Below are 144179 nucleotides of genomic sequence, written 5' to 3' on the forward strand. Positions count from 1 at the left end.
AGCAGACACCTAAACTGACCCATGTCTGGCCAGCTTCATGTCTATTTTTGAAATGTGGGAGGAACAGTCTGAGATTTGAACCCGGGACCACACCACCTTGTCACTCATTCCTTCTTAATGTGAAAATTTGGCATAACAAATATATTTTTGGGAGATCCGGTAGTTTCACCCACTCAGCCAGGCTATCCCCCCTTCTCCTTCTCCTCCATGAGAGTCTCTTCCAAGATGGACATTTTTATTATCTTCATCCGCTAGCCGAGATCAATTAAGAGATTCTTTATGGAGGAAGAAAGCACCCTCAGCCCTCAGGCTTATACTTAACAGCTCCGTTTATTCAAATAAAAAATAAAAATAAAATAAATGAGGATACAGACAGCTGCGTGATCCTTGGCATGAAGCAGAATGCAAATCTCCACCCGGCATTACATTCACATGCAAACGCAACATTTTATCGCAAAGGTTTTTATTTAAATATAAATATGTGTACAAAGATACAAGCAACAATAGTTTATTTAGCAAATAAAATTTGTCATTACTTATAAAACAGATTGCCGTGCTCCAAACATTTGATTTCAACTTTTTTTTTTTTTTTTGGAGAGAATCGGGGAGTCATCATATATAGAAATATATAGATATTTTACAGTAGAGCAGCTAACGCTGTACATTAAGGCTTATATAAAATATAAAATAAAATTAAAATAGGAAGACAAGCAATGGGTCATTTGAAATTCGTTAAGATAATTTTGATCCATTTCAAAAGTTTCCAGAGCCATCCGACTGGTGCACGGTGCACTTAGAGGCTGCCGTCCTACAGCCGAGTTCCACATTTTTCTATTAGAAATACTGGCACTGTAAAAACGTCTGCCAAGTCCACCGAGGGTCTCACTCCAACAGATCACGGCTCCGGGCACCGCCGTTCTCAACACACCTTTAAAGTCCCAGGCTTACACAACGGTTCTAATGGGATTAGAACGACTGACACCTCAAGTAAGAGTGCAGCCCCCAGCCTCTCCCATACTGCGTTGAGTATTCCAGTTTCCAGCACTGTCCATGGGCTTCACTTTTTTGGCAACCATATAATCATAGTGTTGGTCACAAAAAAATTAAGAAAAAAAAAAAGTGAACATTTGTTACACACAAGCATTTTCAAGGACTTCGATCAATGGCAAAAAATAAGATTTGGTTTGTATTTTTTTTTTGTTCCCCCCACAATGTCAATGTGCCACACAGTTTCTACAAATGACCAGAAAGAAGTTCTGCTGTGCTGCTGTGACAATGCCACCGAATGACGTAGAAGATAACCAGCCCCCTCAGACAGCTGGAGAGAGAGCGAGAAATCACACGTGGGTTTGCATGCGTTGCTGCGAGGGGCGCCCAAAGTCCGATTGCTGGGAGGACACCTGCGAGGAGGCGTACGAGAAGCGTGAAGAGCTCGACACCTTGCTGGCTTGGTCTGAATGGTCATAGGCCTCAACCTTCTCGTAGCTGGTAGGTTTGACATAACTAGTGAAGGCTCGGCCATACGTGGTGGGCAAGTAGGCGTTGCCTCCGTAGATGGGCTCTGGAGGAAAGATGCGGTCCTGCTGCTGCTGCTCATAGCTGGTGCGCCCCCCAGTGGTGGTGGCATAGCGGTGGCTGTAATCATAGATCCGAGGCTGGCTACCATGCTGGCTATACAAAGTGTTGTTGTGAGCCGGCTGAGATGGAGTGTAAATAGGCCTTGGGCTGGGAACATATTCTGAGAAGCCGCTCCTGATGTGACGGTCCTCATGAGCTCGAACATTGTAGTAGCCATTTGTGGGGTCCTAGAAGACAGCAACAGAAAAAAAAGAGAAATTAAGAGTTTGAAGTACAGAAATAAAATATCTATTTGAGATTTGGTAAGTGATTGTTTAGAAGCAGCTGGCAGGCATAAAGGCCTTTCGAGTCCTGAACAGAAAAAATTATTTTAATGACAACAGTTTGGCCAATCAGTAATAAATCAAATCAATAATTAACTCCATTTCCATAGAACTTTTCTAACCTCCTCAAAGTGCTTTACACAGACAGAAACTTCAACTGCCACCAATGTATGGCATCCATCTTGATGATGCAACGGCAGCCATTCTTGCTCCAATACACTCAATCACACAATAACTATTAGGTGGTGAAGGGGTGAGAGAGATAGTCAGCCAATAAGAGTCAGTGGATGGTTTGGGGGCCAGAATGGACAAGGTAGGATATCAGGGGATATCCTACTCATTTTGAAAAATGCCCAGGGATCTTTTATGAGTCAACACCTCTGTTTTCCTTCTCACCAGGATGACGGTGCCAATTCTTACAGCACAGTGACCCTGTCTCTGCCCTGGGGAATTGGGATCCACACCCAGACTACAGGGCAGTTGTTACTGTTGACCTCAGCAAAACCTCTTCCAGGGCCTACGCAGCCGCAGTTGCTACCACAATAACCTCTGGCACCATGTAACCCTGTAAGTGGGATAAGAAAAGCAAGGAATAGCTTTGTCTCTTTTTCTGTGCACTCGTGATTTGGTTTAATCCATCCATCAGGTCTGAGTTTCTCTTAATTCAATCAAAGCATTGAAGAGATGCAGAAACTGTCCAGGTAAGGAACCAGCCCAGCAGGATGGAGCACCGAGCACATTCCCAAATGCAGCCACAGCAAGTGCGACCATGGCTTCTTACTCCTTAAAGGTTCCTGTCTATTTCTAGTGTATAATGAAGGCACTGCCCTAGTTAGTTACTGTCCCAGCAAGGCAATGAGGTGCATGTTCCATTTAAACTAACTGAAATGTGAACAAATAATACAAAAACAGTGGGTGTTTTATTACAGTCCATGGCAAAATCAGTGCAATGACCTGTAGTTTGATTTGAATACACAATGGAAAGTCTGAAACCTGAAACGGACCCTTATGTGAAGGACCCGAGTGTCATAGTGGACTCGTCACTATCAACATCTAGACAGTGTTCAGAAGACATTAAGGAGGCTAACAGATTGCTGGGAGGACACCTGTGAAGAGGCGTATGAGAAGCGTGAAGAGCTCAGTACCTTGCTGGCTTGGTCTGAATAGTCGTAGGCATCGATCTTCTCGTAGCTGGTAGGTTTGACATAACTAGTGAAGGTTATATAGCATGATATGTGAAATTCAAGTCCAGGGAGGTTATGCTTAATATTTATAATGCACTAGTGAAGCCACATTTAGAGTGAGTGTTCAGTTTTTTGCTCTCCAGGCTACTAAAAAGACATAGCAGCACAAGAGAAACTCCAGAAGAATACAACTAGACTGATTTTGGAACTTGGATGAGTTATGGGAAAAGATTAAAGAAGATGAACATTCTCAGGAACAGGTGATATTAATCAAAGTCTTTAAAATTATGAAAGAAATTAGTATAAGGCATCCAAGCAGTTAATTTAAAATGAGTCTAACAAGAACATGGGGACACGGCTGGCAACTTGTTAAAAGCAGATTTCATACAAACAAAATTTTTCTTCACACAGAGAATTATAGATACGTGTAATAAATTAGCAAGTATTGTGGTGGAGAGTATGACTTCAGGGTCCTTCAAAACTGAGCTTGATGTCATTTTGAACAATCTAGTCTATCTGGATGAAGGAGCCTGTGGGGCTCAATGGCCTGTTCTCGCCACACTTGTTCTAATGTTAACACAATGAAGTGTCTTCTCCTTCAAAAATGAGCCCGGGCAGACTATTCACTATTGCACCACTCTGCAGGTTTAAGTATGTTAATCTATTTTTTTTTTTTATACAAAGTAAACTTGTGATGTTTAGAAAGTGCCTGCCTCTCCACTTGGTGAGCTCTTTTCAGTCACAGGTTCAACAATTACCTACCCAATGCCACCTGTCCCAGCACCCACTGCCAAACTTGTCGCCATTCTCTCATTTTTATAGCATCATGTATTTGCTCAGCTGGACTGCTGCTACCCAAGAAATATCCATCCATCCATTTTCCAACCCGCTGAATCCAAACACAGGGTCACGGGGGTCTGCTGGAGCCAATCCCAGCCAACACAGGGCACAAGGCAGGAACCAATCCCGGGCAGGGTGCCAACCCACCGCAGGACACACACAAACACACCCACACACCAAGCACACACTAGGGCCAATTTAGAATCACCAATCCACCTAACCTGCATGTCTTTGGACTGTGGGAGGAAACCGGAGCACCCAGAGGAAACCCACACAGACACGGGGAGAACATGCAAACTCCATGCAGGGAGGACCCAAGAAATAATTCACATTATTTTTTTCTAATAATTTACTTTTTCTTTTACCATTGTTTAATATTTTACAAGGAGCCATAAGTCCCTTGTTTGCCCCTAGGAGGATGTCCCCATGAATGATGGCCTGGTGTTCCTTCCAGGGATAGGCTGTGGCTCTGCTAACAATATAATAGAAGGGTGCTTACCTTGAGCTCAGTCCTCTCATCCTCCTCTTCCTCCAGAAGGTCACTGTGTTCTGTCCGTGACGTTCCTGGTGATTCACTGTTTGGAGCCTACAGGAAGACATACAGGGACTTAACTTTCCAAAGTGGAGGGAAGGATTTTCTGGCAGTGATCATGTTAAGATGAGTCACAGAGAATTAACTCCACAGTTTTTTTTATTCTTCATACATCAACATAACCTGTCACAAAGGGATGAGCCCACAACCAAGAAGGGATTCTACTATTGAATGGGCATCCATTCAGTAAAACCATCTTTAGAGCTGAAGAGTGAGAGCTGAAAACTCATCAGAGAACTGGTGAATGTGAGAAGTTCAACCAGACTCATTAGTATGTATAGTGAGGTGGGAGGCCTGGCTAGCAAGGAGTTAACTGGAGCAAGAGTTCCACTTAGGTGTCACAAAGCAGTAGAAGCTGTAACAGAGGGTGACCTGTTTCATGCGCCAAAAGTCGAACATCTGTAGGTACCAGAATAAGGGAAGGAGCATGGCATCCTGAAAGGAGCTGGTAGTGCTCCACAGTGACATTCAAGGGTAGACAACACAGAAAATGCTAGGTGGACATAATGCTCTAAACAAACAGTAAATGCAAGAAAAGACCATAGGTTACAACTGTAATGCAAGCTGCCTCCTTAAAAAGTAGTACAGGTCATGGAGGACAAGTGGTGGGAGAACATCACACAATCCATAACTGAGATGACTGTAACCATGTTAGTTCTTTAAAAATTGTGCAAGGTGTGGGGGTAACAAGGACACTGATGACACTTAGCGGAAACCCTAAAAATGTGTCCAGTAGCTACACTGAGCTTGTGGGTGCTGTGAGAGGAGTTTTACTTTGATGTCTGAGGGTCACAGGGCTTCTGGGTACAGTGAGAATAATGACCTCTAGAGGTAGCACTAGCCTATTGTCCAAGGGCTACACTGCGTTTGTTGGTACAGTGAGATAGGAGACATTAGAAGGAGTTTTAATCTGTTGTCCTAGGAATACATGTGAATTGTGGGTACAGTGAGACTAATGACCGCTGCAGCAAGCTCTAATTTGGTGTACAAAGGCAACACAGGGCTTGGAAGCACAAAGAGTCTAGGGACCACTAGAGGGAGCCCAAGTTTTGTGTAGAAGGTTTACAAAGAACTTGTGGGTGCAATGAGAATAGAAACCACTAGAATTAGCAGTAGGGGTTTGTGACTACAGTGAGGCTAATGACCACTTGAGGAAGCTATAGCTTGATGTACACGGGCTACACAGGGCTTGGAAGAGCAAGGAGCAGGACCAGTAGAGGTAGCATTAGCTTTCTATAAAAGGGCTATAAAATGGCTGAGCTTGAGATTGCAGTGAAAATAGGAACCAATAGAAGTTTTAGTTTGATGTCCATGGGACACATAGGGGCTTGTGGGTACACCAGAACTAGGGACCACTAGATGGAGCTCTAGCCTGGGCTACACCAGTCTCATGGGTGAAATGAGGTAAGGAACCAAAAGGAAGAATTTTAGCTAAATGTCAAAGACAAACAAAAGGGCTTGTGCTTACAGAGAGACTAGAGGGAGGTCTATCCTGGTGTTGAATGGCTGCACAGGGTTGAAGTACAAGGAAACTAAGGACCGCTAGACTAGAGGGAGCTTTATGATGGGTGTCTGAATTGATTTGGCTCAGAAATGACCCCAAAGGAGGATGAAAATCACCTCAAGGGAAAGGTGTAATGAGTGTAAGGTTGGATCGAGATTTGGGGAAAGGCTCACTGATAGGAGGAGTAAGGGGTTAGAGTTGTGAGGGAGATGGAGGTTGAGAGGGGACAGTGATTTCCTGATACTTTAGAGGTACAACAAGTGGATATGCAATCTAATCCAACCCCACCTAAAAGATAAAGGTTTAAGCCTGAAGATGGAGGTCATCCAGAGCAGTAGTTTCAAATGTGGTCATCATATGTGCCTTAAATCCTTCTTAATTTAACACTTTTAATTTGTACATTAATATTTAAAAGCAAATGCATCCATTTTGAGATACTGGTGTACCTTGGCTTTGAACCAGGAGTTGAATCCTGCTATAATATTTTAGTTTATGACAGATTAATGAGCTTCTACCTGACCATGTTTTCTCCTACCAGTTGACAAGGTTGCATGCTGCTGAAACCAATTATTTCTACTCAGCTCTGTTCCACTGATGTGAATGGAAACCAGGATTAAAAAACTACAGCTCCTTTGATGAAGTGAGAATTCCCTGAAAGTAACCCACTGGATGAAGTGCTTCAGCTCTCTTGGATCAAGAACTTACCATGGGCTGCTTGACATCCTCTTCCTCATCCTCAGTGGAGCGTGCTGCGTTGTGGTCACTGTGCACAATCTGGACTCGGATGTCACTCTTGGAGAGCCGTGTGCCTTTCTTGCCTTCATGGTAGGAGAAAGATTAAGAAAGCTTGTGTTACTGTCACTTCTTTTCACTTTTAGCAGGGTCTGCCTATGAAAAATCTGTCATTCTCCCGAGACACAAAAACTTGAATAAAATGTAAAGACAGAGCCGACGGCAAATTCTCTCGCTCAGCTTCAAAATACAAGGGAATGCTTCGAATATGAATAAAGGCAACACGAAACCTTCAGTGGGTGGGGGATTATGGCTTTATGGTGGTGGTGGGGGGGGTGTACTTACTGGGGAAAGCAGAAGTGGGACCCCCATTGTATTAGCATGCAGTACAACTGAGAAACTCACCTTTTCCAGATCGCCTGCAGCACACAGAAATGACAGCAATTAGACCGACGAGTACAAGGATCCCACCTCCAACTGCAGCACCTACAATGATCAGTAGAGGGAGCACTTCTGCAAAAAGAGAAATGGACTCAGTTAGGTAAGGAAGTGGGGGGACGGAGTGGGGGGGGGGGGTCAAAATTGTCACACTAATACATTCCACATTGTTAAACTCGGTAGGTTAAAATTAATAATGTACAGTGCTGTAAAAAGTATTGCACCCCTTCCTGATTTTCTCTTTTCGCGCACATTTTTACAATGGTTGTTTTTAGGATTTCGACAAAATGCAGCACACACTTTTATTTATACCATTTATCAACCTACACTATATGAAAAAGTAATTGCCCCCAATTTAAATCAACCCATCTAAAGGGATAACACAGCCAGGATTGATTAAAACCAGAATCTTCATAGCCCTGCTTCTTTCTGTGTTAGTATGATCAAATCCAATTCAAACTTGGCCCTTTTTTGTGTCGGTGAGTGATGTCCAGTCCTGCTTGGCACCATTGCTTTCTCTCACGTTCTTGTAATAGAGAGGGCAGTTGAAAGAATAGAAGGCTAACCATTCCTGTTTCTCTTTACTAAAATGTCCTCCTATGTCAAGCTTAGGGTTTCAGGTATCTGGAGTCGTAGTAGTGATAACAGAAGGAAGGACATCACCATGGCTCAGACACAGTTCCATCACAGGTCAACCTCCACATTTTCTTAAGCTTAGTTAAAGTTGTCATCTTATCTAACCAAAGCTCCTTGGATGTGGGCAGGAACTACACAAGAAGACTGCAACTTGTCAGGTTCTTCTCTACAAAAGACCACAACTAAAGTTGATAATCAAAGTATGGTGAGATGGCAAAGCTGTCCGGTGTATCACTCTACACTCACCACTATGTGTGAAAACTAAAGTCCAGACTTGAAAGAGATGTGCACGTCAGGCAATCATTGAGCAGAATCCCAAATCAGAAGGGGTGAATACCATAAAAGAAAACAGAAAAGTGAATAATCCAGGCATAAGGCATGCCATTCACACCTTGCTCTTTGAGTGACACCACAGCTGTCCCAGGGCCAAAGCGGTTCCAAGCAGTACAGTTATAACGCAGACCGAAGTCCTCAGCTGTTGTTTCCGAAATGACAAGCGTTGACATCACTCCCTCGTCCGTTGAGACTGTGTTCACAGTAAACCGCCCAAGGCTGCCGCTTGCCAGGCTCTTCTCTCCAAACGTCCACACCTGAAAACATGTGAAAGAGGAGCAAATGGAGTTAATAAGTGGAGGGATGGGGGGTCTCTTTCAAAGAGTTGTGTTGAAACAGGCCTCAAGGTAGATTCAAAGAGTAAAGTAGAAAAAAGGAATTAGCCCACCATCCAATTGAGAGGTTATAAAGGTCCACCATCAGATGGAGCTATGACCTTAATGGCTATTTCATTGTACAGTAGCTCAGTTCCAGTCACCATCTCTGCTGTGAACAATGAGCAAACCCAGACAAGGATCTCGGACAAAACATCTGAGCTAAATACTGATGGGGCTTTTAATAACTGGAAGACCCTGGCAATTTACTAGAGCCATAAGGAAAAACAAATTGCCTCACATTGCTGGAGTGAAGCTGATGAAGGTAAATGTGATAACAAGAGGTGATGTTTGAAGAGTTTGCTTTGTACTCACAATTTTAGTTGGGAGAGGTGTGCTACCCACAAGGCACTGTAGCTTTCCCTTTGCCCCCTTGGTGGCATGTTGAGTTGGATCAGCAGTTATGATTGGAGGTCCTGTAATGAAGAAGAGAAAGCAATGAGAACCGCTGGTCCACAGAGACCTCTTTAATTCATTATATGATGCAACCAATTCATTATAATGGATGATTTCATTAAAGGAATACTTTACCTAAAAGTGACATTTTTTATATGACACTTATCCTTAGTAGTTTGCAGTGATGGCCAAGAAAAATATTTAATCTCATGTTTTCATGTAGACCAAGAGAGAAAAATGATGATGTAATAGAACCTAAAGGTGACTAGTGCTGTCAAATGTAAAACAATGTGAAAATGTCAGCGGAAAAAAGAAAAAAATTCTCACTATACTGGTTTTGCATACTCTACATGTCCATTATCCAGGTGTGTAGTTAAAATGTGCAAAACGTGTCAATTTTGTGCTAAAAAATTATTAATAGTCCCCCCCCAAAAAAGTCAGTGTACATCATAAACAGAATACTGTGCTTCTGAGCTGAAGACAGGACTCTTAACCAATGAAGTAGATCTTTCTAGAAGGAATGACTAATAATATTTTAGCAAAAAAAATATATGCGTTTTCACATTTTGAGCATACGACTGGAAAACGGACATGTGGATTATGGGACCCGAATAACGTGAGAATTTCTTTTTTCTATGGATGTTTTCATGCTATTGCAAAGCATTGGTCACCATTGGGTACCATTATATAACTAGCTGTACCCTGCGGCTCCACCCACGTAGTAGCGAAACAGGACAACTTTAAAAATCAATTAAAAAAAATGTAATTCTGGCTTTGCAGAAGTTAGGTACACTCCATCGTCAAACGTTGGCACTGTCCCCCCGTGTGGAGAGAAAAGCATGTGGCAGTGATATCTCTGGCAATCAGCAGCTACCCTCTAAAACACACATGGCTCTGATCTCTCTCTCTCTCTCTCTCTCTCTCTCTCTCTATCAAAAATTTCAAATCTTACTCCTTAACAATCTGTAGATGATAATGTCTGTTGAACAAACAGGTATCACTAGCTAAGTGGAGGCAAGGTATGCTCCAACACGTGGCAAGAGGTAGAGCAACTTGAACGGAGGCTGGCACTTGAGTGAGGAACATTCTGCCCGGCTCCCCACTCCTGATGTCTCGCTTCCCCCTTCCCTTGGACCACAGCCTTTGTCTCAGATTAGCGCAAATATATCACTACTGCAAGCGAAATAAGATATGAAGTCGCAAAATCAACCGGAATGTTCAAGCAAATTACAGAAAAAAAAAATGATCTAAATTCATTTAGCAGTTCTCTCATTCGCTAGCTAAGCTGAGGCAAGGTATGCTCTGAGGCTGGCACATGAGTGAGGAGGACCCAGACCCCCTTCCCTCAGCCTGCTGTATCTCTCTTGAATTTGTGCAAATAAATCGGTACCACAAGTGAACTATGATGCTTAGCGCAATAAGAGAAGTCACAAAATCAACCAGAATGCTCAAACAAATGATAGACAAAAACCAATCTAACTCCGTTAAGTAGTTCTCTCGTGAAAAGAGGAGAGATAGACAGACAGATGTTGGATTTTATATATATATATATATATATATATATATATATATATATATATATATATATATATATATATATATAAAGTATAGAGAGAGAGAGAGATGAATGCTTTTTTCTCATTCTGCGTGAAAATGATCAATCAACATTTTTTACTTGGCCATCACTACAAATTGGTATCCTTCACACAAAAAGGCGAGCTTCAAAAGGGTGACCTCAATTGGGCACGGTGAATAAAGGCACGCGTAAATAAAGGCAAGCTTCAAAAAGGCGACCTCAATTGAACGCGGCGAATAAAGGCGTTTGTAGATAATTTAGATAATAATAGATAGATAATAATATTAGATAATAATAAAATAGCTACGTGGCATTGCACATAATCTACAGCTTCAAGTGTAACACAACAATGAATAAGAGCAGAAAACAACGAAATATAGAGAGCTTTAGAAACAGTTTGTCAGAAGTTCATGCATTAATTAATTGGATGTTTTAATATTCTTGCTTTTGCCTTTTTATACATTCAATCATTGCCTTTATCTAATAAATTTTCTGTAATAATTTTGTTGCGTTTGCCTTTATTTGCTGCGCCCAATTGAGGTCGCCCTTTTGAAGCTCGCCTTTTTGTGCGTGCCCTTATTGAATAGAACCCTACAAATCACATGGGATAGTTAACATATAAAAAAATATCATGTTTGGATGGAGTATCCCTTTAAGATATATAGAACTTGTGAGATCAAATCAGATAATAATAATAATAGTAATTAATAATTATAATTCTTTACATGTCTTTAGCACTTTTCTCACTACTGAAAGTGAACGCTTTACAATCTCCACGCAAGGAGGACCCGGAGCACAAACCCATGATCTCCTTATTGTGAAGCAGCGGCACTACCAGATAGAAGTGACATTGCCATCCCTTTCCTAATTTGCTGTTCAGGGTCACAAGGAGTGGTTGCTTATCTCAGAAGCTTTGAACAGAAGGTGGGATTCAGTAGTGGATAAGGTGCCAGTCTGCTGCTGGGTACACTCACTAATACAGGGCCAGTTAAGTGTCACCAAGTAACTGAGTATTGGAGGAAAGCTGGAGAAGAACTGACACAGAGATAAGGAGAAGGCACACACTAAAATGAGAAGTGCACAGCCTGCAAATGAACTCTAAGGAAGAAGCGGTACATGCCATGTCACTCCGATGGAGCGCCCAGGACATTAAATATTGATGTTCGTTTTCCCAGCCACCAGATCAGTAAAGAAATGCAGTTTGGATTGGCTGAGATGCAAATTGTTACAAATAAAATCTTATCTCATGGCTTCAGCAGTGCTAGTAATCGATGCTGACCACAATCGATTCCAGTCTTGGACAGTTTTGAACTCGGGTTTTACAAATGAAGACTTTGATTATTTTGTATGTTTAAAGCAATTTAAAAGGGTTGTTGTCAACACCATTGTAAGGTACCCAACTAATACTGTAATATGTTAAGTTAAGCTTTTATGTTGGCACCCAAGAGCGTGAATCATTGAATCATTGTTACTTTATGTTACATATTGCTAATACAGCCTGACTCGAAATAAAGAAGGCATTGCAGTTTAATCAAATAAATAAAATAAGTAATTAACAAAGGATAGCATGATAGCATAGTGACTGCATGGTTTTTCTATACCCGCGTAGCCTTCTTTCATCTCCTCACACTTCCTTAAGACGTGCGGTCAGATTGATTGGTGACTCTAAGGTGGACCTGGGCAGTATGGGTGGGTGATGGCAGCATGCCCCTCAGGCTTGGCCCACATTTTTTATAATTCAGTATGCTGTTAGGATAGGCTTTGTTATCCTGTGCTAATGGACTGAATACGCTCACAGAAGGATTGGATAAATAAACTTTATTTGACCAGTATGATCCAGTAACTCAATATTCTTCCACAGAACTAGAAACTTATCACATTTAGGTTCTTAATTATAGTAATTATATCAGCAATTTCAATTTCAGTCATCCTCTTAAAATGCATAGCCATATGCCCAGTATCTCAACATTTTAAATTACATTCTATCGCAGAGAACGGCTTATAGGCTGGCCACCAGCTCTTTCTAGCAGCAACAAAACATCTCTGCGTATCGGTGCCAGTAATTAAATTCTCATACAGAATTTTATTCTTAATCCTTTAATGAAGGATAAGCTTGCAATCATTTTGCAAAGAGCGGAGCTTTAATCTGATCTATTGAGATGCTTTTTCAGTGTGTCACCCCCGCCCGCCCATTATCTCACCGCCTTCCAGTGACTTGCTCGGCACGTAGAGACCGACCGCCTGCTTACCGTTGACAGTGAGGGTCACTTCCTTTTCGGCGACTCCAATCCGAGGCACAATGGCTTTGCAGATGTAGGTGCCGGCGTCCTCTTGTGTTACAGCCTTGAGCTGGAGTGTGTTGCCATTGCTAAGAACCTGGAAGGCATACCAAGGAGGCTCGTTCAGTGACGTGATAGTAAAGCGAATGGTGTATTCTCTAAAAATGACTGGGAAGATGAATACTCACCACACTCGACCCCACTTTAGTCCAGGCTAAGGTTAATGGAGGGTTTCCTGTCCAGGAGCAGGTAAAGGCCGCATCCATTCCGATGTCTACAGACACTGGCTTGGGCTCTGACATCAGCCTTGGCCCAACTATGATTTGAAAAATAAAATACATTACAGTTAATTGAGAGAACTATTTACTATGAAAAAAAAATAACAAATCCATTGACTCTAAGAGCCTGATTAATTCAATGAGCTGGAAACAGTCCATCACATTGCATGCTTAGATGCAAAGCATTTTATCACAGTCTCAATAGAATAAAATGATCTTTTCAAAGGGATAAAATTTCTATCAATTTATTGGCTCATCAGAAAGAGTCAAAGTCAGGCACAAGGCATTGAACCAAGCTTGGGCAAGGCACCAGCCAACACAGAGCACACCCACACATTTAGACTGCATTACCATTTATATTAACATGCAGTTTTGAGTCACCGAAATGGTCACTAGTGATGTTGTATGTTCAGAAAAAGGATCAAGTAAGGAGCAATAAGAGGATCCAGAACCCGTCCAGCCAACCATTTTCTGAACCCCACCATCCAACAACAAGCAAGGAAGCAATGGGCTGGCAGGCCATCACTCTCACATGTGGCTACTTTAGACGCTGATGTTGTGTTCACATCTTTAAGGTGATGGAGGAAAACAGAGTATGCATAGCAAACCCATATGGGCACGGGCTAACAATCTCTTTTCATTTTTGTTTTTCAATTTTAGAATATCCACTAAAATAACTGCTTAGTCTATCAGTCCAATTACTGAGCCTGCCAATCACAAAGAGCAATCTGCCCAGTTTGGGATGCTAGGCAGTCGGTATAAACAGGGGTTATTCCATAGGAAAAAAATGCATTGAATTTCCATTCATCTTCCAAACAGGGCCCGTCAAAAATGTTTAAATAACAAAATAAGTGCCAATTATACATTTGTCCTTTTATACTCTTGGAGAGTTCACATTTCTTAACAAGGTCTCCCTCAGTGGAATCATATTAAACTTTCACCCATCCTGGATTCTCCTCAACGTTCCTCATAACGTTGGTCATAATTAGGGATGTTGATGGTTTAGCAATCCTTTGAGGTCCACACAACCCGCTAAGGTGAACTTTCCTTTGCCTTCCTCTACAATATCCTATATTTAAGTGCTGCCCACCCTTAGCAAGGAATACATTTATGTGTCCTCACTGAAGTAGAGTTTTGATAATTAGTTTCTATTACCTGTTTTCAAAGGGTCTTCTCAAAATATATACTGAGATCACATTTATAGTGATAGGAATCGTTCCCATCATGCCTGTTCTGGAAATCTTATTTATAAATTCTTCCTGTCATACCTTCTCAGTGAATTTGCTTTATGCCTTCCAAGTGACATTAGCTCTGCAGGTTCTTCCTATCAGTTGTCACCTCTGTACAATGCTTAGTAAAATTTGAATGCCAGTTCATTTCCAGACTGAGTTCTAGTATTTAAATTTGGAATATTCTCTTCATTTTCAATATGCCGAATGTTGTTTAGCAAATAAGAATTGTGACAGTTGCAAATGACAGCCTTACCCTTCTTACCCGGCCGGGATGTCTCCATGATGGAAGGACTGAGGGTAGGATAGAGGGCAGCTTCCTTGGCTTGCTACAGTGCCAAGAAGCAAGGAAGCTCAACCCCGCTGGGGCCCGTGTCCACCGCCAGGGGGCATAAAGAGAATGGCTGAGCCCTATTCTGCAGGGCTGCCGTCACATCCAGAAGTGCAGGAGATCATGGAACACCTGGAGTACTTCCGGGTGCTCTATAAAAGGGGCCAGCTGCCACAACTCAAGGAGCCAGAGTCGGGAGGAGGTGGACGAAACTTGCGAGAAGGAGTGGAAGCGAAGAAGAGAAGAGAGAGACGGACAGTGTGCTTCATGCTATTCTGTACTGTCCCACCATGGGGAACAAGTCAAAATCGTTTCCCACAGTGTAATATAGGTGTGTTGTGTGCAACACTTGGCTTCTGTGTCTGTTGGGGGAGCTGTACACCCCTTGTTGTCCACACAGTAATGACCTTATGCATACTCTTCCTCCTACAGTTCCATCTCAGGATGACCAGTTGACTGGATACTCTAAACTGGTAATGTGTTAGTTTGTGTGTGTGTATGTGCAATGGACTAGTCTTGTGTCCAGGGTACTCATTTGTACTGTGGACAGGCTCCTCACGACCCTGGATCGGATAAGTGACTTCTAAAAATGACGAACGGCTCTCTTTGGGATTTTTTTCATTTAGAGACAGATTTTCAATCTCATAGAACAAAGACACAGTTGTGATTCTTCTCCTCAGGAAATTCATACTTACATTGCACATCCACAAGGGTGCTGACGTTGGTGCTGCCCACCGAGTTTGACACCTCACAGGACACTGGGTCAGTGAAGTAGGTATGGTCCACAGTTGCTTCTAAGCTGTCCCCATTGGCTTCAGAGATAGGCACTCCTCCTTTGGCCCATCTGCAAGAAAATAAAGAGGTTAAACTAAACTGCTCCTCTTAGTCATTGTTCAAAACCCAGAAAAAAATATATTAAAAAGTCACTTTAATGATATGACTGGCATCTCTCCTTTACTGGATGTGACAAGTAGGTGCTCATGTCTGAAAAGAAGACTCTTTGTCATATTCAGGGAGAAGAGCTTCTCCTCGACATAATGGAATAAAACCTCAACTGAAAAGACTGGATTTCAAAGGCAAAACGCAACAAGAAGGTCTTGGCAGACATATCTGGTAGTCAGGAGATCTGGCATTGTACTAAATGAACAGACGAACTGATAGAAAAATACACAGCCAGAGGGGTCATCTTCACGCCCACTGTGTTAAACATTGAGTGCCCGCTGATGGGCAGCAGGCCCTTTTCCAACCTTGGCCAGCTTATATGCTCACCTCCTTCGCAATGGGCAGATCGTTTATTAGAATCTTGTGATGAATTCTTCATGGGTTTGGCCTGACTTTGCAGACTTTACAAATAGTGTTTTTTTTTTTTTTTTTTTAACCATTAGTTTTCCTTTTACTTGAGGAGGAAGCACAGGCAATAAAAAATATTCACCCTCTTTGGACGTTTTTGCATTTTATTATTATAAAATATTGAATCACAGTGAATTTAATTTGGCTTTTTTGACATTGGTCAGTTGAGGTCAGGTTGGGGAGCATGCACTGGTACAGCGCGTTGCTGCACACACCACATGATAAAACAGCTCGGATCCTGGTTCGCAACCCCCCAGGCAGGCACACGGTCCAGTCCCACCATCCTTGGCGGTTTCACTTTGACGATGGAGTCACTTTCTTTCAGCTTCATGCTGTAGCCTCATACTGCTTTCTTCTTCTGGATCGTTAACTTGGGGCTGCCTTGCCTGCTCTTTGAGCGTCATGCTGTAGACTTGCACTTCCGGGACAGACAGACAGACAGACACACACACTTCCACGCATTTACATTTATATATATGATATGTATATATATATATATATGTAGAGGAGGTCAAGAAGCAAATGACGGAAGCAGTGAAGGCTATCACTTTGCAAGAGCTTCAGAACAGTTTTGAACAATGGAAAAAATGGTGGGACAAGTGTATTGCGTCTCGGGGAGAGTATTTTGAGGGTGATTACATTTTGGAAATGTGAGGAATATACTATTTAAAGAAAATTTTTTTGTTATTTTTGGGTCCCCCCTTGTAGGTGTTTTAATATTAATGGTTTCCATGTGATGCCTCACTCTGGACCAACATAATGACCCTTTGCTCTGTTCATAGAATCACTTTCTACGAAGGTGTCACTCTTTCTGTGCTCCAATTTTCATATAAACTTAACTGCTGCTCTTTTCCTTGCCCACACTCTTCTTCATAAGACTATCCAGATGACAGCTAGGACACAGTAAAACCTTTAAAACTCCTTAACCCTGGTTGCCAACTTTCTGCTTCCTCAAAAACCCTCTTCAAACTTTGGGCTATTCACACAAACACATAAACTCAGTCAGAAATCCCAAACGTACCTGTAGCCAGTAATCTCCGGATTTGCTGAAGCCGAACAGATGAACAGAACTTTGGCTCCTTCCAGAACAGTCTGTGGCTGGACCGAGAGAGTGACTGTGGGTGGATCTGGAGGGGCAGATATGTCATGATTGTCATTTTCTGGTCACAAAGAGCATTTCGATAAGCCATTCTGAGCCTCACGTACAACTGGACAAAGAAAAGACTTACGTTGGACGTTCAGGGTGATGGAAGTCCGCTTTCCAGCAGGAGCTGCAGGGTTGGTAACGTGACATGTAAAAGTGTGTTTGCTGTCCTTGTCCTCGGGCATCACAAGAAGCATGCTGACTGCCATTTCTCGCTTCCCGTCTTCCATCAGACTCTGAGGGAAAGGCCAACAGCATAAAGTTTGTTAATAGTCCTCTGTTTAAGGTGGTAATGAAACTAACCTGTGATGCTTTGTGTCCTCTATGGTCTCATACGGAGATGTAGTGCGCAATGTCCAAAACTGTGTCTATCTCAAAAAACTGTCTGGGAGTGTTGTTTAATAAAGCAACCAGATCATGTGCATTATGAGAATGCATGAGACGTCAAAGATGGTTCAACAATCTGTCCATCATGCATCTTGAACTATGGGAATTACAGTAAATGAAGTCAATGAGTGACATAGGGACATGTAGTGGTTAGAACTTCTGAATCACACGTCCAGGGACCCGTGTTCACGTCCTATCCTACTCTTTGTCTGTGGGCTGCTTGCACATAATTATCACTTGAAACTCTGACTTCTACCCACATCCCAAAGATGTGAAGCTTAGGCTTATGAGCAACTTCCCTGATGAGTGAGTGTGCCATGTGGCATCCCTTTCAGGGTTCTTTCCTGCCTAGAGGACTGATGCTGCTTAGATGGGCTCCACAGCCCTCCAGGATGCTGTAATGGGGTAAGCAGCCCCAACAAATAGATAACATGAAATCTATCAATCATTGACAATTTTTGAAGGGTTATTTCCAGACATATCATCATGAGTCCATTTCATAGGTTTAGAGGGTCATTACTGTCGAGTGTACCGAGTACAGTTTCCATAAATCATACATTCGTGTCAGCGTCATGAGAAGGCAGTGCCCATTCTAGCCTCATTGGGAGCAGGATGGGATAATAAAAGAGCCCATCACATGATATATGATAAGTACAAATACCATGTGTCTTTGGGATTTGGGAAGTAGTACTAGGTTGTGGTACCGTGTTAGCCATTATGGATGTAGTGAGATGTCAAGCAGAATGACAACTTTTATCGGCTAACTGAAAAGATTACAATATGCAAGCTTTCGAGACAACTCAGGCCCCTTCTTCAGGCAAGACTGAAAGTACCAGGAAAGGAATAAACACTGAAACATGAGGAAAACATTGAAACGTCACCTAGGACTGAAGTAATGAGGTGAAAAATGCATTATCACTTTAAGACAAAACTTAAAAACATGGAGACCTGCTATCCGCCAAGAACAAACCACTAAGCTGATCGATATCTCGTGTTGCTGGTCCTTAAACGCCATCAGGCTGTCAGCTTCGAGCATTTTTATGAAAGCAGCCATACATGAGAAGCATGACCATCGATTGGCTGGACTAACCTTGGAGTAGACTGCTGAGTCCTGAAGCTCTCCATCTCGATACCACTTGATTTCAGCTGCAGGCTTGGCACCAGATGCCCTGCAGGTCAGATTATATGGCACTCGTGCCTTCAATTTCACCACTGGCCCATCATCAACAACAGGATCTTCGGGTGGCACTGTAAAGAAAATGGGAAGGTGAACTAGAACCAAATTCACTTTTTGAAGCACACGTGAATGGACACAGATTAGAAGAAAAGAACAGGGTAGCTTTTGAACTTTGGCTTTTATACCAAAAAAATAAATAAATAATGCTTCTGCTTAGTGGTCCAGGAAACAATCAGACATTATATAGATTTCTGCTAGAAAGAAACAGTCCAGCCACCAGGTGGCAGTGAATCCCTGATGGAATAAGATTAATAATAATAAAAAAAAGGACGCAACTGGCCTTAGGATTTCATTTCCTTCATTAATATAGACATTCTGTTGACCAAATCAGACATTTCTAATTATTATTTTAAATATATTTGTATCCCTTTGTCTTACCCAACACAGTGAGTTTGGCTCGTTGTGATCGCAAGGCAGCTTGGGTGGCTTGGCACTCATATATGGCATCATCTGCCAGCTCAGCCGAGTCAATGAAAAGACTGTGCTCACCGGATATGGGGTCACCTGTAATGGAATATCTGTTCCAACCTGGCAAAAAGACAAATTAGAAAATGACATCAGGAAGCAGCCAACCATTATGAAGGCACATCAGCTTGTTCAGTAGCATTGTGCGCAAAGTAGGAACCAGCCAATGGAATGTCTTGAATTAATGTTGAAGGAAGGCCAGGTTATTAGAAGAAAAGGCTCTCTGCAGACTCAGAGAGCATGCAAAGCTGACGAGGCAATGAGAAGTTTGGGACAGCAATAGTAACCATTGTGCCATTTATCTTTGATAAAAATGCCCATAGCAAAATACCGGCAAACCAGAAAGCTTGTGTTCACAAGCCACATACTGTCCCCAGAATTGTTACTGACCAGATTGGGGTCCCTGAGGGTATTTAATAAGAACCTAAAATCGGCATACCTGGCAAGTCTCTCTCCCCACCCAGCGCCAAGCCATCCTTAGTCCATTGCACCATGCCTCGGTAGCCAATCACCATGCAGGGCAACCTAACCGACTGTCCGGCCACAACCACTTGGTCCTGGGGCTGTTTGGAGAAGTATGCAGCCTCATCTGTGGAGACAAAAAGGAACACACGCTGTTAGTTGTTGTTATTTTTTTCATATTAGATCTGTTTGTTGAAAGTGACTATAATGGAGAGTAAAGTGCTGTATAGAAGAGGTGAGGGGAAAGCTCAGCTGAGTTAACAAGTTAACATATGGAGACTCCTATAGAAATGAAAAGAGGGAGAGACAGGCCAGTTGTCAGGATGCTCATCTTATAAACGGAGTGAGGCAGCTTGGCAAGATGTTAAGACTCAACTCTGGAAGAGGGATTGAGATTAGCAAGTGAGATGGCTTCGCATGTTATCAGGTTGGAGATAAATTAAATCGAGAGAGAAAACGAGAGAGAGAGAGAGAGAGAGAGAGAGAGAGAGAGAGAGAGAGAGAGCACAGTAAAATATATAGATGTTTAAATTAAATTAACTGAAAGGAATGCAGCACATCATTACAATCGCAAAATACATTTAAAACAAATGAGAGTGCAAGGCAACTTTTACATACATTTACATAAAACTGAAGAAGGGGGAGTGCAGAAGCTGGGTAGGTCGCCACACTGAAATTCACTAAGGTGACGCCATGAGTTTTATTGAGTTTAGTTACATGAGTGAGAAAGTGTGCTTAGTTATTATGCTATAATTTTATTAAATTGAGGCAGAAAGTTGGGATGGGTTATTTGAATTACATTAGCATGAGTTAAAATTGGAATTAAATATACAGGGGAGATGGAGTAGTAAGAGGAACTGAATGGTGGGAGAGAGGGGGGAGTGAAATAAAATAGAATTTGCAGGAGTGAATGAGCGAGTGAGTAAGTAAAAATAAAAACAGAGTGAATAGGCACATTGGTTACTTTAGTTATTCAAAGGAGGAACGGTGTAAGTACTGGAATTAAGTAGGGAGTGTGTGAGTGTGAACTGGGTTTAAACAGATGGAGTGAAGGACTGAATATAAATTGGAAGTAAATAAATGGACAGAGAGTGAGAATTAAGTGGAATCAACTGAAAAAATTAGTGCACATAAATTGAAATTGAAGGAAGTGAGTGAGTGAGTGAGTGAGTGAGTGAGTGAGTGAGTGAGTGAGTGAGTGAGTGAGTGAGTGAGTGAGTGAGTGAGTGAGTGAGTGAGTGAGTGAGTGAGAGTTAAGTGAGAAGTATACATTAAAACAGAGTGAATAAGTAATAATTCTTTGCATTTATATAGCGCTTTTCTCACTACTCAAAGCGCTCAGCAATTGCAGGTTAAGGGTCTTGCTCAAGGGCCTAGCAGAGCAGAGTCCCTATTGGCATTTTTACAGGAATCGAACCGGCAACCTTCCAATTGTCAGTGCTGATCCCTAGCCTCAGAGCCACCACTCCGCCTCTGAGAAATTTAAATTAGAGTTAAATGAGGAGTATAAATTAAAACACAGTAAATAAGTAAGTATAAAATGAAATTCAAATGAGTAACAGTATAAGTAGTACTGGAATTAAATAGGGGGTATGAGAACATAAACTGGAATTAAACAGATGGAGTGAGTGACGGAATATAAATTGTGAGTAAATAAATGGATTGAGTCAGTCAGAGAGTAAGATTCAATTAAAATCAACTGAAAAAGTTAGTGAGCATAAACTGAAATTGAAATAAGTGAGTGAGTGAACAGAAATAGGATATAAATGTAGAGACTGAGTGAGACACCGAGTGAGAATAAATTGTAATTAAATAAATAAGTGAAATAACATCTGAAAGCACATCTGGGTGCAGTCCAAAGACATGCAGGTTAGGTGAAAAGGTGATTCTGAATTGGTTGTAGTGTGTGGTTGGTGTTGGTGTGTGTGTGTGTTGACTCCGCAATGGACTGGCGCCCTGTCCAGGATTTGTCCCAGCCTTGTGCCCCAAGCTAGCTGGGATAGGCTTCAGCAGACCCCCACAACCCTGTGCTGGACTAAGCAGTTTAGTAAATGACTGACTGACATACACTGAAACTGAAGTGAGTGAGTGAGTGAGTGAGTGAGTGAGTGAGTGAGTGAGTGAGTGAGTGAGTGAGTGAGTGAGTGAGAGTGAGTGAGTGAGTGAGTGAGTGAGTGAGTGAGTGAGTGAGTGAGTGAGTGAGTGAGTGAGTGAGTGAATCTAGATTAAAACAGAGTGAATAAGCAAATATAAACTAGAATTCAAAGGAACACCTGTTCAAGTATTGCAATTAAAATTGAGTGTGTGAGTATTTATAGGAAATAAGTTGGAGTGACTGAATGTGTGACGAGTACATTGGACTTGAAATGAAGACCAGAGTGAGGATAAATTCGAATTCAATTGCGTGAGCAAGTGAGTATAAAATGGAACTGAAATGAATGAATGAGTGACTGAGTATGAAGCACAAATGAAATGAAGGAGTGAGTTTAAATTGGAATTGAATGAACAAATGAGGAAATATACATTATAAATCAAAGGATTGACTGAGGACTGAAATGAAACTGAAATTTAAATGAGTGAGCAAGGGGGCATAAATTGAAACTGAAATGAATGAGTGAGTGAATTCACACAAGTGACTTGGTGAGTGTTCATAGAAGCTGAAATGAGTGAGTGAATGAGCGAGTATAATTTGGAAATTAAAGTTTTGACTGAATGAGTATAAATTGGAATTGAAATGAGAGGGTGAGAGACTGAGTGAATGTAAATTACATGAGTGGGTGTAAACTGGAATTGCCTTAAAGTTATTAAGAGAGTGAGGAAATTTCATTAGGACTTCTGTTATAGAGATTAGTAAGTGAAACAGCTTGTTAGGAGAGTAAACTGAGATCCATTTAAAATGTAATTTAGTCCCTTTTTTTAAGTTATTAACTTATCATATATTTTAAAGCGGGTGAGAGAGGCAGCTTGTTAGCACCATACAGTTGAAATGAATTCAGATTTGTAAGTGAGAGCCGTTGGCCTGTCCAGGATTGGGCCTGATTACTCAGCAGAGTCCAAGAGGTAAATGAAGCGGATCAATGGCGAGTGATGCATCTTGTTCATGATTGCCAAGTTAAATGACTCGGAAAATGTGTAGGGATGACCACTTTCAGGTGTCTGTTTTTTTTTACCATGGAAAGTGAAAAGGAAAACTAACTGGGGAGATTTTCCACAAAGCCAAGCCAGAGTGTGTGTTTGGAGGTGGCACCAGAGTTTCTCAAATTAGTTAAACTTCACTTCACAAACTTTTTTTTTTGTTGTTGTAAATGTGTCTCACTTTTACTTTTTTATGGAGAAAGACAAGAGAATGGTGAAGTGGGCTGGGTATTGTGTTGCTCTGCTCTAGAATATGTTTACCGTCTGGGAGTCTGTAGTCTGCGGGAAGACTTGGGGGGAGGAAAGGAGGAAGGGAGGGAGAAGAAAGAAGACTTCACTGAGAGCTGCCCGGGCCGATAAAGAGCGGCCATTGAGCCGTCACTAAACCTCAGAAATTATTCCCGAGGAGAGAGCACTTAAACAGACTGTGAGGGTTTCAAAAGAAAAGACCAAAGCAGTGGAACATACGGCACCCAGAGCCTGTCTTTTGTCCTGCCATCCCTGGTTTTAATAGCCCTCTTCATTCTCCATCAATCCCAGCTAAATGTGTGTTTAATAGCTTTTCAATAACTGCCTTTCCCGAGGGATGGGGCCTTTTTTTTTTCAAAGAGTCGCCATTGAAACAGCCTTACGAGCTTTGCAGGGCTTTGTCTGTAGTCAATTATACACTTCATCTGGTGACTGAGGAGCACTGCTTAATCCCAGCACCCTCCTGTGCCACAAAAAAAAAAACTGGCTCAAGCAGCTCAGTAGCTCGGGGTGCAGGTATAAGACGCTTTCAAGGGCATGGAGCAGAGATCTCAAACTCTTGTGCATTGTGAGTTGTGATTAGTATAGTACAGTACAAAATAATATAGGCATGTGTCGCACCACTGACAACAAATCTTAAACCCAAAATGGCTAACAGGAATTTATTACCAGGTGGTAGCCATCCTTAAAACTGACTGGTAGGATAAAAAGTGTTGGAGCAAAGTAACATGACATGTGAGTAAAGCTGGGTATTAGAACTGGTGTGAAATGGAAGACACGGCACCACTCACTCATCTACAAGCTTGTTAGAGTCAGCCACAGAATCCAACTAACCAAAGCCTAGCAGAAAATCTGTCTGTAAAAACATACTAGAGAACGGCACCATAACCTAACATGTATAGTGCCCGGCACTGTTGTCCATCTGTCATATACTGTATTACAGAAAACTGTAGAAATATGTTCAGCAGAGCGATGCAGATCAGCCAAAATAGTTAAAGCATATCAGAAAAACAATAGAAATCTGCGTACAAAAACCTGTTAGAGACGACCTCAAAAATCTATCATTTATAGTGCCTGGCACTGCTCTCTGTATGGGATATGTTATTGAAAACTATAGAACTGTGTGCAAAATTTCTATCTATCTATCTATCTATCTATCTATCTATCTATCTATCTATCTATCTATCTATCTATCTATCTATCTATCTATCTATCTATCTATCTATCGTTACACATACACATCAGGGAGTCAATCGAGGTACGTGATAATCCACCGGGGCAAGAGGGGGCGCTGCTGCTAACACACTCTTCTCCTTCTCTCCCCGCAGCTCTGAGGAGCCACCCAACCAGGGCACTTAGTTCCGCCCCTTCTGAGACGTGTTGCTATAAGAAGCCTGGCTTCCTGGAAGGAGTCATCTTTTCTCCAAGAGTGAACCATGGGATGGGATCTCCCATATGAATGACCCTTGGTTAAAAAGAAGCCATAAAAGCTTATCTTGTTCTGTTTGAACCCAAGCTGCCATTTGTTTTGTTTTACCTCAAGGCACTATTTGCATTGGTCTCCCTTAATTAAATGAGTTGACCCGGTTTCCTGCTGTCCATCCTTTCTTTCCTGCACCTGGCCACACTATCTACTTATCGTTCTATCTTAAATAGTGTTTTTCATACCTACTATCTATAACATATGTTGCCTTCAGATACCTGTTAATTTATTGTAACACCTTACTAGCTTATTTTGTATATTATCTATCTATCTATCTATCTATCTATCTATCTATCTATCTATCTATCTATCTATCTATCTATCTATCTATCTATCTATCTATCTATCTATCTATCTATCTATCTATCTATCTATCTATCTATCTATCTATCTATCTATCTATCTATCTATCTATCATAGTGTCTTCAATATCAATCTGTATAGGTGTTATGCAAAGATGTAACAAACCTTATAAATACTTGTTTGAGGCCGCCAAATATAAAAGAAAGCACACATTTGAGACAGCTATATAAATCCTCTCTGTTTGAAACTTGACAGACACCGGCACAGGAATTGCTCTGCCTGTTCATCTGAAAGTTTGTTAATAGTCGTCCACAAGAATGTGTCAGTCTAAAACTTTATACCAATTTTATATCTCTTCCTCTAAAAACCTTCCAGGGACAGACACAGAAATCAATCAATCAGTCTGTCACCCTAACTATTTCTAACTCTCTAAAGCATTTTAAAGAAAGCTGCATGTTTATCTGTGTAAGGATTGTTAGGGAGAGCCACAGTCTTCAAACTTCTTAGAGAGATACAAAGTCCTTCATGCCATCAATTAATCAGTCAATCTGTTTATATAAAGATTGTGGGAGACAGACTCATATATATGAAATTATGTAAAGCTTAACGGAGACAGTCACAGATATATGTTTCTGTCTGTCTGTATTAAGCTTGTCAGAGACGGCCACAGAAGTTTATCTTGCTACATTGAAAAATGAAAGAATTCAATTTACCAGCCCAAATATTTATCTAGTTAATGTTTGATGAAGACCACCATAGACATCTAACTACTTAAAAGTTTATTAGGGACCCCAGCACACACAGGTCTCTCTAAAGGTTTGTTATAGACACTGCTATATAGATAGATAGATAGATAGATAGATAGATAGATAGATAGATAGATAGATAGATAGATAGATAGATAGATAGATAGATAGATAGATAGATAGATAGATAGATAGATAGATAGATAGATAGATAGATATAACCTTGTCTTTCAGTTTAAAATCAAAGATAAAACAGCACAGCAATCAGACAATCAGAGGATTGTTAGAGACGGCCTCAGAAGCTCATTAACCTCCACCTATCCAGAATAAAACGATGGGTTTCCATTAGAACTGGATGCCTTGGTGTTTCTCGTATATGGATATGGAGGAGTGCACACTAGCTAGCCATTCTTTCATCTACACATTTCCAGTGTTTTTTCAAGTGCTCTATGGTTTGTACGAACGCCGATTTTTGTTTCGCATTGCAAGAATGTAATGGCAGTCAGCGATCAGTGAAAACACTGAAACAAAGCCGGGCTTCATTGTAGCCGTGGTAATTTGCAGACTTGTGTTTGATGGGTTATGCTATGAATTAGTTGGAGAATGACAGATTTACAGTGCTCTCTGATTTCCATATAAAAAGAATGTGAGAGAACTGTTAGCATTCCTGAGGTGCACTGCAGGTTTCTGGAAGAAATCAAATTGCTTGCTTTTTCTAGCCGTTCCTATCTCTGCCGATTCCACCATCCCACATGAAGGGTGCAGATACCTAAAAGCGTGGAATATGGACCTGGTCAGGAGTTTGCTTAAAGTATTTTGAGGAATTGCTAATGGTTAGCTTCAGGGGGCCAGTCTCCTGACTGCCATGGCCTCACATCCATGGAGTACTTTGCTAATGGATGTCTTTTCACATTTATTTCTCCTTTCCATTCTTTTACAGTATATCTGCTTTAACAGTCCCCTACACACTGATCATCACATTTGTTTCTCTCATTTCTTCTGTCTTCTCCGCGTTAAAATTTCACTTCTATATCAGAAATGTCCTTAGATCAGCTGAGCCGTGACAGTGATGTGAGGTGACTCCCTCTTACTCTTCAGAGAGCTGCAGACTCTTTTGTTTAATAGGAAGAGGCCGCAGAAAAAGGAGCATTGACAAGAAAGGAAAGCAGATGTTAGAGCGATGGGTCCTGTGCAGGTGGCTCGAACAAAACAAAGGTGCCTGCTTCTCACTGCACATGATCCAGCCACCCTTATTTTCACTCTGAACTTTAAACTCCTTCTGCTCACTACTGTCCTGATTCTCAGGGAACAGCAGATTTATGGCAGATAGTGCTACAGTGGTTTGTGGGAAAAACAAGAATACACGCCTGGGGACAACTCTTTAACACTAGAATTCCTGAAGCCTACGAAAAAACTCTGAATCCCAGGGCACCTTGAATTCCTTTGCGTTTCCAAATAGTGACGTTTTCATGTATGAATGTGTGTGTGCGTGTGTGACAGAGGCAGCAGTTCTTACCTCTACACCATCCAAGAATACATATCAACATCCTGTCGACTGACATTTGAGCTTGGGTTATTTGATATTTGGACTAAAGTCTTCACACATTATACACTTCATGTCATTATTAGTATAATATGGATCTGTTTAAGGTATGTGTTCAGCATTTCTTGCCTCGCATTTCCTTTCATTCTGCACTTACACAGATTGTTATAGACACAGAACACACATGAAATGCATGAATTCCAAATAACAAAATATTATTTATCCTATACAACTCCAGGCACCTCACACCCAGATAAACAAGACTTGAGCTAAGAGAACTTGAGCTCCATCAGTTGGGATTGAAGGGATAGCAGTCTACTTGCTGAGTGTGCTGACCGACACATTTACAAAACAAAAGACGCTGATGAGGAGAGGTGCAAAGGAATTTCAGGTGGCCCAGGATTACGAATTTTTTCGTAGGCATCAGGGATTCTAGTGTTAAAATGTTTGCAGTAAATAGTGGTGAAATCCTCCCACAGAACCTCCTCCTAAAACAGCGGGTGTTTTTGCCAATTTCCTCCAGTCCGTGCATTTTTAACAGGGTCACAAAAAACGAAACTGAACAAACGACTTGACACTGAGAAAAGAAAAAGCAAAAATTGCTGCTATCAGTTTAGGAGCTCAGTTGCACAAGGTAACGGAAGCTTAATAATCGATTTGTATGTCGTAATGAGTGCTGCAACGGAAGAGATGGACAGACACACACACACACACACACACATAGACCACTGCAGGTACTTGGCCCCACGCATGTGAGAAGTGCTTATATCTACTCTGATCTGTTTCTGTCATTTTGAATATTATATCACTAAATGGCATAACAGTAACAAATAGAGTTAAGATGAGCATTGTGGTCTATGCACGTAGTACTTACAGCTGTTCTGGGATGGCATGTGTGCATTTCCAATTAGTCACTAATGTTAACTGACTTTAGGAATTAATTTTGACGCGCAGTCAGAAGGTGCATTCTGTGCAGCCTTATCCATGGTGCTACTGGTGTCATCAGTCAATGTCAACACTTCATTATCAACTTTCATTTAACAGCAGTCCTTCTCATCGGGGTGTGACACACTGTTTACTTCCAAAGCATATTTTGTAAATCACACTTTCACAAACCATAACTGACAATTCTTTGAACCTTACATCGACTCTGACGTTATCGCTATAACTGTGAACCAAAGCGAGTACACGCATCATCTCCGACAACATATCGTTCACTTTTACCACTAGTCTTCAAATGCCAGTCTATAATCTGAAGTTACAGAAAGGTTTTTCTTCCTGCCACAAATATCTCCATTCATGCAGCACACACTTATATGGATTAATGGGGGGTCTTTTTAGGAGGGTTTTCCGGCTGTGGACAGTTCGCCATAATCAGAAGCTCGGATCTGGTTAATGAGAACACTTCTGATCTTTGCAGTTTAAAATCCCGGTCCTTACTCTGGGTGCTGTTTTCAGGAAGCATTGGATTGGTTTAGAAATGTGACCATCATGATCCCACCCATTTTAAGCAAAATTCACTGACGGTTGTCTCCAGATACGTATGTAATATACATAGACTCTGCAAGACTAGTGCTGCTATCTCAGGGTTCCAGAAGTTTCCTGTCCCAGTCACTATCGGTGTGAAGTCTGTGTGTTTTCTCTGAGTATGTGCTTATAAACTGGCAGTGGGAATGAGAATGGACTGGTGTTTCATTCAGGGTTGATTTATGTCTTCTGACCAAAGCTGCTGGGCAAGATGTCAGCCTCCAAGACCCTGAACTTGACTGAGAAGTTTATAAATGATTGGATCGAGGAGTGTTAATCAATTCAGTAATCCAGGCTCAAGTCTTCAAGAATTTCCTGCACATCTTAGTGCTGCCATCATAGCAGCAAGGGTCTGGTTATTTAACTGTAATGGCAGAACTGGACTGTTCTGAACAAGCGCCACTGCTAAAGAAAGCCTGATCAGCAGGGCTGCATGCTATTAAGTAGCTTGCCAGGAATAGGAGAGGCACAAAAGTGGCAAGCAGATGACACTTTTGATAGATTTGGAAGCTGGGGTGCTGAACAGAAACACCAGGTTTGACCAAGTCTGATTAAAGCGGGAAGGGATACGCTCATCCATCAATATCTGTGCCATGAAGCACCTTTCACAGAGCCGCCATCAATCACATCTGCGTCAAGTGAGGGCGGGAGGAGTGCCACGGCTGCTTTTACACAGACCATTTAAGGAAACCCGTCCAAACGGTCTCGCCTGGCTGTAGGAGTGTGTGAAGAGACCTGCGAGAAAAATCACACTGGCCTTATGGGAAGGACACAAAAAAATAGATCAATAATAAAATAAATTCATCTGCAAAGCTAACCTGAAAGGAATGGAGCAACTGCAGGTGCTTAACTGTCACAAACTGATTATTATTTATTACTTTTATTTATTCCTAACAAATTAAAGGACAGCTGTTACCACATTTCTACAATGAGGAGTGCTGGCATCATTGAGTAAATCTTGGCATTACAGGCCCATCCTCACCCCTAGGCACACATGTAAAACAGCCCACTACATCATCATGGATAAAAAGGGAAGTTTCAAACCCAGAAATCCATCTGGCCATAGAGTGTCTTCCACCAACTGCAAAAGGCACTATATAACATCATAAACAATTCAATCAGAAACAGGCATGGCAACAATTTATAGGAGCTCTAAAAAGATAAAGCAATTCTCTGAAAGTTTCTTCAAAAAATGTTTCCACACTTAATTCCATCCACTGAATGTGAAAAGCACTATAAGATCATAAATAATGGAATCAACAATAGGCATAGCAACAGTTTGTAGGAGATATGAAAGGATAAAATGATCTAAAAATTGTTCCAAACAGTTTTGACTGTAAAAGGTGCTATATAATAAAATAAAAGCGATTGAAAAGTTTGTTCCAAACAGTTCTGACTGTAAAAGGCACTATATAATATAATAATTTAATCAGAAGTAGGCATGCCAGCAGTTTTTAAGAGGCTTCTAAAAATTGGTTCAAAATAATGTTGTCATATGTAGTTTCATCCACGGACTGTGAAAGGCACTATACAACAATGATTTAATCATAAAGACATGTTAACAGTTTTTAGGATCTATAACTGACATCATTTAATAAAATGTGCTAAAAATAATTGTTTTTCATATATAATTCCAGCCACTGATCATGAAAGGCACTATATAACATAAACATTTAATCAGATATAGTCAAGACAACAATTTATACTAATTATAAACAGCTGAAAAGATTTTCAAAAAGTTTGTTCAAAAATAATTCTGCCACATACAATTCCATCTGCCAATTGTGAAAGGCACTATACAGAATAGAAAACAACCTTTTTTAGAAATGGGCATGGCAACAGTTTACAGGAGCTATAAAAAGATCCTGTAAACCAAACTTGGCCCCATAAAATGGAATGAATCCATGAGGAAGTCAAACCTGGACCTGCATGGCAACCAGTGCACTACCCACTAGATAAAACAGGAAATATAACCAGCAGATGCGCAATGAGTTGGTGGGCAACTGCCCGAATCCCTCCTTATGTGCATCATTTCAAAGGCCTTACATAAGCCGCCACATTGTTTCTGACTCTCCCGGCAGCAGGCTTATCATCTGTTTCTCATCCTCTTAGGCTCTGGACCTGTCAGCCTGCAGATAAACGAGGTGGCACCCGGCTACAATGCCATTTTGGACATCTTGCTAGGAGTATGAAACGGCCCGAGTGCCCCCTCAGACTGGCACCAGCCCTGTCTGTCAGATGTTTTCTTTTGCCTTTTGTCCCTGCGCTTTGTCTGTTTTCCCTGACGATGGACGTTAGATTGAAAGGTTACCACTAATCTTGCTAATATGTATTAACATTCCCCCCTCCTCCACTGCCAGCCTGCTGAGGATTTAGAGGTTACAGAAAGCACTTTGTGAAATAAAGCAAAACATCTCGCATGCAGCCGCTTTCCAGCAGGCGTAAGCCCGATGCCGAAAAAACCATCCACCTGCAACGGGCAAGGGAACGGCCAAAAGTGCCCACTGCTTTTGTGTTTCTCACTCGCTTTGTCTTTTTGTGCTTTCAAACCATCTTATCTTCTCTTTCCGCATCCCCCCACCAACCCCCCTTTAATTCTGACATTCCTTTCGGTCTTTTCTTCAAAATTAGGCTCTAACAGCTTTTTAAGAGCTGTTTTCCTTGGCTTTAATCCTCTCAAGCCCCTCTTTCATGCTTTCTTCTCTATTGTACTGATTCAGCATTGGAAGAAACCTTTAGTGAACAAATTGACCCCCCAATTCCCCAGCCCCTGTGAGGCTGCTGACGTCACAGTCGATGTGAGCCTCCAACTGCAATGGGATAGCAGACCACCTCTTCAGGTGGAGGCTTCATGGTGGACTTAAAGGCTCCGCTCTTTATTTATCACCCTGTTGTTAAGGAGCACTGGGAGTACAAACAATGGCATCAAGAAGGTTTATGGATTGTTGTAAATGACGTCCAGCCATAATCCAAATTTGTCCGACATACCATTAAGTGAATGAGCAGTAGTCTTCAAAATGCTCCCCAGATAAGCTGTAAATAACACCAAAAAGGTAATCCAGGCTCATATAATCCCTTAAACAAATGACAGCCATTTCTTTAACTTGGCTCATAATTGTATTTGGTACGAGGGTGGCCGTGTGCATCTCCCTGCGACGGCTGAGCATGTAAGTCAGAGGCCTGATTACAGCAAAGAGCCACGTCATCATCCATTTTGAACATGGTTCTGCCAAAGCTCAAAACAAGCTGCTGCTGCCCTCAAAAAAGAACAGAATGGTCCTCGTGGCAGGTCTGATGTGTTGCAATGGGTTTGCAGTAGTGTACAGCTGTACAGCGTCACAAACACACCAACTATGGGGTCACCTTAAACTAAGTATGTGTGCTCTGTGATGGACTAGCACTCCACCCAGGACTGGCTGCTGTCCTCCACCTGAGGCTGCCTGGATAGGCTCAGACCCTCCATGATCATCTACCAGATTTAGTAGCTTTCATAATGTGTGTATTTATGTTTACATGTGTGCATATTAAGAAAGATCTTAAACATCTAGGAATTCATGGTAGGGGAAAAAAACAAAGAAACAAAGAATGGGCATCCATCCTGCTGGAAGCCAAGGTCCTCCATGGGCTGTAGTGTCGTGAAGTAAGTAGAAAGTACACCTCAAGTTACAGAGGCATCTAGGAGAATGGAAGTAGAAGGAGCTGTCCTGTTCACTGGTAGGACTCAGCCGTTAGAAATGGGGCCATCAAACTTTCACGTTACCAACAATCTAGCAGACCTTTCACATGAAGGTTTATGTTTCAATAAAATCCAAATTAAAAACACATTTCAACTCTTGTCTTGGAATTAGGCAACATGGCTTAGAATTTAAGGTACTGGATTATAAACTATGAGGCAAATAGTCCAATTTTTGAGGTTTTGCCCATCTTTGGAATAAAGAAGGAAACAGTGAAGATCTGCAAACTCCACAGAGAGAGAGAGAGAGAGAGAGAGAGATAGATAGATAGATAGATAGATAGATAGATAGATAGATAGATAGATAGATAGATAGATAGATAGATAGATAGATAGATAGATAGATAGATAGATAGATAGATAGATAGATAGATAGATAGATAGATAGATAGATAGATAGATAGATAGATAGATAGATAGATAGATAGATAGATAGATAATGTGATGGACAGCTATGGATCCTGCCTGGATAGGACGCCTTTTATAAGAGAAGACTGGGGGAATGGGCATACTACTAGGAGCACCTCCCCCGGGACATGAGAGGGCAGCCCCCTGGGTTTACATTGGGGCCACGGATTTGGAGCTCAGAAACTTAACCTGCTGGGGGACGGTGTCCATCACCAGGGGGCACCTGGACAGCTCCAGAGTCTGGGCATACAGCACTTCCGCCACACCCGGAAGTGCTGCCAGAAGAGGAGCAGGATTCCTATGCAGCACTTCCGCCACACCCAGAAGTGCTGCCGGAGGTTAATCAAGTGACACCTGGAGCACTTCGGGGTGCACTATAAAGGAGACTGCCTCACTCCATTCAGAAGCAAGAGTCGGTAGGAGGAGGATGAAGCATAGGAAGAAAGGAGTAGAGGTGGCAAAAGGAATGAAAGGACGGAGTGTTGTGTTATTGGAGCACGTGTGTTATTTTGGACATTTTGAGTCCATGTCTGTCTGTGTCCGGGCTGATCTTCTACAATAGATAGATAGATAGATAGATAGATAGATAGATAGATAGATAGATAGATAGATAGATAGATAGATAGATAGATAGATAGATAGATAGATAGATAGATAGATAGATAGATAGATAGATAGATAGATAGATAGATAGATCCTTTTCTCCTCGCTTTGCTGCATCCAATTTCTGTTTCTCATCCCCTGACTGCCTGTGATCCCTTGCTGCAAGAGGAAAGTCAAAGATGAGTTGTGACCTCAATCACAAGTGTCTGCCCACACTCTTTTCTTTGTGGTGCGCTTGTGCTCGGTCTCCATGGGATGCCACAAAGTCGCTGAGCTGAGACTTTGACTCAATTCAGTCCTGCTCCTGGGCACTGATGAGAAGTGCCACCAGAAATGCCTAGCCAGCAGAGTGATTCACTGCCATGCACAGAGCTTTACAGAGGAAACTCTTTTCAAATGAAATGTCTTTGTTTGATGAAAACTGTTTTGCTTGCACAACACTGGGTACTGCTGCTGTAATCCATAGTTTATGTCATGTAAAATATGTATTAGAATTTCACAAATTTGAAACATTTTTAGCTGAGAAAAGCAATGGAAAACAGTAAAAGAAATCTCAGCAAACTATAACCGACCAAGTAGTAAAGAAATAAATGGCATACACAATAGCAGAAGCCCAGTTAGTTCCAATTTAAATTTTTTATGAAGGCTCTTCAGATGGGCACTGCCAGTGGTCAATTTTAGTTTAGTTTATTTTTTTGGATGATGAACTCCAGTTGTATTAAGAATGAAATCAAAGTTACACTGCGTGTTCCCAAGCATAGCAAACACAGCTGGAGGCTGTCATTGTCACTCGCTGTGTGAACTGCCTCTGCTGAACCCTTTGGAGTTATGAATATAAATTGAAATGTGCTGTAAAATTTGCCTTGGCATTGCATTTGTTAACGGCATATTGATTGATTGCTCCCATATCAGTTTGTGAATCGTTATTGTATGTGGTGAACACCTCGCTGGTGTTCTTTAGACATCTTCATTGCATGTATTTCCTTTCATTGTGAATGTCTTCTTAGAAATCTTGTATGTATTTGGCTGCTGCTCACAGAGAAGCATCAAGAGAATCAGAAAGATTTGCATATGGGGTTTATTGATTTAGAGAAGGCTTATGATCAGGTGCCACATGAAGAGTTCTGGAGGTGCATGAGACAGAAAGGAGTACCAGAGAAGTATTTGAAGATTGTCCAGGATAAGTAAGAGGAAGTGAGGACTCGGGTTAATAGCAGTGTTCACGTAACAGCAGTCTGCACCAGCGATCATCTTTAAGTCTTTTCCTTTTGATCTGGTTAGGGTCGCGCTGACTCTAGTTGATTTGCTGATGGCATTGTGTTGTGTAGCAACCAAAAGGAAGACGAAGAGAAATTTTGAAAAATGGAGAAGGGCTTTGGAAGATAGAGGATTGAAAATAAATAGAAAGAAGACAAAATATTTGAGGTTTAGCGATGCACAGGATTCGAACATTAGCCTGCAGGGAGAACTATGGAAAAAGTGGATAAGTCTAAATAGTTAGGGTCAGTGGAAGTCTAAGATGGAGAATTAGATGCAGAAATAACCCTCAAAGTGGGTTTCTAAGAGACAAGCAATGATGTATGGAGCTCAGACATGAGCAGTAAGAGGAGCGCAGGAGAAGAAGTGGGATGTGGCAGAAATGAGAATGTTGAGATGGAGGTGTGGAGTTACAAAAAAGGACATAAAAAGAAATGAGACAATCAGAGCTACAACAAAAGTGGCAGAGATATCTAAGAAAGTGCAGGAAAGAAGATTGAAGTGGTATGAACATGTGACGAGGACAGACGATGAATATGCGGGCAAAAAGAGAGATGGGAATGGAAGTACAGGAGAACAGAAAGTGAGGGAGGCCAAAGAGTAAGAGGTAGGTGGATAGAATTAAAGAAGTTGTGAAGGAAAAAGATCTGATTGGGGAGGAGGTGCAGGACCCAGCTGAATGGAGAAAATTGATCAAGCACATCGACACCACATAGAAGCAGGAATAGATAAAGAAGAAGCAGAAGTCCCGCTCCCTAATCACTAAACCATAGTGCTTTCCTGAGAATTATTACTGAGCTGAGCGTTCACACAGAACACAACGTAACGCCATCCCCTTGGGTGGTAGTGGCATCTTGAACATACTGTGTGCCCCTTCAGCACCTACCAATCACAGCTCTTTGCTTTGGTACTCCTATATTCCAAGGTCAAAAGTGTTTGCTATGTTTGACAAACAAAGTTTTCCTGAGCCGTGAATATTTTACTTTAAATTTTAGAGAATGGGGGAGCATCTAAAGGAATACTAATTAAACGTTTAAATATTAAAAATTCACTGCATTACCTTAGGCCTAAATGTTACGTCTAGTTTGTCTCTTTTTCCAATCTCAGGCTTAGTCACTCCGAGAATGGAAAGTTCACTGCTGCTACTGATGTAAAACAAATAACACCGGCAAAGAGAAAAGCCTTGTGAGTTTCAAAAAGACTAACGCTCTGACAGACAGCTTCCTAATAGAACTCAACAGGAGAAATTCATCTTCAATTCCAATGGGAGGCAGGCCCAAGGCCTTGGGGTGTCAGCTAATTGAGTCTGGGGATTGGCGGCCTGCACTTCCTAATGGAGGCCTGCAGAAGTCCCCAAGGCTCTTGGAGACAGGAAGCCGTGTGGGTTTCTTAATTAATACTTTTAATGAGGGCTATAATCTGTAAATTTATGTGTCTAATTAATTCTCCCATAAAATATGCGTCCCCCAGCTCCTTTGTTTATGCCAGCTGCATATATAACTGAAAAACAAAACGGCTGCCAGTATTTCATTTCACTGCAAAGCTCAGCTGAGCAATTAGTACCCTTGCTTGTGACATGGTGTCCTTTTAAACTGGTATCAGCTGCACTGATTGATACCCACCCACATGTCAGGACATTTTAAAGGCCTAACTGGTCTCATTGTGCTTCTGGTGCTGTACAATCGTAAGTCCCCTCTCTCCTAAAATGTAAAGTTACAAACACACATGTCATATAACCATAACAATATATATATTATACTAGCCATCCCCCGCGGCTCCACCCACCTTGTAATGAAACAGGACAAACTTTAAACATCAATAAACAAAAAGGTACCGCTAGTTAAGCGGAGGCAAGGTACACTCCAAAACACAGAGGTAGACTGACTCCCCACTCCTGACATCATGCTTAAACCTTCCCTCAGCCCGCAGCCTCTGCCTTGGATTAGCATGAATATATCGCTCCTGCAAGCGAAGAATGATTCTTAGTGCAATGAGTGAAGTCGCAAAATCAACCGGAATGTTCAAGCAAATTCTAGAAAAAAAACCTGATGTAAATCCGTTAAGTAGTTCTCTCGTTCACTAGCTAAGCGGAGGTAAGGCATACTACAAAACACAGAGGTAGACCGATTCCCCACTCCTGACGTCACGCTTCCCCCTCCTCTCGGCCTGCAGCCTCTGTCTTGGATTAGTGTGAATATAGCAGCGTTCCTGCAAGAGAACTATGATTCTTAGCACAAGGAGAGAAGTCGCAAAATCAACCGGAATGTTCAAAAAAATTCTAGAAAAAACCCCAATGTAAATCCGTTAAGTAGTTCTCTCGTCTGCGGTGGGTTGGCACCCTGCCCGGGATTGGTTCCTGCTTTGTGCCCTGTGTTGGCTGGGATTGGCTCCAGCAGACTCCCGTGACCCTGTGTTCAGATTCAGTGGGTTGGAAAATGGATGGATGGATAGTTCTTTCATTTGCTAGCTAAGCAGTGGTAAGGAACGTCCCGAGGCTGACGCGTGAGTGAGGAGGGCTTCGGCCCCCAATCCTTGGCCCGTTGCGTCTCTCTCGGATTCATGGAAATAAATCGGTACCGCAAGCAAACTATGATACACAGCGCAATGAGAGAAGTCGCAAAATGAACCGGAATGTTCAAGAAAATTATAGAAAAAATACTCAATCTAAATCCGTTAAGTAGCTCTCTCATGAAAAGTGGAAAGACAGACAAACATTGGATTTTATATACATATAGAGAAGTAACGCTAGGTTAACCAAAGGAAATTGAACTGAATGTAATAATAAAAATAATAATAATAATAATACATTTTATTTATAAGTGCCCTTCAGGATACTCAGGGACAGTGTACATAAATAAGTTAAAACAAAAACATAAAAGCAATAAATGAGAGAATCAAGATTCAAAACAGGTAAAAAAGTCAAAATTACAAAATACACTCAGCACAGAAAAGCTTATTTATGAAGATACGTCTTTAGTTATTTTTTTTTTAAAGTAACAATTAAAAAAGACTATCTAAGATAAAGAGGCACAGAGTTCAATAATCTGGGCACTGCAGACCTAAAACGCTCCATCACCCATGATTTATATTTAGTGTTTGGGATAACAACAAATTGAACATGCCACAGGATGTATGGTACTCTAACATGTTTGAAATCTAGATAGAACTGTTGCCAGGAATTACTTTACACGTTAAAGAATCAGGTATGAGGTCCGATATTCAACAGGCAACCAGTGCAAGGAAATCAGTAAAGTGGTTAAATGTTCCTGAGTTTTATCATGGCTGCACATATTGTGAGCTATTTAGTATTTTGCCTGAAGCACCAAAGAACTTAACATTATAATAATCAAGCCAGTAGGTAAATGTTGAGAACCTGGTGTTCCTGACCACAATTATTCCCAAAAATGACTCAAAATGCCCTATAGAGGGAGAAAAACCATCAAACCCATCCTAGTGACAAGAGGGCAAATGAAGAATGCTTATAAAGAAAATATTTATTTTCAACAAAAAATGTTCCACAGTAATCAATGCTTCCAAGAGCACAAAAGGCAATGAAGAGAGAGGGTTAGCAGCACGTGCTTGACAGCACATTGACGCACCCACCACACGATGAGCCACCTGGATTGGGACCCTGGTGCAGCACCTCAGCACCACACTGAACATTGTTAGGTTTTTTAAGGTGGCTGCCACCAACCCCCAAGTTTTCCCTGTAATTGGGGGGACCTATTCAAAGGGCTAGATGAACATTAGCGTCATAACCAGGATAAAGCAATTAAAGATTAAGGGTCTTGCACAAGGGTCCAACGGAAAAGGAGTTGCCTCAAATATGCAATCCCATAGCAAACAACAAAGAAGTCAAATCTGCTAACACTTTTAACACGAAGCTCAAATGACAGATTGGAATCAAAAACAACCCCCAAAGTTCCTGACTTCTGAGGAAAGAGACAGGCAATGCGTCCTATTAATATCAACGCTGAAGCTGCTAATGGATTTAAGAAGAGCCGTAGTACCTCCGTCTTGACTCCATTAAGTTTGAAATACATGGTGGTCCAGATCTAACTATGCAACTTGTAATGCAATGCAAAGCAATAATTGCATAGTTAGGTCTGGACCACCCTATAGTTATGGCACAACCAAGAATCAATGCAATTGATGCACTCAACCAGCAAGTTTCTTGGAAAGTCAGAGGAATTAAGAAAGAGAAGAAAGAGACACTGTACATCCTACAAGCGACATGGGGTAAGTAGCATCTAGATCTGTCCGTATGTTACGTGATTACTCACAAACGAATAGGGCCGGAGCCTTGATCTTGGTCTTAAACAAATGCTTATGACCTGATATATTCTGAAAATTCCAAAAATTTTAGGTAACTGCAAACTTGTGGGCAGAAACATTTATTACAATTAAATCAAAGTCCCTACAAGCCCATCTATTGATAATCCTGCTGGACACGGTACATACATGTTCAGAATTCATCCTTGAGTGTAAGTTCCTACGTTTACTGTTGTTTAAACATATCTGGCTTTTTAGCATTTTATTTTAGGACTGTAGGTCCACGTGTTTCACTAGTATACGAATAAATCATTCTTAGGTGCACTATTCCTCTAAATGCCCTTCACACTCTAGAACTGTTCTGGCAATTTTCACTTGTGGCCTTCATCTATAAAACTTTAGCAAGTTGTGTACAGGCCTTGTGACCATCACTAGTGTAGTGCGGCATTCCCAGTGATAGAGCCATAGCACCCGTGACTAGTTTACAACAAAGTCATACAGGTCTGATTTTGTCACAAGTTGTAGGTGCAGGATCCTCGATGTACGAAATCTGAGAACCAGTGAGCGCTCAATGTGTATCGTGCCAGCAAACAGAGAAAAGTCCAAGAAAATCTACAAGAAGAAGATCAGGCTGAAACAATGGTGGCCTCAAAAAACAAAGGAAAACTGGTGTACCGAACTGTCCAAACACTGGATAGCCTTGCGGAGACTTAGAGAGTCCATTTCACAGCTTGTCTTTTTTAATCCGGTCTTCCGCAAGTTGATTGAATGCCTACTAGGAAATCTGAAACTATGCTGAGAAACTGTGAGGGTGTCACGTAATCCATCAGAAATCCTACAATTCCTAGTCGTGTAATCTGACATCCTCAAGGTGAGCAGATCCACCAACTCAAAGTCATGACGTGTGTTATCAGTCTTACAGTCCAACACCTTACCTCTCAGCCATAATTTATAATCAGACAGACTTAGTTAGAATAAAATGCCTAAAAACAATTCAATAAGTTTTACGTAACTCTCTAACTAATCAGTAATTCAAAGAACTTTTAATAAAATAGCTTGAATTTGTTTTTTTTTTGAGATGCGAATAACTGGGGGGGGGGGTGGTTACAAATAATAAAAGTCTTGCCTCAGGCAACTCCAGCTAGCAGCTAACTCAATGTGAGGAATACATTTATTTGACCAGACAAAGACGAACAAAAATCAAAGGGTTCTTCATTTTCTGTATGCCGAGCACGGGAAGGACTCACAATCACAAACACGCGCGCGCGCGCAAGTCCTGCCTGGACAGCATCTCGAATAAAGTCTGCTCCTGACCAAGGGGAGGTCTACATATAAAACAAGCCATAAGTCACCAGATGTGCTACTTGTGATTTGGATAATGTCATGAGCCCAAGTAAATAGAACATAACCTTCATACTCTCATCTTGAGTTATGTTTAGACTTGGGGTGCTTTTGTTGAGATGTGGCCTGGAAGCCAGTTAAGGCAAAGAATGGTCTGGTTAGACAGAAGAGGCCACCAAGTACACATTTTAGCAGATTCTCCAAGCAATGAAATACAATATAAACATTAACAATGAGATTCATAGCCCTTCCCGGTATTTCCATCCACCCAGGACTGCAAAGAATCCCCCCCAGCCCCCCCAGTCATTCTTGCACACTGCACTTTAGCCTCTCATGCAGAGCCATATTATAAATAAATAACCTCTGTGCAATGTCCAGATAAGGTGCATGACAGTGTTTATACTAAGCACTGACAACTATAGACTGCAGGATGTGAAATTATTATTTTAAGGCCTTATCGTAATATACCTTTTCTTTCCAATCACAGACTGCTATTGATAAAATAGCCACTGCGGAAACATTATGGAGCACTTCACTGTACTCAAAATAAGAAGGTGAAGCTGCAAAGTGACAAAAAAAATGAAAAGGCCTGAAATTTTCCAGCCTTAAAATGACGCATATACACTTCTTATAAAAAGTGTTTACCTCTTGGATGTGTTCTCATTATATTTTTATATAACATTGATTCCCATTGGGTTTAATTTTGATTTTTCACCACTACTCAATAGATAAAAGCTCATTAACATCAAAGTGGAAGTAGATACGTCACCCTAAATCATCGCTGGGGCAGCCCATTGGCATCAGGAGTAACAAATTTCGTCAGACTGTCAGGGGTGTTCAGTTGAACAACACGTGGAAGGTTCAACAAGTGCCATGTCAGTGTGGTGGTCTAACCTGCACAATGAACACAAACGAACACTCCAAGCAACCCCATGAAGAGATGATGGAAAACTACAAGTCATAAGTTGGAGAGAAGTCAATACATGCCCATCAGAGTTCAGTTATATCAATCATTAAGAAATGCCTAAAACAGGTCACCCGGAAAAACTGAGTGACCATGCAAGAAGACGACTAGTGAGGGAGTTCAACCAAAAGACCAATGAGAACTCTAAAAGGAGTTACAAGTTACAGTGGATAAGATTAGAGAAAAACTATGGAAAGTTACAAAGAGAAAGCAACCGTTAAAAAGCAAGAAATGCCCATGACATCTCTTCAGAGGGTGCATGGAAGACTCTAAAGTCGACTGGATAAAACTTCTATGGTCTGATGACACAAAAAAATTAAAATTTTGGGTCATCACAATAGACAGAATGTTTAAACATGGCACATCATCAGAAGCACACCATTCCCCAAAGTGAGATGTGGAGGCTGTTAGTCGCATCATGTTGTGGGGATGCTTATCTGCAACAAGCCCTAGAAGCCTTGTGAGGGTAGAGGGGCAGAAAAAATAAAACACAGGGATATTCTGGAGGAAAACCTGATGCAGTCTGAAAGAGAGCTGTGACTTCATGAGCTGAGAGGCAGAATTCTTTGGAGTTAACCAAAGAACAAAATCCTTAAATCCACAGACCTGCTATATGAACCTCCAAAAGGAAGGATTTCTTGGCAACAAGGATAGCTTGCCAGTCTATTTATTACAAGGCACTTTCTCTCACTCGTACATTGCCAGTTAAATATCACCAATGATAACATGTTTTCACAGTGGCCTATGTCATGTTTTATTTTCAGATCGCCATTCCTTCCCATTAACTATATATTATTGACTGCGGTCCACTTAATAACCAGCTTCTTTCTCTTTATTCGGATTACTTTATTGCACAACAGCTCTCAGGTTTTAGACGATTTCGCTGTGAACATTGACCCCATTGACCCATAGACTTCTATCAAATGACCCAGTTTCCAGGCCGTCACTTGATCAAAGTCTTAGCAGTGGGAGCGGGCAGACCTGACAGCAGCTTCAATAAACACACTTTTGTTTCAGCTGTTCCCAAGCCCCTTGGTTATTCAGTACCTCTTTGTTTTTTTTTTCAAGCAAAGAAAGCAGCTTTGTTGATTATTAGGTATTCAGTTATCTGCGCTTAATTAACATCTACCGAGGTCACCTCTGTAATCTTCCATCAGGAAGAGACCAGCAGACAGAAGGCTGACTTACTTTGGGAGTTTCAGCAGGTGAGACTATGGAAAGGCACTTTTGTCCAGTGACTCCTAAGCGGGATTGGCACATTGTCCTTCGGAATTGTCTGCTTTTCTCTTGACAGTACTGAACATATGGCTCAGTTCAACCTGTTGGCTTCTGGAAGAATGCATCAGGCTGTTCCTTCACCCCGGCCTGACCCTCTTGTTTCACGCCTCTGCTCTGTTTATTGGCCCCTGTTGAGAGTCTTTTAAACACCTCATTGTATTTGCTATTGCACCCTGTAACCTTTAACATTTAGCTACCCCGCCCCGGGACTGTAAAGCACTTTTTGATTTTCCAAGTGATTCTGGAGTTCAGCAAAGCTGACAGATTTAAGGTCAATGCAGCATCCTCATGGGCGTGCATGTATAGAGATGGGAGATCAAGATACTGATTAGAGGCTGCAAATGGCCTGCAGAGCAGCTGGAAACATGTTTAAATCAATTCTTCATTTCAAAAATTATATTTTCTCTTAAAAAGTTTTCAATTATTTCTGCTGCTACAAATATTGAAAATTATTAACAGACGACTGGGGCAGCTTAAGCTTAATTTATCACAGTGGCAGAAAGAGTAACGATCTGAACTTAAGTCCACAAAATGTTATGGAATTAGGCTTCCCAAATATTGAAATGACAGAAGTGTACATGTGCTGGAGGAGGAGGAGGAGGAGGAGGACTGGTGCTTCTTAGCTGTGGAAAGTAACACACAGCACAGCTTATGATGAAGGAAAAACAGCCTCATTCATAATATGTACCATTGACAATTATCTATCTATCATATAGTACCTTACATATCTATCCATCTGTCTGTTATATAGTGCCCTATCTATCTATCTATCTATCTATCTATCTATCTATCTATCTATCTATCTATCTATCTATCTATCTATCTATCTATCTATCTATCTATCTATCTATCTATCTATCACACCTTACATATCTATCTGTTATATACAGTAGTGCCTTATCTATCTATCTACGCTATAATGCCTTTCTTTTCTACCTGTCTGGTAGGTGGATTTCATTTTTCTCTCCCTCTCTGACAATGACTTCTTCTCAGTTAGTTATGATATTCTGTACTTTGAGTCTCCATATTTTGGATAATATTATAAAATAATAGATGGTGGAATGTATATTATGGCTCAGGGTTGCACTGCCCACCTTGTCAGTCAGAGCTCAGACGTACTGTAAGCACACACATTTGTTCTGCTAGTTATTACGGCCATAATTCTCCTCAGGAAGTCAGTAATTTCAGAGTAACGACATGAAAGAGGACCCACTTGGACGCTCCTTTTTCTTCATACAGTGTGTAGACCTCAATCAGTTGAGTGGTGCTAATCAGTTACCTGGTAGCATTTACATTGCATTGCAGCTGTCAACTTTTTGCTCTGCCCTAACCAAAACTTATTGGGTGACAATGGATGCATTTATTATTAAGCCTTTTGATGCTGAATGTTTTGACACGTGTTCTGTAACATAAACACTAGCTGAGCAATCACAGACATCTTATTGACAGATTATAAGACTAAAACATTTGGAAAGTTACTTGCTGACAAAACCCCAAAGTCTGTTCTCTGGCCTCAGTTCTTTCTTCCTTGAACTCTTCAGTCATTTCTTTTTTTACTTCAATTTTCTTTATGTTAAAAATAATCATATTGGAGAGCTTAAGAATAACCCAAGGTCTGCTAAGTGTCAACCATCTTGGAACAATCAAGGGAGCAGATTAAATTCAATGATGTTGGAAAAAGCAAATAACATATGCCAGGTGATGGACAAGCAGAAGCTGAGAGCAATTCCTTCCTCCATAAGTTAGTGGTCCATTGAAGGCATCCCAGTTTGGACACCCACATGGGTTCATAAGAACAAGAGTCTAGGAAGTGCATCCCTGTTGGGGACCCTGGGTACTGCAGGAGGGCGCTGTCGAAGGAGAACTGCCCTGGTTACCCAAACAACCCTGAAATGCTTGCTACAAGTCCTGCCTGGTCACTGGAAGCCATTCAAGGTCCTGCATGAAAGGAAACTGTTGCCTTACCATGAGGAGTCAGAATCAGGAGGCAGCGGGCAAAGCTCAAATGGAAGAGGAAGAAGAGGAAAGAGCTTCATTGATTTACTGTGCTCATTGGCTGTGCTTTATTGAGTGAGGTGCTTGAAGAAAATCCATTATTTGAACCTGCCACCATGTTGGTCATTATTGGGTCTGGGGATCATCGGCGCCCCCTACTGGTTTACTAAATATATATATTTAGCATATACATATATATAATTATCTACATATTTATATAGTATATACATATATATCTACAAAGGGAGAGAGAGAGAAAAGGAAAGAATGCATACACTTGCATGTAAATAAATATCTAAATGTAAAAATATAAAATTAATTTTTTCAGGTTTAGTAGTAAGAGGTCAATCAACAATTAATCCAAGGCAGCAAATGAAAACAGATTGTTTCTATTTTTTCTTAATTTACATATCCATTAATCAGTTTCCTGAACCCAATGATACAGTTCAAATTCAGAACTTATCCAGAGAACTTCACTTAAAATTCAGTATGCAGTCCTGGACTGGAGAAACAGTCCATCACAGAGCCTACTGCTACACTCACACCCACACTCTGGGTCAATTAAGTTAATACACTTAATCTTTGGATGTGGGAGAAAAATTAGACAATAACCAGGCCAGGGTCCAAACTCCCTAAGTGGTGTGAAGAGCAGCATTAATGTCGAAGACCGTCTTAGTTTATATAGTATATGTGTCATCCAAGGTTTGTGGGGGGGTTGATAGGGGCAGGGGTTATGGGGGACCACACAGTAACTGCAGCTTTACTTACACACATACATTATACTGTATATACAGTATGTATCTGTCCATCTACATCTATAGTCATATCTCTATAATCCAGTTCAATATAGAATTATTCTATTTACTCGTGCACACCAATTGCATACCATTCTACTGTATCTATCATAACATGTCTCTTTAATATTTCTCTGTCTACAACATTGTGCCTTTAACATCTCAAGGGTAGACGTGGAGGACGTGGTTTCTCAGTTTCAGAATATCAGAAAAAAACATTTGTCACATAATTTAATCCTATACATGACCAAAGTTATTATGCATTGACAAAGAGAATCTGATTCAACCCTACTAAGTCAGTGTGGATATCTTAACCATGGCGTTTAAGTTGAAAGTCCTCTAAATGAAGAAATACAACAACAGCAGTACAGAAGAGATCTGTACACCATTATGGATAGAAAACATTTCCAGAATAAGGGAGAATGATCTTTATAGTGGCACACGCCTGGGTCTATCTATCTATCTATCTATCTATCTATCTATCTATCTATCTATCTATCTATCTATCTATCTATCTATCTATCTATCTATCTATCTATCTATCTATCTATCTATCTATCTATCTATCTATCTATCTATCTATCTATCTATCTATCTATCTATCTATCTAGTGTCTTGAAGGAGGTGCCTCAGAGCCCCAAACTCCAGACACAACCGCACAGACAACTGGGAATACCTTAAACAGGCATCACAGTACTGGGCTTCCATGTACACGCATACACTTTCTATTACTGTTAAACTGTAAAGTGTTATTCCATGAGATGCTTACTTATTTTATCAAAAAACATAAAAGAGCCCATTAAATTTTAGAATGAAGCTCAATTTGACCTTGAACTAATTATTCCACAGACTAATGAACCAATGACAGTTAAAGAGTAGAATATTTTAATGATAGTATACTTTAATCTCATTATTCTAAGGGAATATATGCGCACTCTCACACACACACACACACACACACACACACACACACACACTCATATATATATTGTGGTGGACGGCTGAGGATCCTGCCCAGCCAGGACACCTGGAAGGAACTGGAGAGGGACAATACCTCCCCTGGACCACGAGAGGGCATCCGCCCTGGTCTGCATCGGTGCCACGGGATCAGAGCTTAGAAGCTCAACCCTGTTGGGGTCCATGGTCTTCGCTAGGGGGTGCCTGGAGGATTGTGGAGCCCAGGATTGCAGCACTTCCACCACACAATCGCAAAGCACCTGGAGCACATCTGGGGCATTATAAAAGGGGCTGCCTCACTCCATTAGGGGAGCCAGAGTCAGGTGGAAGAGGACGAAGCTTGTGTGTGGAGGAGTGAAGTCGGCAGATTTGAGAAGAAGAGCGAGAAGGAAGGGACTGAGATTGGCTGTTTAGTGCATTGTGAGGTGCTGTATATTAGAGTGAAGATAATAAAAGTGTGTGATTTTGGACATTTGGAGTCTGCCAGTCAATGTTAGGGGGCTAATTCTTCACTATATATATGTATAAAAGAAGTGGTAATTCTGTAAAACATTTGAGTGATATCTTTTTAGGTGAGGCTGTTTTGCACTTTAACTGTACAGCATTACTAGCTTATCTGTAGAATAACTCTCTAAAGTGCTACAATGTCCTTTCATTTTAAACTCTGCCTATCTCCTTTTTTCAGGCTCCTGCTTATTGTACAGAATGACCCTAACGCACACTTCAATGTTAACCTTCATCTGTCTACATAGCCATGTGTTTGTATAGGGTGTGGGACTGTGTGTGTATATATAAATATATACTGTATATATATTTAAAATAATATTAAAACCCTATTCCTGCCTGCCTGCTACTTCAGATAGGCTGACCTCTGACTCTTAAACCAGAAAAGATTAACTAATCCCCAGTCTCACTGGCTGAGTGAGTAAACTGCAGGACAATAGGGAGAGAAGCTGACCTTATTGGATTTTAATTAGACTCAAGACGTTAGCTCAGGCTGAATGCTAAGGACACTGGGATCGATAGCGCCAAGGACAATTTGCTTAAGCCTGGCCGCATTCTCCAGGACTCCAGAGAAAGGAATACCATGGCCCAAGTTGTAAAAATGCATAAATGACAAAGGAGGTCCCTGAGAGGGTTTAACTGATGCATAATTTCAGCAGTCAAGACAAGGGGGTCTACGAGGGCCCTCTTGTTGCTGCAGCTGTCCAATTAGACAAAGCTGGTTTGCTTCAATCTGGGACATGAAAAGGAAAAAAAAAAAAGGGGGGAGAAAGTGAAAGAGTATACTTTAGTTAAGAGTCATTCCTTACCAGTTGCCAGAGCTTATTTGTAGAAATAGAGTGCCTTGAAATTTCAATTTGAGTGCAGAATGGCTTCAGACAGCCGCCAGCACAACAGATGTATATCACAAGAAATCCTGACGTGGCACATGTCACATGCCTCTCTGGATTTTCCAGGGTACCCAAACGCTGTTAAAAATGTCATTAGCGCTGTTTATTTGACGACATTATCCCTCGACCCGATCCTCGGGTGTCATTTACTCTTCCAGTCCCGTTGATGCAGACGCCCATTCCACTCCAGGAGTATGTGCTCAGAATTCACTGCTCGAGATCTGCGAAGCCTCTGACAGAAACTCATTACCTTACTGTCCCTGTTCATAAGCTTACCAGCTGAAGCCGGGAGAGGGGGAGAGCGAGGAAGAAAGAAACTGAGATTTTTTTTTTAAATCCTTTAGCGCAAACCCTTTAATTTCTTCAAAGTTAGCAAAAAAAAACTTTGTAACAGTAAAATAACACTAGAACATTTGAACGTTTTTCATTAATGAGGCACTGCGGCAATAAAAGAAAAAAAAAGATGGGCTAATTGGGGAAGAAGGAGGACAACAGAGGGGGCAAAAGCAGGTGTTTGACTGTATTTGTGACAAAGCTACCAGTGATCAGTGTTACTGCCAGATGGACCAAGTGTCCCAGGTTTGAGTCATGGCCCTGCTTCATGTCTGTGTTGACTTTGCAGGCTCACCATCTGTCTGCAGGGTCTTTCTTCTGAGTATTATGACTCTTCTTCCACGCAGGTTAGGTTAATTTGTGACTCTAAAGTGATCCCTGTGTAGTTGTCTCCTGCCTTGCACCAGAAACTTTCCAAATACGCCATGGCCCCTGACAAGCCTCATCTGGATGAAGTGCCTTGGACAATGTACTGTACACTGCCTATTGTGGAAGTTTAACCCGACACAGACAGACACCGAGACACAAGTTCACAAAAGGACACGCTTTTCATTTATTTTCTTTCTTTTACATCGCAACACAGTGCACAGATCATCCACAAATATATCTCAGCCTCCACTCCTCTCCCGCAAGCTCTGTCCTCCTCCGCCCGACTCTGACTCCCAGAATGCAATGAGGAGGCCTCTTTTAAATCGCACCAGGAAGTATTCCAGGTGCTCTCCAATTACTTGAGTGTGCCGGAAGTGCCGCATGGACACCCTGAAGTACTCCGAGCACCTTTGGACCTTCTTCTGGGAGCACTTCCAAGTGTGGTGGATTCAAGACTGTCATGGCTGACAAAGGAGAATCTACTAAATTCTAACCTGATAGCGTTGAATCCTCATGCAATCGATTATTGTGTGTTTTATATTTGTAATTAATTTAAATCACTTTACAGAGATCTGTTTTCACTTTGGGGTGGCACAGTGGTGCAGTGGGTAGCGCTGCTGTCTTGCAGTTAGGAGACCCGGGTTCGCTTCCCAGGTCCTCCCTACGTGGAGTTTGCATGTTCTCCCCGTGTCTGCGTGGGTTTGTTCTGCGTACCCGGTTTCCTCCCACAGTTCAAAGACATTCAGGTTAGGTGCATTGGCAATTCTAAATTGTCCCTTGTGTGTGTGTGTGTGTGTGCCCTGAGGTGGGCTGGCGCCCTGCCCAGGATTTGTTTCCTGTCTTGTGCCCTGTGTTGGCTGGGATGGCTCCAGCAGACCCCCGTGACCATGTACTTAGGATACAGCGGGTTGGATAATGAATGGATGGATGGATGGATGTTTTCAGTTTGCTAGTTGATCAGTGTCAAAAACACCAAATAAATTCCATTGTTGTATATTAGAAAAATCTGAAAACTTCCAAGGGTATGAAAACTTTTTATAGGCACCGTGTATATGCTGTCTTTCTGTATATTCATTCTTTTGCAACTTTATTTAAGTACAGGGTCATAGTCAGTTGTCTGAAATCTATGTTGGTAGCATTGGGTACAAGGCCAGAGTCAACCTAAAATGGTGTGCCAGCCTATCACAGAGTATCTCCCATACACACCCACACTAATTCAGATAGTGCCAGCCAACAGAAAACATATTTGTCAATTTTCAAATGTGTCTCTTTACAGTTAGCTGTTGGATATACAGTATCATTGAGATGTGTTAAACAGCAGCCTGCCACTGGTTAGCTTTTTTTAATAATAATAATTCTTTGCATTTATATAGCGCTTTTCTCACTACTCAAAGCGCTCAGCAATTGCAGGTTAAGGACCTTGCTGAAGGGCCCAACAGAGCAGAGTCCCTATTGGCATTTATGGGATTCGAACCGGCAACCTTCCGATTGGCAGTGCAGATCCCTAGCCTCAGAGCCACCACTCCGCCTTTTTGTGTCACTGCTCCATAGTCCTATGTTCAAATGTCCCCTTTACCTGTGTGCATGTTCTCTCTGAGTCTAGGTGGGCTTTTCTGGAAACTGCATTCTGATCCTATGGATGTACATAGCAAGTTAAATGGTAACTTTAAAGTGATCCATTATAAGTAAACCTGTGTGATTTTGTACATATTGTATGTCCTGCAATGGACTGGTGCCCCAATCGGAGCTGAGATCCGGCTCTGGTGACAAGGAAACTGAATTGTTTGTTTTCAGCAAAAATGCAGTTACAGCCAATTATTGCAATAAAAATGGGTTGGACTTTCAATTAGTTTGTTACCAAGAACAAATCCATGCTGCCATCTCTCATCCATATTAATTTCCAGAACCGGAGCTGGAGAGCATCTCAATCGAATAAGACACAAGGAAGCAGGACACACTGGTCTAATTTAATGTCAGCAATCACCCCAATTAAATGAATTTGAACGCTGTGATAAAACTTGAGGACTCATTCAGAAATGGAGAACATGTGCAGAAATACCCAGGAATTCACCTCGGTGGATGTGTGGTGTTTAGGATTCCATTTTTATTAAATGAGTAAAGGTAAATTTAGATAGAAACACAAGGTCCTATTAACTGTATGCTATAAAACTATTAAAAAAAAATAGACAAACTGATTGAAGAACAAGGGTGGCATGGTGGCGGAGTGGTAGCGCTGCTGCCTCGCCCTTAGGAGACTTGTGTTTGCTTCCTGGGTCCTCCCTGCGTGGAGTTTGCATGTTCTCCCTGTGTCTGCATGAGTTTCCTCCCACAGTCCAAAGACATGCAGGTTAGGCGCATTGCCGATCCTAAATTGTCCCTATTGTGTGTGGGTGTGTGTGTGTGTGTGTGTGCCCTGCGGTGGGTTGGCTCCCTGCCTGGGGTTTGTTCCTGCCTTGCACCCTGTGCTGGCTGAGATTGACTCCAGCAGACCCCCGTGACCCTGTGTTAGGATATAGTGGGTTGGAATATGACTGACTGACTGACTGATTGAGGAACAGAAGAGTAATATTTCAGCATTATCAAATGGGAGACAGAGAAAGGATAAGGTCGAAGGACCCTCTGTGTGAAAAAAGGCAGCTAATCATGCAGTTTTAAACAACAAAATGCGCTTTTGCACAGGGCTGCTGCTTAGAGTCCAACCTCCAGCCTTCCACACTTCACAGCCAGCCAGGTCTAAGGGTTAATATCACAGTGCAACTTGTCAACAGAATTAACAGGCAATCCTTTCCTTCCAGGACATCCAATTTCCCTGTGCTAATTAGTACATAACCTAATTACACTGAAACGTTAACTCAGCCCATTTCTGCTCGCTTTAGCCTGCCAAAGCTGACACCCTGAGCCAAGCAGGGCTGAAAAGCTATCATCACCTTTGTCAAAGAACAAAGCGATTCTTTAATTAGTGGGAATTTGCGTGTGTTTAACTAGAAGCAACCGAGGTGGGGAGGGAGGTGCTGGTGGTGGTGGTGTTGGGGGGGAGCAGGGGGGGGGGGGGGCTTTGCTGAAGACAGAAAAGATCACCAAACCTCTGATACTCTCAGTGGCACAATGCATCAAAGGTCTTAAATCAGTCACCTCCTTTGGTGGTCTGAGTAAAGCATTGCCATCTTGAATGCGCAGGGCAGTGCTTCATCTTTCAAAAGCAAAGGTTTTTATCAAACGGCTCAGGCTTAAAAATGAATTAAGAATTGCTTTCAGATCCACTACCTGCCAAGAACAAAGGGCACACACCCCCAGCCCCCCTCAACTGACTTGTTAGTAATACTTGAAAAACCAGCAGTTGAATGGTCTGTACATGTAGACTGTATCATGACAGAACTCGAAACAACTCGAAATGTCATACTGCCCCAAACACAATAAGATAGATAGATAGATAGATAGATAGATAGATAGATAGATAGATAGATAGATAGATAGATAGATAGATAGATAGATAGATAGATAGATAGATAGATAGATAGAGGGTGAGCCAAAGAGATGTACCACATTTCAAACATTTATTCTACAAAAACGCTACAAGATAAAATCAATTTCATTATGACACCAGAAAGGGTATAGAAAACAGATTTTTTTCACTGTGTTTTAAAAATGATGTCGTCTTCAAGGTGGTGGTCATCATTAGCGCTACACTCTTTGAGATGATTTCTGAATGCTCACATGACTCATTCGGCCATTTCAAGGGGAATAATGGCGATTTAGTGGCGAATAGTGTCCTTGAGGGCTTCAAGGTTTTGAGGTCGGTGTGTGTATACCTTCGACTTGAGATAGCCCCACAAGAAGTGAGATCAGACGAACGTGAAGGCCACCCAACATCACTGCACAGGGAGATGAGCTTCCCCAGAAACATCTCCAGCAAAACTTGCATGGATCTCGGCGCCATATGAGCTGTGGCTCCATCCTGTTGAAATCAGGCATCCACCACATCAATTTCTTCCAGTTGAGGCCAAAAAAAGTTCTCTAGCATTTCAATGTAATGTTCTGAAGTGATGGTAAGTGTTGCTCACCCCCCATCCTCAAAAAAAGTAAGGGCCTACAATGCTAAATTCTACAACGGCACACCAAACTGTAACACTCTCACTGTGCAGGGGTCTCTGATGAAGCTGGTTTCAGCCCAATTGTGAAAGTTTTGTTTATTTATGCAACCATTCAAATGGAAATGTGCCTCATCGCTGTACATGATGATTACATCTTGATGAAGAATGTTCATACACAACTCTCTATGGCTCCCCCAGTCTCTCTCAGTGAGTTCCTGCACTTCCATCATTTTATATGGATGGAGATTAAGGTCCTCATGCAAAATCCTCCTCAAAGATGTATTGGAAATGCATAAGGCAGAAGCAAGTTTGCACGCTCAATGTCTAGGAGACCGCAAAATTGATGCCCTTACAGCTTGGATGTTTTCAGGCCTTCGTATACTCAGAGGACGGATGATGGATTTGTTGTTTTTGAAGAACACTTTGGACCAAGGCATGTTGCCAACTGAAAACTACAAGGGCTCACTCCACCCCAACCCACTGCCTCTACCTCGCGCAATGATCGTGAAAAATGTGATACTTCACTTTGGCTCACCCTGTAGATAGACAGATGTTAAAGGCACCATATTATAGAGAGAGGGGTATTAAAGACAGTAGAATGATATTATGCAATATGTGTGCACGAGTGAACAAAATAATTCTATACTGAACTGGATTGCGCGGATATGACTATAGATGAAGTTTGACGGATACATATATATAATGTACTAGCCGTCCCCCACGGCTCTGCCCATGTAGTAGAGAAACAGAACAGTGAGGAGGGCCCGACCCGGCTCCCTACTCCTGACATCACGCTTCCCCCTCTCCTCAGCCTGCAGCCTCTTTCTCAGATTAGTGCAAATATATCGCTCCTGCAAGCGAACTATGATTCTTAGCATGATGAAGGAATTTGTAAAATCAACCGGAATGTTCAAGCAAATTCTAGAAAAAAGCCAGATCTAAATATGTTAAGTAGTTCTGGCGTTCACTAGCTAGGCGGATGTAAGATACATGAGGAGTGAGGAAGGCCCCACCCCGTTCCCTTCAGCCAGCTTTGTCTCTCTTGGATTTGCGCAAATAAATTGGTACCACAAGCGAAATATGATGACTAGCGCGATGAGCGAAGTTGCAAAATCAACCGGAATGTTCAAGCAAATTATAGAAAAAATCAGATCTAAATCCATGAAGTAGTTCTCTCATGAAAAGCGGACAGACATACAGACAGACAGACGTTGGATTTTATATATAGAGAGATGTGTGCATGTAAAGCTGCACTTACTGTGTAGTCCCCCATAACCCCTGCCCCTATCAACCCACCCACCAACATTTGATGACACATATACTATATAAACTAAGATGGTCATTGATGTTAATGCTGCTCTTCACAGCAGCCAGCGTCTCCAGGAGTTTAGAGCATTTCCAAAAGTCTTCCATTTGTGGAGGTTAAAAGCGCCAGTGTAGAGTCTGCATTTTTAGTTTGTGTGGACATAGCCAAAGTGTTTAAGTATTCCCAGTTCCTGAGCCTTTGCTTCTTTGGTTAGCGTTTTGGTGGTGACGGTTGGGTAGGACGGATCGTCTCCCAGTCATTCCCATATCTTAATCAGCATTTCATTTTCCAATTTTAAACAGAGAGCAATGCAGGGACCAATGGTAGCTGGAGAAATCAGTATTACAGCTTTATTAGTTTTATTATCGACTTTCAAAGTGAGTTTTGAAATATTTTATACCCAATCCCTTTCTCAGATCTAACAGTAATGTTTTTTATAGGCCTGTTTTAGGAGATTGTATTCCATGGTGAACAGCTCCTTTTAGCTCAAATTTTAAATATTTCCACTAAACCAGAATATTTGGGGCCTTCAGTCTTTCTCATTTTGCAAACCCAACACTAGATTACCTGATCTCCCATAAGGAAAGACCCTACCACTTTTAATCTTGCAAAATTGAGTTTAGCCTCTTTTCAGATTCTCAGTAATGATGTGTATTGATTACAGATACATTTCAAAATACGTTTTATTAAAAAAGGAAACATAGCTTTGTCACAATAATGGGATTTTTTTTTTTATGTGATGATTAGTTTGGGTAATTCTGCTGTCCAGTAGTAGATGCACTATTTACAGCAAATGAGAGACAATTAGGACAATTTCTATATGGTTATCACTCCTGATTGCTTGGCGAGGGGTCATTTTCTCACTCTGAAAGACGCTTCATATCTGATCTTTTCATATGCCCGTCATATCTCCCCCTAAAGAAAGCAGCGACTGCAGTTAGGAAACATTATTACGGGGCTTGGCTCCGCTCTGTCTCTGCTCTGCCAGTATTTCGCAATGCTATTCCATGCAGATAAAATACAAAGGCAGATTGTACTGTGATGGAGGAGGAGAAATATGAAGCTCACGTGTGTATATTTCTGCGGTGGGATGTCGGCTGTTTTTTCTCATTCCTTTAACCTTGAGCAATCCCCCTTCTCTCTCTTTTTTATTTTTCCCTGTCACTCGCATTCGAGCTGTCCCAGAGACATAATCTTCAGGGGCCGCAGGTTTACTTCATACTGGCACAGGTGTGCAAATAAGCAAGGGCTTCAGATCAGCCCGAGATGCTAATGTGCCACAGCTGCTGCCAGCTGTGAAAACCCCACACTGCAAAAAGAGGAGCTCTACCACTTTGTACGTTTTCAGCAAATATGCCTTTTTTTCGCTTCACTGCTCCTATACGAAAAATTGGGTGACTTTAAATACTATTATATTAAAATATGGTTTGAAGTTCTAGGAACATTTTCAAAGAATTATTCATGTTGTCACCCAAAATGGGTGGAAAGATCTAAAAAAACAACACCAACAAATGTACGAAATAATTTGGTGAGCCAGACCGTTAATCTGTTGTCGATGGGATTAAATCTGCAATTACTGAGTCATTAAAGTGTTATTAAAAATCATGTTGGGAACAGCGGGAAGGTTAATTGTGCTTTAATCCAAGGCAAAGTTGCATTGAGAAGTGATAACCAGCTCTTGTGTTTTATTTAAAACCCACTGAGACCAGACTAAAACTTACAAAATTTACAGTCAAGATGTCCTTGAGTCCAACAGAGAGGGGGGAGACTTGGTATCTAAACCTTTCTTTTCTTTATTTTACCTTCTAATCAGTTCAGTATAAAACGTTTAGTATGCTTGCTTCATCGCTGACAGGCTAATCCGTAATCCTCTGATAGACAGCTTCTGACTAAAGCAGAGTCCAGCCTTGTCAATGACACATTCCTTGCCTGGCCAAAGTCCACAAATGTACTTCCCAGATAAAACGTCTAAGCAACAGGGTTCTGCTTTCTGCTTGTAACTGACTTTCAATTATTGTTTTAAATTAGCAAATCAATTTGAACGTCTTGATTTAACTTGAAGTGCTTTTGCCTTCTTAGAAATGTTGCTGGCATCAATGAACTGCCAACAGCATCACTCATCCACAGATAATGGGAGTTTCCAGGAAAGAAGAGATGGTAATGTCATTGTGTTCTGTTGAGAAAAGATTCTCACTGATTGCTTCCACTGGATGTTATCTGTTGCTCATACAAGCACCATTTATTGTTATTAAATCTAAAGAAAACTCAACCCCGCTAAGTACAATGCCACAGATACCTCTTATTCACAAAAATATATCTTAATTAAAACAATTTAAGAAATCACAAGGAGGTGAAAGGTTGAGGATTATAAATGAAAATATGAAGATCGATTCAAAATTGTGAATAGTTTTACACAAGTCAATGCCTTACAAACGAATGAAATAAAAACTAAATACAGTAATAAAGAGACAGTCATGTGAAATGGTTATAATTCATGTTTGCAGAAATCTGTGAGTTGACAACGGGAAGATCTGGGGCAGGGTGATAAAAGTGGAATGTGAAGGAAGATGATTGACATGACTGACATGAGCGCCGTCAATTTACACTTCATCTTCATTTTCTTCATAATTTATGTTGCAATTGCTTTAGTATTTACTTCTTGCCTGTTTGTGTTTTGTCTTTTAACAATGTGTCGGTTCTCGAATCCCTTTGTCTATTTATCTATTCACATATATATATATATATCCATCCATCCATCCATTGTCTCCCGCTTATCCGAGGTCGGGTCGCGGGGGCAGCAGCTTGAGCAGAGATGCCCAGACTTCCCTCTCCCCGGCCACTTCTTCTAGCTCTTCCGGGAGAATCCCAAGGCGTTCCCAGGCCAGTCGAGAGACATAGTCCCTCCAACGTGTTCTGGGTCTTCCCTGGGGCCTCCTCCCGGTTGGACGTGCCCGGAACACCTCACCAGGGAGGCGTCCAGGAGGCATCCTGATCAGATGCCCGAGCCACCTCATCTGACTCCTCTCGATGCGGAGGAGCAGCGGCTCTACTCTGAGCCCCTCCTGGATGACTGAGCTTCTCACCCTATCTTTAAGGGAAAGCCCAGACACCCTGCGGAGGAAACTCATTTCAGCCGCTTGTATTCGCAATCTCGTTCTTTAGGTCACTACCCATAGTTCATGACCATAGGTGAGGGTAGGAACATAGATCGACTGGTAAATTGAGAGCTTCGCCTTGCGGCTCAGCTCCTTTTTCACCACGACAGACCGATGCAGCGTCCGCATTACTGCGGATGCCGCACCGATCCGCCTGTCGATCTCACGCTCCATTCTTCCCTCACTCGTGAACAAGACCCCGAGATACTTGAACTCCTCCACTTGGGGCAGGATCTCGCTACCAACCCTGAGAGGGCACTCCACCCTTTTCCGGCTGAGGACCATGGTCTCGGATTTGGAGGTGCTGATTCTCATTCCAGCCGCTTCACACTCGGCTGCGAACCGATCCAGAGAGAGCTGAAGATCACGGCCTGATGAAGCGAACAGGACAACATCATCTGCAAAAAGCAGTGACCCAATCCTGAGCCCACCAAACCGGACCCCCTCAATGCCCTGGCTGCGCCTAGAAATTCTGTCCATAAAAGTTATGAACAGAATCGGTGACAAAGGGCAGCCCTGGCGGAGTCCAACTCTCACTGGAAACGGGTTCGACTTACTGCCGGCAATGCGGACCAAGCTCTGGCACCGATCGTACAGGGAACGAACAGCCCTTATCAGGGGGGCCGGTACCCCATACTCTCGGAGTACCCCCCACAGGATTCCCCGAGGGACACGGTCGAATGCCTTTTCCAAGTCCACAAAACACATGTAGACTGGTTGGGCAAACTCCCATGCACCCTCCAGGACCCTGCTAAGGGTATAGAGCTGGTCCACTGTTCCGCGACCAGGACGAAAACCACACTGTTCCTCCTGAATCCGAGGCTCGACTATCCGACGGACCCTCCTCTCCAGGACCCCTGAATAGACTTTTCCAGGGAGGCTGAGGAGTGTGATCCCTCTGTAGTTGGAACACACCCTCCGATCCCCCTTCTTAAAGAGGGGGACCACCACCCCAGTCTGCCAATCCAGAGGCACTGTCCCTGATGTCCATGCGATGTTGCAGAGGCGTGTCAACCAAGACAGTCCTACAACATCCAGAGCCTTGAGGAACTCCGGGCGTATCTCATCCACCCCCGGGGCCCTGCCACCAAGGAGTTTTTTGACCACCTCGGTGACCTCAGTCCCAGAGATGGGGGAGCCCACCTCTGAGTCCCCAGGCTCTGCTTCCTCATTGGAAGGCATGTTAATGGGATTGAGGAGGTCTTCGAAGTACTCCCCCCACCGACCCACAACGTCCCGAGTCGAGGTCAGCAGCGCACCATCCCCACCATATACAGTGTTGACACTGCACTGCTTCCCCTTCCTGAGACGCCGGATGGTGGACCAGAATCTCCTCGAAGCCGTCCGAAAGTCGTTCTCCATGGCCTCCCCAAACTCCTCCCACGCCCGAGTTTTTGCCTCAGCAACCACCAAAGCCGCATTCCGCTTGGCCTGCCGGTACCTATCAGCTGCCTCCAGGGTCCCACAGGACAAAAGGGTCCTGTAGGACTCCTTCTTCAGCTTGACGGCATCCTTCACCACCGGTGTCCACCAACGGGTTCGGGGATTGCCGCCACGACTGGCACCGACTACCTTACGGCCACAGCTCCGGTCAGCCGCCTCAACAATAGAGGCACGGAACATGGCCCATTCGGACTCGATGTCCCCCCACCTCCCTCGGGACATGGTCAAAGTTCTGCCGGAGGTGGGAGTTGAAGCTACTTCTGACAGGGGGCTCTGCCAGACGTTCCCAGCAGACCCTCACAACACGTTTGGGCCTACCAGGCCTGACCGGCATCCTCCCCCACCATCGAAGCCAACTCACCACCAGGTGGTGATCAGTTGACAGCTCCGCCCCTCTCTTCACCCGAGTGTCCAAGACATGTGGCCGCAAGTCAGACGACACGACCACAAAGTCGATCATCGAACTCAGGCCTAGGGTGTCCTGGTGCCAAGTGCACATATGAACACCCCTATGCTTGAACATGGTGTTCGTTATGGACAATCCGTGACGAGCACAGAAGTCCAATAACAAAACACCGCTCGGGTTCAGATCGGGGGGGCCATTCCTCCCAATCACGCCCTTCCAGGTCTCACTGTCATTGCCCACGTGAGCATTGAAGTCTCCCAGCAGAACGAGGGAGTCCCCAGAAGGTATGCCCTCTAGCACCCCCTCCAGGGACTCCAAAAAGGGTGGGTACTCCGAACTGCTGTTCGGTGCATACGCACAAACAACAGTTAGGACCCGTCCCCCCACCCGAAGGCGAAGGGAGGCTACCCTCTCGTCCACCGGGGTAAACCCCAATGTACAGGCTCCAAGTCGGGGGGCAATAAGTATACCCACACCCTCTCTGCGCCTCTCACCGGGGGCAACTCCAGAGTGGTACAGAGTCCAGCCCCTCTCAAGGAGATTGGTTCCAGAGTCCAAGCTGTGCGTCGAGGTGAGTCCGACTATATCTAGCCGGAACCTCTCAACTTCGCACACTAGCTCAGGCTCCTTCCCCTTCAGAGAGGTGACACCGCCATGCTTCACTGTGGGGACTGTATTGGACAAGTGATGAGCAGTGCCTGGTTGACCTCAGTGCAAGACACATGACAGCCCGCATGAAGTTTGCTAAAAGACACCTGAAGGACTCTGAGATGGTGAGAAATAAGATTCTCTGGTCTGATGAGACCAAGATAGAACTTTTTGACCTTAATTCTAAGCGGTATGTGTGGAGACAACCAGGCACTGCTCATCACTTGTCCAATACAGTCCCCACAGTGAAGCATGGCTGTGGCAGCATCATGCTCTGGGGGTGTTTTTCAGCTGCAGGGACAGGACGACTGGTTGCAATCGAGGGAAAGATGAATGCGGCCAAGTACAGGGATATCCTGGACAAAAACCTTCTCCAGAGTGCTAAGGACCTCAGACTGGGCCGAAGGTTTACCTTCCAACAAGACAATGACCCTAAGCACACAGCTAAAATAACGAAGGAGTGGCTTCACAACAACTCTGTGACTGTTCTTGAATGGCCCAGCCAGAGCCCTGACTTAAACCCAATTGAGCATCTCTGGAGAGACCTAAAAATGGCTGTCCACCAACGTTTACCATCCAACCTGACAGAACTGGAGAGGATCTGCAAGGAAGAATGGCAGAGGATCCCCAAATCCAGGTGTGAAAAACTTGTTGCATCTTTCCCAAGAAGACTCATGGCTGTATTAGCTCAAAAGGGTGCTTCTACTAAATACTGAGCAAAGGGTCTGAATACTTAGGACCATGTGATATTTCAGTTTTTCTTTTTTAATAATTCTGCAACAATTTCAAAAATTCTTTTTTTTGTCTGTCAATATGGGGTGCTGTGTATACATTAATGAGGGAAAAAATTAATTTAAATGATTTTAGCAAACGGCTGCAATATGACAAAGAGTGAAAAATTGAAGGGGGTCTGAATACTTTCCGTACCCACTGTATATATATATATATATATATATTATATATATATATATATTGTGAAGCCTGGGCAGGAACAGCTGCCCTAACCCCGACACGGACAGGTGGAACACAGGTTTTAGTCCACACAGTACATGGTTTATTTACAAGTGCACTTTACAGCACCAAGATAAAACACCAACACAGTCCCTTTGCCACCAACTGTAGTCCTCCAGACAGGCGTTGTCTTCTTCCTCCCGACTCTGGCCATTGACTCCTGGTGACTGACCCCTTTTTTATAGGGCACCCGGAAGGACTCCAGGTGCCCAATGAGCTTCTTCCACCACCACTTCTGGGTGTGGCAGAAGTGCTGCCAAATAGAGCACTGCAAATGTCCATGCTCCCCGTCATGACCCATGGCCCCACTTCCACAATCAGGGTGTCCTGGGCGGGTAAGGTTTCCGTTTCAGTTTTTTTTATGATGATTTCAATAGTTTTTAGGACCCTGTGCTCCTTTTACAGAACGGGCTTACACAGCTAGTATATATATATCCATCCATCCATCCATTTTCCAACCCGCTGAATCCAAACACAGGGTCACGGGGGTCTGCTGGAGCCAATCCCAGCCAACACAGGGCACAAGGCAGGAACCAATCCCGGGCAGGGTGCCAACCCACCGCAGGACACACACAAACACACCCACACACCAAGCACACACTAGGGCCAATTTAGAATCACCAAACCACCTAACCTGCATGTTTTTAGACTGTGGGAGGAAACCGGAGTGCCCGGAGGAAACCCACGCAGACACGCGGAGAACATGCAAACTCCACGCAGGGTGGACCCGGGAAGCGAACCCGGGTCTCCTAACTGCGAGGCAGCAGCGCTACCACTGCGCCACCGTGCCGCTATATATAGCAAAGTATAGCAAAGTATATAGCAAAGTTATTTTGTATATTTTGAATTAATAGTGAACTGTTACCCATTTAATTAAATACACTTTCTTTTTTTCCATAAAAGTCTTCATGCACATATTATGTTACAGTCAGGGTTGCTCCTCTCATTCATATCTTTTGTGTTTGTTTTTTATTTTAACATTGTTCACTGTTCACTTTCTATGTGTTGAGCCATCTTCTGTTATGTCCCTTGTGTTTTGTGGGTGGTCCCCCACCATCATTGCAAGTGACTGCCCTCAGCCCTGTAAAGTATGTGGAAAAGTGACAGTCCCCTGCGGTTCATTGAATGTGTTAAGGTGTAGGTGAAATCTTTTTGCTCTTTTGATATTTCTGAAACTCTGGATTTTACTAACCTTTTGCTTGGTCTTTTCACCACTCTTTGAATGTCATATTGAGACTTTGCTAGATTTTTGGATTGTGTGTTTTGAAGGCATTGCCTGCTTTTTTGTGCTCTTTGGAGCTTAATTTTTCTGAATTTTTTATAATAAACACTTTGTTTATGACTATTTCAAAATTGCCCTTTTCCTGACTAGCTGGGATTTGATGTGTTTCCCTTCTTCTAGTGGACATTTTGAGTTATTGATCAGGACTTTATGCTTAGGAACTCTCTAGGTGACAACAGCATCAAACCCACTGGTTTATATGTTTGTGTCATTTTTGTATACAGTGCCGTAATGTAAAATTAACAAAAATTGTACAAGTTAACTGCAAGGAAAGTTGTTCCATGTTTTGAACAATAAATTTAGATGTAAAACAAGATCTGGCTGTGTCATGAGACCCTCTGAAAATGCACATGTGGATAGGAAGTGTACTGATCTTTGTCTCACCTGTGTTCATCCTGGAGTGTCTGTATATTGTAGCTGCACTGCCTGTCTAAGATGGGTTGAAACCTAAATAGTCAACCTAGACCTCAGCATTAATGTTTGCAGTGACTATCTATTGGAATATAATTTGTAAAGCCTGTAGTAATAAAATGCATTGCATTTGTCGTTCCAACAGATGGTGCACATCACAAACATTAGCACTGCTTTAATGAATCCCACACCAAATGGCATACAGGAGAACCACATCAACTAGATGGACAAACAGACACTTGTCATTTTATTATGGTGAATTAGACTGATTATAGAGGTCTGTAGTCTTTTATGTACTAAACCTTTGTATGATTTAAGTTTATGATTTTATTTTTCAAAAGAATTTTGTTTGTGTGGACTACCTAGGTGCATCTACAATTGCTTTTACATGCACACACAAAACTGAGATAAGATGAGTAAACCAGTTAAGGCAGAAACCTGATTTCTTCAAAACCCCAGTTTACCTGTGCAAGTCCACTTATGGTGTTCCCATTTCTCCAAATGCTCCAATGTGATAAGAAAGAGCTAAAAGAAAGATTAAACATCATGAACAGCTGCCATGAATCCAGTAACAAGCATGGGGCCTGTGCTTTCTGAGACTGGGCTGCTAAACTTAGCGCTGTATGTTCACCTCATCAAAATAAATCTAGCAAGTTCAGAAATATAAAGACAGATTATTTCAACCAACAGAAGGAAAAATGCAAATGCCCAAGCTTTTGCCTCAGGACATTTGTCTTTTTTAGATGCTTCCAGTATTTTGTACCCGTGACGTCTGGATACGTGTGCAAAGCAAAAACACGCACAACCTATCAGAGTGCACCAGACTTGTGCAGACTACAAAATCTTTAATCTGCAACTCTTTTATGTGCTTACCTAACCAAATTACTGGGTCACTCATGGAGAAATCTACATGTGTCTCTCTAACCAGAATAAGTGCACACCTGACATTCTTGAAACTGGGTTTCTGTGAATAACCAGGTTGTTAAAACCCATGTAAATACCCTCGATTAGTCAGTTAGTGCTTCGAAACAAGACCTTAATAAACACTTCCTTTGGTATTAACAAGAATTATAATAAGAACACTTTGGAATGGAGCAACCTGTACTGCAGGTATTAGTCACCAAGTGCTATAGAAGAGGAGCTTCAAAAAGGCTTTGCTTATTTTAGGTAACCATATGTGACTAACAGTTGCACTATAGCAACCGTTAAAGCTTCTGTTACAAAGAATCTTAAATCTCACACTCAGGCAGCACACACTCAGTTTTCATGTGTCACAGGAGAAAAGATTAAAAAAAAATACAAAACACTAACACTGCCCCACCATAGTTTTAATAGTTACAAGGAGATGAAGCAACAAAGCAGCACCACACGGTGACACAAGACCCTGTCAGGCGTGGGCACAAACCGGAGTGATAAAATCAGCTAAATGTGCTGTGTAGTCGGACTGAAAGGACTTACTTTACCTGCTTAACCCTGGGTGGCTGGGGCACGTTTATGATTATTTAAGTCGAAACCCATAAATCAGAAATGTATCACGATCAAAAGTGCAAAAGAATCTTACCATCAATAAAGGCAAAGACGAAATGAACCAATTAAACCCATGAACTGATTGTATCTATACAAGTAAAATCTTATTATTTTCTGTCTATCTTTTACATTTTTTGGTTCTGTTTAATATAATTTGTCCAAGGCTATGTTTACACTACTCCAATTTTGTTAACAAAATGCAGACATTACTCTTCTTTTTCATCTTTCATCCACACTACCCAGGCATTTTAACCCCAGTCAATGGAGCTGTGTAGCTCTGAAAACGCCATTTCAGTGTGGATGGGTGAAATTGTACAGCTTTAAAAACGCAGACTCTAAGCACACTCTGACTGGCTTGACAGAACAACCCCATTAGCCTAATCAGTCTTTTTATAGTACTATGCACATATACTGTAACATAACATAACATAACATAACATAACAATCTCAAATCTAGCTAACCCTATTCAGAGTCACTGGGAGTCAAAGGTCCCGTCCACACTATTACATTTTCATATATAAATTGCAGACATGAACCTTCATTTTCACCTTTTGTCCACACTACCCCAGCGTTTTCAGCCCCTGAAACTGGGCACTTCTGAAAACACTCACCAGAGCTATATGCTTCTGAAAATGCAGCCACGGTGTTGTAACATAGATGGGTTAAAACGCAGACAGAAGTCCCACTCTGATTGGTTCATGCTTATTGTGTGAGTCTTCCCTAATTGGATCCTGCTCATGACAATACGATTACAAACCAGAGCGCACATTAAGATCTCTTGATGCCAGTCTGCTTATGATACCAAAGATTAATAAAATAACAGTTGGAGGTCGAGCTTTTAGTTACAGGGCCCCTAAACTGTGGAATGGTCTGCCTGCTACTATAAGAGATGCCCCTTCAGTCTCAGCTTTTAAATCCCAGCTGAAGACTCATGACTTCAATTTAGCATATCCTGACTAGAGCTGCTGATTAACTGTACAGACTGCATCTCTGTTGTAAGTCATTAGCACCAAAACATAAGTAACGTGATAGTTATAATTTGTTTCTAACCCTCACCTATTCTGTTTCTCTTCTCGGTACTCAAATGTGGCACTTGGTGCCACGGCCCATCTGCCGAGTGGTTTTGCCTGCCTAAGGTAAAGTCATCTCTGATGGAGGATCGCAGGAATCGTGGGAAAGAGGGGTCCTTTCATCAGATTGACTGGCCCAGCTCTGATTAAACTGTGGAATGGCCAAATGGGGGAGGCAGCTTGATGGCCGAGGTCTTCAGGACTCTAAACAAATCATATTATGTGATATCATCTATAGTTAAATTCTGCTCTGTACTTGTAATATTTTTATTTTACTATTATATTGTATTGAGGATTACTTGTGTTCTGTTCTGTGTATTGTATTGTATTGACCCCCTTCTTTTTGACACCCACTGCACGCCCTACCTACCTGGAAAGGGGTCTTTCTTTGAACTGCCTTTCCCAAGGTTTCTTCCATTTTTTCCCTACTAGGGTTATTTTTTTGGGAGTTTTTCCTTGTCTTCTTAAAGAGTCAAGGCTGGGGGGCTGTCAAAAGGTATGTCCTGTTAAAGCCCATTGCAACACTTCTTGTGTGATTTTGGGCTACACAAAAATAAATTGTATTGTATTGTATAATATCTCATTCCCTAACTGGCCACCCTTCATGGAGGAAAACCATATTCTAACATAGTGCCAGCAACTACAAAATGGTCATTTAAAAAAACACAAATATTTTCTTTCTTACCCATTGTGCAAATGCTGGTTGTGCTACCCGTCTGAGATGGGAGGAAATCTAAGTAGTCAATGCAGATGTCAAGTTTAACGTTTGTGCACCATACAGTGTATATGTCTCTGTTATACAGTGCTGTGAAAAAGTAATAGCCCCCTTCCTGATTTCTAATTTTCTTGCATGTTTGTCACACTTAAATGTTTTAGATCATCAGACAAATTTAAATATTAGACAAAGATAACCCAAGGATATGGCTTTGTGATTAAACACAGTCACTTCATGATTTAACAAGGGGGGCAATTACTTTTTCACATAGGGCCAAATAGGATTGGATAGTTTTTTTTTTTCCTTAATAAATAAAAGCATCCCCGTCACTGCCAAAAGGCCACTGCTCTGCTGGGCCCTTGAGCAAGGCCCTTAACCTGTAATTGCTCCAGGGGCGCTGTACAATGGCTGCCCCTGTGCTCTGACCCCAAGGGGTATGCGAAAACTACCAAATTCCTAATACAAGAAATTGTATAAGGCGAAATAAAGAACAAAAAAAGCATCACCTAAAAACTGCATTTTGTGTTTACTTGGGTTATCTTTATCTAATATTTAAATTTATTTGACGATCTGAAGCATTTAAGTGTGACAAACATGCAAAAAAAAAAAGAAATCTGGAAGGGGCAAATACTTTTTCACAGCACTGTATGCTATTTGGTAGAGGATTCATAAAATTAGTGTTAATGTTTGTGATGCACCATCTGTTGGAATGACAAATACAATGCATTTTATTACTAAAACTGTTTATTATGTGCAATCACTTGGAAAGACAGGTACAGAGCAACAGATGGACTCAAAGACTGACACATAGACAATTAACGTTTTATGAAGGTGGATACCTGGGCGATGCTGGGTACTTTGGCTAGTAAATAAATAAATCCAGCAATCTCTTTTTGTTTTCAGGCTCCTTACAGGGGACAAATTGTCACTTTGACATTAAATGCCAGGGTAGGCACTTCTAGTCAGGTGCCAACTTGTGTGACATCCAATGAAGTGAACCTCAGCTGACAACTAAGAAAGGGAGTTGGTAATCGGTTGAGTAAAAGATGCCACCTGTTAAAAGTATTATTTACTTAGATGAAGGTTTTACTTAATACAACTACTAAAATAAATGTACATACCATCACACAATTACTTTCATTTTTCTGTAATCAGAGGTGCGAGTCGCTGAGTGATGCACAGTGAATCAATTGTGAGAAATGAGCCACGAGTCTTGTGTGTTGCAGTCTTACACATTAGACAGCTAATCACTCATGCAATTGCAAAAGTTGGGGTAAAAAAAGCAAAATTAACTAAAAGAACAACAAGTGCTAAACACCCGCTGCTCTGCAAATTTTATTGAACAGCAGAAAATATTATGATATAAACAGAGTGCATAGTAAACACGCATCCTGTGGCGATTTGCTTCAAAAGTGTGGAAAACATTAGGTCACAGTATTTCCGGGAAAGATTTTAAAATGCCTGAATTTGAAGAGAAAAAAAAAGGATCAAACAAACAGAAGGCAATTAATATCAGTGTGTTACTACACATAGTCAGCATCACAAACATGTGATGATACAGAAAAACGTTTCAAGTCGCAATTTCCTTTACTAGAAGCAAAGATAGAAATCAAAGTATCCAAAATAAGTGTTTAGTTTTGCAGTCAGTATAACTGAGTGTTTGAAGTTCTGAATAAATTTCCCTACAGACAACTGAATTAAGCCTTCTGGGTACATTAAATTGTATTTAGCTGTTTTTTTTTTGCTCTCTCTCTCTCTCTCTTCTTTTTCTCATACCAACAATAAAAAGAGGAAAAAGCACTCTTAATTAAAAAACTGAGCTGTCAAGGGAGAATTTCTCCAAAGGAGAGAAGTAATGGGGAAGTAATTGAAAGCCCAGCTAAATGCTAAGTGGTGGAGAGGCTTCAGCTGGGAATAAGCCTCACTTGATTAAAAGTACACATATACAGTATACTGGTGCAGATATGTATGTGTATGTGTGTGAATGTATCAGAAATCATCACCAAACTCTGAAAATAATGTTATTTGGTGCATAAAGAAAACATACAGTAGCTTTGATATTGTGTATCCAGGCTACTTTCCACAGAAGCAGCCCACTAAATGACAAGCTTCTTCAACATTTCTGATTATGTTTGCCATGGTCCTTTCCTGCCTCAGTTTGTCTTAATCTTGACAGAATCTTTTTACCATAGTTGCCCATTTAAGGAGGTTTCCACCTGTTTCTTGGCCAAATGTTGTGGCACCGGAAATACTCCCGGGTCTGACATAGATGAAGTCACTTTGATAGATAGATAGATAGATAGATAGATAGATAGATAGATAGATAGATAGATAGATAGATAGATAGATAGATAGATAGATAGATAGATAGATAGATAGATAGATAGATAGATAGATAGATATTACTTTATTACAAGTTAGTTCCATTTGATTCCACTAATATTATATTATTATATATTCATAACGGCTGAAGTGCTATTAACTTCATTATGTTGTCCAACAATCAAATTAATTTTCATGGTAACACAATTTTGATTGATTTCAGAGTGAAGAACTTTGTGTTCCTTCATTAATTGTTCTGAACCTGCTTATCATAAATCAGGGTCACAAAGAGCTTAAGCCTATTTTGGCTGCACAGGCCTCAAGGCAAGAACCGACATGGACATGAAGCCAGTCTATCACATACTGTATTACACATCAATCTAACACACATATCTTTGTGTAAGATACCTGGAAAAAATCGGAGACATGCAAAGTTAGTCATAGACAGTCCAGGAGATGTGAGGCAGCTGTGGTAACCACTGCACCATCTGGAACCAATTGTATTCTAGTAAAATAAATATGGTTCAAATATTTTTCATAATTGAGATTTTACTTATAACAAGTCGCATTAAGTCATATAGTAAAGTTCAACTCTTATGTATGTATGAGCCCCCCTTTGATGGAGCTGTCTTAGTAGGATTAAGCACAAGGCTAGAGCCACTGCTGGACAGGCTGGCAGTCCACTGATGCTGTACAGAGTCAATTCAGAGTCACCTACAGAACTCTTTTGAAATGGAGGTGGAAACCCACGCTGACATGGAGGTAACATGCTAAATTCAAATAGAATGTTTCAAAGCTGGCAGTCCAACCCAGGATACTAGAACTGTGAGGCAGCATTGTTAATCATTGTGCTACCTTGTGCGACTTCTTTACACATATGGTAAAAACCTGTTTTCAATGTTGGTCGGACATCCAAAGTAAGAATTTCAAGGCACTTTCTATACATGAAAATCTGCTACTTTGAGTAGAAAAGAAAAGGGGAAGGAAAATAAATCACAATTGTATTAGCAGGATTAGTGTATGGTGTATCCTACTTCGGGCTGGCATTCCCACTGCGGCTGGCCCCAATATCATTTGAAATATACTGTATAAAAATGTTTTAGTAGTAGGACGGTTAACCCTAACCTAACCCTAATCCTAACCTTTCCTAATGCTTATCCTTGGTCTAATCACACTGAAGATTACAACTTTAGGCTACCATATACTGAAAGAACTGGTGATTGCATTAGGTAACTCTGTATGTTAGTCATCTGCACAAAAATACAACTGTGACAACCATCATGAACTGTTAATGAGCATCCTCTAGTCTCCTTCTCTGCTCAGTACCACTGCTGTATTGCCAAACTGCTACACTCCTGCTGATGGGAAGTGACACAAAGACAATGGCAGCCAAGGAATCCAAGGATGCAAGGATTTAATCTTCTTATTTGGATGCCCAGAACACATTCTGTACTTACATGGCTCTGGAGTGTGGGCCCTTGTGGGCTGTTAGCCAGAGTTTTGGATTTTTCTCTTTTCCATTGTCACCTAGCCACATCTCATTTATAATGTCAGTGACTTACATTATCAGGATTGTATGTTAATCCGATTGAAATATGCTGTTTTATTGTGTGTAAACTAATTTGTGTGATCATATATGTAAATGATCTACAGTTTATAACATTATAATTGGAAAACTGTGGCAGCACTTATGTGTTTGTACTCAGAGAAGAGTGCTATAGGAAAATAAAAAGAAATGGTAGGTAACAAAACAGGGCTGATGGGTATGATAATCTACAAACACTGCCAGTCAGTCATTTTTTGATTTTTAGACTTAACAGTAATATCTAAAATAGAGAGAGATCCGGTACTAAACTACAGGTAAACTTGTTACATCAGATTAAAGAACATACTTATGCATTAACACAAGGGTTCTCAATCACAGTCCTGGAGGGCCGCATTGGCTGCCGTTTTTTTTTCTAACAAGGTTATTTAAGTAGACTGCAATTTTTGCCAATAATTTAATTTCATGGCTTGTTAGTGCTTTAACTCTGCTATGTCCGGTTGTTCTCATATCCTAGATTTTCTTCCCCTTTTTAAGAATATCATCCAAATGATTTGAAGGCTAAAATTGAGGAGTAATTCTCAGTCCTTCACTTTTTTCCCTTCACTTTCCTTCCAAGTATTTAATTAAACTAAACAGTGCACGATAAATACACACAGGTGTAAATGGTAACAAGCTAAATGGAGAACTACCTGGTCTGTTTTGTCATTTGCGTGTTTTTCCTAAATAGGAACAAATAAAAACCAAGAATAGAGCTATTTAAGACTAAAATAAGCATTAAGGGTTCAAAATCTTAACAAGCGAGACAACTAAAGTGAAGCAGAAGTGTTACTTGAGCAATAAGTGCTTCTTATTAAGCAACTGGGTTGGAACAAAAACCTGCTGGCACTGAGGCCCTCCAGGACCGTGATTGAGGAACCCTGTATTAACATGATTTTGCTCAAAACCAGAATTATACTGATTAATAATATCACTAAACTTTGTCATTTACTCTTACATTTGCAGCTGGAGTCTATCCAGGATGAGAGGGTAAGGCAGGGATCAATCCTAGAAAGGAAAGCTAGTCCATTGGTTGACACATGTGTGCACACTTAACCAGTTCTGTGTCACAATTGGCACGTCTGTATTTGTATTTTTCTGAAGAAGTCACCTAATTTGCAGCTTGAGCCTTTGTTTAAGCAGTGTGGAGCAGGCCTCTTCACAAACTGTTTGACACATAACCGTAATGAACTGGATTTTTCTTGCTCCAAGATTTGCAGAGTTCAGATTTCATATGTCTTCTGAATGAGGTCCATGTTTTTGAGACACTGGTCATCACCTCTTTATGCAAACATTCAACAAAACATCAGCACATTTGTTTAAGGGAGCATTTAAAGTCATACCAAATGCTTTGACCATTTGGAAAGGTTTTATCCTCTGACTGATTGGGGGCATGCTCACGGTGTGGCCTCGCAAGCCTTGTCATGCAGCTGAATAAATACTGCCAAAAGTCTAAGGTGGAGTGGCTGGAAAGAGTCCATGTGGTGGCATTCCTATGTAATTGTCTTGGTGCTTAGCACTGAAAGAAGGCAACACCTTTGGTGGCGGGTTCAAGTATACATCTTTAGGAAGTAAAAATGTAGAGAAAAGCCAAGCAAAATGACACCTTTTATTGGCTAACTAGAAAGATTACAATATGCAAGCTTTCGAGGCAACTCAGGCCCCTTCTTCAGGCAAGATGTAATCCAATGCAGAAACAGAAACAGAGAAAGTTTGCAAACTCAACACCAACAATGGAATGAGGATCATGTCTCCTTGTACTTCCAGGCAGCACTGCCACCCACCAAAAGAAACATACCCTCTTTTTCATAAATAGTACACACTGTTTCACACTTGATCATTGTTGAAAGTCAAAGTGAAACTAGAACTGTAAGCATTGTAGTCCACAGAACAATCCCACAAGCCTAATCACACTTTTTGTCGTACCACGGATAACATAACATGACGTAACGTAATGTAACATAACATAACATGACGTAACGTAACGTAACATAACACGGCATAACATAACATGGCATAACGTAACGTAACGTAACATTCTCTAATTTACCTAACCCAATTCATTGTTACTTGGAGTCAGAAGCCCATCCACACTACTACATTTTCGTTTAATAATGCCAACATAAATGTCTTTTTTTCACCTTTTGACCACACTACCCCAGCATTCTCAGTCCCCAGACCTGAAGCCTTCCTAAACACTCCCCAGAGCTGTATACTTCTCCAAATGCAGCCTCAGTGTTTTAACGTAAATGCGTGATAACACAGACTCTGATCACACCCTGATTAATTCTGTGCTCATTATGGGCCCCTTTCCTGATTACATCCTGGTTACCACAATGTCTCACCTTCTGATTGGTCAGCCTCTATGGAAGAAAATCATATTCCAGCACAGCAGGCCACACCCACACAGAGCTGGATTGGCTAGTTAATCTTCTAAGGGTGCTTTTTGTGGTGCTTACCTATACAGTACGCATCTAAATTACATTTTGTTTGGTTTAAATACTACCTACATGTGCAAAGGGCACATCATTTCCCACTCGCTACAGTTTTATGATTAATCTAATGGCCAGCAGTAGTACTATTTCTTTAAGGATTTCACCCCTGATACGCACGTGCCAAGTACTGGTGAATGTCCATATCACATGCATTTTTTATTGTGGACAGAGATACTATCATAAACAGTATGAAAATGCTAGTATGAACAGAGATTGTATTTTTAAATTAAAATGTGGTAGTGTGGATGCATCCAGACAGTATTCCACCAGCAATGGGTAAAAAACAGAAAACAGCATTGAACAGAATGCCAATCTATTACATGGCCCACACACATGCATGCAGTTAACACAGTGTTAATCTGGATTTGACAATCGTGAAGAACATCACCCAAATTATTAAATATGAGTGATGCACATAATAAGCTTTTGGCACCTGCCTTGTATAAATAAGCCATACTGCCTAATCAATGTTCATTTTACGTAGCTCTAATCATGGTGATCATCTCCTTAACACACCTACGCCTTGCGTTTTTCTTCACATAAGAGTTGCACAAAATCAGCGGCATAATGGAACCATTGACCTTGTAATTTACACTCCAATGCCTTTAGCCACTAGGTCACCCTGCCAACACTATCTTAGGTTACAGCAGCCCAATATGCCAGCCTTTAGTAAGATGGTGCTGCCGTACCTTCCCTTCAGTTATCCAATTACATTTTCACTTTACTGCTCTTTGGAATTTATTTGGCATTAACGGTTTATTATAAAAGACAAAAATCTTCAATTTCCCCAGAAGTAATTGTAGACTTTGTTCTGAAAGTAAAAGCCCTTGAAATATCAGGCTAGCCTCTGTCCCTGAGCCAAGGAAATTCACAGCTTCACCATTCATCTTTTATCATGTATAGAGTGCCTTTCACATTGAGCTTTATGACACAATGCAAAATAAATCAGCAAGGCATATCAGTGGAGCTGAGACCTCCAATAATGAAGGCACTTACTGAAGACCTGGCTTATTCTGCGCACCTTCTTGCCTTTCACATAATTGTGAAACCTCATTAACTTTGTGTATTGTGTTCATCCCTGGATGTGCCACCCACACTTCAAAGTCTATTCATTAGGCCAGGTGTCTACCAATAAAAACAGCACCGCGGCAGTAATGAAAATGGACTGAAATGGTTATTAAAATGTTGAGTGTGTATTAATTAAAAACACACAATAAAACCTTGTGCTCACTATGTAATTGCAATGCATGTGTCATTAATCTCGCGCTGCAGCCTTCAGCCAATTAATCAATTCATCAATCTCCACCTGTCATAGAGAGCACAGCCCAAAAGTGCTTTACATGCACCACAGAAGACATTTCAGGATCCTTATCTCCCACACTGCCACACATGCAGACCTATGACAGAGCAAGAGGTGCTCTGTAAAATAAAGACTAATTGAGTTTGCTATTAATATTATCACCATTACTACTACTGTTATTATTCAGACACCTTTATTCACGAAAACAATTTGAGTGACTAGAAAGTAAACAGTTAAGAAGTCAAAACCAGCAGGACTTCAGCCTAATTCTTCGCTGTTCTGTGCTCTCCTCATCCCTCTTTCTACCACCATGTGCTTCAGATCTTCTTCTTCCTTTAGGCCTCCTCCTCTCTGTTCAGATCCTGAGCATTGCATTCCCTTGAAGTGACTCTTCAGACCTTTTCTGTTTTTCTAACAGTCGTTCCCACAACCTTCTCCACCTCCCCAATACTTTAATTTGTAACTCAATCTTCTTTGTAATATTTTGTTGCTCCCCATGCTTGTCAAGAAACAGAAGCGGGGCTCTCTTTATATATATATATTTGTTTCATTTCAGGACTGACCAGATGGATTTGGGTGTCCTGAAGGAGGAATTTAACAACAGCCTTAGGGTTGCACAGAACTTAGGTGGGCTCGTATTTATCCATCCATCTGTTCATTCTCTGGTCATACTGTTTAAATTTCTCAGTTGGAACCAGTCCTGAATGGGATGCCTGTCTCTCTCGATCTCTCTCTCTTTCTCTCTGACGGTCCACTCAAGCACACACCCATAATGAGCTGGATTTGCTAGTTAATCTCTTACAGATTTAACCATACTGAAGTGAGTATGAAGATAACCAACCAACTCCATGCAGAGAGTGACTAGGCAAGTGGAAGGACTTGTAAATCCATTGCACTAAGTGCAACTCCGGTTTGTTGTCCATTGCAGAGGCCTATCCCTGAACAGAGCCTTCATTCATACTATATTACCTCCCGAGTGTATATTTAGGATGTTAGAAGAGACCCTGAGTGCCTGCAAAAGACCTACACAAACATGGAGAGAAGGTGCAAGCTCCACCACATATACAACTGGAAATTAAACCCGTAGCTCTGAAGCACTTCAGGAAGAATGTGTAGACTTCAGTCAGACAGCATCGACCCACCTGCATCTTCAGAACCTAAGTTTGCTTGGACACAGCCAGTACTTGGACGGGATGCCATTTAGAAAATTCTTGGGTTGCTTCTGAAAGAGGCGTCGGTGAAGTCAGCAGGGGTCTGTACCTTATGTACAGGGGTCTGTACCTTATGATCTGTATGGGGGTCCCAATGCAATATTCCAGTGACTGGAACACAACTGGTGTTGTCCCTCAGAAGGGACATAAAACTGAGGCTCTGACTCTCTATGGTCATTAAGGATTTCTAGGGATCTTCTTGATTACATCTTGCTTGAAGAAGGGGACTGAGTTGCCTCGAAAGCTGGCATATTGTAATCTTTTCAGTTAGCCAATAAAAGGTGTCATTTTGCTGGACTTCTCACTACATCCATAATGGCTAACACGGTACAACACCCTAGCACTAAAGAACATCTTTTGAGAAGAGTAGATAGATAGATAGATAGATAGATAGATAGATAGATAGATAGATAGATAGATAGATAGATAGATAGATAGATAGATAGATAGATAGATAGATAGATAGATAGATAGATAGATAGATAGATAGATAGATAGATAGATAGATACTTTATTAATCCCAATGGGAAATTCACATTCTTCAGCAGCAGCATACTGATACAATAAATAATATTAAATTAAAGAATGATAATAATACAGGTGAAAAAAAACAGACAATAACTATGTATAATGTTAAATATTAACGTTTACCCCCCCTGGTGGAATTAAAGAGTCGCATAGTTTGGGGGAGGAACGATCTCCTCAATCTGTCTGTGGAGCAGGACAGTGACAGCAGTCTGTCGCTGAAGCTGCTCTTCTGTCTGGATTAGGATCCATCTATCCATTTCCCAACCCGCTGAATCTGAACACAGGGTCACGGGGGTCTGCTGGAGCCAATCCCAGCCAAAACAGGGCTCAAGGCAGGAACCAATCCCAGGCAGAGCGCCAACTCACCGCAGGAAGAGTAGGATGTCCCGGATAAATTTGCCGCCACTCCCTGTTCATTCTGGTCCCCTAATCATCCTCTGTCCCTAACTGGGTAACCTTCTCTCTCACAGCCTTCACCTCCTAATAGCTAATGAGTGGTGAGTGTACTGGCATAGGAATGGCTGCTGTCCTAACACCCAGGTGGATGCTGCACATTGGTGGCGGCTGAAGTGATTCCCCAATGTCCATCTAAAGTGCTTTGAGCACATTAGGAAAGCGCTATATAAATGTAATTAACTATTTTTTAATTGTTATAGAAGCCAAACCTGGGTCACTGACGTAATAGCACTTTATTTATTTGTTTAACAGAATTATTTTTATAAAACCTTTGTATCAATTCAACCAAATGGTTTACCCTTGCAGCTGCCAGAAAGCCACAGTGGGTCAAGCTCTGACACAAATGGTCAACTGTCTGTCTCTGGAATGCAGGACCCAATGCTATCCTGTGAGACCCTTAAAGTCAACTGTCATTTTAGTCATCTCTTTGCACAGTGACACCAGGCTCAGCTCTAAGGCTCCCCTTCGACTGATAACAAGTGGGCCTCCTCCATTGTTCTGTGTTCCCTGGCAGACAGCAGAACAAACAGGAAAGCTTCACAGATAAACACAAAGGAGTATTCTCATCAGTCTCCCTGTTTGCTTATGAGACAATGCAATGGCCCGCAGATCCTCCCACACAATGCCTCTCTTTGTCTCTGGGTTAATTTTAAACTCCTTGAACGGAAAGAATAATGAACAGGATGGGGGGGTGGTGTTTAAAGAATGAGTCCTCCTTTGCCTAATTTTAAATCCGCTTCTGTTTACCTGAGGAATGTAAGAAAAGTGACCATCAATCTCGTTGCTTCTCACTCAGCATCTGTGGACCATGAGGAACGCATTAACACGGGGAATAGAAATCGGGAGATGTCTTCTGACGGAGGATGTAGGAATTTGTCATTATGGGTAACAACAGATGTCTTTCTGTATGGATCACCATGCAGTGAACAGACTGAGGAAGGTGGTGCTCTGCCTCACTGGTTACTTCAAAGTATAAGAAAATGTTTCATTTTGAAAAATGCAGTTTTATTATGCGCAAGTGTCTTACTAATTTATTCCAGTTTAAGAAAAGAATTTGTATATATGTGGGCTCGCCAGTACACACCCATTCATTCATTCATTCTCCATAACAATTTATTCCAATATAATGCCACAAATGACTTTAGCATCCCCTGGCTTCATTGAGCAAAATGTAGCCCACCACAGTCCACACACAAACTCGCAGCAGTCCAGTTTAGAATTGCTAATATTTTGGAAGGACTGGAATAATCCATCCGAAGCTAAGCATGTTGGTGCTTGGATGGGAATCCAGTGGCGTTTATCAGAGGCTGGTAATAATAATAATACTAATTCTTTGCATTTATATAGAGCTTTTCTCACTACTCAAAGCACTCAGCAATTATAGGTTAAGGGCCTTGCTTAAGGGCCCAACAGAGCAGAGCAGAGTCCCTATTGGCATTTACAGGATTCGAACTGGCAACCTTCCGATTGCCCGTGCAGATCTCTAGCCTCAGAGCCACCACCCCTGATCTTTCATTTGAGAATGTACAAGAATGATATTGGCAAGCCCCTGATCTTTTTGTCTATCTAATTCGATTTAGCCCCAAGGGAGACAAGCCCTCGGTTCTTTGATTGTATATATTGGATAGATGATAACAAAACCTTAAGGTAATCACCCCCCTTAAGTTCTTTGATTTTATATGTTGGATATGCAGTTCCAAATTTTCAAACAGGACATCCCCCCCCACCCCCCCCCACCCCCCTTCATGCTCACCAAGGGGAGCTAAGACCCTACTCTTAATATCTGCAATTCCTAAATACACTCCTATGGGAGACCATCTAAGGGAAGCTAGAGTTGCTGCTGCAGATGAGTGGGTGAAGCCATCGGGGGGTGAGGGGGGAGTCCAATGCTCCAAAATGGTGCAGTCTTTCAAATGAGACGTAAAACCGAGGTCTTCACTCTCTATAGTCATAAAGAATGCCTGGGCATCCTTCAAAAAAGAGTAGGGTGTTACCCCAATGTGCCCATTGCCTGGCCATTCTGCCCCTTAATCATCCCTTGTCTCTTATTGGCTAACTCCCCCCTTCACCACCTAGCAGTCAACGTGTGGTGAGAAAATGGGCACAAGAATGGCAGCCATCACATCATCCCGATGAATGCTTCACATTGGCGGTGGGTGAAGTGGCTCCCCAGAGTCTATGTAAAGCACTTTGAGTAGATTAGAAAAGTGCTATATAAATATAATTAATTGTTAATTATCATTATTAATATTAAAGAATATCTTACATTTCAGAAGAAGCATTTAAACAACACATTGACATTATGGTGTGCTTGAATTAAACCTCTGCATTCCTACCATGGTGCAAATATGCCACCCGCAGATGCAGTCAGATGGGGTTGGTCTGAAACTCTCTGACTTTCTCTAGGAGTGCAGAGTTTCAAACATGGAGAAAACACAAATGCCACATGCAGGTTCAGCCAGGAAGGAAACTATGGCACAAATACCATGAGGTGGCAGTACCATCTGACGTGCGACAGTGCCACCCATTCCTCCACTTTCAAAGATCAAGACATTTACTTTACTTTAGATAGATAGATAGATAGATAGATAGATAGATAGATAGATAGATAGATAGATAGATAGATAGATAGATAGATAGAAGCAGCATTCTGATAAAAAAAAAAAACACTTTAAAACAGAACAAGGAATTGTGGTGACTTATTCAAACAATAACAAGCCAAAGAAACGCCTGTTTAAAAAGTAGGCCATCAGTATCAGTCCAGTTAGATTTTTTTTTGCTGCCAGTGGGCAGTGGTGTCATGAGGCACCCCTTGGTCCTAGAGCCTGCGTTTTCACAACATCGAAGAATATCTTAGATAGAAGATACTCAAATTCTAAGGCAGCATGTCCTCTTCAAATGCAAAACCATCCTAGGTGGCAGGACACCGTGAACACTTTTTTTGTTATGAAGAATTGTGCCAACCATGCGAATTTCTGATATGATGAGAATGCATTCCATTTTTTTCCCCTGCTATCTTTTAAAGAAAGGGCTCCACACCAACCAGATAACCATGTGAGCCACCTACTCATAAAAAATAAAACCTTAAACAATATGCCATGCCACAGAGCACTAGAATTCATTTCTCAAAAGGATTAGACCTGAATGGGACTTCCTCGGTCGCAAATCCTCAGCCCAAGTCCTCTTGAAAGGAAATGTGATTTCTATATATTTTGATATCATTCAGTGTTATTTAAAGCCCCAAATAGGAAAAAAAAGGCAATTTATTTTTAACAGCTGATACCATCCCCACCCCAAGCTCAAACAAGCCTGGCATTTTAATAAGCCGATTTTTAATTTGTGCGTCTGTAGAGAAGAAGGGGGGAAAAGAAGAAGAAAAAAAAGTCTTCTCTCTCTCTTCTGCTTCAACACAAGTTAACTTTGGCATGCAGATGTTAGAGAGAAATTAATTGGTATGCCGTGCTGATGAATTGTCAGCCACCTCGTTTCTCCAAGCTGGGGGTGGATGAATCCACTCGCTTTCACCTTCTGTCTTTCAAATCTGCAAGAAGCTGAAATCATAGCGTGTCAGCAGTCTGTGCTATCAGCCTTTTATTAAAGTGGAGGCAGAGAGTTCAGCGGACTTAACTTTAGAACAGAAGTGTGGCTTAATTGATTACCTTGCAGGCAGTTATTATCATATTTCTTCAGTGGGCAAGGGAGTTATAATTGATTATAAACCCTGAAAGATGGTCTGAAGGGAGGAAAATATATCAACAAGTAAATAAATCAACGCTTCCCTGCTTTCTGTTAACGCACCTCCAGTTATTCTCATTTCACCCCTGAGCCCAGTGCACGCATGCTTTGGTTTTGGGGATGTGAAAAAATGCTGGGTCGCACTCTGGTGCCTGCTTTGAAGTTAATTACCTTATTGATCAGTCACTAATTATATAGGAATTAAGGAGATAATGCTGAAGGCTCTGGATTTATTTAGTTAAGGCAAAAGGGAAATTAGTTAATATAGATAATACAATCTTTACATCTCCATTATCCCTCTGATGAGATAATGAAACAATAGATAGCAGGTAGGAGGCCCCTTGAATTTACCCCAAAATTAAGAGTAATGATTAAATAATCTTGGAGAGAGTTGCACTTCATTTTCCGAGTGTCCTTATCATATTGTAGGGGCCGGGGCGCACGTCTGCGCACTCCCGCTCCTCATGTTATGCCATCACTCATGTCGGGGAGATGTTAATTAAAGTGCGAGGACTTCTCGGTCGTATCATTGTTAAGGATAAGGAATGCAAATCGATTCTAAAGACAGAAGCGACTATTTTAAGAAGATACGAAATGACGGAAATTAGCTTTCCGCTCTTTTCGCCGAAAGGAACTGGGAGTTCTTATCTGCGCCTTTCAAACCGACATCCTTTATAGCGAGCATTTCATTCATGAAGTACTGTCTGAGCGATATCCGCATCTCCTACAATTACCAAAGCAGACTTCAATTAACGCCTCATCACGCACCGGTAACTATTTAATGCTTCACAAGAAAGAAGAAGCAAAATCACCATGACTAGCCCCCAATAAACATTGTAATGTACTGGAACGAGAGGATTTGGTGAGGCTGATGGCGACGAAGGAATAATTGGAGCGACAAAGTTTTCACATAATAAATAAATCCCTTTCTTTGCCGCTTCTTGCGCGCAGGGCACGCACATTAAAAATAAATCACATCACGTAGGACTTTATATTTGTCATTATGAACACACATTACCCTATAGACCGAAACCGCACTTTTCATTTGGGTTAACTTCCATGCATCTGTCGCTTGTCCAAGTCTCCAGACAGTAATACAAACAAGGAAAGAAGCTGCCCGGGCTGGGACGACAGTTGTCACATTTAACATCATGACAGCATCAACTGATAAGATTTTGAAATATTGCAAAAAAATCAAATAAAATAGAAAAACCTTCTTAAATAGGACGTTCTAATTGGGAGTTTGGAGGTGGTAACACTACTCACTGCGCCACCTGTTAAAGTGGATCCAACACAAATGATAAGAATACACCTTGATCTCTTAAGTACAATAATATAATAAACCTTTCAGAGTAGAATAAAGTTTGGATCTTGCATATGTTCTCTGTGAATTTGTGTGGTCTGTCTGAGCTTTTAAAAAATTTACAGTCCGGGCAAACTCAGCTCAATCGCGAACAGCCTATCGGAGAAACGGAGCGTCGTAGAGCACAAGCAAATTAATTTTTTAGGTTAAAATGTGGCTTTTATTTCCCCTGACTGCACTATGTCAAGGAATATTTGACCGGAGTACGGTTTGTGCATCACAATCCATTGGCTAGTGAGCTTTAACTGGCTAATCCTTAATAATTGATAGAATAATTGAAACTCTTTAATAGTAAGCGAAGCACAAAGTTAACCCCCAGTACGCCGCCGATTCGCTTTGAGATCGTCAGCTTGCTGTTATCTGCAAGAAATGATTTCACTGGAAAGCAAAAATGGGAAAGCGCTCTGCGGCAGTCAACCAAAGTGCTATAGCGCCCTGCAGACTCGAAAGCTGGTGGTTCTCCGAGTTGAAACTGCAATTGATGTACGGACTCAAGTGAATTTGTACCGTTTGATTTGCTGTCTCGGTTCTTTGATGCCTGCATGTATTTTCCTTTTTTAAAACGTGATACGTTTACACAGTGGCTCAGGGGGGTAGCGATGCAGCATGGTGGCGTTGTGTAAGGCTTGCACCTTCTAGTTGAATCGTTTTGATCATCATTATGGGAGAAGCTTCTCCTGTATTGTCAACTGAACCAATGTAAGCTCACATTTACCTTTTGACTGGCAAAAACACACCACCACAACCACCATGGACGGCAACGCCCTTTCCTATGGACTGTCCTGTACCCCGAAACCCGAACTGGAGTGAATCGACCCCCAAGTAAATAGACTCATGTCAAAAATGTGTCTGATAGTCGATATACCGTACACTCCGTTTTTGATATGAGAATATATTTAACATTGCCTCCAAATTAAGATTAAGTAACATCTAGTACAGTAACGTATACTTTAAATCTACAACACTCAACACATATAAAAAACACACACCTGATGCCAGGTCATCATAGATCAATTTAATGACCAAACCACAACCACTCCTAAATCCACTATTCAGACATGTGCCCTCACTCGAACAGCGAGAAGCTCTGCCCAGGTAGTCAAAGCACCCAAAGGAAATTTCAACCGGAAAACTCACATTCTGTTCAATTGAGTTACCAGCCAGCATTTCCAGCAAATTCAGCACTTTTCCAAAAGGATTTACATTCATTTTCATTCATTAGGAAGGCATACTCATGATATCTCACTGCTTACGAACTAAAATCGCAAGCGATCGCACATCATGAATTGAGAATGCAAGGCATAACACGATTAAGTCTGCTATTAATCCGCATACATTTCATACAGAATACGCTCATGTTATGTTTACACACCTTAACCACGGAGACACGGCTGGATAAAATGGAAATGTTGTATAAATTTGGACCGGAGCTAGCTATAAATAAAGCGGAGTGAACGCGGGACGCTAAGCAGTTTACAAATCCATCTATCTATCTATCTATCTATCTATCTATCTATCTATCTATCTATCTATCTATCTACTTACTTGCCGGATTTTTGGACCATCGAAGCATGCACGCTTTATTATAGACTCGGTAATACTTTCATTCAACCCTCTTAAACTAGAAAGACAAAAATAATAATTCTAACACATCCAGTGAAAATTAAAACACAAGTATTTCAGAAAAAAGTACACTTTCCGTTAATTAAAACATAGCAAAGGATAACCGTGCTCTTAACGGCAATTTCTCACCTCGTGGAACCAGGCAGATGAACGCAGCGATCCAAAGCGCAAACATGATTTTTTCCATTACAGACGTGGGGGGAAAAAGTCTCTTCTATAAGTATGTGATAAACTGCAAGAAATAAGAGTACTGGGTTGGCAGCGCTTTCCCTCGCAAAATCCAAGCGCTCCGTTACTTTAATATTGACGTCGAGTCAATTAATGTAGACTGTTGCAGAGAAAGTGCCCTATATTCGCGTGTCGTTTTCTTGACTCCGGATGATTAAAAAACTCCCCTCGAGGTATCAGCCGGTCTTCTCAAAGTTTGTCACTGATTGGATTTAAATATAAGAAGTCAGTGCAGTTCACCCGGCTGAAATAATTAACAGCACGAAAAGGCGTCTTACTAAGGAGAAGCTCGTTTCAGATAAATAAGTGTCCGCCTGTTAGTTTCTTCTTGAGAGTCCGCGCACCCTGTCCATAGCTCTACAATCTTCAGATAGAATCGCACGGGCAGTAAGGCTTGCCGGTCACTTTGCAGCGGCTTATGTTATTCTTTCTTTCTTTCTTTCTTTCTTTTTCCGCAGGTGTATTTTGCTCTTCACATTTGTACGTCCATCACACCTTTCCCGGCCCGGGGCATAAAGCGCTATCCACTCAGTGTCGCGGTGCTGGCGCGGCAGATCTGTTCGTTTGAGGACACCTCCCTCTCTTTGCTCTGTGACCCGATAGCAGCATAATCCGCACTGACTGTCATCTGCTCTGTGTCTCTGGGATTTAGCCTTGTCAAAACTAGGAGGAGAAGCGACTTTTCAAAGACACGGTGTAAGACTGGGCGAGCGGAAAAAAGGGGAGGGAGGGGCGTGTGCGTGCGTGTGGGGGGGTGGGAGGCGGTGGTGGCTGGTTGCGGGTGGGGGGATTAAAGGAAAGGGGTATCTTTCTTCGTAACTTTTTCATTCACAAGTGGCGTAAACCCTTTTCTGAGAACCACCCACCCACAGATCGCCATTGGCTATCCCTAACCTAAACTAAGATGTGCCGGGCTCCGGGTGACAGGTCAGCGACAAGTGCCTTCCCACTGATTTGCAGGTTTCGCAAACTGTTGCTCAAAGACAGAAGGTGCAGCTGCAGCCAGAATCATTAAACAAACATCGCAGTTTTGGTTTAAAAGCAGTTGTTTCTCGCAGTTGGGGGTGATGGGTTAGGGGGGTGTTAGTGTTAGTTTCATCAAGACTTCGTTTTGTTAAAACGTTTGTACAGACAAAACAAACAAACAGCACGTTCCGGCAGGTGTGAAGAGACGCCATGCAGCGCACGAGTTATTTTTATGTCCTGCACTATAGTGCCTGACCGTATTGCTTTCACAGACGAGCATCACATTTTGTAAGTCATTATTTTAACAGTAAACATCGAAATTGTGTATTGAACAAATAAGATTGAAATGGGGCTGAATCCCGGGACAAGTTTGCATGTTATGCGCGAGCGTGTTCTGCCGTGAACTGGCCACCCGTCCAGGGGTTACTCTTGTCTTTTGCCCAGGGGTACCAGGTTGGGCATGTGGTCAGTCTCAGGTAACATTATATTAACAAATCATTTTAATCCGATTTAGGATTGGGCAGCACCGGCGCAAGGCAGGAAAAAGCAATGGACAGCAGGACCCGCTCTTGCGCACATGATCATTCTGTGAATTTCCAGTTCATCTAATGTGTACGTCTTTAGGGTCCTGAAAGCAGCAAACACACACACGCACACACACACACACACACACACACACAAAGGTAGAGACCTTCTTAACTGGGTTAGAAACCTGGACCAGTCTACACGTTTTCCCTGTGATCAAGTGTTCCTCTCACGTCCTAGAGATGTGCCTTTTAAATTAATCGGTGGCTCTAAACTGCATGGCCCTGTAAGAGTGAGCGTGTTCTGAAGTAGATTGGCGTCCCGTCCTGAGTTTATTCTTGTCTTGTGCCCAGTGATGCCTGGTTAGGTGCAAGCCTCCGCGATCCACAAGCGTCTTTGGAAATGAAAAAATGTAACTGTGGACCTTATTTCTAGCACAATTATTATTTTGGGGTAGTGCGGGCAGTTTTAAGTATATCATTTCATTATCATAAACCGTTAATCCGATGCAGGATTACTGGGAGATGGAGCCTGTCCATGGCAGCATGGTAGCCGTAAAGAGCAGGACTCGCTCAAGCGCATAGGTTCATTTGAGAATTTGCAGTTCATCTAATACGCACTTCTTTGGTGATGTGTTACCAAATCCCATAAAAAAAGGCGAGAACTTCGAAACTCCACATGACATGGGTGGAATCCGAGGTGACCTCGACATCAAACTTTACTGCAATTGTTGGGAAATTCCCTGAACAAAGGCAATTTCTGCGATGGTCAGAGAAATGCCAATTATTGGCATTGGTTCCCTGTAACCTTCGTTTTAACGGGCACATTGGCATACCACCAGAAAGCCTCGTCTGTCACACATCTCACCATACAATCACTGGACATGCTTTATCCAGATTTATGGTGAGGGGTGGGAGCTGTGTTATCTAAGTTTCGTTTCCGAGGACATGCGCCAATACCTCCTTTTTCTGTGTTGTGTATTACGTGATCTTCTTCAGTTTGCTCCTTTGTGGGCGCGTACTCGTTTTTGCGATCATTTCCGACTGATACATCGGGTGTTTGAAGTGCACTTTACACCGATTGTGTATTCTTGTACGCTTTGTAAGGCGCGATGGTTTGAGTTTCGGACGGCGCTAAATGGAATGAAGACTGTGCTTTAATTGGAAAACAAAACAAATGTCACCAATTGTATCTCAAATATTTTAGTCGCCATGGATAAACGTGTTAGCCAAAGAAATAAATGTAAGTAATCGCTTGAGTGTTGGCATCTATTGAGTACGCCTGATAAAAGTCACTGTACAGAACAAACTGATTCAAACTCGTCACCACTGTGGATATAATAAACGGACATTTCTACTTTGGCAGCGCTTTTGTGAGAAGGAAGAATCGGAGGGCTGAAATGGATCGAGTAATCCACCCGTCCGAGTTCGGAAAGGACTGGGGTGTTTATCGTTTTTGGAATTGTCCCCTGTATTCATCTAAAGAGGCAGCGCTACTCGCATGACAATTTCTCATTATGTTATGGACACTTCAGAATATGTCGTTTAGCTGGCTGGCTCAATGGAAAGAACAGTTCGCAACCAGAATAACGACAAAGCGTGTTCTAGCGTGAAAACACCAGCACGCAGAATGAGTACTGCATGAAGAGTTACCTAATTTAGAAATCGGAGCTTATAATCAGAATTTTAACGAGATGTTACGCATTAGTTTTCTATTTTGTGCATTCAGTCATTTTTTTTTATCAGTTTATCCCAATATATACTCTCGAGAGCCGAGACAATATAATCAGTGCCGCCATAGACTACATGTGTGAGCTGAGCAAGTGCCAACGTCTATTCCATCCATCCATTACCAACCCGCTATATACAATACAATACAATTTATTTTTGTATAGCCCAAAATTGCACAAGAAGTGCCGCAATGGGCTTTAACAGGCCCTGCCTCTTGACAGCACCCCAGCCTTGACTCTTTAAGAAGACAAGGAAAAACTCTCCAAAAAAAACCTTGTAGGGAAAAAAATGGAAGAAACCTTGGGAAAGGCAGTTCAAAGAGAGACCCCTTTCCAGGTAGGTTGGGCGTGCAGTGGGTGTCAAAAGAAGGGGGTCAATACAATACAATACAATACAATACAATACACAGAACAAAACAAATCCTCAATACATCCATCCATCCATTGTCCAACCCGCTGAATCCGAACACAGGGTCACGGGGGTCTGCTGGAGCCAATCCCAGCCAACACAGGGCACAAGGCAGGAACCAATCCTGGGCAGGGTGCCAACCCACCGCAGATCCTCAATACAGTATAGAAATAAAAATTTTAGAAGTAAAGGAGCAGAATTTAACAGTAGATGATATCACATAATATGATTTGGATTTGTTTAGAGTCCTGGGGACCTCATCCATCAAGCTGCCTCCCCCATTTGGCCATTCCACGGCTGAAACAGCGCTGGGCCAGCCAATCCGATGAAAGGACCCCTCTTTCCCACGATTCCTGCGATCCTCCATCAGGGATGACTTTACCTTAGGCAGGCAAAACAACTTGGCAGGTGGGCCGTGGCACCAAGTGCCACATTTGAGTACCGAGAAGAGAAACAGAATAGGTGAGGGTTAGTGTCCAATTATAACTATCATGTTACTTATGTTTTAGTGCTAATGACTAACAACAGAGATGCAGTCTGTACAGTTAATCAGCAGCTCTAGTCAGGATATGCTAAACTGAAGTAGTGAGTCTTCAGCTGGGATTTAAAAGCTGAGACCGAAGGGGCATCTCTTATAGTAGCAGGCAGACCAGTCCACAGTTTAGGGGCCCTGTAACTAAAAGCTCAACCTCCCACTGTTATTTTATTAAGCCTTGGCATCATAAGCAGACCAGCTTCTTGAGATCTTAATGTGCACTCTGGTTTGTAAGTCATGATAAGTTCAGACAAGTAAGCCATCTTGTGACTACAGGGTCACTGGGGTCTGCTGGAGCCAATCCCAACCAACACAGGGTGCAAGGCAGGAAACAAACCCCGGGCAGGGCACACACACACACACACACACACACACACCAAGCACACACTAGGGACAATTTAGGATCACCAATGCACCTATAGCCTGCATGTCTTTGGACTGTGGGAGGAAACCAGAGCACCAGGAGGAAACGGGAAGAACATTAAAACTCCACGTAGGGAGGAGGACCTGGAAAGTGAACCCAGGTCTCCTAACTGCGAGGCAGCAGTGATATTCACATTGGGGAAATTTAGTGTTTTCACTAGTCCAAGGGGACAGGGTGTAGCAACTTTGGTTCACTCTGACACAGAGATATGTTCACTCTTACAAATGTTGGTTCTTTAATGGCAGCAGCCATGCCAGAGGTCATCCATCTGAAGCTAAGCATGTTCAGACTGGCCAGTAATTGAAAGGGAAACCAGATAGGAAAAGATTGGGCTGCTGCTGGAAGAGGTGTTGATGTTAGTCCATAGCGTAAATCCCAAAGCCCCAGTGTTGTAAAAATGGCACCGTCCTTCAGATGTTGCGTAAAAATGAGGTCCTGACTCTCTATTGGTCATAAATTGTGGTCATCCTTCGTAAAGAGCAGAGTGTATCCCGATGTCCAGGTTAAGTTGTCGTCCATGGCTTCATTCTAGCCAGTAATCATCCCCTGTCTCTAATTGGCTATCCCTTCACCATGTAATAGCTAATGTGTGGTGAACATACTGGTCCAAAAATGGCTGCCATCACATCATCCAGATGGATGCTACACATTGGAGGTGGCTCCCCACTCACTGTGAAAAGTGCTTTGAGTAGTGAGAAATGTGCTATATAAATGTAAAGAGCTGCCAGGGAAGAGGAAAAGAGGAAGGCCTAAGAGGAGGTTAATGGATGTGGTGAGAGAGGACATGCAGGTGATGGGTGTAACAGAACAAGATGGAAGAAGATGATCTGCTGTGGCAACCTCTAATGGGAGCAGCTGAAAGAAGATTATTATTATTATTATTATTATTATTATTATTATTACTTTATTGGGTTGTTGGGTTCTTTGTAGAACAAATGCTTGAGAAAGAAGCATTTCATTCTAGGAAGGGCTCTTCGGGCTTCGAAAAGGTTCCAAATATGTGACAAAACTGAAATCTTTAATGTAAAGTAAGCTACCTAGCAGGATACAGCAGATCAAGAAAACTACAACTTGGCCTGATGTGCAGTAAGAATCCTTTTACACTGAACCTCTTTTGTATTTCACAAATTTGTTATCACCTTTGATCTGAATAGATTAAAGGATCTTTCTGGAACATTAATGTGGATGGTTTTTTTGGAAGCCAAAAATGGTTTCTCCTATGCAGGGTTGAAGCTATGGGCACCATCATTGAGAAGCCATCCCCAAAAACACTTCTATTTAATTTATGCTAATGGTCATTTGTCAATCATTTGAGCCGTTCACCTCCAGGGGGACCCCAAGAATCTTATATCGATCATGAAGGAATTGAGCCACACTTTAACTTTACGGGGTACCCACCTGCAGAGCTCACCTCTGGTCCACAAAAATATTACAAAAAGTTTAAAAATGGCCTCTGGCTTGTCCACCTAGTTATTTCCAGGCTCCCCCACTTTGAAATTTCAGGTTTCACCAATGCCCTCTATGCCATTACTATGGCACTTTTATTTTTAGGAGTAAGGCAGGTCTCCGTCACACAAATGCCCTCTTTCATTCACATTGGCACAATGTAGTGTTGTCAGTCTAAGTATCATCAGTTTTAAAGCTAATCACAGAGTCTACAGGACGGGGTACAGCAACTCTGATTTGTTTCGACACAGAGACACCCACCTTTATGCCAGTTAAGTGAGTTTAACCACTGGGGGGCTGCTCCCCCCTTTAGATTGTGACTCTGCTCAGAATGAAACTCTTTCATCCATGTATCCCATGATTCTAACCAGAGTTTCAGGGACAGTGGGGGTGTATAGTTCTTGGCAGGGCATACAAATACACATAACCCTCAATTGATTTATTAACATTATTATAATGTTTATGCTTTCTCCATTATATTTTGTACACATTATTTCGCTATTGGGTTACAGTAATCCCTCCTCCATCGCGGGGGTTGCGTTCCAGAGCCACCCGCGAAATAAGAAAATCCGCAAAGTAGAAACCATATGTTTATATGGTTATTTTTATATTGTCATTCTTGGGTCACAGATTTGCGCAGAAACACAGGAGGTTATAGAGAGACAGGAACGTTATTCAAACACTGCAAACAAACATTTGTCTCTTTTTCAAAAGTTTAAACTGTGCTCCATGACAAGACAGAGATGACAGTTCCGTCTCACAATTAAAAGAATGCAAACATATCTTCCTCTTCAAAGGTGTGTGTGTCAGGAGCACAGAATGTCACATAGATAGAGAAAACAATCTCTAGCAAACAAATCAATAGGGCTGTTTGGCTTTTAGGTATGCGAAGCACCGCGGCACAAAGCTGTTGAAGGCGGCAGCTCACACCCCCTCCGTCAGGAGCAGAGAGAGAGAGAGAGAGAGAGAGATAGAGAGACAGAGAAAAACAAACAAGCAAAAATCAATACGTGCCCTTCGAGCTTTTAAGTATGCAAAGCACCGTGCAGCATGTTGCTTCAGGAAGCAGCTGCACAGAAGGTAGCAACGTGAAGATAATCTTTCAGCATTTTTAGACGAGCGTCCGTATCGTCTAGGTGTGCGAACAGCCCCCCTGCTCAATCCCCCTACGTCAGGATCAGAGAAAGTCAGCGCAAGAGAGAGAGAAAAGTAAGCTGGGTAGCTTCTCAGCCATCTGCCAATAGCGTCCCTTGTATGAAATCAACTGGGCAAACCAACTGAGGAAGCATGTACCAGAAATTAAAAGACCCATTGTCCGCAGAAATCCGCGAACCAGCAAAAAATCTGCGATATATATTTAAATATGCTTACATATAAAATCTGCGATGGAGTGAAGCCGCGAAAGGCGAAGCGCGATATAGCGAGGGATTACTGTATATCGAAACCTTATTTTGGGAAAAGGACCTCGGGTTTGGATTCTAGAGTGAATTGGCCACAAGACAGAAAATAAGTTGGGGCCGACTGTGTTTACAACCCAGGATGCTCACCCATACACTCTCGTTGGGATAATTTAGTTTTGCCAGTCCAGCTGATAAACAAATAAGGTTTAAATATATGGTAGGAAAATACAGACACCCCCCCCCCCCCCACATTTCCATCCCATTGCCCCACTGTGAAATCACACTTGCAGGTGCAACAAAGACTGGGGAATGGGGTACTGTAAATTAAATTCCTGTCATTGTAAAAGCAAGCTAACAATCATTGTAAACGTCTGTTTTGTAAAATACCAGCACCACCGAGTTTGTGTGGTTCATCTGTTTTTTAGAACATTGCAAAAATTCTAACAAGAGTATGCCATTCAGCCCAACAAGGTTGTCCATCCTTTACTATCCAAAATAACATCAAGTCAAGATGTGAAGGTCCCCAAACTCCTGCTCTCCATTACACCAACCACTAATTTACTCCATGGGCCCATGCAGGGCCATCTTAATGTATGGGCACAATGGGCCTATGATGTTTCTGATGCCGATGTATGTTTCTGTCTTACTATCAGAACAGGGGCCCTACTGCACTACTTTCCCCGGGGTCCTGTGATGCTGTTAAGACCATCCTGGGTCTACAGTTCCCTGCATGAAGAAAAATGATCTAATTTTTGTGCAAAATCTACCCTTAAGTTTCAAATCGCGTCCCCCAGTTCTTGTTGAACTCATTTTAAAGTCAAGGTCTGGATCCACTACGCTTATTCCTTTCATCATTTTAAACACTTCAGTCATGTCTTCTCATAGTCTCCATTTGCTTAAGCTCCTTCAATGTCTCCTCACAGCTCATATCTCTTAGTCTCGGGATCAGCCCAGATGCTCTCCAGTGATTTATTTGTCATTACTTGTAAGTCCATTTAATTTGAATATCTTATCCACTTGTCTGTGGAATACGTAACATTTTTATCTTCCTATCATAGATATTTTAAAGCCATTCAACCCCTTTCAGTGCATAAATTCCCAGAATGCATTTAACTGGTTTCTGTGACTACCTAAAGATTTACTGACTTCTTTGCAAGCCTGCACTACCATTTCCTTTGATTAGCAAGAAATCTGGCCAAACAGTTGGTGACTAAACAACTAAAGCATATGTGCAAGACATCATAGTTTTTTTTTCCTTTTTGGAAAAGTGACGTAAATGACATGTAACTCGAATGTTTATTTAACTCCTTCTAGTTTCCTAATAAATGGAAATGTAGGATTTCCACTTTATGGGTTTTTTCAATAGATGGGATATTCATTTTATGTGTATTTATTTAACAGATGGATTTGTAAAGTCATAGACTTACTGTGTAACAGATGCAGGGTCTTGGGTTTGAATACCAACCCACACTATTAAAAATAAAAGTGCAAAGTGGTTCTTCAGAGCAGTGCCGTAGGGGAGCCTTTTTTGGTTCCCAATAGGGCCATCCACATGAGGCTTCCAGAAAGAACCTTTTATTTAGATCTGTAGAAGGCTCTATAAAAACCATAAGCTATTGATCACAGATTTCTGAAATCCAAATGAACTCTCACTGCATACCATCACACAGGCCGGGTTCAGGTTTTCTTGATCTTTTGTATCCTGCTAGGTCAGGTCAGGTTGGGGAGCATGCACTGGTACAGAGTGTTGCTGCACCCACCACACGATGAAATAGCTGGGGATCACGGTTGGCATCCCCCCTACAGGCAGACTCAGTCCCACCACGGCCGTCTTAACACAAAGGCATGCTGGGCAGTTCCCCGGGGGTCCCACGAGCATAGGGGCCCCATGCTGATCTATGGACGTTGTGACTTACTGAGCGGTTGTGTAGGTATTGCCCGATAATGCTGTTAAGAGTCCTCCTTCAGAAGTGATGATCTATCTGCCGCAGCCAGGTGTCTTGTGGGCATCCCCATGATCAGGTCAAGCAGCTCGGGTCCTCAGCAATGAGGGTCCTGTGAGCCAGATAACCCTTGGGGAATCCTGCTAGGAAGCCTATTAAACATGAAAGATTTCTGTTTTGTCCACATATCAGGAACCTTTTCAACACAAGGGCATGCTGGGCAGTTGCCTGGGTGTCCCATGAGCATAGGGGCCCCATGCTAAGCTGAGCAGGCTCCTGTCAATCATGGAGAATCCACTGCATCAACTAAACAGTATCATCTCCAGACAGAGGAGCAGCTTCAGTGACAGACTGCTGTCACTGCCCTGCTCCACTGACAGACTGAGGAGATCGTTCCTCCCCCATACTATGCGACTCTTCAATTCCACTCGGGGGGGAAAACGTTACCATTATACAAAGTTATTGTCTGTTATACCTGCATTTTTATCACTCTTTAATTTAATATTGTTTTTTTATCAGTATGCTGCTGCTGGAGTATGTGAATTTCCCCATGGGATTAATAAAGTATCTATCTATCTATCTATCTATCTATCTATCTATCTATCTATCTATCTATCTATCTATCTATCTATCTATCTATCTATCTATCTATCTATCTATCTATCTATCTATCTATCTATCTATCTATCTATCTATCTATCTATCTATCTATCTATCTATCTATCTATCTAACCTGAGATCCACCCTTCAAAAGTGACCATCTATCTGCTGCAGCCAGGTGTCTCGTGAGCGTCCCCTTGGTCAGGTCCAGCCGCTCTGGTCCTCAGCAATAAGGGTCCTGTGAGCCGGATCAACCTCTGGGAATCCTGCTGGATAGCCTATTAAACATGAAAGACTTCTGTTTTGTCAACATATTAGGAACCTTTTCAACACAAGGGCATGCTGGGCAGTTGCCTGGGGGGGCCCACGAGCATAGGAGTCCCATGCTAATCTATGTATGTTGTGACTTGCTTAGTGGTTGTGTAGGTAGGGGCCCCCGTGTACTGTACTGATAGAAGTGACCGCAGCCAGGTGTCTTGTGGGCGTCCCCTTGGTCTGGTCCAGCCACTTGGATCCTCAGCAATGAGGGTACTGAAAGCCAGATCATCATCAGGTAGCCTATTAAACATGAAAGATTTCTGTTTTGTCCACATATCAGGAACCTTTTCAAAGCCCAAAGAGCCAAATTTATATGCAAATAACCCTTCATAGAATGAAATGGCTCTTTGTCAAGCAATGGATCTATGAGGAACCACGCAACCCAGTAAAGGGCCACTGCAGGACTGTTATTTTAAAAATTCAGGTAGCCCTTGTTTGGTGTCTGCATGCTATCTCTGTAACTGCGGGGTTTTGTTTTTTCTTCTTCCACGCTTTCCGAAGACTTGCATGTTTGGTTAAGTTGCAGCTCTGAATGTGTGAGTGTCGGAGTGTGCCCTCAGGTGGACTTGCACCTGGTTCAGGGCTGATTCTTGCCTTGTGTCTGATGTGGCTGGGATAGACTCTGGCCAATGCAGGCCTGAAATGAATTGAGCAGACTTAAAATTAACTGCGAGCGGTCCAGCTGCTTCCATTGTTCAGGTACTAGCAGGTTGAAGGAATCTCTCATGGTCTCCCAGTGAGTTAATGGTTGGATTGAAGTGACCACCTTCTGTAGACAGTTCAATGCCTTAACCATTACGTCACACTGCTGACTCAATTCTTGTAAGATTTTTACTAGGCCTTCATCCATTAGGAGCAAACTTCTTTCAACGTTTGGACTGCAGGAAGCCAAAGCTTATCCTGGCAGCTTAGAAGGAAAGGCAAGCACCATCCCTGGAATAAGGGCCTAGGTCCAGGGCATCGGAGATCTACAGTTCAGGAGCATCACTGAACATTCATTTGAATTGTGTGTTTATTATTTGCACTTCCGAAATTCCGAGAAGGGTCTGGCACTGTACAACAGTATCACTACACGAGAGGCAGCCATGTGTAGGTGCCACACGGGATGGACAGGCATCCAAAAAGGAAGTGGGAAGATACCTTACCCGGATGGGAATCCTTGAGTGGACAGAAAGGCATCCCAGCAGAGATGGCAAAGGACGCTGCACCCAGACAAGGCTTTCCTAATGGATGGATGGACATCTCCGCCAGAAGAGAAGATGGTGCTTTACCAGGGCGGGAAGCTCCAGACTAATGGACAGGCATCCTGACCAGATACCTCCCCTGGACAGGATAAAAGAGGAGGATAATGAAGGGGTGGTGGTGGTGCTTATTCTCCTCAGTTGCTAAGTGGTAGTGGTCCTTGATATCAGCACCCATTCAGGAACCAGCAGGGGAGGCCAGGAATTGTAGTCCAGCAGCACAGTCCTGCTCGTGTCCGTGGGTGCCACAAGAGGGCGCTGCAGGGAGATATACTCCATGTTATGTGGGACTTCCATGTGAGCTGGAAGTGCTTCCAATGGGCAAAATCCCTGGCACCAGAAGGACTCCTGGGTCCACAATAAAAGGGACTGTACTGCCTTGTCCAGGTGAGTCGAAGCTAAGAGGAGGACGAGTGATACTCAACTGGGTGGAGAGAGGAGAAGTGTTTGAAGGAGAGATAACTTGTGCTGTGGTTTCTGTGAAATAAACACCCATTTATTTGAACCCGGGACTGTCTTGGTGTCATGTTGGGGTTTGGGGCTCTCTTGTGCTTTCACACCTGCTATTCAATACACCCACTACAAGACACATCGTTGTTACTTATGTGTGAGGTCACTCATTCATAACTCTAATCTCAGCCAGAGTGTAAGGAGGTTTTATAAGAATGAAATGTGGGGTACGCCTTGAAATGGGCACTTTGAAAAAGACACAAATGACTGGGTGTAGTGCATCACATCACAGACGTGCAATGCCAAGGCTGCTAAGCATCATCTGATGTGTGCCATTTGATTGGATCTTCAATGTAGAGGAGCTGGACAGTGCGCCAGTCCAGTGTATGGTACACTCACTTATTCTGAGCTCAGATTAAGATCCCAATCCACCAAGCATTTATGTCTTTGAAGCAGAGGAGGAACACCAAGGTACAGAGGGAGACGGTATTGACATAGGGAGAATATGAAAACTGCACACAGTGCCTTCAACTTTATTTATTTCCTGAAGTAATAAAAAAGGTGTTAGCTTTGTGAAGAATTTATAATGAGTTCATAAAATATTACTAACAAGATCCAGGTTTTGCATAATATGGAAATGTGTGCAAATTACTGGTGCGTTTTAATTACCGTTGATTACTCAAATCGAAAAATGCAAATAAGGGAAAGATCAAATAACTGACATTTATACTGATAGGGGGTAATGTAAATCCAGAAGTAATGTTATTAGGATATTGCCAGCAATTACTTGTTAAAGCGATAAAATGCTGAAAGTCCCATAGTTCACTTAATGTTTATATTAACACCATAGCTTTTGATTTAGAAAACAACCATCTATGCATCCAACTATCATTGCTAGAGCTCTCTTACCCACAGTTCTGGAAAAAGAAAAATCTTGTGTTAATCAGTCTTATAAGGAATAGCAGGGCTCCCTTCAACATCCTACATCCACATTTACTTGCTTAGCAGATGCTTTTATCCAAAGCGACTTACTAAGGAGGCCAGCATAATAAGTAAACATCAGTCTGGGGGACTGTTTGAGGAGAATGTTACAAGACAAGATTACGAAATTAATCACCACAAGTGTAGGCCTCAGAATTGAACACAAGCGAGTTACAATTCCTAGATTACAAAACCTAAGAGCTAATATCAGTTAGCATGTCAGACATTCACTAAACAAGAGGGTTTTCAAAAGCTTCTTAAACACTTTGAAGGAGTCAGAGATTCAAAAAGAGGTGGGCAGCTCATTCCACCAGCTAGAAGATACACATGAAGAGTCTGGAATGAGATTTGATGCTATGCAGAGAGTGGTGTTCTCCAGACGCCATTCATAAGCAGACCTGAGAGGTTGAGTAGCAGCATAGGTCCTCACAAGTGTCTCTCTATATATTGAAATAAGAAGAACAGAGACAGACAGTGCTTTGGGGTACCCTTAGGATATCCATCCATCCATTTTCCAACCCGCTGAATCCGAACACAGGGTCACGGGGGTCTGCTGGAGCCAATCCCAGCCAACACAGGGCACAAGGCAGGAAACAATCCTGGGCAGGGTGCCAACCCACCACAGGACACACACACACACACACCCACACACCAAGCACACACTAGGGCCAATTTAGAATCGCCAATCCACCTAACCTGCATGTCTTTGGACTGTGGGAGGAAACCGGAGCGCCCGGAGGAAACCCACGCAGACACGGGGCTTCCATTACCAAAGCTCTTAAACTGTCACCCAAATGCATGCACATGACTGTATATATATGTATTGTCACACACGTGCGAGTAGGAGTCAACTGAAGGGCCTGAATAATGGCAATTTCAAGGGGTGGTGTGGTGTGCTGACTGTCTTTCTCAATCCCTTGTAGACCATTCTCAGGAAATCCCACAAAGTTCTGGTGCCTGTGATGACATCACTTCCAGCGCCTGTGATGACGTCACTTTCGTTTTCCGCCTGTGATGATGTCACTTCCGGATCCGCCTCTGAAGATGTTACTTCTGGGCCCGCCTATGATGATGTCACTTTCTGTCAAGTCTATGATGATGTCACTTCCTACACTGGCCTTTAAAGTGGCCATCTTGTCTCTGTACTGGCAGTTCAGTTGTGGACTCCGATCTGGAGAGATCTGTATATCAATTCTTAAAATCCATTTTTGCAGCCAGGACATATTATATGGGTGGCTGCCCCAAACCTTCTTGTTGTCTCATCATGGTTTTTGCGACAGTATGTATTTGGATGGTTACCTACCAGGTAACGCTTGTGGTTGGTCGGCCAGTCAGCAAACATCCATCACACCTCTCAGTTGCGAGAAGCAGATCATAGATATGTGATAACAGTGCAAATAATACAAAGAGTATACGATACGTTTTTTGCCCTAATTGGGGCTCATCAATTATACGTACCTTTTCTTTCCCTTGCAGGGCTCGAACCTCTGATGTCATCAGCTGAGGCTAAGCCTCAGACATTATGCCACAGCAGCTGGTTCACTTACTTGACAGTTAGGGAGAAAAACGGAACAGCAGAAGCAGAGAATTATGAGTTTTTCCATCCCCTATGTTTTCGGTGGCAGTGGTCCTCATATGGGGACCCAGTCGGAACCCCTGCAGGGATGCTTGGGACTTGGAGTCTGGAAGTGCAGCTTTGTTGGGGTCCCTGGCTACCATTAGAGGGCACTGTTAGAGGAGGACCTCCTTACTTTTTCTATGGCCCAGAAATGCTTCCTGAAAGACATGGTGTGACAGCACAAGCATTCCTGGGTCCGACATTAAAGGGGTCTGCTACCTCATTTCTGCTACTTGTGTGAACAAATATTCTGTATTTTATTCATACAACTTGTGGTGTTATACTGTGTGTTGGGTTTAAGGCTTTCTGGAGCAGCCTTATGTATATACATTTAAGTAAGTATACATGTATGCATGTAACTATATATACAATATATATAAGTAAGCATATACATTTAAGTGTAAGTATATACTGTACATATAAGAAAGTATACATGTTGTCACATACGTGCCCATGGGAGGCAACTAAAGGGCTCAAATGAGGGTAATTCCACGACAGACCAGGGGGGTGGCAGAGTGCACTAACCCTTTTTCTCTTTCCTCTCCAGACCAGTCATGGGAAATTCTGGTAGGCCCCGATGATGTCACTTCCGGTTCAGGCCCCGACGACCTCACTTCCTCTGCTTGACCTTAAAAACGGAAATTTTGTATCCTGTAAATCAGTTCTGTCTTGAACTCAGTGTGGAAACCGATTTTTGTCAAGTCTTTTTGAATCCAGCTTACATGATACAGGGTGGCTACCTCAAACCCTTTTGTGGCATTTTGTCCATTCTTTTCACAATGTATATATGTAAGTACATATACTGTATACAGAGAGAGTCTCCAGACAACAAAGACATTTGGGGCCACCAATCAGGTCATCCCTTTTATTGTCCATGGCCAAATGGAAAAACAAACGAAAAAAAAGGCTCTTTGGTGTTTGTCCTGAATGTGGGAATTAAACAAATTAAGAGTTGTTAGGTTGCAGTTGCTGCTAGTGGAGCTCTGTCTATAGGGTCACTCTAGCCAGTAGTAATGCCTCCTTTCGGGATGCCCAAGTTTTATGGGCTGGGCCAGATGGTCATATGCCTTCATTATGGTCTGATCTGAAAAGAGGAGTGACATGTGCACACCTTGGCTTGTTCAACACTAGAGATGCCCGTGTATTTTGAACCATCTGGAGTGGCTTGGTGATACATGTTGTTTCTCCTGCCAGCAGAGAATTGCAGTAGTCATAAATGACAAGACCAAAGCCTGGGCCCAGGAGATGGCGCCGACTGTTGAGGCACGCCGTCAGCCACTCTGGCTTTTGTGTTTCTTGTTACTCCTGCTTTTTTTCTCGGCTTACTTACTCCTGTGATGCTCTTCCTGACTCGATCATTCGTTATGATCGCTTCACCCTTCTGGCTCTTCGAACGAGTGCGGGGGTTTCTCGACATTTGACTCCGGAGTTCAGTCAAACCTTTGGCCGACTGTTTGAGGAAGTCCCGGCCTTCCTCATCACTGTCCACGGCTTGGCCGGTCGCCGATGGAAACGCCGCCGCCGTGGGAAGCGTGGAGGCACCAGGGCTCGGCTCCGAGCCTCCCGGATCCTCTCTAGGAACAACTCTCCTGGCTCCGAACATGAGTCAATGCTCCCGAAATGCCTCTTGCCCTCGGATGCTCCGGTACACTTCCCTGCCTCGCTCCGTCACCGCCGCCGGGGAGTGAACTTTAACAACCTACGCCGCATCACAACAATGTCAGCCGCCACGGCTGGTGCGTCTTTGTTAACGTCGTCCCAGCCGGTTCGTTTTGCGCTGATAAATGCCAGATCGGTCGTGAACAAAACTTTCATCCTGAAAGACTTTTTTCTTTCCAATGGCCTGGATTTTTTATGTACTGCTGAAACCTGGATTTTACCGGGCGAGACGCTCTCACTCACTGAAGTTTTGCCCCCGGGATGTTCCTTTATCAACACGCCGAGAGCGCAGCGCCGCGGCGGGGGCTTATTGACCTTATTTAAATCTGATTTTATCTGCAAACGCCCTTCCCTTCCGCTTTCATTTTCCCCTTTAACTTTTGAGCTCAGTATGTTTGAACTTGTCTGTTCTCCACCGCTGCTGTGCACACTCATCTATCACCCCCCAAAATATAATAAGGACTTTTTTAGACGAATTTGCAGCTTTTTTGGCTGATATTACCTGCAGATATGATCGCTTCCTTTGTTTGGGTGATTTTAATATCCATGTTTGCTGTCCCGTTAAACCTCTAGCAAAAGACTTTCTGGACATTATTGACTCCTTTGGTCTTTCTCAACTAGTCAATGGACCAACACATGGACAGGCTCACACACTGGACCTGGTTCTTTCTCGCGGTCTCAGAATCAGTGACTTGGACATTCTGCCTCCCAGTTTTTCTGATCACTCGTCTGTTCTGTTTAATTTGGATTTGGTCTCTGCTGAGCATGGTAAATCCACCACTACCCGTCCCTTCCGTGTCATTTCCCCTTCTGCTGCTGAAGATTTTGCAGCTGCTTTTTCATCAATCTCCACATCATGTGAATCCACGGATGCTGATGTTTTATTGCAAACCTTCTATACTTTCTGCTGTTCTGTGATGGATGTTGTAGCCCCACTCAAACAGAGACAATCCAAAGTCAAGCATGACCCATGGCTAAATGAACAAACTCGCTCCATCAGGCAAAACTGTAGGCGGCTAGAACGTAAATGGAGGAAAGATGGTCTCACTGTTACCTTTGACTGCATGAGAGACATGTGGTCTCAATACCAGAGAGCAGTCAGAGGTGCAAGGAACCGTTTTTTTACTGACATCATCTCAAAAAATTCTGGCAATCAACGTGTCTTATACAAAACACTGAATGCTGTCCTCTCTCCAGCTGGAACTGTTTTCTCTTCTCCCTCCAATGCTCTTTGTAATCAGATCCTTACGTTTTTTCTGGATAAGGTCATGAACATTAGATCCCAGATCTCCATTTCTTCTTCTGGCTCTATTGATTTAGCCATTCCTGTACACGGCTCCCTCACTAGCTTTGAACCCATTTCGCTCCCCCATCTGGAAAAAATCGTCGCCTCAATGAAGCCTTCAGGCTCTCCGGACGATGTGGTGCCGTCCAGACTGCTGAAAGATGTCTTTCCTGTGATTCGATATGATGTCTTAAAGATCATAACTAGTAGTCTATCTTCGGCTACAGTTCCTTGTGCTTTCAAACACGCAGTTGTACATCCAATCGTGAAAAAACCTGATCTTGACCCTGCCGTCTTCTCCAATCTTCGTCCAATTTCCAAACTACCTTTCCTGTCAAAATTACTCGAAAAAGTAGTTTATGAGCAATTATTTCACCACCTACAGGACCATCAGGTAATGGACCTTTTTCAGTCAGGCTTTAGGCCCCAACATAGCACAGAAACCGCGCATTTACGTGTCCTAAATGATGTCCTTTTGGCATTGGACTCAGGACTCTACGTGATTATGGTTCTTCTCGATTTATCTGCTGCCTTCGACACAATCGACCACGACATCATGATCTCCCGACTCGAATCCTGGGTTGGTGTATCTGGCTTAGCCCTCGACTGGTTCAGGTCATATTTCTGCAACAGGACTCTTAGAGTCATGCTAGATGATTTTTCATCTGAATCAGTACCACTCCCATGTGGTGTCCCCCAGGGTTCCATTTTGGGGCCACTACTTTTTTCAATTTACATCCTGCCTTTAGGTGCAATTTTTAGAAAACATGCAATCTCGTATCACCTATATGCTGATGACTGCCAAATTTATTTCTCCCTCAAGTCAACTGACTCCACTAAACCTCTTCTCAACTGCTTATCTGACATTAAGGACTGGCTGGCTGTAAACTTCCTTCACCTGAACGATTCAAAAACCGAGGTCATTGTTTTTAGTCCCGACCGCAAACAGACCCTACCCCTTGACCTCGACTTTCTTCCCATTCCAGTAACTTCGTCTGTTTCCAATCTTGGAATCAAAATGGATATGGTCCTGAAAATGGATGCTCAAGTCAACAGCACAGTAAAATCCTGCTTTTTCCATCTCAGGCGAATTGCCAAACTCAAACCAATTCTGCCTTACCACCTCCTGGAATCAGTAATCCATGCATTCATTACGTCCCGGCTCGACTATTTTAATTCCTGCCTATATGGTATTAGTAAAGCCACTCTTTCGAGACTCCAATTGGTTCAAAATGCGGCTGCAAGACTTTTAACTGGAAGCAGCAGAAGCAAACACATTACACCGATTTTAAAAACCCTACACTGGCTGCCGGTTAGTTTCAGAATTGATTTTAAGATACTCCTCTTAACCTATAAGGCACTAAATGGTCTAGCCCCTGCCTACTTGAGTGTCTTGCTCCATCGTCACAATCCCCCTCGTGTTCTTAGATCCGCAGATCAGCTGCTCCTAACCGTTCCCAAGGCACATTTTAAAGCTCGTGGTGAAAGGGCTTTTTCTGTCTGTGCACCCAAGCTCTGGAACTCCTTACCTTTAGTGGTTAGGCAGGCCGCTTCAGTCACCACATTCAAATCACACCTAAAAACGCACTTCTTCACATTGGCTTTTAATTCTTAACCTGTCTTATTCCCACTTGCTTTTTGCTATTTCTCTGTTTTATTGGGTCCCCTGACCTGTTTTTTTTAGTGTCTCTGTTTTAATTCTCTCTTAATGTTTGTTTTTTTTTTTATTTTTTGCTTTTAGTCTTGCTTGTTTTAACTGTACAGCGCTTCGGTCAGTTGTAATGCTGTGTTTTTAAGCGCTTAACAAATAAAAATGGTATGGTATGGTACTCTGTCAGAATTAGGTTTATCATGCAGATGTTATATAGTGTGAATCTGCAAGACAGAGAGAGACTGTAAGAAAATGGTCCTTGAAGGACATCTGGTCATTGATCACCACCCCAAGGTTGCATACAGACTTGGAGGGTGTTACAATAATGAGCTGAACAGAAATGGGGTGCTGAATAGATGGATTAGCTGGGAGAATTGTACTGGCCTAGAAGGGCCATAATAGCGCTGGACAGTGGCGAGATGTTGCATTTTGCTGCAAGAAAGAACTTCACTGCACTCTGTACATGCGACAGTAAGGATTAATCTATAATTGTTGGTGATCTTAGACAAAATCACAAAATAAATGAAAATCTTACAACATTCCCCAACAATTTTGGGTGTCTGACTGCAAGTCACCTGTCCTCACTTCACCTCTTAGCTGAGCCCTAGCAATCCGGAGGCTGTCCCAACAGCATTCATTTCTGAACACATTACAGCCTTTTGTAAAAGTCTTTGCAATTAAAAAAAAGAATCAATTTGAAATGCATCAAAGAAGGCCTTTTTATCGACACAAAAACAGTTACAGAAATGGTAAAAAGTAATTAAGAATAAATAAAAAGTCTGTACTGAGCAAGTCTTCACACCTCTTATGTCTTTTTGAGTTTCCCAGCAGTAACAGAAATTCTTCATTAAAAACAAACTCCAATAATGTCTGGCCTGTCTGCCAATGAGTTGTTTACCTGATCTTGCAAACAGATAAGTTGTGGCTCTGATTGTCCAGGAATCACCCACGACTCCAAGTCTTTCCAAATATTGGAATCTGAGTGGGCTGAAGATTGACTCCATTGTTGACTTTGTTTTGTGTGTAAGAATAATTGACTTAATGAATGATGAAACTTCCTATGGCTCCCAAATATTTGGCAGAAATCAAAGAAGTGTGTCAGAGACCTTCCTGCGCTTCACCCCTTCCAACTTTTAACTTGGCTTTCACCAGCCACCTACTGCAACCCTAAAATGGATGCTTAATTTAGCTGTGTTGTGTCTACTTCGTGTCAATACTCTTATAACTATGGCTGGAAAACAATTCACATTCACTAAAGCATAATTCATGTAAATCACCACCATACTTGATTATTCAGAATATTGCCAGCTCACCCATCACATACTGCTTATATATTCTCACCAAAATATTCCAGTTTGATCTGATCAGACCATAAAACCTTTTTTCACAAACATTCAATGCGTGTGCATTATATTCTTAATTAGCTTCTGAATATTTAAATACTTTTATCACATAATCAATCAGCATATAAACTGAAGAAATAAGTAAAGTAAATCCCTACTTTCATTAATTTTGAACCTAATATTATACTAGGGGGCTTTTCCCCCTGCTTGCTTCGCTCGCCCACAACCCAGCCTGCGCTATGCACTAGCCTCTTTGCGGTTCTGCCATTCGTGTATGGGGATGCGGATGTACAATTTAAACACATTTTTATTTTCATGGGAATTGTTACATATGCATCAATGCAACATATAACTGCCCGTGATTGAATTTCGTTTCTTTCTCTCTATTACATAAAACGACTTTTTTGAATGTTTTGCTCTGAGGTTTGTTAATTGTCTTTGCAAAAGCTATTCTAAACGGAAACTGTTGTAATACAAATGGCATATCAAGATCTCCTTTGTTGTGTAATTTTTAAAAATATACTTCCTTAGTAGGCTGGCGTCCTTCAACATCTGCAATTAGATGCTGCAGATGTTCTATCAGACAGTTGTGGCGAGCGCCCTCTTCTACGCAGTGGTGTGCTGGGGATGCAGCATAAAGAAGAGAGACGCCTCACTCCTGGACAAACTGGTGAGGAAGGCAGGCTCTGTTGTAGGCATGGAGCAGGACAGTTTGACATCTGTGGCAGAGTGACGGACCCTGAGCAGGCTCCTGTCAATAATGGAGAATCCACTGCATCCACTGAACAGGATCATCTCCAGACAGAGGAGCAGCTTCAGCAACAGACTGCTGTACCTGTCCTGCTCCACTGACAGACTGAGGAGATCGTTCCTCCCCCAAACTATTCGATTCTTCAATTCCACCCGGGGGGTAAACGTTAACATTATACAAAGTTATTGTCTGTTTTACCTACATTTTTATCACTCTTTAATTTAATATTATTTTTTATCAGTATGCTGCTGCTGGAGTATGTGAATTTCCCCTTGGGATTAATAAAGTATCTATCTATCTATCTATCTATCTATCTATCTATCTATCTATCTATCTATCTATCTATCTATCTATCTATCTATCTATCTATCTATCTATCTATCTATCTATCTATCTATCTATCTATCTATCTATCTATCTATCTATCTATCTAACCTGAGACCCACCCTTCAAAAGTGACCATCTATCTGCTGCAGCCAGGTGTCTCGTGAGCGTCCCCTATCTATCTATCTATCTATCTATCTATCTATCTATCTATCTATCTATCTATCTATCTATCTATCTATCTATCTATCTATCTATCTATCTATCTATCTATCTATCTATCTATCTATCTATCTATCTATCTATCTATCTATCTATCTATCTATCTATCTAATGTTATCTGTGGAAGATGTACTACATCACCTTTCTTGGATACGTCCTTCTTTCTACAGTAATTTGTGCGTTGTAAGACCAGACGTTGTTAACGCTTGTATGTATTCTTCGAGATATTGTAAGTTGTTGTTTTCATCTTCCGCACGATCACCACCAACTGTTTCAGCATAGTCTATTGATACCCATTTAACCAATTTGCTGTGTAATGGTTTGACATTTTTTGACGCATTTAACCAATTTGATGTGTAACCGATCAACATTTTTAGTGTTAATTTGTTTGACTTCCTCGTTTCTCTGTGCTAGGATTGCACTTGTACTAATTTTTTATGTCGATAACCATTCATGAAATTCTTCAATAAGATTTGGACAAAATATATCTTCTTTAATTGGGAATTTAAAATGATAAAAATGTTAAAATGTATAAGAGCTGAGAGCGCAGGAAGTGTGTCTGGCAAAAGCATTCACACGAATGAGAGTTGAGAGGACCATGGTCTTGTTTGAAAATGTTTGAGAGGAAGGCGTAACTTGAAAAAATCTCAAGGCAAAAGTCTCATCTCACAGGTCTTGAAAAAATCTCTCTTCCAAAAAGTCTCATAAAAATGTAATACTAGCGGTGTAAGCCTGTGCTGTAAAAAGCCCGGGGTCCTAGAAACTATTGAAATCATCAGAAAAAAAAACTTAAATCTAGAGATGTCAGATAATTGAAAGGAACTACTCTGGGCATCTCTCTCCTAGGAGGATTCATTTTGCCGACGTGCTTGCATCGCTTGTGTATTAGTGGCGGGAGGAAAAGTAAAAGGGATACCGCTTTGCCAATGTTAGCAGATAAGCGACTTTGTTTTTCGTTTGAGGGTTCGTTTTGCTGATGTGTTATTAGCGGCTAAGCAAGTTTTCTGTTTCCTCAGAGTGAGTTTTCTGTTTCCTTGGAGGTGGAGCCCTTATCCCAATTCCACCTCTCACTTCCGGGCTGGACAGACACACACACTTCCACACGTTGACGTTTATATATAAGATAAATATTTGGACATTTGGCACATGAACCCAGCATATGCAGGCTTGAAAAGAAGAACATGCAAATATAAATAAGACTTTATGACCAACATCCTCTGAACCCCACCTCATACAACACAATACAATATATTTTTGTATAGCCCAAAATCACGCAAGAAGTGCCGCAATGGGCTTTAACAGGCCCTGGCTCTTGACAACCCTCCATCCTTGACTCTCTAAGAAGACAAGGAAAAACTCCCGAAAAAACCTTGTAGGAAAAAATGGGAGAAACCTTGGGAAAGGCAGTTCAAAGAGAGACCCCTTTCCAGCTAGGTTGGGCGTGCAGTGGGTGTCAAAAGAAGGGGGTCAATACAATACAATACAATACACAAATAAAATTTTTTTAGAAGTACGGAGCAGAATTTAACAGTACATGATATCACATAAGAAGATTTGGATATATTTAGAGTCCTGGAGACCTCATCCATCAAGCTGCCTCCCCCATTTGGCCATTCCACGGCTGAAACAGCGCTGGGCCAGCCAATCCATGGAAAGGACCCCTCCTTCCCATGATTCCTGCAATCCTCCCTCAGGAATGACTTTACCTTAGGCAGGCAAAACAAATTGACAGGTGGGCCGTGGCACCAAGTGCCACATTTGAGTACCGAGAAGAGAAACAGAATAGGTGAGGGTTAGTATCCAATTCTAACTATCATGTTACTTATGTTTTAGTGCTAATGACTGACAACAGAGATGCAGTCTGTACAGTTAATCAGCAGCTCTAGTCAGGATATGCTAAACTGAAGTAGTGAGTCTTCAGCCGGGATTTAAAAGCTGAGACCGAAGTGGCACCTCTTATAGTAGCAGGCAGACCATTCCACAGTTTAGGGGCCCTGTAACTAAAAGCTCAACCTCCCACTGTTATTTTATTAATCCTTGGAATCATAAGCAGACCGGCATCTTGAGATCTTAATGTGTGCTCTGGTTCGTAAGTCATGATAAGTTCAGACAAGTAAGCCGGACCTTGGCCATTTAATGTTTTATATGTTAAAAGGAGGATTTTGAAATCTTCCCTAAACTTAACCGGGAGCTCTCAATCACCCAGCCCCCCCGTCCCCAACTAAAAATCCACCTCCCCTCCCTTCCTTATTTTCTATATTGCCTTGGATTCCTCTAATTCCTCTAGTCGAATCATGTTCCTCTGATGATGATTCCTGATAGGAGTCGAAAGCTTAGGAATAAAAAACTATTTTAAGATACATGATTCATTTTCTCCATTTGTGGATTTCCAGTTACAAATATAAATATTTATATGAATATTCTTCTGCTTGCCCGAAGAAGTGGTCAGAGCTGCCTTGACTGCCTGTATATTGTAATCTGTTCAGTTAGCCAATAAAAGGTGTCATTTTGCTTCACTTCTCATTGCAAGATGAATATTAAAATATTTCCTAGTGTCTGGTGAGTTTAGGGCTTCTAGAGGTACAGGATGACCTTGCAAAAGGTTCAGGTGACTTGGGGTTTATGTTGACACAATGTTTGCATCATCTAAGCAAAGTGCAGAAGCAATTAAAATGGCAAATAAAATCCCTTATATGGTGAATAAAATGTTAGGGAAACAAAACGTTAGGTTATACAGTTAAAACGGTTGAATATAAATTGAGGGATGTTATGCTTAGACTATATAATGCACTAGTGAGACCACATCTGGGGTATTGTGTGCAGTTCTGGTCACCATGATGCAAATAAGACAGAGCAGCACCTGAAGCTAGGCAGGGCAGAGTAACCAAGTGTATCATGGGACTTAAGGACATGTCCTAGTGTGACAGACTCTGAGAAGTAAACCTGTTTAGTCTCAAGAGGAGACTTAATAGGGACCTAAATCAGGTCTTCAAAATCCTCAAAGGCATTGCTAAATTAGATACAACAACAGTGAATCATATAGTCCAGGACACCAGTGGAGATTAAGTGTAAGTCTATTTCCGACTGAAGCCAGGAAGCACTTCTACTTCTTTATGCAAAGAGTTGAGCAAATCTGAAACAAACTACGGAGACATGTAGGAGAAGGAGACACTTTGACAACCTTTGAGAAATTACTGGCTGAGATAAAGGGACAGCTTACTGTATCTGTTGGCTAAATAAACACGCCTAATGGACTGAATGGTCTACTCTAGTTTGTCAAGTTTCTTTTGCATGTTCCTATGCTAAGTACTGTATGTATGTTTATGCGCCACTGAGGTAGCAGCGGATATGTTGTTTTAGAAACAAATGTCTTAGCAAATGCTGATATGATAGATAGATAGATAGATAGATAGATAGATAGATAGATAGATAGATAGATAGATAGATAGATAGATAGATAGATAGATAGATAGATAGATAGATAGATAGATAGATAGATAGATAGATAGATAGATAGATAGATAGATAGATAGATAGATAGATAGATAGATAGATAGATAGATAGATACTTTATTAATCCCAGGGGGAAATTCACATACTCCAGCAGCAAAAAAATATTAAATTAAAGAGTAATAAAAAAATGCAGGTAAAAAACAGACAATAACTTGAATAATGTTCAACGTTTACCCCCTCTGGTGGAATTGAAGAGTCGCATAGTTTGGGGGAGGAATGATCTTCTCAGTCTGTCAGTGGAGCAGGACAGTGACAGCAGTCTGTCGCTGAAACTGCTCCTCTGTCTGGAGATGACACTGTTTAATGGATGTAGTGGATTCTCCATAATTGATAGGAGCCTGCTGAGTGCCCGTTGCTCTGCTACGGATGTCAAACTGTCCTGCTCTATGCCAACAATAGAGCCTGCCTTCCTCACCAGTTTGTCCAGGCGTAAGGCATCCTTCTTCTTAATGCTGCCTCCGCAGCACACCACTGCGTAGAAGAGGGCACTCGCCACAACCATCTGATAGAACATCTGCAGCATCTTACTGCAGATGTTGAAGGATGCCAGTCTTCTAAGGAAGTACAGGCGGCTCTGTCCTTTCTTGCACAGAGAATCAGTATTGGCAGTCCAGTCCAATTTATCGTCCAGCTGCACTCCCAGGTATTTATAGGTCTGCACCCTCTGCACACAGTCACCTCTGATGATCACGGGGTCCATGAGGGGCCTGGGTCTCCTAAAATCCACCACCAGTTCCTTGGTTTTGCTGGTGTTCAGTTGTAGGTGGTTTAAGTCGCACCATTTAACAAAGTCCTTGATGAGGTTTCTATACTCCTCCTCCTGCCCACTCCTGATGCAGCCCATGATAGCAGTGTCGTCAGCAAACTTTTGCACGTGGCAGGACTCCGAGTTATATTGGAAGTCTGATGTATATAGGCTGAACAGGACCGGAGAAAGTACAGTCCCCTGCGGCGCTCCTGTGTTGCTGACCACAATGTCAGATCTGCAATTCCCGAGACGCACATACTGAGGTCTGTTTGTAAGATAGTCCACGATCCATGCCACCAGGTATGAATCTACTCCCATCTCTGTCAGCTTGTCCCTAAGGAGCAGAGGTTGGATGGTGTTGAAGGCGCTAGAGAAGTCTAGAAACATAATTCTTACAGCGCCATTGCCTCTGTCCAAGTGGGAGAGCATGTAGATGATGGCATCTTCCACTCCCACCTTCTCCTGGTATGCGAACTGCAGAGGGTCGAGGGCGTGTTGGACCTGTGGCCTCAGGTGGTGAAGCAGCAGCCGCTCCATGGTCTTCATCACATGTGATGTTAGAGCGACAGGCCGGAAGTCATTCAGCTCACCAGGACGTGATACCTTTGGGACTGGAGTGATGCAAGATGTTTTCCAAAGCCTCGGGACTTTCCCCTGTTCCAGGCTCAGGTTGAAGATGCGCTGTAGAGGACCCCCCAGCTCTGATGCACAGACCTTCAGCAGTCGTGGCGATACTCCATCTGGACCTGCTGCTTTGCTGGCACGAAGTTTCCTCAGCTCTCTGCTCACTTGCGCTGCTGTAATTGTGGGTGGGGATGTCTCTCCTATGTTGGTATCAGCAGAAGGATGTGTAGAGAGTGCAGTACTCCGAGGTGAGAGTGGGTTAGGATGGTCAAACCTGTTAAAGAAGATGTTCATTTGGTTTGCTCTCTTCACGTCTCTCTCGATGGTGGTACCCCGCTTTGATCTTCATCCCATCCCACACTTCCTTCATGCTGTTGTTCTGCAACTTCTGCTCCAGCTTTCTCCTGTAAATATGTCACACTCCAGAAATAAGACTGTGAATATGGCTATTATCACACATGTGCACATGGGAGGCAGCTAAAGGGATTGAATAAGAGTAATTCCACGGCAGTGGTGAGGTGCACTAATCTTCTCTCTCTTTCCACTGCAGACCAATTACAGGAAATTCCACCTGGGCCTCAATGACGTCACTTCCGGTCACGATCCTGATGGTGACACTTCCGGTCCCGATGACGTCACTTCCTTTCATGACCCTGATGATGCCACTCCCGGTCCAGAAGACACCACTTCCAGCTCCGGTCACAATTTCCTCACTTTCTCTGCCTTACTTTAAAATCCCCATCTTAACCTGACTAAGACAGTTCTATTTTGGACTCCAATCTGTACACAACTGTACAACCAATTTAATGCTTTGCAGCCAGGCTCAAGTATGCAGAAGGCTATCCCAAACCTTTTTGAGGCTCTTTGTCTTTTCTTTGACACTATATACAAATCTGATACATCTTTGAATTATTTGCTCTTTTGATTCAGGTACAGTAACTGGGTGTGTGACAACAAATGAAAGATATTGTTTCATCTGTGATGCGCAACGTGGTTTGATCCCAGATACAGTGGAACCTCGGGTCACGACCGTAATTCGTTCCAAAACTCTGGTCACAACTTGATTTGGTCGTGACCCGAAGCAATTTCCCCCCATAGGATTGTATGTAAATGCAATTAATTCGTTCTGGACCGTACAAGCTGAATGTAAATATATTTTTTTAAAAGATTTTTAAGCACAAAAATAGTTAATAATACCATAGAATGCACAGTGTAATAGTAAACTAAATGTAAAAATGTTGAATAACACTGAGAAAACCTTGAACAGAGAAAACTAACATTGCAGGAGTTCACGCTAATAGCCTTACGAACCGATCGCTGTAAACACTTTATTTTTAATGAGTTTTAAACACAGGGAAAAAAATGAACATTTGAACAAATCTGAACTTTATTAAAAACCAACCATAAACAACCAACAAAGTAACATTGCAGGAGTCCACGCTAATAGCCTTACGAACCGATTGCTGTAAACACTTTTTTTAAATGAGTTTTAAGCACAGGGAAAAAAATTAACATTTGAAAAATCCGGAATTTATACAAAAACAAACCATAAACAACCAAGAAAACTAACCTTGCATGAGTCGAGTTCTGGCATGAAGGAAGTGAGGAGGGACTGGGTGGAGAGGAGATTACAGTTTTGAGGTAAAGTCCCTCTATGCGATGCATGTCTGACCGAGAACAATGTACTGTACAGGTACAGGGAGAGACTGAACACGTGCGGAAATCATCGGCACGTACAAACTGGAAGGGAAACTGGCTTGTTCATCACCCGAGTGTGTGGTCGTGAACAGATGCAAAAGTTTGGCAAACTTTTTGGTCGTAACCCAATTGGTATGTGTTCAGAGACGTTTGTGACCCGAGGTTCTACTGTACAATAATGGAGTTGGTTTCTGGACAAGACTCTAATTGATGTGGCTAACCTTGTGTGTTGTCTAAATTACATTATCCTGATCCTGGACTACCACAATGCCAGTTCATTTTCATTTCTGCCAGATTCTAATTAGAAGCCCTAATGAAGGGAATCATTTGATCTGTGTGCATTTTACTTTTGTCATGTAATCATTTAAAAGTTTGATAGACCAGAGTGGATTTGTAAGTCTTGAACTTTTTTTCCAACATTTCTTTCTAAATACACATATCAATTTAATTAAAAGCATAGCGTGACCAAATTTTACAATTATGTGGTAAAATAATTTTACAATTATGTGGTGCTGTCTTGGTGGCAGCTTAACTTGTGCAAGCATCAGGTTAATGAAAATAGACAATGACACATCTAGCAGTAACTCATTTCTTATCACCAGCCCTTCACACTTTAGGTCCACAGTCAGGAAATGAACAATCAATCCCGTTTACTGCAGTATTGTCAAACTGTTATAAATAAACATAACATGGAGGTACTGTGTTTGTTTCTCAGTGTGTTGAGCTCCAAAAGACAAACCAATAAATGTTGTGCTATTCTACTATGGCAATTTTTATAGTTTCCACCTGTGATGTCTCACCTTCTTCCCACTTTGTTGTGTTCATGTGAATTTTCAGTCTGCAATTTGGAAGAAATGCAAAGGTTGCAATTGATTTGGTAACTCATTCACCAGAAACAACAATTAAAAGTAAGGTTTACTTTTTCATGGAAAGTGGTGCAGTAAGGATTATGTTTCTGGACTTCTCTAGCTCCTTCAACACTATCCAACCTCTGCTCCTTAGGGACAAGAACACAGAGATGGGAGTAGATTCATACCTGGTGGCATGGATCGTGGACTATCTTACAGACAGACCTCAGTATGTGCGCCTCGGGAACTGCAGGTCTGACATTGTAGTCAGCAACACAGGAGCGCCGCAGGGAACTGCACTTTCTCCGGTCCTGTTTAGCCTATATACATCGGACTTCCAATACAACTCAGAGTCCTGCCACATGCAAAAGTTCACTGACGACACTGCTATCGTGGGCTGCATCAGGAGTGGGCAGGAGGAGTATAGGGACCTAGTCAAGGATTTTGTTAAATGGTGCGACTCAAACCACCTACACCTGAACACCAGCAAAACCAAGGAGCTGGTGGTGGGTTTTAGGAGAACCAGGCCCCTCATGGACCCTGTGATCATCAGAGGTGATTGTGTGCAGAGGGTGCAGACCTATAAATACCCTGGAGTGCAGCTGGATGATAAATTGGACTGGACTGCCAATACTGATGCTCTGTGCAAGAGAGGACAGAGCCGACTATACTTCCATAGAAGGCTGGCGTCCTTCAACATCTGCAGTAAGATGCTGCAGATATTCTATCAGACAGTTGTGGCGAGCGCCCTCTTCTACGCAGTGGTGTGCCGGGGAGGCAGCATAAAGAAGAGGGACGCCTCACGCCTGAACAAACTGGTGAGAAAGGCAGGCTCTATTGTAGGCACGGAGCTGGACAGTTTGACATCTGTGGCAGAGCGACGGGCGCTGAGCAGACTCCTGTCAATCATGGAGAATCCACTGCATCCACTAAACAGTATCATCTCCAGACAGAGGAGCAGCTTCAGCGACAGACTGCTGTCAATGTCCTGTTCCACTGACAGACTGAGGAGATTGTTCCTTCCCCACACTATGCGACTCTTCAATTCCATCCCTTTGGGGGGAGTGTGTGTGTGTGTGTGTGGGGGGGGGGATGTAAACGTTAACATTATACAAAGTTATTGTCTGTTTTACCTGCATTTTTTATCACTCTTTAATTTAATATTGTTTTTTATCAGTATGCTGCTGCTGGAGTATGTGAATTTCCCCATGGGATTAATAAAGTATCTATCTATCTATCTATCTATCTATCTATCTATCTATCTATCTATCTATCTATCTATCTATCTATCTATCTATCTATCTATCTATCTATCTATCTATCTATCTATCTATCTATCTATCTATCTATCTATCTATCTATCTATCTATCTAAAAAGCAAGCTGAAAACTTTAAATGTGTATCACGTCACTGCAAATAAAATCTGAACTCAAAAATACCACTTCTTAATGACCTGATTGTTTTTTTTTTACCATATATTAGTGAATGAGGCAAAAGGTCAGCGTGACAACTCAGCTAATTTGGTTAGCATTGTTTTACATGAATGATCTCACTGAGAGCTTCCAGATTTCATATGAAATTTCTCACTGGGAGACTCGAATTTCTTATCTGTCCCATAGCAAGTGAATGCAACAAAATCTCCATAATTATCATATAGAACAACAGAATGAATACCACACATAAAAGTAACAAAATAAGAACAGTAAGTAGGATCTCTCTGTGTGGGCAGCTCCTCCACTAAACTTCTATTTAAGTTCCATTCTTCTATTTATCTATTCACTAAATAACTATTTAAGCCAGACAAGCTAAAGAAGGATTCCTTCTGCACAAATCGACTAATCTAAGCTCAGCACTGTCTCTTCTTCACAGTCGGCTCCTTTTAGTACAACCTCATACTACAGAACCTAAAGTACATGTTTGTAAATGTCCTTAAAGACGCTAAAGACAAACATATGGAATAAAACCAAAAAGTTTGGTAGGCCCTGCTACACTGGCAACCCTCAAAACTCAACTTGATGTTATTTTGAAGAAGTTGGGTGAATAGGATCGTCGAACATTCTTGGACTGTCATTGTTGGACTCTCGTTATAATTGTTCTACTGTTCTCATGCAGTGGTTGTTATACTTTTTTTTTTTCACAAACCCAGTTTTGCCTTTTTTCTGTCTTTGAGACCCAGAATTGCCAGTGACCATCATCTCTTCCCCTTCGAGAATTGCGGACACAGGTTTTAGCAGAGTAATGGTGTTTGCATAAACTGCCAGCGGTGACCCATCACAAGATACTCCGCAAACCATACGCGACCCTATCCAATTGAGCACTATTGTGAATCACGACTCTATGTGACTCAAATTCATACAACATGTGACCCAAAATGGGTCGTGACCAATAGTTTAAGAATCTATGTTCTAATGTGCTGGTCTCGATGAACTAACGACATGTATACCCACTGTGAGATGGCCGAACACAGATTCTAAATCTCTCGATAAACTTAAACAGGTGCCGTCCGGTAAGACTTAATATAAGGCAGCAAGGTACAAAACAGAAAAAGCTTCAGCATTAATTCTAGCTGACGAAACAACGGAAGGCTTTCCTAGAGCTTTCACACGTTGGAACTGGTCTCATCAAAAGACAAGTTAGTGGAGGCACCCGGTCTTTTTATACTGGGAGGACCGGAAGAGGCGGAGTTCATTTCCCTCATTAGGAGGTTTCTGGGAGCAGTGGGAAGAAAAGGAAAGAGAGTTAGTGACAGATCCCCCTCTCACCCTGGTGGGTTACCGATTACCTCGAATGAGCCAGCAAGGAGATCCTCAGACGCACATGCGTGACACCATGAAAACCCTTACATACAGTTTGTTACTCGAGTAACAACTTAATATGTAAGAACTGCATCAAGGAAGAGCATACATAGTCAAATATTGACTTATTATTCTGAACAAAATGCTATCACCTAATGTAGCATACAAGCTGCTGCTCAAAACATAGCATACTTTTTCTATTACGGACTACTGAATTATTTCCTAACTAGACAAAAAGCCCGTTTCGACAACGTAAGATGAAACGGGCATGAGTTTGTGTCAGTAGTGTATGAAGAACAAATGATAAGTAAGAAATAAATAACAAAGTGATGTAAGTAATGATAATTAACTAAGAGGTTTGGGGATATGTATGACTTTATCATGGCAAAAAATACTGTACACTTAAAAAAGACATGCTATCTATGACAACGTTTTTTGTTTGTATACTGGAGGCCTGTCAGTATGCAACTAAAGTTGTAAAATCTCTCTGTAGACTACATTTTTTGTGAAGAAACTCTCACTGTTTGGTAGTAATTTCCCTTAATGTGGCCCATCTTTAACTTGCACCTTCACATCACTCGCCCGCTGAAAGTACTTAATAATAATATGTTCTTACGTATTATTTTGAGTGTGAGGGTTGGCTGTGATCGGGGCTAATATCCTACGCCTGGGCAGAAGGATTTGGGATTTCAGAATAATAATCCTGAAATGCGTAGGCTAAATCCGCCGGCTGCCGCGATGAAGCAAATTTTCTCTTTAGAGGCATTTGTATAAGTTGGAAGTGAGACGAACTTTGAAACATTTAAGTCATGAATGTACCTGTTGAAGACAGTTGTATAATGCGTAGGCTAAATCTGCCGCCTGCCGCGATGTTGGGGTTGGATGCACAGAAGGCGACTGCGCATTCGGCTTCGGACAGACGATCGTTGGATGAAGCACATTTTCTCTTTGGAGGCATTTGTATAAGTTGGAAGTGAGACGAACTTTGAAATGTTTAAGTCATGAATGTACCTGTTGAAGACAGTTGTATAATGCGTAGGCTAAATCCGCCGCCTGCCGCAATGTTGGGGTTGGATTTCGGTCTCATAAGGTTTTTCAGGCAGCGGCGCAGAAGGCGACTGCTCATTCGGCTTCGGACTGATGTCAGTGAGTGCGCAGAAGGTGACTGCACATTCGGCTTCGGACGGACGTGAGTGAGTGAGTGAGTGAGTGAGTGAGTGAGTGAGTGAGTGAGTGAGTGAGTGAGTGAGTGAGTGAGTGAGTGAGTGAGTGAGTGAGTGAGTGAGTGAGTGAGTGAGTGAGTGAGTGAGTGAGTGAGTGAGTGAGTGAGTGAGTGAGTGAGTGAGGAGGCAGGCGAATTATGTATTAAGATTTATCAAAATAGAGCTATTAACCTAGAACATGGCCATTCTTTTGTAAACTCTAATATAAAATCACCTACTTTGCATTTATGTATATGCTGATAGAGAAAAAATCTCGTCATTCTGCCTATTGTCAGCCTTGCAACACGTTTCCCCTGAGACCACCTACTCATTGCCTTGTAGGCAGGAACAAACTTACTGCAGCAAGGCTAGCTGTGAGTTTACTGACACGTTGATGCTGCACATGTTGGGAGAAGTCAGGGGACCAGCCTTTTTAGCATGGTGAACGCCCACAGATGTAGATGGCGCTCAGATAGCTGGTGAGCTGTTGGTTAATATTTTATTGGCAACTCACTGTTAATTGGCTGTGGGAAGTAATAAGACAACCGAGAATACTAACAGGAGAGAGAAATAAAATTAAGCAAAAGAAACTGTTAAAACGCTTCAAGTTTGTGCATTGAAAGTCTGAAAACAATAATTATCTTTCACACAGCGATAAACCTCACACTATAGGTAATTTCAGAGAATGCTGACTGCGAGTTGAAATAACAGTTCCATTAACAACAAGGACTGACCTCCTCAATGAGAAAAAGAATGAATTAGATATTCAGACACGTTCTCATCAAATGAGCTTGATGGACTCAGTGACCTCTTCTTTTTGTTAAATGCCTTGTTTTCATATATTCTAAAGAAAACCTGCGCATACTGTGGGCTTCAAAGCAGGGCTGTTATCATCTGGAATATGCATCGACTGAGGAAAAGAGAGAGAGAGAGTGAGGTGGGATTCAGCTCAATGCAGAACATTCTTTAATGGTGAGACTTCAGAACATTTATTACAGGACAGAATTATATTTTTAAATACACTGGTCCGCCTTTGCTTTCTTCTTTCATGATTTTTGGCCGTAGGGATGTCATCTTCTACTAAATAGCTCCACTATTTTATTTATTTACTTATTTGTTTATTCATTGCTTTTCATTGCATTTGACTTTTTGTCCAATTGAGAGCAGTGGAAGCTGTCGCCTGTCTTGGCAACCCAGTGCACAACTCAGTAACCCTCTCTAGACGTGACGCCATTGCATCATAGCACACACTTATACATCTTAGACTCACCTATTATTACAGCACAAGGAAAACCAGAGTCATACAGAGAAGACAGAAACTCTGTGGGATCTGAACATTGACTGCTGGAGCTGTGACCACCATTTTTTTTTTTTTTGGTGTGGGCATTTAAATTCTTAAACAAAATATATTTATTTAAACTCAGATCAGAAGCCTATTTGTGCTTTTTGAAAAGTCAAATCCCTGAGCATTGCTGGCATTTAAAATTGCAATAGACCGAGGGTGCAAAGCTGGAGGTAGCTGGTGCTTAGAACAACCTTTTGCTCTCACTACTTCCTTCATCGGAAATTAATTCTTAAATCCTTACACTGAATTTATAATGACTTACAAACCAGAGCGCACATTAAGATCTTAAGATTCTGGTCTGCTTATGATGCCAAGGATTAATAAAATAACAATGGGAGGTCAAGCTTTTAGTTACAGGGCCCCTAAACTGTGGAATGGTCTGCCTGCTACTATAAGAGATGCCCCTTCAGTCTCAGCTTTTAAATCCCAGCTGAAGACTCACGACTTCAGTTTAGCATATCCTGACTAGAGCTGCTGATTAACTGCACAGACTGCATCTCTGTTGTTAGTCATTAGCACTAAAACATAAGTAACATGATAGTTATAATTTGTTACTAACCCTCACCTATTCTGTTCCTCTTCTCGGTACTCAAAAGTGGCACTTGGAGCCACTGCCCAGCTGCCAAGTTGTTTTGCCTGCCTAAGGTAAAGTCATCTTTGATGGAGGATCGCAGGCAGCTTGATGGCCGGGGTCTCCAGAACTCTAAACAAATCCAAATCATATTATGTGATATCATCTGCTGTTAAATTCTGCTCTGTACTTCTAATATTTTTATTTTACTGTTATACTGTATTGAGGATTACTTGTGTTATGTTCTGTGTATTGTGTTGTATTGATCCCCCTCTCTTTGACACCCACTGCACACCCAACCTACCTTGAAAGGGGTCTCTCTTTGAACTTCCTATCCTAAGTTTTCTTCCAATTTTTTTTCCCTACTAGCTTTTTATTTTGGGGGAGTTTTTCTTGTCTTCTTAGATCAGGGGTGTCGAACTCCAGGTCTAGAGGGTCGCTGTGGCTGCTGGTTTTCATTCTAACCCTTTTCCTAATCAGTGACCAGTTTTCACTGCTAATGAAGTTTTGTTTCCTTCATTTTAATAGCCCTGTTTTTAAGGATTCAGTGCTCTAAATTGATTCCTTTCTTCATTAAATGAAAGCCAAGCAGAACTGAGGTGTGAAACGAGCCAACAGATGACCAACTAAATTGGGGCTTCAAACTCCAACCAATTTCACTCCAACTAATCTCCTAATGAGAAGCTAATTCTTGCTGCTAATTAATCCCATTATTTAATTCCATGGCCTGTTGCTGCTCTCATTCTGCCACAGCAGACATTTCCAAAACTGTTGATTTTCTGTTTTTTCTAAGAACACCAATGTCAAAATGTTTGGTGACCTGACAGATCAACCTAACTGAGACCTTCACCTTTCTTTATTTTCAGATATTGTGTAATGGGCATGTGGTGGCTCATTTTGTGTCTCATTATTGTTTGGCTGCTAGTTAAGGAAAAAGAGACAACTAAGGGCCCGTGTCAAGTTAATTAAAATTAAGGCAAAAAAAGTTAATTGGCAGCTAAAACTGGTGACTAATTAAGAAGATGTTTAGAATGAAAACCTGCAGCCACTACAACAACAACAACAACAACAACATTTATTTATATAGCACATTTTCATACAAAAAAGTAGCTCAAAATGCTTTACATAATGAAGAAAAGGAAATAAAAATAAAAGACAAAATAAGAAATTAAAATAAGACAACATTAGTTAACATAGAAAAAGAGTAAGGTCCGATGGCTAAGGGGGACATAAAAAACAAAAAAAAACTCCAGACGGGTGGAGAAAAAAATAAAATCTGCAGGGGTTCGAGGCCTTGAGACCGCCCAGTCCCCTCTGGGTATTCTGCCTAACAAAAATGAAATAGTCCTCTCTGTATTTAGGGTTCTCACGGAAGGACTTGTTGATGATGGTCATGCAGACTTCTGGCTTTTAATCCATCATTGTTGGAACATCACAGTGCTTTGAGTAGATGGTGGTGGCGCAAGCCGCCACCAAAAGGAAACCGGAAAAGGAAACAGAAGAGAGAGTAGGGGTTAGTACAGATTTTAGAGCCACCATGAATAGTTATTATAATGAACTGGATATACAGAGTATCAGGATTTAAATTACAGTGAAGTTATGAGAAGGCCATGTTAAAATAATGTGTTTTCAGCAGTTTTTTAAAATACTCCACTGTATTAGCCTGGCGAATTCCTACTGGCAGGCTATTCCAGATTTTAGGTGCATAACAGCAGAAGGCCGCCTCATCATTTCTTTTAAGTTTTGCTCTTGGCCCTCCAGGACCGGAGTTCGACACCCGTGTTTTAGAGGGTCAAGGCTGAGGGATTGTCAAGAGGCAGGGCCTGTTAAAGTCCATAGTGCCACTTCTTGTGTGATTTTGGGCTATACAAAAATAAATTGTATAAATGATTAATGACCATTCAGTCAGGACTGGCGAGATTTGATGGGCTCAATGGCCTGTTCTCATCTAGATTGTTCTAATGTTCAGTCCATCAAGCTTGTCTTTTGCTAACGGTTGCATTTAAGAAAATACAAAACATTCTTTTGTTGACAGTTGTTGTGACCCTGCTTTAAATAGTCTTGCTTACACACACACTTATATTAGTCAAATGCTTATATCAATATCAGTACATGAATAATACATATATTGTAGCATTGTATTATATATTTTAGCTTCCACAAGCTCAACCATTAGTTTCTCCTGAGAGTGGTTCTGTCCACTCCTAGCTGCTTCATCCCTGTGCCCGAGCACAACACTCACCTGCACTCTTACAAATAATATCTCTTTAATGGCACTTTACTGGGTTGTGTGGTTCCATTGCTTGACCAAGCACCATTTCATTCTTTGAAGGTTTCTGTGCATTTAAATTGGTTTTTCGAACTTTCATAATGTTCCTAATATGGGGACAAAACAGAAACCATGAACGTATGACAGGCTACCATCTAGCACAGGGGTGTCCAGCTTTGATCCTGGAGTGCCACAGTGGCTGCAGTTTTCCATTCTAACTGTTTTTGTAATTAGTGACCAGTTTTTGCTGCTTATTAACTAATTTTACATTCATTTTAATTGCCTTTTTATCTAAGACTCAGGCCATTTAATTGTTTCTATTTTGCTTGATTAAAAGTCGAACAACAATGAGATACAAAACAACCCAACACATGACATGAGGTATTCCACAAAGTGTACATATGAAACCAAGACTTAGTTCAATAAACCTTACCTTGTTTTCCAATCAAGGCTGAGCCGGTTCCATAGTGTTTCTCACTAACTCAAGATGGGCTTGGGCAAACCAGGATTATGAGTTGTCATAATAAAGGACAAAAAGCCACAAAAAAGATTGGGGTAGTCACCCCGTATATTGTAGTTTGATCACAAAAAGAAAATGAAGTCGGATTTCAAAACTGAGGATGTGGGACAAAATGGCGGTTTTAAAGTCTGGCAAAGGAAGTGAGGTCATCGGAGTCAGAACCGGAAGCAATGTCATCGGGGGCTGGAACTGGAATTGAGGTCATCGGGACTCGAGCCGGAAGTGACGTCATCAGGACCAGACGGAATTTTCCGTAACTGACTGGCAGGAGAAAAAGAGAAGGGGTTAGTGCACTCCGCCACTCTCTGGTCTGGCACAGAATTTCCCTCATTCAAGCCCTTTGACTGCTTCCCACGCCCCAGTGTGTGACAGAGTGCACTCATAAGACTTAAACAGCCCAGACAACAGATCACTGATAACATCTATCGTAGTACAGAGCACAGAGAAGATTGAGTAGCTGTGAACTTAAACAGAAAACTGATTGGATGCATGATATACTGTATTATGAGACAGCACAATGGTGTTGTGAGAGGGGGTAGGTGAGTGTGTGGGGGGCTTTAGCCCCAGATCTCAGGTGTTCAGTCCTTGATCTTCGAGAGCATCACCCCCATCCCATCTAATGATCTCCAGTTTTAAGCCTCTGATCTTCGAGACATTAGCCTCCCACTAACAATGTATATATGGCCTAGTCCATGCAGAACTCCCCTTGTTCTTCAACCATGAAAATCCATGTGCTCCTTGACCATGGCAAAATCTAAAATGGACCACTATTCCAATGGTTGACTAGCATCAGTGGGAGGCTTAGACCCTAATAAGTGCTAAAGCTAGTCATGCCTCTGGGACAGCTTGGAAAAGTTTAGAGTTTTCATTGTCATAAAATAGAAAAACACGTAAACAGAGACAGTGGTGGTCTTTTCAGCAGCTGACCAAGAAATAACAGTTCAGCTATAATAACACAAAAAAAAGAAATGCGTCAGCTGAAACAAAAGTGAGACAAGCTAGTGGCGAGACACAACAGACCAGTGACGAAGTACATTATAGTTCTGAATCAGTGGTTGCATAATTAAATATTAATGAAATTATTCCACTTTAAAATAAAGCGTCCGTTGAATCACCCAGTTTGATTGAGAACATACTGGTTTGTGAACAATATACAGTGCATTTGACAGCAATTGAAAATTATATACAAGAACATGAACAGCACACTTAGTATATGCAAACATATATTGCACATTTAGCAACCAAAAAGAAAGCTGCAGCCTCTGCCACCGTGGTGTGATGTCCCAATGCCACTCCTGCTGAAGAAGTGTGCCCTCATCAGAATATCTAATTAGTCAGTGTTATTTAAAAGTATTGATCCGTTCATTGGTGCTACAAAGGATTTGTATTGTATATAATCAGCGCGTTTGGTATTCTCACACGAGTGCTGTCTATTATGCCTCTGACGTTTGAGAAGCCTAATCGCCTTCAACACCATCCAACCTCTGCTCCTTAGGGACAAGCTGACAGAGATGGGAGTAGATTCATACCTGGTGGCATGGATCGTGGACTATCTTACAAACAGACCTCAGTATGTGCGTCTCGGGAATTGCAGATCTGACATTGTGGTCAGCAACACAGGAGCGCCGCAGGGGACTGTACTTTCTCCGGTCCTGTTCAGCCTATATACATCGGACTTCCAATATAACTCGGAGTCCTGCCACGTGCAAAAGTTTGCTGACGACACTGCTATCGTGGGCTGCATCAGGAGTGGGCAGGAGGAGGAGTATAGGAACCTCATCAAGGACTTTGTTAAATGGTGCGACTTAAACCACCTACAACTGAACACCAGCAAAACCAAGGAACTGGTGGTGGATTTTAGGAGACCCAGGCCCCTCATGGACCCCGTGATCATCAGAGGTGACTGTGTGCAGAGGGTGCAGACCTATAAATACCTGGGAGTGCAGCTGGACGATAAATTGGACTGGACTGCCAATACTGATTCTCTGTGCAAGAAAGGACAGAGCCGCCTGTACTTCCTTAGAAGACTGGCATCCTTCAACATCTGCAGTACGATGCTGCAGATGTTCTATCAGATGGTTGTGGCGAGTGCCCTCTTCTACGCGGTGGTGTGCAGGGGAGACAGCATAAAGAAGAAGGATGCCTCACGCCTGGACAAACTGGTGAGGAAGGCAGGCTCTATTGTTGGCATAGAGCTGGACGGTTTGACATCCGTAGCAGAGCAACGGGCACTCAGCAGACTCCTGTCAATTATGGAGAATCCACTACATCCATGAAACAGTGTCATCTCCAGACAGAGGAACAGTTTCAGCGACAGACTGCTGTCACTGTCCTGCTCCACTGACAGACTGAGAAGATCATTCCTCCCCCAAACTATGCGACTCTTCAATTCCACCAGAGGGGGTAAACGTTGAACATTATTCAAGTTATTGTCTGTTTTTTACCTGCATTTTTTTATTACTCTTTAATTTAATATTTTTTGCTGCTGGAGTATGTGAATTTCCCCCTGGGATTAATAAAGTATCTATCTATCTATCTATCTATCTATCTATCTATCTATCTATCTATCTATCTATCTATCTATCTATCTATCTATCTATCTATCTATCTATCTATCTATCTATCTATCTATCTATCTATCTATCTATCTATCTATCTATCTATCTATCTATCTATCTATCTATCATAATGTCTCTGATTCGTCTTTGGGTAAATATGTTTAACATTGACTCACTTACTGCACTTCACATTTTATGTATTGAATGTAACCACAAACATCTGTATGAAAATCACTGGCACGAATACCAGACCAGACATGACCATTTTTATAATGAGCGCTTCCATTTTACTAGCACACCTCCATTACAAAACATTTTGTGTTTTTAATATCTTAGTAGTGAAAAAAAAAGTCCAATATGGACTATTACAAAAATAATAAAGAGGTGAAGTCCACTTGATTATTAAGCTATGCAGTTGAATCTATTTAATACTAGCTGTCCTCCACAGCTCCACCTGTGCAGTAGTGAAAGAGGACAAACTTTAAAAATCAATAAACAAACAGTTACCGCTAGCTAAGAGTAGGCAAGGTACACTCTAAAATGTGGCCAGAGGTAGAGGGACGTGCACGTGAGTGAGGAGGGCCCTGCCCGACTCCCCACTCTTGACGTCACGCTTCCCCCTCCTGTTAGCCCGCAGCCTCTGCCTCAGATTAGCTTGAATATATCACTCCTATGATACTTAGCACGATGAGAGGATTCACAAAATAAACCGGAATGTTCAAGCAAATTATAAAAAAATAAAACAATCTAAATCCATTAAGCTGTGGTGGGTTGGTACCCTGCCCGGGATTGGTTCCTGCCTTGTGCCCTGTGTTGGCTGGGATTGGCTCCAGCAGACCCCCGTGACCCTGTGTTCGGATTCAGCGGGTTGGACAATGGATGGATGGATGAAATCCATTAAGTAGTTCACTCATTCGCTAGCTAAGCGGAGGTAAGGTACTCTCCAAGGCTGGCGCATGAGTGAGGAGGGCCCCGCATGGCTCCCAACTCCTGATGTCACGCTTCTCCCTCCCCTAGGCCCACAGCCTCTGTCTCTTGGATTAGCGTGAATATATCGCTAGTGCAAGCGAACTATGATAATTAGCGTGATGACAGAAGTCGCAAAATCAACCGGAATGTTCAAACAAATTATCTAAATCCATTAAGTAGTTCTCACATGAAAAGTGGACAGACATACAGACAGACATTGGATTTTATATATATTGTATATATAGAGAGATATGTTACTCTTATTATTTTACAATGTACATACAAACAATGTAATGGCTTATATCTGAAATGACAAGGGGCTTTCTTTCTATGAATTATTTTGGCTGGTGGTTTATAAGATCTTCGTGGTATGTGAGGACAGGAGTGCGCTAGGGCTGACCCTAGAAGACTGTGAAGTGTAACATTACTATGAATATCTTTGCACTGCTTTAGTGTTAGAGGTTTACTGACATACTGTAGCATTGCCACTTTTTAATACCTTATGATTTTAAAATTATGGGTTTATAACTTATGATCTTAACACCCCCTTTTTACTTATTTTGTATTACTACACCTTTTCCTTTTGTCTCTCAATGATAAAAAAGAGCAATAAGGAAGAATGGCATAATAATTTAAACATGATATATTAGTAATTCTTGTCGTTTTTCAATAAACAGTGTAGCTTTTGATGTTTTACCACTTTGCAACAACTATAAGATTAATTTAAATGACAGCATAACTAAGAATGCAGAAACATTAAATTTGCTACAAAATCCTGTCACTGATGGAAAAAGTGGTAATGAATGTCTCAATTTAAATATCGTTTATTTTCAAAGGATAGCTTAGGTTATAAAGCTTTACTATTTTGTAATGAACATAAAAGATTCATTTAAATGAGAATTCAGCAACATTAGATATGCTAAAAAATATCCCCAGAACTGTTCTCCAAGGTTTCGTTTTTCATCAAGTGTGAATTTCATGAACTGTCAATCCACAGCAATTCGCTAAGCTTCACTTTTAGCCTGGTACAGGCCTGGTATGAACCAGGCTAAGACATGAGTTGCCTCTGTTACTTGCCCTATTCCTATTTGGGAGATCCAAAACCACCTCCGATAAGCCCACCATCTCATTTTAAGTGAGGTTTACTCACTAGGCACGTTTCATGGAATACCCAATATACAATATCTGAAAATAAAGAAGGGTGAAAGTCTCAGTAATGTTGGCCTGCTTAGGTCCACAAAATATTTTGATGGAATCTCTTAGAAAAAAGAAAAGTTTTGGAATTGTCTGCTATGGCAGAAGGAGAGCATCAGCACACCATGAACTAAATAACCGGTTTAATTAACGACAAGTTAAAAAACTAGTTGGAGTGAAACTGATTGGAGTTCAAAGTCCTGACTAAGCTGGTCATATGTTGGCTCACTTCATATCACGTTTTTGTTTGGCTACCAGAAGCAATTCAGAGGACTGAGTCTTAGAAATGATACAATTACAATGAAGGTGACAGCAGAAAATGGTAGCTGGAGATGAAAGTAACAGGAAAAAAATCTGTCGTCATTATGGCCCTCCAGGATCAGAGCTGGACACCCCTGATCTAGGATATAAACAGTTTAAGAAAACCCGATCTCAGCCTCTATGACTATATGCAAGTACAGCCCTTTAAAAATCAGGAACTCCCTGGTATTTCACAAAGCTGTTATCATCTTTTCATGGTTACAGTATTTTGGAGCCTGCTACAGATGTAAATAAATAAATAGTTGTTTGTGGAACCTTCATGGGGATGGTCTTTTGGGAAACCAAAAATCGTTCCCCTATGGCATCACTTCGAAGAGCCATTTTTGCACCTTTATTTTTAGATTTGTAGGGTTAGAGGCAACCCTTCTGCCGCACTTTCCTCAGCTGTGTGAGGCAGAAGTAACTCCAGGGTCCAAACCCAAGGCCCACCAGTAGCCATACACACAGAGTGATGGACTTTAGCAGTATGGAGATATGTTTGAAGTACTTCTGTAAGCTCTCTATCTGTCCTAACATATGCTGCTTTTATGACCAACTTCAACAAGATTGAGTTGTCTGCCACTAGTGTCCCCTTCGAGTTTGGATCCAGGACACTACAATACATTATCAGGTATGGTTAATCCAGTTTCAGGGTCAAGGGCAGATGTAATCTATCCTGGTAGTACTGAGTGCAAGGCTGGAAAGCATCCAGAACAGGAGTCCACCTCAATCACACACCTAAGCTCACTTGGGGATAATCTCAAGTCTACTTAAACTAACAATCTCATAAAAAATATCAGTGCGTCACGAGGAATGGGTGAAGCAGCAGTGCTAACTCCTGTGCCACCTGAAACAAATGAACACAAATAAATGTCATCCTCTTATTTAATATCATGATGTGAATGCGGGAATGGCTTCAAGTAGACACAGCAGTCATGAAATTAATAAGTAGGCTTGACCCTGGAATGCATCTCTGGCAATGTCTTAGAGTGCTGCTCATATATAAGCCCTAGTGGCTGTCGATCTCTATAGCTTTCATTATATAAGTCACAGCCATTTAAAGAAAGTCACAGTCATTTAACTCACTAGACTTGTCATACAGTGCTCTGTGTCCCCGGGGAGCTTACGTCGTTAACAGAGGCCCCACTTGACAGGCGTACATTATACTGTACAGTGAACTGTGGGAGATAGCTTGATTGAGCCTGTACAGATGCATTCGGAAGCCTGACATCCTTTGCAGGAATCATTATAGTTGTTATTGCAAAAAAAATGTCAAATTAAATCCTGTCGTTGATGTCATTAATTAAAGAATCAAAAAGATGGATTCAGTGTAAATGTATACAATACCCAGATCGCTGACTTGGAATGGGGCCACCTAATTTTGTTTTCAAGTCAGATGGTATCAGCATTCTCCACTACATTTATGCCGGATGACTAGCTAATGAAGCCACAAAAGAGCTCAGGTTCTAGAGCTTACAGTGTGGATACCCTTCACAGGGTGCTAAACCATATAGTCATCATCATCATAAAATGGGTTCAAAGCGTGACGCAAATCCATATCTGACTTGGTTTGCTCTTGGAAATCTGTTTTTTTCTACCAAATCTCAAACACGCATTGGTTGGATTGGTCAAATTTGCTTTATGCCTTTTGCAAGATATTACCGGAATCAGCTACATGCGGTCATGTAATGGGAAAAATTGGATTAAAGTAAATCAATGGAGTGACAAACCAAGGGTTTCAGAAGGGTTCTTAAGTTTGAAAACAGTTCACTGTATAATGAATATTACCACACAAGCACTGTACTGAACATGTCTTTCATACCCCATATTGCAGCATACAGCGGCACAAAATAGCATTTCCCAGGACTGCAGTGCAACATATTCAGAAACACAGGACAAGTGCAAGAGAGGTAAAGAGCTAAACTATACTATAAATAGATAAAATAATAAATAACAGATAAGTGAATAGATAGTAAATTTGAAATAGATAGTCTCATATATAAACGTCTATGCGTGGAAGTGTGTGTGTCTGTCCGGCCCAGAAGTAAGAGGTGGAGTCGGGGTAAGGGCTCCACCTCCGAGGATACGCAAGCAAGGCCAGCACGTTGGCAAAAAGAAACATCCGAAGAGAGAGTAACTCACTTATCCGCTATTACAAAAGTGAGGCGAGCACATTGGAAAAACAAAACCTCCCAAGAAAGACAGTCGCTTAGCTGCTAATACACAATGATGCGAGCATGTCAGTAAAACGAATCCTCCTAGGAGAGAGATGCCCAGAGTAGTTCCTTTCAATTACCTACATTTCAGTTTTTTTTCTGACGATTTCAATAGTTTCTAGGACCTTACACAGTTAGTAATATATAAATACATAATAACAGCAACTAATAATAAAAAACAACTTTAGTAACAAGTGTTACAAATGTCTTCTTTTTCTTCTGTTAGCTGTTCCCGTTAGGGGTTGCTACAGTGGATCATCTTTTTCCATATCTTTCTGTTCTCTACATCTTGCTCTGTTACACCCATCACCTGCATGTCCTCTCTCACCACATCCATAAACCTTTTCTTAGGCTTTCCTCTTCTCCTTTTACTTGGCAGTTCTATCCTTAGCATCCTTTTCCCAATATACCCAGCATCTCTTCTCTGCACATGTCCAAACCAACACAATTTCACCTCTCTGGCTTTGTCTCCAAACCGTCCAACCTGAGCTGACCCTCTAATGTACTAAATTCCAAATCTCTCCGTCCTCATCACACCCAATGCAAATCTTAGCATCTTTAACTTTGCCACCTCCAGCCATGTCTCCTATTTTTGTTCAGAACAAGTGTTACAAATGTACTGCATATAAATAAACTTCTAGGAGTAGATCTTTGGGTGGGGGTGCAGCACAGAGTTCAGAGCCCAGATAGCTAAGGGTTATAAGCTGTTGCAGAACCTGGCAGAATTGGTTTGGATGCTACAGAACATTCTGTCAGATGGAAATGGGACAAAGAAAATGTGGGCGGTGTGGGAGGGGCCCTTCACAATGCTGTAGCCTTTCCTGATGCATCTCTTTATAAAGCTGTCTTTAAGGGAGGGCAGAGAGGTCCTAATGATCTTTTCTTCCATGTGGACTGACTGATGTAGGACCTTATGGTCAGAAACAATGCAATTCCCTAACCTGACAATGATGCAGCTGGTCAGAACGCTCTTGATGGTGCTCTTCTACAATGTGGTAAGAATGGGGGGAACTAGGTGTGCCTTCTGCAGCCGCTGAAGGAAGTGGACATGCTGCTGCACCTAAAGGTGGTGTTAATTGACCGATTAGGGTCAGCTGCCATGAGTTTGTTACTTTTGACCAATTCCACCATGGAGCCCTTGATATGCAGTGGAGTGTGGACTGCATGGGCCTTCCTGAAGTCAACAATTATCTCTTTCATCTTATCCACGTTAAGAGACTCATTCTTACACTTGGACCAGTCTGCCAATCGTTATATCTCCATTCTGTAAATTGACTTATTCCCCATTGCTACTGAGACCCACCTCCATTTTGTCATCTGCAAAGTTACTGATGGTGTTAGTACTTTACGAAGCTGTACAATCATGAGTCAGTAAAATGAACAGAAATGGAATGAGTACACAGCCCTGGGGAGCACTAGTGCTCAGCATGATGGTACTGGTGGTGGTGTTTCCAACTCAGATTGTCTCGGCTCTATCTGTCAGGAAGTCCAGGATCCAGTTGCATAGGGAAGTGTTGTAGCCTAGCAGACTCAGCTTCACCATTAACATCTGGGTGATGATGGTGTCAAAAGCTGAATTAAAGCCATTGAAAAGCATTCTAGTGTAATAGTTTCTTTCTGTCCATATGAGATAGAGCCAAATGAAGAGCAGATACTAGAACATCTTCAGTGGAACAATTCAGATGATGTCCAGACTGGATGGGGTCATGTGATATAGGAAGACTAGTCACTGCTGAGACTTAATTGTTCTAAAAGAAATACTCACATCTAAGCAAAACACAATATCATACTGTTTCAGTGGAATTCTTAACATTCTGATTTATTGGGAGCAGTACGCTAGATGATTTTTTCATTATGGTAAATATTTCTGATTCCTGTAATTTATTTATTTATCAGACCTATTAATGTTGAATTGTTTTTCATAGTAAGCAGAGAACTAGAAGTTTAAGGAACTTGCCCAGAGAGCAGGTTGTGATTGGAGTGATATGTTTAGAACAAAATGCTTGGTTGTTGGGATCCCAAAGACCTCTCAACTAGGACATGTGAACTGTTATGACGACTGGGTATTGTACATTACATATTATTTTAAAACAAAAGAGCTCATATTTATCCATCCATTTTCTGGCCATTACAGGGTCATGGGTACAGTGCCTATAAAAAGTATTCACCCTCTTGGAAGTTTTCTTGTTATACAACATTGACTTATAGTGGATTTTTTACATTGATCAACAGAAAAAGACTCTTTAATGTCAAAGAGAAAACAGATCTAACTTTACTACAAGTATACAACACAAAATAATGGATCACATAGTGTAAGAATTCAGCCCTGTCATGTCAGTATTTAGTAGGCACACATGGCCTGGACTCAGACTTGGTTACTCCAGGACATTAACATTGTTGCTTTGACGCCATTTCTCTTCATGACGTTATTGGTTAGGGTCGCTGTCTTGCTCGAGAACAAATCTCCTGTCAAGGCGCAGGCTTCTTGAAGACCACATGAGGTTTTTCTCCAGGATTTTCCCTTATTTGCTGCATTCATTTTACCCTCACAAGTCTTCCAGGGCCTGCTGCAGAGAAGCATCACCACAGCATGATGCTGCCGCCACCATGCTTCACGGTAGGGATGGTATGTTTTTGGTCTCATCAGACAATAGAACTTCTACCAGCTGACTTCAGACCCTCCCATGTGCCTAATGCAGAGAAGTCATGTGAGATTTATTTAACAGTGACTTTCTCTTTGCCACTCTCCCATAAAGTTATGACTGATTAAACACCCGGGTACAGTTGTCTGTACAGTTTCTCCAACCCCAGCCACACAACCTTATAGCATTTAAGTTCTTCAGAGTATTTCAGGTCTGTTGGTGGCCTCCCTCACTAGCTTTCTTCTTCCGTAATCACTCGCTGTTTGTGAATGGCCTACTCTAGGCAGATTTACAGCAGTGCCATACTGTTTCCATTTCTAAATGGTTGATTTCACTGAACTCCAAGGGATATTCAGCAACTTGGATATTTCTTGTCCCCATCCCCTGACTTGTGCTTTCCTTTTCATTGTATTGCTTGGTATGTTCTTTTGTCTTCATTATGCGAGTTAGGCCACCATTCTGACTGACCACAAGTTGGACCTTCTAGATAAGGTGAATTGTTTACTATAAACAATGACAACTCCAGACAGGTGATTTCCATTGAATTGATGATGTGACTTCTAAAACCAATCAACTGCACCACTGATGATTTAGGGGAGTCACATTAAGGAGGGTGAATCATTGATTTTGTGGTTTGTACTTGTAATTCATGTAGACCACTGTGCAGAGAGCTGTTCTCAATTTGACATTGACGGGTCCTTTTCTGTTGATGAGTGTCAAAAGAGAAAAATTAAATCCACAATATTTCAATGTTGTATTGAACAACAATTAAATGCAAAAATTTCCAAAGGAGTGAATACCTTTTGAAGGCACTGACCAGCAGAACCAGACACCTACCAGTTAGACACAGAAATCAGCATAAGATGCATGTGACTAGAAAAAAAACAAAAAAACAGAGCACCTGAAAATAACTCATAAAGACTGAGGGAGAATGTGAATACCGGAGATGTCCAGGTCAGAGTTTAAAGAAGAAATTCTACAGCTGTAAGTCAGCAGCGCCAACCAGTCACCCATCTGTGCTATCATCAAACAGAGTTCTTAATTTTCAGCAAAATTTAAAAGAAGGTATAAATAGCACAATGTTGGTACATTTAGCATGAGGGCACTAACAGACTACATTCACTAGTCTGGTGATCTTCTACTTTAATATGATTAATTGTATGCTAACTCCGATTTTAAGAAAGTGAGCTGCCATAACACCGGAAACATGACAGTGTATACTCTCTATTAAAAACAATTTATTTTCTTTATGAATGGAGAGCTATGAGGTGAAACAGATAGATAAATGCTGTTAAAAGACATGACAGACAGACAGACAGACAGACAGACAGACAGACAGACAGACAGACAGACAGACAGACAGACAGATAGATAGATAGATAGATAGATAGATAGATAGATAGATAGATAGATAGATAGATAGATAGATAGATAGATAGATAGATAGATAGATAGATAGATAGATAGATAGATAGAAAAACCCAGGTGTGTGCCACTATAAAGATCATTCTCCCTTATTCTGGAAATGTTTTCTATCCATAATGGGGTACAGATCTCTTCACACATGTTCTATGAGGTTTAAAGCTGGGCTTTGGCTTTGCCACTGAAGGACAGTCAGAGACTTGTCCTGAAGCCACTTCATTGTTGTCTTGGCTGTATGCTTCTGGTCATCGTTGAGCCTAAATGTGATCTTTTGCTCCAATCAGAGGACATGTTCACTCTGGAAAAGGTTTTCTTAAGATATTTGGCTACATTCACCCTTCCTTCAGTTCTTACCAGTCTTCCTGTTCTACCACAAGTCCCTGATTAATGGAGTGCTGTTGAGATAGACAGGTTCTACTCCCATCTCAGCAGAAGACTTCTGAATCTCTGTTAGAGTGACCATTAGGTTCTTAGTAACCCCCCTGATCAAGGGCCTTCTTGCCAGGTTACTCAATTTGACCAGACGCCCAACTCTAGTAAGAGTCCTGGTGGTTCCAGATGTCTTCCATCTGACAATTATTGAAGCCCATGTCCTCCTAGGAAAACTTAATGTTTTAGGAATGTTTTTTTAACCTTGACCTGATCTGTGCCTCATCACATTTTGATTGTGGAGGTCTACAGAAGGTTCCTTGGACTTCGTGGCTTAGTTTTTATCCTAACATGGAAAGTGAATTGTTGGACTTGATATACACATCCAAACAATTCAGTTCACCACCGGTAACTCCAATCTAGTTCAGACACAAGACAGAGGGAATTAAAGCAAACAGAAAGCACCCGACCACAATCTGGAGTGCCACAACAAAGGGACTGAATACTTTTACAAAATGAGGGATTTCAGTTTTTGATTTGAAGTAAAACGGCAAACTTTTCTGAAAGCAGGTTTTTCACTTTTTTTTATCATGGCTTATTGAGTGTAGATAGATGAGCACAAATGGCAATTATTTCCATTTAAAAGGAAATACAAAATACGGCATAGTGTGCAGAAAGTGAAGGGGTCTGAATACTTTGTAAATCCACTGTATGTCTGAATCTGATGCAGCATTCAGAAACATTAAGAAGCAATAAAAGTCAATGGAATCCAAAGGCGACAGCAGTAAAACAGGCAGTGACATCTGAACAAAAGTCAAACGAAGGCACAGACTGAGCACATTTTGTGCAAACGTAAACATGCGACAGTTTTAGGTCCCTTCTTGAACTGAAGCATCTAAACGTACTTCCTTAAGTTAGAGAGAAATGAACTCCCTAAGTAAAGATTCAGGGCCTGAAAAATAAGCAATGTAAGGCAATCTAGAAAATGAGGTCATTTTCTAATCCAGACATGGCTAGTTTAGAAACTGCCTGTTCTTAAGCTCTATGTACCATGGAATAATATGTCACTGAAATGGTTGCGCATTCCCATTTTTTTACGCACCTTGTATTTTAAGTAGGAAGCGCTTTTTAGCCGACTACACTCCTCTCCGTGTAGTGCATGCTAATTGGGAGCCTACGCACAAAAGTTCACTTGACTTTATTTGCAGACAACAGTTCTAGTAGATTGCATAAAGCTATAAATCTTGTCTAATCTTGTGTTTTAATCAGTGTGAAACCTGTAATGCCATAAAAAAAAGAGTTTTATTTCAGCATGACAATGAAACGATGGAAAAATAAGAAATACAAAAGGTGCCTTTGCTGTTTTGCCAGTCTCGGCCATTCATGCTACTGGCCTGAGGCTACAAAGGCTTTTTGCCTCAAGTTTCAGGCATGGAAAAGCAGCTCAGTTTTATCTTTACTGTCAGAATTCGACTGAATTGGATTTCACTCATCATCTTGCCTAATATACAAATTATGAAGAAAATGTCAACCTAGAAAAGACATGGACTTAATTGTGTGGATAGCAAACTGTGCAGTTTCACGGATATATATTTGCTATTGTTCAAGTAGCCCATCCATCAGGAAGAATGACCAGACATGTTTCAAGTTTTCTGTACTTTGTGCATTTATAGTCGTTAGTGTAGTAGTAGGTTTGTCACATATAGAGGGGCTGCTGACACTGACGTGTATGAAAAATTAAATAATTGCTAATTTAAGCTCTGTTAAAAGTGGGGACTTACGGCATTTGTCACAGACAGCCGGGACGCCTCTTCACTGTTAGGACCGGAGGAGCAAGTGTGGGCAGCACAGTACCTCCCCCGGGATGTTAGATGGCAGCCATCATGATTTAGAGTGGTGCCTCAGGGCTTCATGGGAGTTGGCGTTATCTATAGCCCTGTTGGGATCCGGGGGTTCCTCCAGGAGGTGCTGCAACAGCTGCTGAGCCCTCTTGGGCGGGTTTTCCGCCACACCCGGAAGTAGGTCAACAAGCATCTGGAGCACTTCTGAGGGCATTATAAAAGGAGCCAGCAGTCACCACTCCAGGAGTCAGAGTCGAGAGGAGGAGGACAAAGATTTCCAAGGAGGAATGGAGGAGAAAGAGTAAAGAGAAGAAGAATTGTGTGGTACTGTGCTCGTGGGACTGTGTTGTGCCTGTGGGGAACGGGGAAGGTATTGCCCACAGGTGAAGAAAAGAAATAAAAACATTATTTGTTTTATCAGTGTGCCTCCTGCATCTGTCTGTGTCAGGTTAAGCGCTGGTATAGTGCCATCTATTGTCACATCCTCTTTAATAAAATCCCTTTGTGCGTCCAGGTGTCCGTGTGTGTGTGTCTTCTGGTGAAGTGCGCATGCGCGGGTCACGGTGCGATGCGCGATATTACTGTCAGGGAAAGTTACAGGTGTTTTATGGAAATACAAACCAGTATTACTGCGAGAGGAAATTAAAGGTACACAATACAGTGACGCATATTACAGCCACATACAAGCCAGTATTACTGTCAGAGGAGATTAAAGGCATATTACCGACGCGCACGCCTGTATTACCGCCAGAGAAAATTAAAGGTATGTTACTGACGTACAAGCCAGCGGACGTACAAGACAGTATTGCTGTCACAGAAAATTAAAGACACACAATACACGGCGGCAGCCCACAAAGAACGATCAGCTCAACAAGTAAACATCAACAAAAGAAAGGCTGAAAGAAAGAAAAATACGACCAACAAAAAGAATGTGGTCAAAGTCCCTTGCCATTTAATATAGACTGTTCCTACTAATGTTTATGCACTACTGTTCTAGCGCCCGTTATTGTAACGGGCTAAATGACTAGTTTTTCAATAATGTGTTAACACCTACTGTATGGTGACAGCCATTAACTGTACAGGCCCAGAGTGTGAAAAAACAGGCAGAAACCTAACATTGTGGTCCAGGGGGCTACAAACTCCATTTCCAAAAAAGTTGGGACACTTTCTAAAAATGCAATAAAATCTAAAATCTGTAATTTGGTAATTCACTTGAACCTTTAATTGGCTCCAGCAGACCCCCGTGACCCTGTAGTTAGGATATAGCGGGTTGGATAATGGATGGATGAACATTTATTTAATAGGCAAAAGGGCAAAAGAAGGGATTTTCTGTGTTTTTGCCGACCAGTTTAATTCTATTTGGTAAACAAATTTAGAAATTGATGCCTGCAACACACTGTAAAAAAGTTGGGACGGAAGCAAAGTAAGACTGTAAAGGTTGTGCAGGGCTATTCAAAATGAAAGAGCAGATTTCAAAATTTTATTTCGAACAAACTGTTTAAGACAGTTGTGTTTCTGTCTTAAACAGTTTGTTTGAAATACATTTTTGAAATCTGCTCTTTCATTTTTAATACCCCTGTACAAGTAACATTCTGTAACGTTCATTGATTAGCAGGTTAGAGGTGTGGATATCAAGAGGTTAGGAGCACACGCTGATACAGCGCATTGCCGCACGCACCACATGACAAACCAATTCAGGATCCAGATTAGGAGCCAAGTGCAGCCATGCAACGGGTAACACCTCAGCACCACACTTGTTCAGATGGAGTGGAACAGTGTGAGGTTTTTTATGGTAGACAGATTGCCAATTCTGCCACCAACCCCCAGGTTTTCCCTGCAGGTTGAAGGACCTACTTGCAGGGCTGGATGCAATTTAACGTCATACCCAGGACGGAGCAATTGCAGGTTAAGGGCCTTGCTCAAGGGCCCAACAGAGCAGAGTTCCTTTTGACGTTTACGGGATTCGAACCGACAACCTTACAATGCCAGTGCAGATCCCTAGCCTCAGAGCCACCACTCCACCCATGGAAATCAAGATTATGTATAAAATGAACATCCACCAAAGGCTCAGTCGTTGCAAGCAAAGGCGGGTCGTGGCTCACCACTTTGTGCTGAACCTCGTGACCTGTCAGCTTAAAAACGATGTTTCTCAGCACAGGATAGCAAAGAATTTACAGTCAATAACATTGTGTAAAGATTCAGGGAGTTGGGAGAAATCTCTGTGCATAGGTGCCAAGGGAGGATACCACTGTTGAATGTGCATGACCTTTGATCCCTTAGGCGGTATTGTGTTAGAAAACCGTCATGCTACTGTGACGGACATAGCCACATGGGCTCAGGAGTACTTTGGGAAATCATTGTTACTTAACACATTGCACTGCTGCATCAAGAAATGCTCCCTGAAACTGAATTATGCAAAGAGGAACCCATACATCAATTTTGTGCAGAAACGTCAGCGAGTTGTCTGGGCCCGGGCTCAAATGAGATGGAATGAAAGACAATAGAAACATGTTATGTGGTCGGGTGAGTCCACGTTTCAGCTTGTTTTTGGATTCTACATGCCAAATATCAAAAAGGCCATCAGTGAAAGGTGCAAAAACCAGCATCTGTGATGGAATGGGGGTGCATCAGTGCAGGGTAATATGCTGACCAGTGTTGTGCAAGTTCACACCTCACAAGAACTAGCTCAAAATTCAGTTCACACAGATTAAAATGAATAAATTCACGTTCATAGGTCACCATTTCAAATTTGAACTACTTCACGTTCGGTTCATTTTGTATTTTTTAAGGAGTGAGAATGAATGACCCATGAGTTTACTTTTTTCAATTATGCATGCCTTATATTAGGCTATTACAGTGTTCTTGAATAAAATACAATAATTATGAAGACTTTTTTATTTAAATACACTTTATTGAGTTCTACCCAGCAACAAACATGTATAACCATATATGTTAATATCCTCCCAGTCAAAAAATAATGAAATAGATGCATGTATACATATAAATTACCGCTCTATTTCCAACCGTGTGACACAAATGGTAACTATGGAACCAGCGTGTAGGTGAAATAAACCTATTACGCTGCCAGTCAAAATTCTTGTTACATATTGCATGTCCAACAGGGAAAAATATAAAGTGGCCTTGTGAAGTACAAGGTTTTCCTAAAAGCAACAGCGGAGCTTCACCGCGTGCTTGTGTCAGCTTAAGCACAAGCAGGCAGAAACAGACAGGGCCTATTTGATTGTACATTATTTTTTCTGCATACAAATCAATGACAAAATATTCGTACGAAATAATTATTCGTAAAAATCCACTATTTGTGCTTATTCAAATATTCGGATTTGGCTCCACCCCTACATTACAGGATAAGGCAAAACGTTTAATCTGGACCTAAACCAGATCCAGAATGTCACATAAAACTGAACTAGCCCATGTTCAAGTTCTCCACTTGCAAATATGTTACGTTAAGTTCACCGTTCTTAGAAAAATGAGCTTGTTCAATGAACGTGCTCTTTTGAACTAGTTCATGCACAACACTGATGCTGGTTGCTACAATACATAGTATGAGCATCTTTGCGATGATACAATTCACATGTGCAGTAAATACTTACTGCTGAAATACAGACCCTATTATCTACCGAGGGAATTCACTGCTGTGTTTTTGGCCGCTGTTTACATCCCCCCTGCGAGCTAACTCCGCGGCAGAGATCGGCAACTTCCATGACGTCATCAGGGCCTTAGAGATGGCTCATCCCAATGCTGTTTTTGTCGCAGCTGGCGACTTTAATCAGTGCAATTTATGGACTGTACTTCTTAAATACAACACGTGAACATTCCCACCCTTGAGAAGAACACACTGGATCATGTTTACAGCAACTTACAGGGCTGCACCCTGAACATGTCAAATGCTCTCCTAAATTCTTGTGAAGTTTGAAGTACTTTCCTAAATTAGGAATAGGACCTAGAATAGGACCAAACTGACATCACCCTAATTTTTATGAGCCTGTTTGGACTGTTTTCCAACTCAGATGTTTGATAAATACGGGCACTGAACTTCATTTATGTTACAGACAAACACAATACACTCAAACTAATAGCACAATTCTAATCTTTTATGTCTTTATTGAACACACCCATCAAACATTCAATGTGTGCTGGAAAAAAGGTAAGTGAATCCTTGGATGCAATAACTGGTCAATAACTTCAATAACTTCTTTGGCAGCAGTAACCTCTAACAAGTGTTTCCTGTATCTGCTCAGGAGGAATTCTGGGCCATTCTTTTATATAAAAGTACTTCATCTCAGCCATATCAGTAAGATGCTTTGCTTGAATGGCTCTTCTAAGGTCATTCCCAGTGGCGGCTCGCGTATAGGCACTGTGGAACTGCAGCACCCCCTATTTCCACTTGATATTATTGATAACATTTAATATAATGAGTCCTTTTTTCTTTAATACTTTCTTTATACCTGTACAATATACACTCCTTAAGCTTAATATCAGTAGCCATCCCCTAGTTTATGAAAAGATACAAAAATCTTTGTATGAAACTGTGCGCTTCACAGTTCCAGCGGTGTGGTGTTTGGCTGTTGTGCGCATGCGCACATAGGAAGCTGCACGCGAGGCTGCGAGGGAGGGAGAGCGACTGTCGCTCCCGCAGTGCCGACCCTGGTGTGCTGGTGGAAGGTAGTGTTTTTTTTTTTACTCCGCGTGTGTTGTCCTTAAAAACCGTGTACCATATTCTTGAATGTGATAAAGTGTAGAATTAGATTATTATCCTGCTTCCAGCTATTCTATTTGATTCATTATTTTTTTTTGGTTTCTGAATAAAGTTTCTTTTTATACATGTTTGTTTCCTTTTACGCAATTTTCCACTAATTTTAGCTACGAGCCGCCACTGGTCATTCCACAGCATATGTATTGGGTTAAGTTCTAGCTTCTGATTGGACCAACCCAAAAGGCAGATTATCTGTTTTTAAGCCATTCTGTGGGAGATTTTTTTCAATGTATAGGGTATTTGTGCTGCTTCTTCTCCCAGCTTCTACTAAGTTTCTTCTGGCAGATAGTCACCCTGATATTATCCCGTAGGATACATTGATAAACTTCAGGATTCATTTTCCCTTGATGAGGGCAAACTCACCATCCCCCAAGGCAGTAAAGCAGCCCCTAATCATGATGCTCCCTCCACCATGTTGATATATTTTGCCACTTAACACCATATATACTGTTATGTATTCTTCTTGAACAGTTCAACCTTAGTTTCATCAATCCACAAAACAGTTTCCCAATAGCATTGTGAAGTGTAAAGGTGGTCTTCAACAAATGTCAGGTGTGCAGCTCCGTCTTTGGTGTTCTGTTTGATGATCTGAATATGGTTAGACCCGTATTTCAATGATTCTTCCAAGCCTTTATCTGCTGTGTGGTATAGCGGGTCCACGGCTCGGAATAAATGGCCAGTTTTTAAAATAATTCTATTTTGCCATGTCAGTATACGTGGGCGCACTCATGAAGCTGTGGGGAGTCGATGCGGTAATTGGGGCGAGATGCACCTGCATGTGAGGGTGCAATTGTTCTCAATTGCTTCATCGGCTCCCTGCAGTGCATGACAGAGCCGCTGGGCCCACGGAGTCTTATAAGTACGGGCCTGCATAGCAGATCGAGAGGAGAAGGAAAACGAATGGAAAAGAGATGCATAGAGCAGAGCAGAAGGAAAGGCAGGAGATGGAGTACGCCGGCGTTTATTTAGGAAGAAGGAGGCAGACGGAGATGGTGCCTCAGGAGGAGGCACGAGGATCACTCCTGCTGAGCAGCCAGGAGCAGGCTTGATTGTTGTGCTCAGGGACGTCTTCTCTCTGGGTGGATCCTGGATTGGCAGCGGTTGGAGGATCCTGGATTGGCAGCGGTGGGAGTGGGAGCATGGTCGTCATGGATCGGACAGTGGGGACACAAGCCAGTTATAAGGAATGTCGGCGCCTGTTGGTATACGTCTCTGCGTGTTGCAAGGCCTAGGATGGATAAGTCAGAGAGGCATCGATTTTGAAGAGGGAAGCCCTGAAGAATGGAAGATTTTAAACACTCCTGTCAGTATTTTAACCTCATTCTTAAAGGAATTATTTATTGACATTTTAACCTCGATTTCAGTGTTTTTAATGGGATTATTTATTAATTTTTGAAGCACTGCGCTATGGACATTGTTTTGGTTTTGTTATTGGTTTGTTTTAATAAAAGCACTTTAACACCATTCCCCTTGCTACAAGTGTGATTTGTCCCCATCTGCCAGTTCATCCAGTTACATTATCGACGATGCCGGGTTCAAGAGGCTCCAAACACTGGAAGATGGAACATGGAGCAAGACCAGTGCCATCACATGCTACTCAAGGAGTTTTATTTTACCTCATTGAGTGTTGTACCTCTAGGAAGAGTAGCCACGATACTAAATCATCCCCGTTTATACTCAGTTTTTGTAACTGTGGACTGATGAATACCAGAACTCTTTCTCTTTCCAGCTTTATGCAAATAAAAAATTCTTGATCGCAAATCCTCTAGGATATCATTTTTGTGTGGCATGCTTCAATTTAGCAGATGCTTCTTGTGAATTGCACACTCAGAATATCTGAGTCTGTTTTTATTGGTCAAAGTACCTCTAAACCACACCCCCAATCATTTGTATTGATTTAACTCCAGGTTTGCTAACTCCTGACTCCGATTAGCTTTTGTTGAATTCATTGGCCTACGAGTTCACATACTTTTTCCAACCTGCACTTTGAATATTTGAATGGTGTATTCACTATGTACAAGAACAATACAATCATTTCTTTGTTATTAGTGAGAAGTCAAGCAAAATGACACCTTTTATTGGCTAACTAGGAAGATTACAATATGCAAGCTTTCGAGGCAACTCAGGCCCCTTTTTCAGGCAAGATGTAATGTAATGTTTGTTATTAGTTAAATCAGATTTTCTTTATTCATTATTGTGACTTAGTTGAAGATCAGACCATATTTTAAGACAAATGTTTATTTGACAGGGTTACAGTACAGGAAGGTTGTGGAGGACTTTTGTCTTGTGGTGCAGGGACAAACACCTGCAAATCAACATCAGCAAGACAAAGGAGCTTTTGTTGGACTTCTGGCATGTAAAGGAGACTCTGAGACCAGTCACCATTCAGGGGGAGGATGTGGAAATGGAGTTACAAGTACCTAGGGGTTCACATAAAGAACACAGTGGTGCTGGATAAGAAGGGCCGTAAAAGGCTATACTTCCTACTCTGGTCTTTTGATTTGTGCAGCAAGCTGCCGGAAATGTTCTACCAGTCCATAGTAGCCAGTGTGGCATTCTACGCTGTAGTCTCCTACAGTAGCGACCTGAGTTCAAAAAAACAAAACAAAACCTGAACAAACTTATCAGAAAAGCCTGCTGCATCACAGGGTGAACCCTAGACACACTCAAAGCTGTTGGGGAGAAGAGGATAGTGGCAGAATTGGATGCTATCATGAAAAATTCCCTCCATGTCCTCCAGGAGGCGCTCTCTTGGAGAACTCTTAGCCAAAGGCTTATTCCACCACGGTGTGGTAAGAAGAGCCTCTGGGGTTCTTTTATGTCCACTGCTATCAGGCAATTCAATGATTCCAGCTAATGTACTGATTAAGTTGATTTTTATTTATTTATTTACTTATGGATTGATTGATTGATTGATTGATTGATTGATTGATTGATTGATTGATTGATTGATTGATTGATTGATTGATTGGCTATATTATCTGTCCTGATAAGTGTGTATTCTTGTTTTTTATGTTTCTGCTGCTGTATGCATGTGAATTCATCATGTGATTATTAAAGTCTAATCTAATCTAATCTAATCTAATCTAATCTAATCTAATCTAATCTAATCTAATCATCTATATTACTAAACCACAGTTTAATTTATGCACGGACAGTGGACACACTGACGCGCATGCGCACTGCGCCTCAGTGCCCCAGAGTCAAACCCAGCGGCTTCCCAGAGTCGGTAGGTGGCGCCCAAACAACACAAACTGTAAACTAAACTAATCCACTGTGCCAGCAGTCAGTGTGGCATATTTGAATCACATAACGGTAATTCAGTATTAAAAGTAAGTCAACTAACGGAAATACAAAAACGAGCCTGTATGGATAAAAACGATGAACGAAGGCGCCCACAACGCACTTCTGAAACAGCACAGGCAAAGGAGTCACGGCTCCAAAAAGAAACAGCTCAACGATTAGAAATACAAAAACAAGCCCATATGGCTACAACCTGTGAACTAAACCTGAGGTAAAGCGTGCACGCCAGGTTGTACAGCCGCCCGAACGCGACCACCCACACCACTGCATATACCACCTTTGTTTAGTAATGTAGCCCTCCATGCCCGGGTCCACCGCCATCGTCACTTCAGCACGCGAATCCGCCGCCATCGGCAAACGACTTCTGGCTGACGACACAGCCATAGAAAAACAAAAAAGAGACTGCATGGATAAAAAAAATGAACGAAGGCGTCTACAACGCGCCCCTGAAACACCAGAACCAGATGAGTCACAGCTCCAAAAAGAAGCCGCTTTAGTACAAATATGTTTATTTAATTCAATAAAAAATTTCCCAGGACACACCCACCCTTCATGATATTTCCTCCCTCCAAATATCGGACGGAACAGAAACTGATTGCCATTCTTGGATTTGCGATTCTTTCGAGAATCGTGGGGTTACTGGTCTAATCTAATCTAATCTAATCTCATCTCATCTCATCTAAATGCAGTTATTTCCAGAGGATTGCCATGCTTTTTGTTGTCACTGCAGTCATTGTCTATGTGGTGTGAATGCTGTTCTAATTAGACATTCTAAATGGCCTCCAGGTGGGTGTGCACGAGTGGACCTTGTGATTCATGGGTGCCAAGGACGCTTCCTGGCTTCCACTCTACGATGCTAAGACGTTCTCTGGCTGCCTGCGATGCTGAATTAGATTGTGTGGGTTTGTAATATCAGCATTCTTTACCAAGGCAGCCTTTTTCCCTACAGTCTTCACAACCAGCTTCAATACTGTATATTTACCTCCAAAGTTATTTTACTCTTTAATAAGTCAACCAAAAGTTTCAGAAATTGTTAATTGTTTACTTTTGCTTTTTGTATATTTAAATGTAGTTGCCATAGTGATCAAAAATGAATTCAAAAGAATCACTTATTAGCTTGCACAGATTAAGAAATGGAAGCATAAGCATGTCTCCTCATACATCTCTGTGTTGATACATTCGTACATTGCGTTGACAGAGTATTCAGCCGGTAACACTTTTTCTCATTTTATTGAGTCAGATTTTAATTACGAAATACATTCAATTAGATTTTTTTCCTCAGTGATTTACACAGCTTTGAACAGTTTACACAAAATCAGAAATAGAAATTATAAGGTTATCACTCCAACCTAAAGATTTTCACAGGCAGTATAATATAATATACAATAACATTTTTAAACACATTAAATCCAATTCAGGGTTACAGGGGGCCTTTTCCTATACCAGCAACAGTAGGCACAAAGCAGGAAATGTCCCAGGACAGGGCGTCAGTCTATGACAGAATCCACTTGATCACCCATCCCACATCGAGCAGTTTGGAAGCATCACTTAACCTCACCAGCATGTCCTTGGTCAAGCCGCTGTAGATGATTCAAAATGCATCGGCATGTCTTGAGTTGAAACTGCCGAGATGGGCACACGATGCTCCTCATTTCAGTTCTCTACATTGGCTCCCTGTTGCAGCAGGTATTACGTTCAAATCATTGATGCTTTCCTACAGAGTAGACAGTGAATGGGCTCCTGTGTATATGGAGGTCATTTAACCTACCTGTGCTTTATATATGGAGAGACTTTTGAGTTCCTGTGCTCCTTCTTGCCCACTGAGGTCTGCTAGTGAATGTTGTCTGGTGATACCTCCTTTGCGTGGCATCAGATCTCAGTCCAGACTCCTTTCACTTGTAGCCTTTGTCTAAGGAGCTGTCCACCTCCATTTGAAATGCTGACTCCCCAAATGTGGTGAAGAAGTGGTTGAAGACTCCCCTGTTGTGTGAATGTCTGTCTAATTGATGATTGGCTTTGATAGGTTCTTATAACTAAGAAAAGATTAACTACTTTTGTATTCTGTTTAAAACTCTTCACTTGTACCCTTGTCCTCTAGCACTTGTTCCCATACAGACTGATATTTACTAGATTATGTTGACACTCTTTTGTAGGTTGCATTGGATAAAAGTGCCTGTTAAGAGAAGAAATGTAAATGGGCTCAAAAGCGAATACCAAGAAGATAACCTCACTGACAAACCTGGACACAGGATTTGAACAACTGTACCACCATGTCTGCCCACATGTGATACCATATCTCAAAAGGTAACAAACTGTTGATGGGGTTTAATTGTGTTGTGAATAATCACCACAAAAACCACCCACAAGGCAAGGGGAT

The 144179-nt window shown here is 41.8% G+C and overlaps 1 protein-coding gene across 1 annotated transcript; it reads right to left on the bottom strand.

Moving 5' to 3' along the window:
* Window positions 1-311: 311 nt before the first annotated feature.
* On the bottom strand, window positions 312-82961 carry kirrel3l (kirre like nephrin family adhesion molecule 3, like). Its single transcript, XM_028823390.2, has 15 exons — window positions 82163-82961; window positions 19646-19795; window positions 19120-19269; window positions 18595-18752; window positions 17203-17353; window positions 16995-17100; window positions 15319-15467; window positions 12974-13101; window positions 12756-12882; window positions 8850-8950; window positions 8219-8417; window positions 7159-7266; window positions 6727-6839; window positions 4425-4511; window positions 312-1805 (listed from the first exon to the last, which is right to left on the bottom strand). The coding sequence occupies exons 1-15, from the start codon at window positions 82218-82220 to the stop codon at window positions 1338-1340; spliced, it is 2253 nt and encodes a 750-aa protein (XP_028679223.1). The 5' UTR covers window positions 82221-82961; the 3' UTR covers window positions 312-1337.
* Between the last annotated feature and the right edge of the window lie 61218 nt (window positions 82962-144179).

This window comes from Erpetoichthys calabaricus, chromosome 17, assembly GCF_900747795.2.
Source record: "Erpetoichthys calabaricus chromosome 17, fErpCal1.3, whole genome shotgun sequence".
NCBI lineage: Eukaryota > Metazoa > Chordata > Cladistia > Polypteriformes > Polypteridae > Erpetoichthys > Erpetoichthys calabaricus.

Bases quoted from the DNA above. Each gene is read 5' to 3' on its own strand.
- kirrel3l (XM_028823390.2), bottom strand. From the start codon at position 82,220: ATGGAAAAAATCATGTTTGCGCTTTGGATCGCTGCGTTCATCTGCCTG. The intron at 17,354-18,594 runs GTTAGTCCAGCC...CCTTTCCCTCAG, and splicing joins ACTCAGCAGTCTACTCCAAG to AGTCTGATGGAAGACGGGAA. The intron at 8,951-12,755 runs GTAAGCAGGCGG...TCTTCATTACAG, and splicing joins AGTGACCCTCACTGTCAACG to GACCTCCAATCATAACTGCT.